This window comes from Thamnophis elegans, chromosome 1, assembly GCF_009769535.1.
Source record: "Thamnophis elegans isolate rThaEle1 chromosome 1, rThaEle1.pri, whole genome shotgun sequence".
In the NCBI taxonomy this organism is placed as follows: Eukaryota; Metazoa; Chordata; class Lepidosauria; order Squamata; family Colubridae; genus Thamnophis; species Thamnophis elegans.
Window position 1 is genome coordinate 32,764,795 of NC_045541.1, and position 144,179 is coordinate 32,908,973.

Genomic DNA, 144,179 nt, shown 5'->3' on the forward strand with positions numbered 1-144,179 from the left:
GGGAGGAAATGAAATAGGGAAAAGAGGATGAGAAAGCCTGTGGATGAACAAAAGTTTGTTTGATCATCTTGTAATTTGTCCAGAATATTTGCTTTATTATGAATTGCTCAGAAATCATTGTGCCTTGAGATATATGATGGACTGCAGATATAATCAGGGATGAATAAATGAATGATGAAAAACTAAATAACACTGATGGATGATGCTTTGAAGGGACTTTCACGGTGAAGCTATGTAAGCTATGAGTCTTGTCATGACACTGATCTTCGACTCATTCCTACTCTATAAAGTCAGATACTTCCAGCCTGTTAAAGCATGGAGAGCCATGTCATCCAACGGGCCCCAATCTCTGATTTATTCAGGCTTCAATGGGTGAGTCAAGAGCAATATTATAGGAAAGCAAGTTTAATGTGATATGAATAACTTAAAAAGAATTGGGATAAAAGAATTGTTTAGAGCAGGAGTAAAATTCAGCAGGTTTTGACAGGTTCTGGAGAACTGGTAGCGGAACTTTTGAGTAGTTCAGAGAACCAGCAAATGCTACCTCTGGGCTGGCCCCAGAGTGGGGTAGGAAGGGAGATTTTGCAATATCCGTCCCACAGGAATAGGGAGGGAATGGAGATTTTGCAGTATCCTTCCCCTGGAGTGGGATGGGAATGGAGATTTTGCAGTATCCTTCCCCTGCTACGCCCACCAAGCCACGTCCACAGAACTGATAGTAATTTTTTTTGAATTTCACAACTGTTTTAGAGATTGCTATAACACATGAAGTAGGAGTTGTAATAGCAGGTTGTCTTGGAAGGAAACAGAGGTCAAGAAGCTTTCAGAATAATGTGATCCTTTAGATGCAAGACAAATTACTGAATTCACTTCTGGAGAAGTTTAAAAATATGTACTGTAATGTAATCAAAGATAAGATGATTAAGGAAACAGAAGAAGGGCATCGAAATTACATGAGAGATTTTATAAGCAAAGAGTTGCTAAGAGGAGTCCATACAAAGTTGATTAAGGAGATGATTAGAAGACTGATGCCACAAATGGCAGAACATATGACATTGTTTTGTTACTGGAAAGATACAGGTTGATAGATGGAAGAGTATAATTTAAAACTAGCTAAACTTAGTGAAATTTAGTGATAGTAGATATAATTAAATAAATAATTGATAATGATAATAATGTATACAACGTGTAGTGTTATGATAAGTAATAACTAGATATTAATATTGAATGGTACCCATGAAAGGAATATTAGAAACCCTTTTGGATTATATATAAAGGTTAATAATAATAAAAAAGAATTAAGTTAGATTCAGTTAAGTCTTGATTACTAGGGGGAAAATGATATGATGCAAGATATAGTCAAATAAAGGAGGGATAATGATAATAACATGTGTGTGTGTGTGTGTGTGTGTGTGTGTATGTACAACATAAGGAAATGGGATGTAAATTGTAAACAGTGATTTGGAAAGAAGGATAGAAAACTTTGTTATTAAATATTATGGATGTTTAGCTAGAATAGGACATAAGGATTTAGTGTCATTGGAGGATTTTAGAAATATAAATGAAATGCCAGTATGTGGTTATGTATTAAATCTTGGTATATTTTATGATGAAGGATGTTTAAACAACTATACTCAAATGAAAATGGAGGTATGATAATGGTAACATGTATAAATATCTGAGTTAAAATACTTGAGTGAATATGAATTATGCTTGATGACTGTGGAAGAGAGCACAGAAGTCTTTTGTAACCAACTGATACACTTTCTACAGTATGTAAGAAAAGGAAGATTTTATTGTTTTGAAAATTAAAAATAAAAAAAACTTTAAAAAAATACGTACTGTTTATTAGAGGATCAGTCATGAGATGTATGAAGGGCGGTGACTCAAAAGTTTGTTTAGAAGTTGAAAATCAAGTTTAATCCTTTGTCTCTATGGATAAAGGCAGAGAAAAAAGTGTAACGTTCCCGTGGTTCGCCCATGAGGCCAATGTTGAGAAAAGACAGGAGACAACCTTTCTCGGGATGGAGCGACGACCCAGATTGGGGGTCTGGTAGCCCCTTTTATTGAGATAGGACAAAGGCAGGAGGAGCAATAGCATGTGCTTAAAAACAGCCTGTAAAAGTACAATTTCTAATCTACTGCTCAGTCTATATATGGTTAAATCCTGGACGTCAATGGTAGGGCACATATCAGAATGTTATGTTATGCGCTATCAGGATGTTATGGAGTTTTAGGAGTTTGTTTTCTCCTGTGTGGTTCAGCGTGACTCTGCAACTATATTACAACATCTCCTACTTTTTTATTTTCTTTTTGTCAAAAAGACTTTTCCTCTTCATCTACCAGGGCTGATCACAGCATTCTACACATAAACCAATAGAAAATCACATCATGGCAAAGGGTGGGCAAAGGGGGAACAGAAGGTTACAACACAGCATAGGGGGGAGAAAGGGCATGTGTGGGAGTAGCTGGCTCACATAGTTCATGTTACATGAGGCTGCATAGTGAGTCCTGGCCGTTTAGGCCAGAAAGATGTTTCTGGTGTGATGTTTTTGCATCCCTGTGTATGTGTGTTTCAGACAGCAGAAACTGCCCTGCACACACACACACGGAATGGATTCCAACACTGTTTTTGTTTTAAAAGGCAGCGTCTCCTTCTTCGTCGCTGGGCATGCGGAAGGGATCTTTCCCCATGAAAGGGTTGACTGTTCATGTAACTCCATGTGGTTGACAATGTGAATATTCTTCTGTGGAGCCGAGCTAGAGAGTATATTCTTACACATAGTTAATAAAGAGGGTACACATTGAATACAGCAGCACAACAGTATCAGCAAAGCAACAAGGGTTATAAAGGTCTTGGAAACTTTTCCCAACCAGTTAAAATTTGGTAACCAAGAGGTCATCCAATCTCACCAGGAGTCCGAGGCCTTATATGTTTGTCCAACTGCTTGAACGGTATCATGTAATTTGTCCACACTGGTTTCAATTTCTCTGGACTGGTTCAAATAATGACAACAGGTAGCATTCAACCAAACACATAGTAGGGGACCTGCGGCGAAAGACAGGGCAGCCGGTCGGGGGAGTGGAGGGTGGAGGGTGCTCTGCTCTGTTTTCCAGGTCAGAGACAGAGACAGCCTCAAGCTGTGGTTCCTGTTGGTTGGTCATGGTCAGGCTGCTTCTGTGTTTGTGTAGGTGGTTGTATAGGTAGTTTTGGCAAATATGGTCTTACGTGCCATCCTGGAATCCAAAGAACTTTGTCTTTTAGTTGGATTGCAGCATAGCCCTTTCCCCAGGTAATCAGGTCAGCAGGTCCTCGCCATGTCAAGTCAGGCAAGCAGCGATAGTAGACAGGTGGACGGGAGGTGTCTGCGGTAGGTGGAGCTGCAAAATGACAAGTCGCTGCCGAGGATGGTGGGCTGCCCGTAAGATTTCAAAAATCCAGGGCATAAAGACAAAGGTTAAGCGTGTGTTGCACTACTGGGAGGCCAGGGGGCATTTTCCCCTGTTGCCAATATATCTGTCCAGGGCATGTTTTAATGTCTGGTTGGCACGCTCAGCCAACGCCTGACCCTGGCTGTTATAAGGAATGCCAAATTTATGCACAATGCCCCATTGGTTACAAAAGGCAGCAAAGGCTGCACCTGTGTAAGCGGGGTCATTGTCTGTTTTTAATTCTTTTGGGCGTCCCAGCGATGCAAAGGTCCGAATACAATGATTAATAACATGTTTGGTGGCTTCACCCCTTTGTGGGGTAGCAAACAAGAAGCCAGAGAATGTATCTATGATTACATGTAGATACTTTCAAGGAGCAAAGGATGGATATTGAGTCACATCCATTTGCCAAATTTGGCAACATTCTGTCCCCCTGGGGTTTAACTCCCATCGGGAGAGGGTTTGCCTGCTGGCTACAGGTGGGGCATTGTTGAATGATTGCTGATGCCTCCGCCGACGTAAGGCCAAATTGTTTTATGAGCGCTTTTTTATTCTGGTGAAAGTAAGAGTGGCTATCCCAAGGTGTGATAGCAGAACAATAGCAATATAGCAATAGCAATAGCAGTAGACTTATATACCGCTTCATAGGCCTTTCAGGTCTCTCTAAGCGGTTTACAGAGAGTCAGCATATTGCCCCCAACAATCTGGGTCCTCATTTTACCCACCTCGGAAGGATGGAAGGTTGAGTCAACCCTGAGCCAGTGAGATTTGAACCGCTGACCTGCTGATCTAGCAGTAGCCTGCAGTGCTGCATTTAACCACTGCGCCACCTTGGCTCTTATCAAACAAACATTGACATGGGGTGCGGGGGCTGATGCCGCAGCGTCAGCAACATCATTGCCCTCCTGGAGAGGCCCAGGGAAAGGCTGATGACTTCAGATATGGGAGACATGGAAAAAATAACAGCGAGAGGAGACAAGCCTTGTAAAGTGAGAAACAGAGACAAAAGTTGTGAATCAATAGAAGGAGAGAGATAAGACTCATACAAAGAGGTTATAATCTGAGTCACATAAAGACTATCAAGAATGAAGTTAAATGGTCATTTGTCAAATAACTGAAAGGCCAAGAAGGAAGCGGCCAATTCATCTCTTTGAGCAGATTTTTGTGGCTCTGTGAGCTGGGTGTGCCATGTACCATCCTCCTGCCAGGCACATGCTCCCCGATGTTTGCTCCCATTGGCAAAGACAGTTATAGCGTCTTTGATAGGAAAAAGTTGTTGAAGGAGGCTTCCACTGGAGCGGAAGGGCTTTTGTCTGCAAAAAGGGAGGGTGTCTGAGAAATAGTGGACAAGTGTCATGAGATCACATTCTTGGGGAATCAAATTTGGATTAGGGAGGAAGCACTTCAGCGCTCCCATGGGTTGGAGAATTTTATTAACAGCCCGCAAATCATGCAAAAAACGCCATTTACCAAATTTCTTTTCTATAACAAACACAGGGGTGTTATAAGGGCTGTGGGATATCTCTTTCCTCTTCCTCTCTTCTCTCTCTGTCACTTTCTTCACCTTCTCTTTCCCTCTTTCCCTCTTTTGTCACTTTCTCTGTCACTTTCTTCATGTTCTCTTTCCCTCTCTTCACGTTCTCTGTCACTTTCTCCTTCTCCCTTCTCTCACTCTTTTTCTCTCTCCTCTTTGTCTCTTTCTGTCTTTCTGTCTCTTTTTCTTTCTTCCTCTCTCCCACTCTTTCATCACTTTCTCTTTACTCTCTACTGCCCAACCTGTCCCCATAATTTACCTACTTTCCTAAATAGGCGCAGTTCCCTTACTGGATCCCTCGCTCACTCAAACACACACACACACTCATGCACACACAAAACCATTTTTCTCCATTCCAATTCGGATCCTATAAATCAATTGCTCTGTGAAACATCTGTGAAAAGAATTCCAAGGGCTTCCCGGGGGGCCGTGGCCTGTAGAGGCCCCGTATCAAACCCATCCCCTCCCCTTAGCTGAGGGGCGGTAACATTGTTGGACAGACCCTTGGCAATCCCCTTGTTAATTTCTCTAAGGTATTCGGAGGTCCAAATGGCAAACTGAGAGGGGGTAAGAAGCATGCCGAGGAGAAGTTTCCAATCCTCCAGCACGTAGGGGTCCCCTGACAAAAGGGTTTGGAACAGTCCTTTGCAGTACGGGGATTGCACCCCATAGGTGGAAACTGCTTGCTTAAGATCCTTAAGAGCCCTATAGGGGATTGAGATATAAGTAGGCACAACCACCCCAGCCGCGTTGGTTTGAAAGGAAATGGGGAAACAATCCTGTGCCAATTCCATGTCCCCTTGATTGTAAGCATCGCGCAGGGCGTCTTGGAGAGTGCTACGCCACACCTGCGGGGCGGGGGAAGGGGTGGAAGGGAGAGGGGAAACCTTCTCTTCCGGAGGGGCCGGGGGAGGTGGAGGAGTCTCGGAGAGGGCCATCGCCTGGCTAGCAGGAGGGGCGATCTCCTCATAGCGCGGGGGAGATGTTGCCGAGGGCTTAAAAGCAGCCCCCTGCATATCTTCCTCATGAATTTGAAGGCATCTTACAAGAAGTCTCCAAGTAGTGAGAACTTCTGGCGGGGCTCGAGGTTCCTCATGGAAATAAATCCATAAGGAGACTTTAAGAGAGCCCTTCTCAGGGTAAATGGGACAATTCTTAGATGTAAGCCAATAGAGAGAGGAAATGTTTTTTCAGGGAAATGGAAGCAAGCGATCTGCCGCTTGAGAGATTGCAATGGGAAACAGGCGATCTGCCGCTTGAGAGATTGCAATGGAGAATTTGGGGAGATCCCGAAGCTCCTGCAGGTGTGCAGTCTGAGCCTTCGAGAAGCCCGAGCCCATACTCACGATTTGGGAGGGTGCTCCGTTCGCTGACGGCCAGCACTGGTTGCGAGACTTTGTCCAGTCGGGGATGAGTGAAAGGCTGGTGACACAGGAAAATCACATCACGTCGGGGTCACCAAATGTAACATTCCTGTGGTTCGCCCATGAGGCCAATGTTGAGAAAAGACAGGAGACAACCTTTCTCGGGATGGAGCGATGACCCAGATTGGGGGTCTGGTAGCCCCTTTTATTGAGATAGGACAAAGGCAGGAGGAGCAATAGCATGTGCTTAAAAACAGCCTGCAAAAGTACAATTTCTAATCTACTGCTCAGTCTATATATGGTTAAATCCTGGACGTCAATGGTAGGGCACATATCAGAATGTTATGTTATGCGCTATCAGGATGTTATGGAGTTTTAGGAGTTCGTTTTCTCCTGTGTGGTTCAGCGTGACTCTGCAACTATATTACAACAAAAAAGAATTGCTGAGACTTTGGAGACCCCGCCATTTAATAATACTAATTGGGTCAGATGGACTCTTTGTATGTATTAAGGCTGATCAGTACAGATGTTTATCTAGAAGTAAAGTTGTTTTTAAGAACTCTGTTTATAACATATTTTCGAGGATGTAGAATAGATCCACACTTTCTGTTTGATCGTTCACCAGTATGGGCCACTCTTGATAACTCTCACTACCTCTCCTACTGCATTGCAAATCCATCCTTCCTTTGTGGCTTCCAGCTCTCTTTCAAAACTGCTGTTTCCTAACTTTTCCACTCTGAGGGGCATTTCCAGTGCTTTATTTCGTTTAATAGTTGCCCCAGTTTGGATTAAGTTTGCCTCCAGAAGTGGTGTGTCCTCACTGGAGATTTTTAAGAAGAAATTGGACAGCCATTTGTCTGAAATGATACAGGGCAGGAGTCCTCAAACTTCTTAAATCCGGGGCCAATTAATGGTCCCTCAGATTGTTGGGGGGGCGGACTGGCTGGGGGGCCGGACTAGAAGACTTCCAAGGTCACTTCCAACTCCGTCATTCTGTTAATAGCCAGTTGCTGCGTAGCCCTTTCATCCTGGGTTTCCAGACTGCTATGGTCTCTGCAATGTTTTAAATCTTGCAATTGAATCAGCAATGGCTCACATCCTCAGTCCTTGAGATTTGTGCTCTAGTTAGCCCCAACATTCCCCAGGGGGAAACCTTTTCAGTTTCTATGGAGTCTTGGGTAAAACGTGCTTTTCTTGCTCTCCTGCTCCCTGCTCACTGTTCTGTGCATTTTCTTTCTCTTCCCTCTCTTTAAAAAAGACATTTCAGCTGCCACATAGGAAGATGCCACTTTGCTTCTGTGAAGGTGATGTGCCAGTTGTCCCACTACAAAGCTCCCAGGGGCTTAGACAGGAATGTAGGAATGAGCGAACAATCTGCTTCCTATGGCTTTGATTCCTGTCGCATTGGAGCGAAGCGATGCTGGGATTGGGGGTGGAGAAACAATAGAAAGGGTTTGCGTTAGGGAGTATCAAAGGAAATTGCCAAGACATTTCTGTAGGTAAAAACATGGGAAAACAAAGGAAAAGCATAGGGACAAGTAAAAATCCCTAAAAGAAAAGGGCAGGCTCTGGTGTGCTGTAGAAAGCTGCACAGGTGCCAGCCAACAAGGATTGGCTTTCCTGAATGGATTGGAAGGCAAGAAGCCGAGGGACAACACATCCAGTGCTCAGTGGCCATAGTCCCTACTGTATATCAGCCCAGTCCCATTGCCATCCCTCTGGAATCTGGCTGGACATATGCTTTACAGCAAGGAAGAGTGAATACAACATAATAAAATCATGAACTTGGGAAAGAAAAGTTTCCAGGAAGCTCTCAAAATGACCACTCATACCCCCTTCTCATCTTTTGGGCTCTACATGGGGCTACCTGTAAGTCCACCTGGATGCTACAGCTACAATCCAGCTGCAGCAGCACGCTCAATCATGGGCATGTTTTAATAGGCCCATAAGGCACCACTGTTCCACAGGGAGTGTTGCTAGTTGGCTTCTAGGTACAATTCAAGGTGCTTGTTACAATCATGTCATAGTGCCTAGTTATCCTCAGAATCTCCAATTGCCCATGCTGTATGATCCGTGACCCGTCAAAAGCGCGGACGGCAAAAGCGCGATCGACAAAATCGCGCCTTTGACGTCATCACAGCGCGACGAAAAAGATCGAAAAATTCAAATAAAAATTAATAAAAATTAAATTAAAGCAAGCCGATTCACATAAAGGTAAGGGTTAGGTTTAGGGTTAGGGTTAGGGTTAGGTTAAGGGTTAGGGTTAGCTTTAGAGCGTTAGCGTTAGGGTTAGGTTAAGGGTTAGCGTTAGGTTTTTCGTTACTTTAACGGTTAGGTTTAGGGTTAGGTTTAGGGTTAGGTTAAGAGTTAGGTTTAGGGTTAGGTTTAGGGTTAGGTTTGGGGGGCTTAGGGTAAGGTTTTCGCTTTATTTTTACATTTTTTGAACTTTTTCGTCGCGCTGTGATGACGTCACAGCGCGCTTTTGTCGAGCGCGATTTTGTCCTACGCGCTTTTGTGGTGGAACCGTATGATCAGGGAAAGAAGGAATGCTTCAGGACCCCTTGAATAAATAGTGTTGTTATTGGCACCCACAAAACATGGTTTCTCTACTGAGACGCCTGTCCTCTGGGATAGGATCAGAGGTGAATCCTACTTATTCGGTCCGGTTTGGCCGAATAGGTAGTAGTTCTGGCAGACACATTACCGTACCAGTTCTATCCTCAGCGGCGCCATCTTCATTTTCTGTTCTGCACAGGCGCAGAACAACCTTCATTGAAAAAATGTAATTTTTATTCCTTTTTAAATGTTGTGCGCATGTGCAGATTGTTTTAAGTGCAAATGCGCATGTGTGTGGAACACGTGCAGGCAAAAAATTTCGGACGCTGAACCAGTAGTAATGGTGGCCGTAACCCACGACTGGACAGGATCCACCCCAGAGATTCGTATGACCCAAATGATGTTTAAGAATGCTATAGAATCCTGGTTGTTCCACCAGGCTTTGAGCCACAATGGGTGCTAAGCTAAGTGTACAATTCCACTTGATTGGGGACGTGCATGGTTTGTGTTTTTTATTTTTCTAATTGTCCTGGTTTTTACAATGTTTGGTCCTCGCTTTGGTATTTTTCCACATTGTTGTTAATGGCTTTGACAATGAGATGGGGAGGAAGGCTATGCAATGCGCAAACAATACAAAACTGGGTAGGATTTTATCATGTATGTTTTAAAATGACCGTATTGCAGATGAGGATTCCTTTTCAAAATAAAATCCCTAGAATGGAGTTCAGTTAAGAAATTAGAGAGTTCGGCTAATATTATTAAGCTTTAAAAATCAGTAGGCCTGCGTAGGAAAACTAAGTGCCCTGTGCTCCAATATTTATGGGCAGCAACCTTTCGAAGCTCCGTAAAATGAATATCTGATCTTAACAAGAAAAAAATCAGGACTTCACCTGTGAGAATTGTTCCACCTTTCACTGCGTACCTCTCTTCCTTATAAGGCAAACCAGGAAGTAAAAGGACCGTGCTAAATTCTATAACCATGCTGTTTGCCTATCTATCAGACTACCTGCTTAAGTACCAGGGTTTTTTGTTGTTTCCTTTATGCCAATGTAGCCTTCTGTTACAATCTTCGAAAACCTCCGTAGTTTGAAAACCTTCAGCCGTACATTAACGGCTTCTGAACTTTCCTTTTTCTGAGCTTAATTAATGTTTGATATATTTTGTGCCTGCAGCCAGAACTGAAAGCGAATGGGGATTGAATTGCTCTGCTTTTTTTTCCTATTTCTACAAAGGAATAAGAATGTACAAGGTAAGGCTCGTTTTATATATGGAATACAAACTTAAGAGTGTGTATTTGTTCATATGAGTCTGTGTGATTTTGTGGTTCTGGATCTGATCTATGAGATTATGATAAATATTTTGAAGAAATATAGCCCAAAAAACATTCCCCCCCCCCCCCCAAGTACTTTGATCTGGCTTTATGAAGAGTGATTCAGTGTTAGGTAGACAGACCAGGTCAAGGATTAATATAAAAATAATATTAAACACTGCTTTATGCTAATTTTCCTCTTGTATAAAGCATGACACTGATTCCAGTTGAAATTACTCCCCAAGATTTATTTCTTATTTATTACAATTTTAACGATCGCTTCCATCTGTTCTGTAAATACCTAAGGGCTTTTCAAACAAACAAGTAAAACTGGATTCTCTGACAAACTAACTTTAAGGAAGTCAGAACGCTGCCCAGAATGTTATGTACCTGACATAATTAAAGTATGAGCTAATCTAATACATTTCCTTGATTTGCCATGTAGGAAATTGTGATTCAGGGAGTGCCATGAACTGTGAAGATTGTTTGCTCTCTGGACCAAGCTGCGGCTGGTGTTTCCAAGAGGTGAATTATTTCAAACACCCAAAAATAATGACTTGATGTAATTACAAATTATATGTTTGTTAAATAATATACTATTCATATTCTGAATTCTCTGTTTCAAGCCACATTCTTCAGGAGAAAAGTAATTCAAAGAGTGGGTCAAAATACCTACTTTAGAATCAGTTGAAATTAGCATATTGATTTCTTTCTTTTCTTTTTAAATCTCTAGGCCCTAACACTGAGTCTAAGCAATCTCAAAAGCTTTTTATACACCTTTCCATTTAACAAAAAATTTAATTTGCGACCTAGCAGCTGCTTAAGAAAAGAACCCCGAATTCCACATTGATGTGCTTTAAGGATTATTAACCAGGCTCATTAATCACATTCAAACTCACTTTTCAAAGGATTGTTCATATGTATAATTAACAAGTTTGGGGCAAAGAGGAATATTATGGAAGAAATAAGACAGTTTAAATAGATAGGATATAATTGGGGCAAAAACTAGTCTACAGAGAAATTACATAACAGCCAAAAAAGATGTTCTATCAAGGAACATCTTTCTTGGACAAATAATATTTTGAATCTGATCTTATATCCATTAAAACATGCAATAAGGAGTGAGAAGAAATAAGTCTAATATCTGGTCAAGGGAACACAATTGAAACAGTTGTCTTATTTAAATATTTATTAACTGTAGCCTAGAAATTGTCTAATATTTTCAAATCTGTCACTGCCAATAAAGAGTCTAGAAACTTCTGGTTCAGTTCAGCTGACCTAGTGATTCAAGCATGCGCTGTGTTCTCCTGAACCCAAATCATAGAGAACAGATATGCTTCATATAGCAAGACTGGGATACCTCCTTTGCTTTGTAAGTGAAAAGAGAACTCATGAGATTATATAAATATGGTGCCAGACACCAACTTCTGTGTGAAATTGTGCATGCTGAAAACTGCAGAAAATTAGTAGCTTTGGTTTGACTGTTTCTAAGTAACCGTATGACTTAATGTTTACGCAATCTTGATTGTGCTTACAGAAAACAGTCAAACTTTTTCCTATATTCAGAAATTTTCAAATGAAGAAATCATGCTTGGTCCTGTTTCCACATTCCATTATTTGACATTTGTTGTTTTGGTAAATCCCAAACCTGACCCTGTGAAAGAAACTCACAGTTAGTTATAGAAAACTTTACTTATGCAGTTTTGCCTTTGTCTGGAATGTCCTCCTGAGGAGGAAAAAAAACAAACCCAGGAACCTCAGTGAGGAGGAAATAAATTGGATGAATTATGATCACTATGATTGCTGAGATGCTGCCAAGGTCATAAGTGTGAAGACAAGTGATAAGTCACTTTTGTCACAACTGTCTTCACTTCAAATGGTTGTTAAATGAATGGTCATAAATCAAGAACTACCTCTATGATGGTGATGGTGAACCGTTTTGGCACCGAGTGCCGAAAAGGGAGTGTGCACGCTCGTAGGGCCCACAACCCAGAAGAGAAGCTGCCAACTGGGCATCCATGCACCGGGAAATGAACTTCCAGTTTCTGGTGCATGCATGCACACAGGCCAGGTAGTCTTCTGGTTACTGGTGTGCATGAACATGCAATGATCAGCTGGCTGCCACGCATGCGCACAGCGAAAACAGGAAGACCAGCTCCTCTGGTTTCTGGCACTTCCGCACACAGGAAGGCCAGCTGATCATCACGAGCACATGCACGCCAGGAACCCAGAAAAGGAACAGGCGACATGGCTCTGCATGCCACTTCGGACACACGGGCCATAGGTTCGCCATCACGGCTCTATGGCAAGACCACCTATGGAGATCTAGCGTGGCATTGCCAACAAAAGTAACAGCAAAAAAGCCTCTTCCTACACCGAGCCATTCAGAACCCTTTGGCTAATAGGATCTGCAACTTATTTTCCCTGCCTGACCAGGTGGGACAGGCTAATGTAATGAAATGAAGATAGTTCCATAGGTAACCTAGGCCCATGCCTTATTCCATCTCTTATCTACATACATTCTTGTTTGTTTGTTTGTTTTATATGTGGCCCATCTCCACTTTCAAAGCAACTTTTCCTTAAAGTCTCGCCATTCAGTTCTGATCAGCAAAAGTCCATTAAGGATTATCAGAATAACATCATATTTGGTTTAAACTTTATCAAAATAAATCAACCTTATATTCCTTCTTTTTATTTTTAATAATCTATTGATCTATTGTTCTTTTGAATAATGGCCTAGAGCTTGATTTCTTTTCTTCTTCTTCTTTTTCTTTGTTCCTTCTTACAAAATTCTTCCAAATTTTAACAAGCCTATTTTGTACAACCCATGTAGGAAAATTATCCAGGCCACTCTCTTTGTTGCTTGTTTATTCTTTTAATTATAAAGACATCAGCTGGTTTCTTTTGTATGTCCAGAGTAACATCTTTTTCCATGAAATCTGTAGAGATTCTCAGTCATTCAGGTCATGGTTGTCCCAAAGGTGCTTTTTCAGGAGGCAACTGGACTTGCTTGAAGACATTTCACTTCTCATCCAAGAAGCTTCTTCTGAGGACTTAGATAAACCCCAAGTGCTTCAACGACCCTCTAAAAGGATGCAAATTACCAGCTGTCTGCAAGGAATATAAATTCTTCCATTCCTCACTATCCAGTCAGAATTGAAGAAGCTTCTTGGATGAGAAGTGAAATGTCTTCAAAAGAAAAAAAAAACAAAGTCCAGTTGCCTCCTGAAAAAGCACCTCTGGGACGATCCTTTTCCATGTCATTCTTGTAACCTTTCAGTTTTAAATCCAGTTTCAAATCAGTTTCAGTCTTGAACAACAAAACCTGTTCCTCTTCCATATCATCTTTTAAACAGTCTGTCTATAGAAGCACACACTCTTAAAAATTAACTTCTGAGTTCAGTGTTCAAAACTATCCTTCAATATGTCCAACATTAAAAAATATTTTGCTCTATTCTGTATTAGTAAGCCAAATTTAAGCACTTCTCCTTTAATTGTAATCTTTAATTCCTTCTGGTTTCTTCTATGTCCAACCTTCAGTCTCATCCAATGGTGGGTTATGACCAGTACGCCCTGGTATGGGCATACCGGTGCCTGCTGGGTACTGTTCTGGTACGGTGCTCCGGAGGGCCCGCCCACCCGCCTGCGCTCCTTTGAGGTTTGCAGGGCTTACATGCATGGAACGTATGGCACCTGCGCGACCCTCCACCAAGCTGCTGTCGTGTTGCGGAGGCATCACGGAGTGTTGCAGGTAGTAAGTACACATGCACATGCTGCGCATGTGTGCACGCATTCATGTGGTGGACACCCGGAACCCACCACTGGTCTCATCCTATCATTTTTTAAAAAGAGAATTCAAAACAAAGACATTTTTCTATAGGAAGAGTTGTTACAATTAATTCCAAAGTCTTATTTCAAATTCATATGGACCCTTAGTCCATTTGTATATTTCCACAATTAAAGTTCTAATCACCCTGTTTATTCTAAAAAAGTCCTTAAATTTGAATTTAAAACTTTTTTGTTTGCTAAGGATTAAAAGAAACTGATAGACCTGTACAATTTGTCATTCCAAAGACTCCTAATAGTTGAAAAGAAGTGAACAAGTCATTTAGCGCTCTGGTGGCACAGTGATTAAAGTGCAGTACTGCAGGCAAACTCTGCCCATTGCCTGGAGTTCGATTCTGATTGGTTCAAGGTTGACTGAGCCCTCCATCCTTACAAGAGTGGTAAAATGAGGACCCAGGTTGTTGAGGGCAATATGCAAATAATGCTTCTTCATTTTAAATCACCCAGGGAGTGCTGTAAAGCATTATGGGGCAGTGCAGGTAGTCCTCGACTTACAACAGTTCATTTAGTGACAGTTTGAAGTTAGAACGGCACTGAAAAAGATGACTTATAACTGTTTTTCTCACTTACAACCATTGCAGCATCCCCAAGGTCATGTGATCAAAATTCGGATGCTTGGTAATTGGTTCGTATTTGTGACGGTTGCAGTGTCCTGGGGTCATGTCATCCCCTTTTGTGACCTTCTGACAAGCAAAGTCATTGGGGGAAGCCAGATTCATTTAACAACCGGGTTATTGACTTAACAATTGTAATGAGTCACTTAATAACTGTGGCAAAAAAAGTTTTAAAATGGGGCAAAAGTTGCTTAACAAATTCCTCACTTAGTAACATAGATTTTGGGCTCAATTATAGTCGCAAGTTGAGGGCTACCTGTATGTAAGCCTAACTGCTATTGCTATTTCCATAAGTGAAAAGGAAAACCAAATGTTCTTTTGAAGGTTCTGACCATGGTTTCAGCAAAAAACATGGCTATTCTCTCATCTCTCAGAACTCTAAGCCTGCCAGAGACTGCTATCTTGCAATGACTTTGCAAGGAGCAATTGTTCGGAGCAATTTTAGGTGATCTCAAGTCATCTCCTTGTCCAGAGAGGAATTATGAAGAGCTGCTGGACTTGCTGGCTCGTAATTCCACTGTTGTTTTTGGCTGGGCTTTTAGCAGAACTGTCCTCACTTCTCTAATTCTTCCCCTGGAAGTCCAACAACAGTAGGTAATTTGGTCTGATGCCTTTTTGAAAGTCTGGTTTCTAAAACTAAAAGCCAGCTTCCATTTTGAATAAATTCAGAAACAATTTTGCTTTTTGCATGAATAGGAGCAACGGCAATCTTGGCTTAAAAGAAATTGTGTTGTTGAGAAAGCAAGCTTGGTAAAGGTATATTTATATTCTATTCAAATAATTATACACTATGCCTTCTCAGTGGAGCAACTTTTCCCCCCCTGATCCACAGCCAAGGCAGAACTTAATGCTATAAATGTAACTAAGCAGGGGATAGTTCTTCTGTTCCCCTGTTCGAAAGAATAGTGTTTGTTTGTTTGTTTGTTTGTTTGTGTGTGTGTGTGTGTGTGTGTGTGTGTGTTTGAGTCAATGTTAACTCATGGACAAATCCTTGCAGTTTTCTTTGCAAGGTTTTCATAAATCATTTGCCCTTTCCCTTTCCTAGGACTAAGAGAAAGAGTGACTGGCCCAAGGTTACTCAGCTGACTTTGTGCCTAAAGCGGGACTGGAACCCCTGTGGGATTAACTGGATTTTTTTAGGGCTTTTTCCTCACACCTTGCTAACTGCAACTTAAATATGGCTCATTAATCCTTTTTAAAGGGCACAACATGCCCTCCTGGCATTGCCTTTGTCTCTTCCTCAGGCCACTGTGCAGATAATATACATTCCAATCAGTGGTGGGATTCAATTTTTTTTACTGCCAGTTCTGTGGGCCTGGCTTGGTGGGTGTGGCCTGGCTTGGTGGGCGTGGCAGGGGAAGGATACTGCAAAAGTCCCATTCCCTCCCAATCAGCTGGGACTTGGGAGGCAGAGAATAGATGGGGGCGGGGCCAGTCAGAGGTGATGTTTACCAGTTCTCTGAACTGCTCAAAATTTCCACTATCGGTTCTCCAGAACTGATCAGAACCTGCTGAATACCACCTCTGGGTCCAATGTAGCTATTCCCAGGTTGGAAGTAGCAATTTCCCTCTTCTTCAAACACAAGTTTGTGTGAATGATCTGGGATGGTTCCTTGACAGGAATGGAGATGACATTTAAAGGGACTGCAGGCATAGACTCTCTGCTCTGGTTGCCTCCCATTTTAAAAAGAGTAGCCAGAGACCTTGGCATCCACAGAGGCACTTGGGGATTAAGGAAGAAGCACATTCAGCCTGAGAGATTGTGGGGAGGCTGAGAAAGGAATGGAACAGAGAGGTGGCAAAACAAGAAACTGCATGATAGTCAGACGATAGCTTATCATTCGGAGAGACTCTGTCTTAATTACTTCAAAATAAATGAGGTTGGGAAATTCCTCTTCAAGTTTTCAAGATTCTGTATCTCCCTAGACTATCATTATCATTAAAACGTTGATTATATGCCATCAAGTTGGTATTAACTGTTAGCAACTCCATGGATAACCTTCCCAGGGTAGCATTAAAAATCCTTCACTGAAGTTTGCGTAGTGCTGGTATCCTTGGTTTTAGTTCATTCCTCGGTAGGCATGCAAAGGCTTGCACGGTTTGCATAGGAAAAACGTTTTGCCTGCCCATGTTGTGATTGTGTAGCCTGAGGCATGTTTCTACCTCTGAAACCTGTCCTCTGTGGATCTTAAAAGAGCTTACTTCCAAGAAAACTCATATTTGGATGTCAGTCCTAGTAGAAAAATATCAGCGAGGTGGGGGGGGGAACTAACCTTCATCCGTCCTCAAAAGGACACACAAATAAATCTGCAAGGATAGTGTTATCACAATGTGTGTAAGCTTTCAAAGGGAATCTGATTATCAGTTGATATGAGCTGATAGTTGGACTACTTTGGGATGTGGATTTAGAACGCTGCAATTTTTTTGCTCGTACAAGAAAACGTATACAAAACCAGACAGGGTCTAATAGTAATCATGCCCTTCATCAACATAGTGATGTTGACAAATTCTACTAAACAAAGAAAATAGGTGAATGTGGAATGCTTCCTGCCTAGTCCCAGCCCATTCAGATTAAGGGAGCAGTTGGCAGGTAAAAGAAATAGAAAATAAAGAACAAGAAGTGGCTTTCAATCTTCTTAACAGCAGTTATAAGTACATTTCTATTTTATTTTATTTTCTCCCTCCCTCCCTCTCCCTCTCTTCATAATTTTCTTTTCCCCCACAATCTTCCCTTTCTAAATATCCAATCCATAAATCCCATTTTTTCTCTTTTTTCAAACTAATTCTTCTTTATTGTAAGGTTCCCTTAACAGAATTTGGCAAGTCAAAAATTACATTTCTACCCCTTCACCTTTACAATCCAAAAACTAGGATGCTTGCCATGCACAGACCTCTTTTGCAGACTCTTATCCTACCATTGCCCTGCCTTCCCCATGATTAATACAGGCAATTTAGACCTACATGTGGTCCTTGACTTACAACGGTTCGTTTAGGGGAATCCAGATTCACTGAGCAACTGTGTTACTAACCAAACAATGGCAGTGATTCACTTAACAACTGTGGCAAGAAAGGTCATAGAATGTGGCAAAGCTCACTTAACAAATGTCTCGCTTAGCAACAATTGGGCTCAATTGTGGTTGTAAGCTGAGAACTACCTATATACCAATTTATAGATTAAGATAATTTCAACATGATCCATTTTAACATTGCTTCTCCCGTGCTCTCAAGTACATACACATCTAGCATGACGAATCTCGTGGAAAAACAGTATTGTATTCTCTTTATAATTAGTGTCATCCATTTAATTAAACTATTTTGTATTTTATTCAGTTTCTTTTTTGTTCTTCCACTCCTTTGTAGAATTTTACTGATCCATCTGAAATTCAGAAAAGGTGTGACACTCTTGAAAAGCTTATTTCAGAAGGATGCCATCTGAATTTAATTGAATTTCCCATTTCCAAAGTAGAGATCCATGAAAACAAGCACCTGAGTGACGGGCCACAAATAAATGGTTCAGAGGTTATTCAGATTTCTCCTCAAAAGATAACTATTTTCCTGCGGCCAGGTAAGTTACATCATCATATCTATAAAACTTTTAAAAATAGTCTGGTTATTTATTTATGGATTGCCTCAATCCTGACAAAAGCAAGAGTTTACAAAAAGCCATGGCAATAAATCAATGCACAATTTGCTCTACAAAAAATACGGTAAGGATTTGAAAGGAGATATCTGAATTCATTTACTAGAGAGTAAGCTTTGTTCAACTTAGGAAATCTATTTCTGAGTAAACACCTGGGGATTTTTTTAATCAAGTGATAAAAGAACACCTGAGGCTGTATGAGACACAGAACCATTTCTTTAAAGTTAATATTTTGTTCACAATAGCTTTAGCAATTTCCTTTTTTCCAACTGCAATATTAATATGGCACAGAACAATAGACTCCATCATAACTTACAATGAAATATCTATCATTTGAACCTATTATGCTACTTCAGTCCAGATAGGTGTATTTGTTTAGCTATGATTGCAGCACATTTGATGAATAGATTTGAGAAATATACAGATTTGTAGTAGGGAAAGTAGTAATTGGTGAAAGCAGAAACAATTTACTAATGTTTTTCTCCAAAAGAGACTCTCTGCCTTTTCAAATAATTTCTCAATAAGTGATGTTCTTGTACTTTGCCAACATTACTAAATCTCATTAAATTATTTTTTTTAAAAAAAGCACCTTGAATTGAACTCACAAGGAAACTGTCAACCAATACAGCTCATGAAGCAGAGGTAGAATATGTGCAGTCCTTGGAGGACACATAATTGCCCATGCTGCCTAATATCCAACATGTGGACTTGTGAACCATTGGGTGGGGGGTGGAGTGGCACAACCATTTATGAAGGCCAGGAAGGGGCACTTTACAGACTATAAAGCACTCGTTCTGTAACCTTCATAAATAGGAATGGTTGTTAAGCATCATAATATCCAGATATGAGGGAAATAGGCAGATGATAGAGAGACAGAGAAATAGAGAGAGGGAGGGAGGGAGGGAGGGAGGTTGGGGGAGGGAGAGAGAGAGAGAGAGGGAGAGAGAGAGAGAGAGAGCGCAAGATCACCCAGCTGGCTTTATGCCCGAGGGGGGACTAGAACTCATTGTCTCCCAGTTTCTAGCCAATGCATTCAAACATTACAGCAAACTGGCTCTCTTGAACAGGATATATGGAGTTATTATTTGAAAGTAAAGTTATTCATTGAACCCTTGTATTGGCACTCTAACTCCTAAGAAATCTTGCTAATCTGAGCTCAGGGATCCTTTTTCCTTGCATAAATAATTTCCAATCCTGATGGTAGTGAAGAAGTCTGACCATAAGATAAACTGAGTATGGGAGCCCCAGAGCACTGAGGGGCAGGGGGGTAAAAAGGGTCATAGGATAAGGTGTGAATTTCATAAAACAAAGATGGCCACTGAGTTCTCTACCAGCTCCATCCCAGCAACCTTTAGAAGCTATTACCAATTTTTTTAATGTGCTACATGGAGGAAATCATTAACTACATGACCAGAAAATAGTTTTCAATATGATTTATATTAGTATGTGAATTTAGGGAGTAGCAAGATAATATTTAACTAGTTTAACATTAAGTATATACATACTTATTGTATTTAACGTAATATTAATGAACAACATGTTGATGAAAGAAATATCCTTCTGGGTTCAGCTCCAAGTGGGGAAAAAGACACTGGAGACATGGAGGCTGCTTGGAAAGATGGTTTATTGTTGGACAGGGCCACATGGCTTGAGCCCTGAACAGAAAAGGTGATCACATGCTTCAGTGTTGGTGGAGAAGAAGAGAAGGGCTGAGGGAAGGGCTTGGTAGGCTTTTTATAACCTGTTCAGTCCCACCTCTCTGTTTCCTGTTCCTGCGTAAGAAATGTATTCTGATTGGTTGTCAGACTCCCATGGGGCCATGCAGGGACAACTCTCTAGGCTGTGTTTTGAATCCAGATTTGGTTGAGTTCTCAGATGCCATGTGGTCAGTTGGGTAAAGTTCCTTAATCCCTTCCCTCTGGAGCTGTAGTGGAGAAACCTTTATTATGTAAAAGTGGACTAGCTTGGCTTTCTTAATGGCCCATTAACAGTGGGGATGGGCAGGAAGCTACAGGCAACTATTCTGTCTTTTAAAACATGTTTCTTTCTTTTCATATCCAGAGAAATATTCTGCCTTTTCAATATTTTGTAGGATATTTCATTTTTCTGGGAGAGGGCTGGATGATAACTTCCCACAATGTGCATTCATATTTAAATGAAATGCACTAAATAGTTTGAAATTAAATATAAAATTAAAATGTTGTTCTGTCCTCACCCACTACTTTTTCAAATGTGGCCTGTTAGCAGGTTGGGTCATCACAGCCCATCACAGATGAATGAAGGTGGCTCAAAGTTCACATGGAGCCCTCAGGCCTGGAAGTATGTATGCACTTCTGTCACTCAGGTGTTCCCCTGGAGATGTGCATGACAGAGAAGAAATGCCACCAAGATTATTGTGTGACAGTAGTTAGTAACATTAGACTGTGCCAATAACATATAGTATTAGATCAAATACATTTCTGTGCCTATCAGAAGTGTAAATATTTTCTTTTCTTAATATACATTTTTATTTATTTTTTTAACTTGAACATACTGTATCATCTTCCATTAAACAGTGTGTTATCTGGGTACAAATGTCTCCATTGATAATAATGCTCTAATTTACAATAATAATAATAATAATCAGCATTATCACTATTCATTTCTCCCTCTACATATTTTCTAATGAGAATATAATATAATATTAGGTATAATAATCTTAATCATATTAATCATCATCATATTGTTTACATTTCTATCTTAACATATATTCTTTATTTCACTGATCTCCATTTATTTCTCACTTCTGTTTTTATTCTCCAACCATCCATAAAATAGCTCCCATGTCATATAATATTCAGTTTGTTCTTTCTCCTTTATAGTAAGCACTAATCTGTTTATTTCTGCACATTCTAATTCAATTCACATTCAAAGGTGTAGATATGTGTTTGCAGGTGATCCAAGACTTACTGAAAGGGATGCTCCCAATTTCCTTTTTTTTTTCCTTTTGATGTGCATTGACTGCACATCAAGGCTTAATGCCCTGCTTGACAACTGTTTTGACAAAACAGCAGTAGGCTGGGTGGAATTCTCTGCCATCTCATTTTCTGGAGGTATGGGAATCTCCAGAATGAATGAATGAATGAATGAATGAATGAATGAATGAATGAATGAATGAATGAATGAATACAGAAAGTGAATGGCATGTGAGTATGCAAAGCTTCGAAGTATTCTACACTGTTTATTTTAGGTTTGCTGAAAAGTGGTTCCATCCCTTCTCAGAACCTGGCTGAAATTCAGCAGGTTATGACACGTTCTGGAGATACGATAGCGGAAATTTTGAGTAGTTCGGAGAACCATCAAATGCTACCTCTGGCTGACCCCAGAGTGGAGTGGGAATGGAGATTTTGCAGTATCCTTCCCCTGGAAGGGGATGGGAATGGGGATTTTGAATTTCATCACTGCTCAGAACTAGAGGAAAAATATCGATCATGAAACAAACCTTCTGATGCTTCTACAGGAAGGAACTCTTCCTGGCCAATAGGATGGGGAAGGCAGTTTTTTTTTTTTTTACTGAGCTAGTCATTCCAACTTTTAATTTGTTGTTTCTTGTAGTAGTCTGTCCATAAAGCATATTTTGCTATTATACTTTGCAGATGTTTTTCACTATCCATATCAGACATTATTAATTATTAAAAGAGTTAATGCTACTGCTGAAATATTCTGTCACTGAATAATACCATGCAGCATGAAGAATAAAGAGGCCCAGTCAATACTTGTACTTCCTCTTCCCCTTTTTTAACCACAGTTGTTTGATTAGTTTTCTGTTTCACCTTTGGCTCCACAAGGAAATGAAGAAACGATACAGATCAATGTTCGTCAGACTGAAGATTATCCAGTTGATCTCTACTACCTGATGGACCTTTCAGCTTCTATGGATGATGATCTGAAAACCATAAAGGAACTGGGGTCTACCTTGTCCAAAGAAATGTCTAAGCTCACAAGTAATTTCCAGATGGGCTTCGGGTCTTTTGTTGAAAAACCAGTTTTACCATACATCAATACTCTGACGGAAGATCTGCGGAATCCTTGCCGGTTGGTAGAAAAGTTCAAACATTTCTTCTGACTCTTTAGAAATATAGTTTGAACTTAAAATGTGATAGTTCTCCTTAAATGCAGTTTGATGAATTCATTGTTTTAATACAGAAATTGGGGATTTCCCCCCACTCCCAGGAGACAGATCAGGGACTGCTGAAAGTGAGAAGTCACCTCCAATGGCCTTTCATCCATAAACATGCAATCAGAACCCATCCATCCCCTCAAATGTATGCACACAAACAATGTATACTAAATCAACTCTCTTCAAGGCAACATTCTGGCCCACCTTTCATTATCCTTTCCAAAACTTCAAGATTGCAGACAGCTTTGATGGATCAGATACATTGGCTTTATGGGCTCTCCAGTCTTGCTTTAATCATTCTGTTTAGTTTTAATTTTAGTTTTTACTTTATTGTCATTGTACGTACAGTATATACACAGTATACCCATACAACAAAATTCACATAATACCTGGAGACCAGGCTGAACACACGACAGTCCCCAAACCTCACCCACCCACCAAAAATTCCCCACCCCTAAACCACCCAAGCATTCACACAACTGACCAAGTAATGCTGTCCAACAGCTCACTAATGGTGGCCCTTTAGTTATTATTGAGTGTAGCTCTGGGATTATAGCTCTGGGATAAAAACTATTCAAAAGTTGCGTGGTCCAAGTTTTAATTGTTCTGTATCTTCTGCCAGAAGGCAACAGTCTAAAAAGATTGTAAGCAGGATGGCAAGAGTCTCATAATGTTGTGCAATGTCCTTAAACAGCGAAATGTGAAGATGTCATCCAGGGCTGGTAGCTGGAGCCGGATGATAATCAGGCTGGTTTTAATGATTCTCTGTAGAGCTTTTTTTGTCCGCTGGTACTTTCCACTTAGGATGGTCTCTAGCCTTGATTCCATAGAATCGGGTCTGGATATTAATTATTTATTTCAGTTTGTCCATAAGCTATTCATTTACGTGGGGGTAGGGAGGTGATTATCTAGATTTCTGGCAATCAAGCTAAGGATGCTGTGCTCAGATGCAGTACCAGCCTATTCCACCAGACACTGAGAAACTCCACCAGTGGAACATGTTGACGGGGCATTTCAGATTCTATGAACTAACAAGATTTATTGAATTCCTCAACATACTCAAAGCTACAATAGGAATACAAAGCTACAACCATAGAATTATTCTGGTTTCCACCAATCTCAATAAACAGGAAACTACCATCCACTTTCTGATCTGGCAAGGAATAATAGAATAACAGAGTTGGAAGGGACCTTGGAGGTCTTCAAGTCCCACCCTCTGCTTAGGCAGGAAACCCTACACCACTTCAGACAAATGGTTATCCAGCATCTTCTTAAATACTTCCAATGTTGGAGCATTCACAACTTCTGGAGGCAAGTTGTTCCACTGATTAATTGTTCTAACTGTCAGGAAATTTCTCCTTAATTCTAGGTTGCTTCTCTCCTTGATTAGTTTCATTGCTTTTTGTCCTGCCCTCAGGTGCTTTGCACTGGATAAAAGGATAAATGACATATTTGTAAACCACTTATAGAGGGCTGGAAAGCACCATGAAATATATAAATGCTATTGCTATTGTAGGAAATAGTGGCTTCTCTGCAAGTAATGTTACTCACCAAATGTCCTATAAATTGTGCTTTATTTTGGAGCATCGATATAAAACAGGTTGTCCTAGGAATAGTGGGTTCAAAATCCTATCCCTCAGCTATAATGTACTGAACTCAAATCTTCAGGGAGATGCCAATTATATAAACTAAAATCCATCTGAAGATCGTACTGCTGAATACTGAAGAGAATAAAGGGCCATCCCAAATGCGCCTCAAGACTAAAGCTTTTTAATGTGACCTCCATCGTCATGTATAAGCACCTAAACATTTTACTTTACAGAAATGTCCCATTTGATTGTTTGCCAACATTTGGATACAAGCATGTTCTTCCGCTGACAAACGATGCTGAAAGGTTCAATGAAATTGTGAGAAAACAGAAAATCAGTGCCAATTTAGATACTCCAGAAGGAGGATTTGATGCAATTATGCAGGCAGCTGTTTGTAAGGTAAAGAAACAATAACTGTGTTTTATGTTGATTTTGGGTAAATGAAGACTATGTTATTGCTAACTTTATTTTAGATCAGAACATCCCATATGAAAGTACCTCAATGTGCAAGAAAAGTTTAAAAACCTGGCCCCAACTCTTGGGTAAGGGTGGGTATTAAGTTGTAGGATTTCATCTGTTTAAAGAATTACCTTTTGCAGATTACATGAATTGTATTTTTACTGTTTTCACTAAAAGCTGTAAGCCATCCAGAGTTTTTACAGAGTTGTGCAGCCTTGTAGAGCCAATAAATAATATTCTGAATTGCTGATTATGTATATAATTTATTATACTCTACCTCAAGTACTCAGATAATATGGTTGACCTTAACTGCTCTGCAAGTTTCACTGAAGAGTGGTATTTACTACTTCACCTCAGGCAGCAAAATCTTATGGCTTTTCTCTGATCGTTCTTTCGAATACTAATTTTCATCCCTTTTTTAGAGTAGAGCTTGGCATGTTTTTAATCATCAGAACGAGATAAATCATATTTCATTGTTCTGCATGTGATACCAAAACACAGCATATATTGCTTTACCTCATATTCCCTGTCATCACTTATTAATGTTTTACTGCAGGAAAAAATTGGTTGGAGAAATGATTCATTACATCTGTTAGTGTTTGTGAGTGATGCCGATTCTCATTTTGGGATGGATAGTAAATTAGCAGGAATAGTTATTCCAAATGATGGGAAATGCCACCTGGATCAACAGAATGAATACTCTATGTCAACTGTTTTGGTAATTGCTTTTTATTTTATTCAATTCTTTCCCATTCTCCAGTCTTGTACATTTAATAGTGTTAGAAATTGCATTTGTAGAACTCCATGCATTATGCCTTTTAAAGTATTCTCAAATGAACATGTAAATATATTTTGTACAAGGCCATTTTCAGACGAATTAGAATAAAATTACCCTTTCACCACAGAACTGAATTTCATGCTGGGTTGGGGACATCTCCTATTTGAAAATTATCCTACACTACTTCGGGAGAACGGAGAGCAATCATGTCTTTTACCACCACAGGGACATTAATTTTCTAAATAAGAGGCATCCCAAATCTAGTTTAAAAAGCACCATCTTATTATACCAAATTGTGATGGCTTCCAACACCATACTTGTATCATGAATTCTTAAAGTTGGGGATGTCCTATAGCAGTGATGGCTAACCTTTTTGTTGCCGAGTGCCCAAAGCACGCATGCACGAACCACCAAAATGCAATGCAAATGCATGTGCCCCTCCCGTGCATGCATCCCCGTGCATGTGCCGTCTCCCCTTGCCCATTTTGGCTTCCACGTTGGTGAGGGAGGCTTTTGAGGCCCAAAATGGGGCGTGGGGGTCGCACACAGCCCCCCGCACCCCATTTTGGCTTCCAGGTTGGTGCAGGAGGCCTTCCAGGCCCAAAATGGGACGTGAGGAGTGTGCACATGCGCTCGAACCTCAAAAATCCAATGCAAGCACCCCCGCACATACGCCTTCCCTCATGCATGGGCACACACATTCCCTGCATGCCCCCTGCCCCCTGTGCATGTGTGGCCGAAGACCAGGTCGGTGGGAGGCATGCTGGAACTGGGCTGGGATGACAGCTGGTATGCCCGCAGAGAAGGCTCTGCATGCAACCTGTGACACATGTGCCATAGGTTCGCCATCACTGTCCTATACTGTACTTGCTCTATTTTTATCATCCTTCAGTACATATTTATTTGCATACAAGCTCCACTTCTCAGTGATTTTCTCAGGGTTTTGAAGAATGTTTTAAAAACACATTTTACTGCTTGTTGAAGACCCCCTCAGCATAAGTCATCCCTTGATCCAGTGTGGATGTTTGTCCAAGTTTGATGAAGGAACTTTTCTTCACGCAGTCTTTTTCAATCAGCAACCCAAATTTGTGAAAGTGTGAAAGTGCTTTTCCCCAAGTCTGCCCCCTGGGCTTCATAATTTTGTGTGGCTGACGCAGATGAATTCTAAACGGGCTTCCCTGCCTTTCTATTTACACAGCTGTATTTATTTATTTGTTAAGCTTCCATGTCCCTCCCGTCAAAGCCTTTTAATTCCACATTGTAGGAAGGTAAAATACACAATAGGTAACAAGGCAAAGACAACAACAAATAATCAGCAATTTGTTCAGCCTTATCCCACCAGAAGGTGCCATTCCCTCAAAAGCAATCATCAGGAGTCTATTCAATTCTTCGATTCCCACCAACCCACCCACAAAAACCCAATTCTTCATTGCTTTCCAGAACCCTGATAGGGATGAAGGTCATCCTGATCAGCAGATGCTGGCTGTAGAGCAGGGGTGTCCCGACTTGGGAACTTTAAGACTTGAGGATTTCACCTCCCAGAATTCCCCAGCCAGCCATACTAGTTGGACCCACCTGTTATAGAGGATTAGGCTACCACCAAGAGGAGGTTCCCAGGAGCCCAGGCATTAAGGTAAAAGATAAAGGTTTCCCTTGCACATATGTGCTAGTCATTCCTGACATTAGGGGGGAGCATGCTCATCTCCGTTTCAAAGCCAAAGAGCCAACGCTATCCGAAGACGTCTCCATGGTCATGTGGCTGGTATGACTAAATGCCAAAGGCACATGGAACGCTGTTACCTTCCCACCAAAGATGGTTCCTATTTTTTCTACTTGCATTTTTACATGCTTTCGAACTGCTAGGTTGGCAGAAGCAGGGACAAGTAATGGGAGCTCACTCCATTACGTGGCACTAGGGATTTGAACCACCAAACTGCTGACCTTTCTGATCAACAAGCTGAGCGTCCTAGTCCCTGAGCCATCAAGTCCCTAATAAGAACCTAATAAGAACCTGTAGGAAACTTTGAGATAATTGTCTTCCTTAATAGAAATCTCAGTGTTTTTCCAAAAGGATTAGATTCTGCTTTTCTTAAACATGAATTTACATTTTCCATAAAGGAAAAGTAGCCTTTGTTTAATTCCTAATATCTTTCTTCTAGGAAGGTGAAAGAAAGTATTAGGGAGGATCTATGCTTTGATTAACCTACTGTGCCCTATCTGCACCCAATATGTGAGCCTTTCATCTGGCACTGCCCAGGTGCTTAACATGCACAGTAGGTTATTTTTGAATTTAAAGTTGATGTAAAGATCAATTTTCCTTTTTGATTTTCTCAGGAATACCCAACTTTAGGACAATTGATAGAGAAGATTGTGCAAAACAACATTCTGTTAATTTTTGCAGTCACCAAGCAACAAGTTCATTTATATCAGGTAAGACCTCCAAGTCTTTTCACATTCTTCTTAGATTGGCCATTCAAGATGGTGTCTAAAAAACGCTCTGGGATGAGAGGGACTGAGATTATTTGAAGTTGGGCCATACTGTTTGTGGCCTGAAGTTCAAGAATTGCTGGGGCTGAACTGAACCCTTTGAAACTCCAAAAGATTTGGCAGCCCTGGCCGCAGCCCTGTCCCAGTTGAATTGCCACGAAGTCAATATCAAGATTGAGCAGGCAACGCGAAGGCTGGTACAGCTGAGCACAACATGATTTCCATTTTGGATAGTGACCCAGTCAGGTTGGACAATGTGGAGGTTTCTGCAATGGCCCTTGGTGGGGGGGGTGTTCTGACCTAGGCTTCCCAAAAGCATGAAGCTGATTCCTCAACCCGATAAAACCCCTTTTATTTAGTTTAAAGTGAATTCCTCTCCAGCAAAGTCCCGTCCAACAATCTTTCAAGTGATTTCACAACTACAGACCTTTATCAGGCTTGGAGAGCTGCCAGGCCAATATCTTTCAAATGCAACTCTGCAGCAGACAATACTTGGCAAGAAGTCAGGAACAGATTTTCACCCTAATGAATTGAACTAATTGTCTCCTGCAAACTCCACTCCCCTTTTGCTCTCCTTTATTCCTTATGGGAGGGGCCATTCACCATCCTCCTGTGTCTTTATTCCTGAGTTGACCCTTGTTCCTTAGCTGTTCCCTTCCCCTGGCAGCTCTGTGCATGCGCACACTGGGAACAGGCTCCAGCTGTTCTTCTGCTCCACTGAGTTCGACTCCAAAGGCAGCTGATAACTATCAGATGGCCCTGGCTCCATCTCTTCCTCTGACGCAGACTATTCATCAGAGCCTTCCCCAGACTCCAGGACTGGCCCATGCTCCCCCCCCCCCACCAACCTCCTCACTGTCTGTGTCTGCCACCGGCTTCACTGGCCGCTGGCAGGCCACAACAAGGTGCTTGGTTGTGACACCATATTTGGCTCCAGTAGTGCATCATTTAGTTAGTGCCTGCCTTCTGGTGTCCATCAAAAAATTTGGTGGACTGTTTTTTTTTACATTGGGAAGACTACATTGATGTAGTCCCTGCACACTCCTGAAGTCAGTAGTGTGCTGGTAAATGCTTTAAAAGCAGCTCTGCCAGTTCCATTGCTGCCACGGGGCTGTGCTGCTAGCTGCAGAACAGTTGATTGGCTCACGAGGCATTGTATCAAGGCTTTGTTCTCATCTGGCTTGAAAAGAAGAGTAGGTCAGAGCCAGAGGCAATGGGGAGCTGGAGAAGCAGAGGCAGCATTAGCACAAGAACTGTGCATTTCAGCCAAAGTTCTTCCTACTTTTTTAATGTTATACAACACAGAGAGGCTTAAAGAGTTGAGTGGCCTTCTAAGTCGAATAAATTAATATTAAGATGAAAGGGATGGATGGTAACCAAAAAAATACTATTCAACGTTCTAATCAGAAATGTTATTAGATTCAGAATCCTAATCTCTTTGAAGTAGTATAAATTTAGCACACATACAGGTACTAAATCTAATTCCACCCTCAATGGTAGAAAACAAAGTGATATAGCAGAAAGACAAAAACAGCAGGGGTTTTATTTTAAAAAGGGAAACAAACAAGCTATCCAAAGAAAACAATAAAAATGGGAGTTTCAAACATGACAAAACCTGATTTAATGTTCTTGGGGAACAAACCAAAACACATGGGAATTCTGACATGACAATAAAAATAATGTGATGTGAGATTGTTCGTATAATAGCAGAGATACAGAGAGAAAAGGGTGTAGAATTCCAAAGAAAATGTGATTTTGTGATTAGTGAGCGCTAACTATTTCAAGATTAAATGATATACAGAGAAAGCCAGAAAGTCCTTATCTAAGAACCTGTCCATCCATTCTCCACCCACCCACCCTCAGCCTTTCATTTCATCAATGGACTGAATTTCTCTTAGTGTTCAAACATGGCCTGAATGTCTTCCAGAGAAAACTGTCCAACCACATTTGCCTCATTAACTAGGCCACGTGTGGCTACAGCACCTTCTTATCCACATCTATATGGAAGGAATTCCAGTTGAGTTCAGTGAAACTTCAAGGAAAGTAGATTTAATCTTACAGCCTTAGTTAAATCTCTCCAATCTCAAAGCCCTAAATAAGACTCACTCAAATGTGGCTCCTAATGTAGATTTAATATAGCTAACAGGGGATGTATCATACAATGATCTAGTGCAGCGATGACAAACCTTTTTTGGCTCATGTGCCATAAGCGGGGGGAGCGCAGGTGGGGTATATAATGTATGACCCCCACAACGCTCATGCGTGCATGACAGGCACGACCCTCCCATTTTTTGCATGCTTTTTTCACCTCCCCAAGCTCCAGAGGCTTTATAGGAGCCTTGGGAGGGCAAAAACAGCCTCTCCCGTCCCCCCAGAGGCCCTCCGGAGGCTTCAGGAGCTTCCCTGAAGCCTCCAGAGCGCAAAAAACCAGCCCTATGGGCAAACCGGAAATTCAGGGAATGACTTCCAGTTTGCTCATAGGGCCGGTTTAAGTCCTTCGGAGCCTTCAGGGGCCTTCCGGAGGCTTTCCTGAAGGCTCCTGAGGACTAAAAACGGCCCTATGAGCAAATCAGAAGTGACTTTCGGTTTGTCCGTTGGGTCATTTTTCATCCTCAGGAGCCTTCAGGGAAGCCTCCAGAAGGCCCCTAAAGGCTCCGGAGGACTTAAACTGGCCCTATGAGCAAACTGGAAGTCAGTCCCTGAATTTCCGGTTTGCCCATAGGGCTGGTTTTTTGCGCTCTGGAGGCTTCAGGGAAGCTTCTGAAGATGAAAGATGATCGTTAAAGCCTTTTTTGGAAACTTTTGGGGGGAAGATTTCCTGATTACACATTTTAAATGAAAAAAATGATAAAAGGTTTCATGAATTTGCCACAATTTCAAATCATCCTAAAGAAGATAGCCAGATACAAGCAACAGTAGTTAAATTAGCTATGAAATCAGATGGACTGGAAATTAATTTGCTGTTAACAGACTTGAAAGAGAAGGAAGCTGATAGAGTTTGTGGAATAAAGCTACTACAGGCAACCAGAAGACAACTGCCAATTTGTAGGAAAACTAACTGAACAAGTGTTATGGAGATATTTTCAATGGAAACCTACGTTTGTGAGACATGAGAAACAGTTCTTCAGAAAGATCCCACTTATAATTTTAAAGAAAGTAAAAATGATAAACTGGAAGGATTTTTTTTTTACCATTAAGAATCAGCCTATGGTATTTGATCCTAGATGGACCAGAGACAATGATTGCAGTGGGTTTATGGGAGATTAGAAACTGCTAGTGGATTTTCTGTGAGTTAAATACAATAATAGATAATTAACAGAGGGCTTCAAGGTTTAACTTTGTTCTAGGGATTACTTGTTAATTACTTTTTTATATAGTATGGTAGGTCAAATCAGTTGATTGATAATAGATTTCTACAATTGTGATACTTTTTATTGTTATGTAGTAATTTTGCAAATATAGAGGTAGAAGGTTATAAATTGTGAACTGGCTTTGCAAACAGGGGAATAATTATTATTGATGAAACGTATTTATCAGTATTCAACCAGGGGAGATATTTTATGTGCATGTTTGACATTCTATTTTATACACTTTTTGTTGTTGTAATCTACTCTTTTTTCCTTTAATATTGTATTTTAACTTTGGAAATAAATATGTATCAGGTAAAAATATCAGAGTTGGTCCCCTCATTAACTGATAGATATTTATTTTTTATCATCTATCAGGTGACCTTATTTGATTTTTTTTCCCTGAGGAAAGGTTAATATTCTATTTTGCAGCAATATGCGGATCTTATTCCTGGAGCTACGGTCGGGACACTTCAGCATGATTCTGGAAATGTCCTCCAGTTGATTATAGATGCATACAAGGTATGTAAAATTAATAAGTGTTGCCTTAACGTGGGAAAATGGGTGGCATACAAATAAAATAAAATAATACTCTTAAGTAAAATTTCATACTTTTGTAATTCGATGTAAAGAAATTAATTTGGACATAGCATTCTTCTCTCTCTGAAATATTGGCTATGTCCAATGTTTCATTAGCAAATAAAAAACTCAGACAAAGTCATAGAAACGGTAAAATATAGATTACAAGCATAAATCACTATAGCTTGTTGCAGCGATCATGGTTTGAAAAAAAAGTCCTTTCTCAGCATAATATGTGATTTTAGCCAGAGGCTCCACTCATACAGTTTATTTACACAGCAATAAGTTTCTAATACTATTTCTATACTACACACTTCTCTAATGACTACATCAGCTTAGTCTTTAAAAAAATATGTTTTAGACCAGTCGGTTGAAAGCAGAAGAAAACAGATCCAGGCTGAATATTAGGAAGAATTTCCTGATGGTATGAACTGTGCAAAAATGTCAAATTTTAGAGGCTGGCTGAATTTTCTGCTTTTTTTTTTTTTTTTGGATATACTGATCTGAGGGTGGTCTGGCAGTTTGTTGAACTTTTTTGTTTTGTTTTTGGAGCTAGTAGTTTGGATGTGGTTCTGGCCCTGAAACACTATCAACTACTTTACATTTTAGAAGATTTACTTCCAAAAAATTGTTGGACCATCCCTAGAACAAACAGATCAGCATGATCTGGAAGCAAAATAGAATCTCATCTTTCTCAAAATGCTCGATCCAACATTTTACATCCCTACTATTAAGTAATAGAACAGACTATACCGAGCAAAAGTTGACTCTTAGTCTTACAGAGCTGAGCTGGGCCAAATTCAGTTAAATGAATTTATTTATTTAGTCTATTTATTTAGGCTAGTCTAATGAAGAGAAGGACCAGGGCAGACATGATAGCAATGTTCCAATATTTGAAGGGCTGGTACAGAGAAGAGGGGGTCAATCTATTTTCCAAAGCACCTGAAGGCCAGACAAGGAATAATGGATGGAAACTGAACAAGGACAGATTCAACCTGGAAATAAGAAGAATTTTTTTGACAGAACAATCAACCAATGGAACAGAAGTTGCCTTCAGAGGTTGTGGGAGCTTCATCACTGGAAGCTTTCAAGAAGAGCCTGGACTGCCATCTGTCAGAAATGATGTAGGGCCATGATGGCGAACCTATGGCACACGTGCTGGAAGTGGCACGCGGAGCCATCTCTCCGGCCACACGTGCTATCGTCTGTTGCTCTTCTGGGTTCTGGTGCACCAACCAACTGGTCTTCACATGCGCAGGAGCGCCAGAAAACAGGAGAGCAGCTGCCCAGTGCGCATTTGCGTGCCAGGAAGATGATCTTCCAGTTTCTGGTATGTGCATGCGCACATGAAGACCAGCTGGCCAGTGTGCATGCATGCACCAGTAACCAGAAGATCCAGCATGCACATGCACAGCGGGTAGCTGTTCTTCTGGTTTCTGGCATGCACATGTGCACTTACCAGGTAGTCTTTGTGCATGCATGTGTACCAGAAACCAGAATATCAGATGGCCAGTGTGCATGCATGTGCCAGAAACCAGAAAACCAACTTCTTGGCACGTGCATGCGCACTGGACAGCTGCCCTTCTGTGCACGTTTCGGCACTTGGTGCTAAAAAGGTTCATCAACACTGATGTAGAGTCTACTGTTGGGGCAGTGGATTAGACTAGATAACCCACAAGGTCCCTTCCAACTGTCTTAATCTGTTAATTTTCATAGGCCAATTCTATGGCTATTGATAGCAAAAATTATCATCGTTTATACAGAGTTCTCCATCATTATGTGAAAGGGAGGAGAAGGAATGATTCATGAAGCCATAACCCGAGTTGGCAAATCATTGTTAATACATCAGGCAGGCGTCCATTCTTAATGGACTAAGTAATTCCCATCCACTTCACCACATTTCATATTTTAAAGCTATTAAAAAAATTTGTGACACTCTGCTGCCAATGTAACAGTAATGTCATGTTGTGCCTCGTTTTCTAAAAATGCAATCACAATTGTCCTTTGCGCTCAGAAAAAGAATTCACTTAAAGTTCCTTAAGTGATTAGGGGTTTCCATTTTAAAATTGCTCCAATGATGGAAGCATTTTAAAATTGTGGCAGAAATTCAAGAGATTATTATTCACAGATGTGTTGACTTTTCAATATTCCACAGAAAATAAGCTCAAGGGGGAAGTCTGAATTGTCAAAATATTTGTTGTACAGTACTCTCATATTGCCTTCTAATCTGAGTCATAGATTTTACCATGCGTATAAGCACATGCCTTGAAAAATAAAAAAAATGTAAAAAAAACACTAATCAAATGTTTGATGTCTTTAAACTATTCAAAGTTTAGATCTAGGAAGGATGTTATCAGTTATACAATTATAAGGCATTACTTTTCCAATGACATGGTGTCAACAATTGTGTTTTTAAGTCACTCAGGTCTGAGATAGAGCTGGAGGTGCTGGGAGACACAGATGGATTAAAACTTGATTTCACTGCCATCTGCAGCCAGGGCTCTGCCTTTCCACACCAGAAGAAATGCTCTCATATTAAAGTTGGAGAACAGGTAAGTAGATTATAATTTTATCAATGTTATTTCCCATTGCAAAGCCAATTACAGTTGGGATCCCTAAATGCGATTTGGCATAAACCTGTGACCTGATGAGTATTGGTAAACTACAACTCCCAGGATTCCTCTCAATTGGCTATCTTGAACAGGATTGCTAAGTGCCAAAATTCAATAACTTCTGGAGAACTACAAATTGCCTTCCATCCAATTGGCATAAATTAGTGGTCAAGAAGCATGGCAAATACTGAGATATTGAAATGCATTGTCATTCAAGCAAACCTTTGGTTGGCAAGCTCGGTGCTTCTTCTATGTCTTGCATTTTTCCTCCTAGAGCTTAAGTCAATGTGTGATGCTCCTTTTCTGTGATGGGTTCTGGATCCCATTTCAACCAGTACGGTTGCAACGGGTCCCAGTGTCCTCCACATGAATGCACACTGCATGCGCACACACACACTCATGTGTCTTACCTTCAAACGACGCCTCCTCAACACTGCAACTGCTCAGCGGAGCTCGCACAGGTGCTGTACGCGCTGTGCGCGGAAGTGCCAAAGGCTTTAAAGGACAGGTAAGGAGCGAGGGCGGGCAGGTGGACCCTCCAGAGCACCATACCGGAATGGTACCTGATGCTCCGGGCTGGCTCCGGTACGCCCGTACCGGGGCATACCGTCTGCAACCCACCACTGCTCCTTTTTCCCCTAAGAACATCAACTCTATAAGAAAGGATGAGCTAGGACACAGGTGATAAACTGGCCGCCATCATGTGACATATTGTGACTTTTTTCCCCTTTGCAGAGCTGGGCTGGGCATGGCCTTCATTTGACGCATCCGGCCCATGGGCCACCAGTTTGATACTGCTGGGCTAGGAGATAGTGACTAGTCCATAGTCAACTAATGGGCTTCAGTGGCGAAGAACAGACGAGAGTTTAGGTCTCCCCAGTCCTAATCTAGTGCCTTAACCATTATACCACATGGATCCTCCTTTATAAAGATCACATGGTTTGTAAAGAAGAGGGAGCAGGATAGATTACCTGCTAGTCAGCTGCTCCTTGCAAATCAGCTGGAACATCATGGTGGAGAACAGCCATTTTTCTTTGGACGGAAGGTTTATTTTTGTTGATTTGATTAGATTTAGGCATCACTAGACTCCAAGATAAATCTGAGCATCTCACAATTTAAATGAAATAACAAAGAAAATATACATCAAATACACAGAGTATAAATAAACAGCATAACATGCCTGAATAATAGCCTATATACACTGAAACACATTTAACCAGCGCGGCAACATCCACCCTGCCTGGGACAACAGCCAGGTTTTCAAGGGCTTCTGAAATACTATCAGAGTGGGCTCCTTATGGATCTCTGTTGGATCTCATTTCGGAGGGCAGGCACCACAACAGAGAAGGCCTGGTTGCTAGGTCTTGACAGATAGCATTGTTTAATCAAGGAGACCAGAAGCTGCTCAATTCCACTAGCTCTCACCAGGCAGGCAGAAACCATGGGTTTAAAGCAGGGGTGGGCTTCAGACGGTTCAGACCAGTTCGGGCAAACTGGTAATTCTGACAATCAGGTGGGTCCACCCGCCTACCCTTGTGCTTTACTTACCAATATCCTCTCAGCTGTTTAGTGTGGCAGAGCGGATTTCCGTGCCCCCAAGCATTAACGTTGAAGGTAAGTTTTGGTATAACTGCACATATATGTGCAGCGTTAAAATACGCAATCACCAAACCAGTTGTTAAATCGGCAGGATCCCACCACTGGTTTAAAGGATCTCTTCCAAATTAATTTGATAAAAACCTATCAGCATGTTGCTTTCCCAACAGGGAACAGTTGAAAAGCATCCACTGTGAGATTTGGGGGTGGATTAAACAGGTGACCATGGCCTCAATGTTTTGCTTGACTTGGTGGTGCTCATGCGCCCAGAATCTTGAGGTGGGACTATTCTACCTTCATTCCTCTCTTCAAGAAATGTGGTTTCTTTGCATATGCAAAATCCACTTTTCTTGAGTAAAATGGAAATCCCCCGGTGCTGGGAAATGTAGGGGGGGGGGGAGATGGTTTGCTTGTAGCTTTATGGACTGCTTCAAATTGAAGTTTCATTGAAGCAAATCAGGAATTCAGTTTGCCTACATTCAATTCACCTGCATTCAGGACTCTGGTAGCACTATTTGTTTACAGCCAACAAATTTTATGAAAAGGCATAAATTTTCATGGACTGCACTTCATCATATGCACAAGTCTCCTGTGTCAGATGATTCTGGGGAAACCTGTGGTTTATGTCCCTATATTCAAAACACTTATACTTCATATTTTATTCAGAAATATACCAATGAAGGTACTGGTAAATCGGTCCCCAAATTGATCTCAACTCCTGGAGACACATCTATGTTATTTTGTTGGCAGCAATGTGTGAAGAGTTGCCTTCTTCCGGCTTTCAACTTCTCAGCTATGAGATTTTATGCTATAAAACAGTACGTCAAACATATCTATCCTATATTTCACAAATTGATGCAGTTAATATTTCCAAGTTAGCTTTCGTTCCAATCTTTACTTTGTGCTTTGTATGCTAAAATGATGAAGCGCGTCATTCCCATGGATGGTTTTTCCTCTCTGTTCTTTAGGTCACTTTCAATGTGACTTTCAGTTTAAGCCCTTCAGCTTGTGGTGAAGGGAGAAGGAAAGTCCTAATCAAGGCCACTGGTCTTAACGAAGCATTGGAGATCGAGATCCAGCCCAAATGCAGCTGTCATTGTCAGAAGGAAGCAGAGGTGAATAACTCCAAGTGCAACTACGGGAACGGTTCCTTCGAGTGTGGGGTGTGTGTGTGTAACCCCGGCTACATGGGTCCAGACTGTAAATGTAGCGAAAAAGATGCACTGAGTACAGGGTCCTGCAAAAGTCTCCCAGAACAGATCTTGTGCAGCGGAAGAGGCGACTGCTATTGTGGACAATGCATTTGCCACCTTTCAGCATATGGAAATATATATGGGCCATACTGTGAATGCGATGATTTCTCTTGTGGCAGATTTAGAGGGCTGGTCTGTGGAGGTAAGTCTGTGCTAAATTGTACTTTCCTTCTAACTACCTAATAAAGATACAGTTGTGAAGTTTCAAAAAGATGCCCTAAGTAAATTACGAGCCTTGAGATAAAGTTCAAAAGAAATCCAGTCATTTATTAGGAGCAACATTTTGGCATTTTCTTCTTCTGCGGAGCCAAATCTGATATTCGCTTAATGGCATCTGAACTTTACCTCTGTGTCTCCCCTCCCCTCTGTCTGTGTCATAAATCACATCCACCAACGAGGTGCTGCGGCAGGCTATGAACTTGTGCACCTCACACGCCAGTTGCAGAAATATGAGATCTGACTCTGGCCAAAGGTATGCATGGAATTCTCTTGCCTTTTCTATGTCAGCTTGAAAATAGTCATGGAAACGCTTTACAAGCTGACATCCAGCTCCCCTAACTTCCTGAAAGCGACCTGTGTGAAACAAAAACAATTGGAGTACAAGTATATAATTTAGGGATGTGTCCCTCCCCCAAGTATTGAAAGTATGTATATACCATATTTTTGGAGTATAAGACGCACCTTTCCCCCCAAAAAAACAGAGGGTGAAAATCTGGGTGCATCTTATACACTAAATACAGCATTTTTGGCCTCCCAAAACCCTGCCCTCTTCGCAAAAATGGATGTGGAGAGGGTTTGGGAAGCCTACAAAGTGCTCCTGGGGGCTGGGCAGGACAAAAACGAATGAAAACGGCTCATTTTGGCCCTCCCCAGCCCCCAGGAGCACTCTACAAGCCCCCTAAAGGCTATGCATGCACCTTTTGGGGGCAAACAATGGGCCTGTTTTTGCAAAAAAAATCAGGAGCACTTTTCAGGCCTCTCAAACTCTCTGAATGCCTCATTTTTTAAATAAAAAATGAGGCATGCAGAGGGTTTGGAAGGCCTGCAGAGTGCAAAACCTTTTTTAAAAAAATTACCTCTTCAAAATCTTGGTGCGTCTTATACTCCTGTGCGTCTTATACTCTGAAAAATATGGTATGTATATATAGATAGTCCTGAACTTGCCACCACAATTGAGCCCGAAATGTTTCTGCTAAATGTGAGTCAGTTACCAAGGGTCTGAATTTTGATCATATGACCATGGGGATGCTGAACGGTCATGGGAAAAACAGTCATAAGTCACTTTTTCCAGTGCTGTTGTAAGACAGTCACTAAATGAACTGTTGTAAGTTGAGGACTACCTGCATTATGCAGAACAGAAGCACACAATCTTATGAAATTGTGTGCATCATGTATAAATGCATGTGGACATGATTTAATGGATTCTTTCAGAGAATGGAGTTCAGGTTTCTGAAAAACCTGATGATCAGAAAATCATTCACTCCAATTTATATACATGGCTACACAGTTAACCTAATTTGATGTAAGTGTAACCCAATTTAACATAAATTTAAGTATCTCATCTGGACTCCTCCAGATGCAACAGATTTCCCCCCCCTCATTTGAGGATTTCCATGCACAGATGGAAACTTGGGTTCTTCCACCATGAAGTCCACTACATAAAGATTAATTAAATCATTGTGTTAATAGGTGTATGTATTTGTGGAAGGACCATTATGAAATTTCTCATTGAATTTATTTTGAATTATAATACAATTTTTAAAAACTCAAGAAATATACTTCTTTATTTTGCTTTTAAACATGTCTAGTGGACCAGGAGTTCTTGTTTTGTTGTGCATAAGGTGTAGTATTTGAAGATCTAAACCTTATAATATGCAATATATTTTTCCACTTTTTTAAAAAAATACTTTTTTATTGAACAGTTTTTTCCAATTTTTTAACACAATTATGATCTTTGCAACATTTCCACATCGGTCTACCTCCATTATACCATTTTTATTCATGCATATGCACTGGTGGGTTGCTAATTTTTTTTACTACCAGTTCAGGCATGCTCATACGATGCCCCTGCACTTCTGCGTGCCTCTGAGTGAACCTGCAGTAGTCTCTGCTGGCCCGGAACCTACCACAGTGCCTGCCTACCTTACCTGCCTGCCTGCCTATCATCTAATCCAGGGCTGTCAAACTCTTGGCCACACCCATACCCATTTAAGCAAAGAGGAAAAAAGTCCTGATACGTCATGTGACACTGCTGGGATGACAAGGGTTTGACAACTCTGATCTAATCTATATATCTATCATCTAAATACTGTGTCTTCTATCTATCTGTCTATCATCTCTTTCTATTTACCTACTACTATCTACCTGATGAGATGTCTGTCATGCTTTCTACCAATAGTGGGGTTTGAAACTCAACAGCTGGCTCCCTGCTATGTGATTTTGTGTAGTCTTAACAAAGAACTTTAATATGTTTAATAAATTTTCTTTCCAATTATATACTATAATGTCTTGACACAACATTCTAGAGAGGATTGCTGGCAATTTTCAAGAATTAGGAAGGAAAGGCAATGATGGAAGCATTTGAAGTGAGTTGCATTCCTTTTTTTTTTTTTTTTAGGCAATGGGAACTGTGCCTGTGGTCAATGCAATTGCCACCATGGCTGGACAGGTGAATACTGTAACTGTACCACGGATACCAAGAGTTGCATTTCTAACAATGGTGTCATCTGCAGTGGGAGAGGCAAATGTGTGTGTGGAAAATGCATATGCACAAATCCTGGGGTTTCAGGCAACGTCTGTGAAAAATACCCTACATATGATGATCTTTGCAACTCTAAATGGTAAGCTATTTCTTTGAGTATGGTTAGAAAAGTCTATTTTTCCACATATCTGAATGTACAATAAGCTTTCAGAGGAACTGAATACTCCTCAGTGTTTATATTGGTTATTGTATATTGTCTATTCCATTAAATCCTAATATATTTTGTATTCCTTTCATTATTCTATATGCTCTCTTATTTGTATATTTAGTATATTTGTGTTTATTTACATCTTTTTATGCTGAGGTTAATTTTAATTGTTTTCTACACCAGTCAGGGTGATTTGACCCTGAAAAGATATTGTAATCTATAATCTGAGAAATTCCAATAAAGTTGGTTAATAGTAGTGTAAATGTCCAACAATGCATGAATACTGTGTCAGGAAATGAGAAATGGTGTAAAGCAGGAGGGGGTACAATCTACCTCCCAGTGGTTAAATTCATTTTTTTTCTACTGGTTCTGTGGGCGTGGCCTGGTGGGCATGGCAGGAGAAGGATACTGCAAAATCTCCATTCTCTCTCCACTCCTGGGGAAGGATACTGCAAAATCCCCATTCCCACCCCACTCTGGGGCCAGCCAGAGGTGGTATTTTCTGGTTCTCCAAACTACTCAAAATATCTGCTACTGGTTCTCTAGAACCTGTCAGAACTTGCTGAATTTCACCCCTGCTACCTCCACAGGCCCATATATACCTATCAAAACCTTGGTTATACAGCAAGTAGAGACCTCTCAAATATTGCTACCAAACTGTAATTTTTAATCTTCCACTCTTTGAACTTCAGCTTTGACATGCTAATCATGTATAATTCTCAGCCTGAAAAATATGATTGGAGAACAGGGTGTTTTTACTTTTTTCTCATACTGGGATTGGCTTCCCCTCCCTTTGCAGACTTTCTAAAAAGAAACAATGCAACCCAAGAAGACCTGATGCTTGCGGTCAGATTTTCCCTACCTGCTTTTCCCCCAGCAATAGGCAGGTGCCCAACCACTTAATTCTGAGGACCCTTCAAAGTGTGTTGCAATGACAAATGGCTGCAGAAGAAGTCCAAAGCTTAGACCCAATTAGAAGCCACTACTCTGAGAGACAAGCGGCAGTAAAATAAATGGGGTATGGGCCAATCTGCTGTAGTCTGTGGCCCAAAGCACCCTTCAGAAAGGCTCATTCAGTGTTACTTTGTCCCATATTACCAGAGGTCTTTTATGATGAAGACCATGACATCGGCATAGGATATTTCAACCTTCCTCTTTAAGCAGCCCTACAGTATTTGCTTTCTTCAGTTACTCTTTAAAAACTTCATTTTATTATTGCTGTGAACTAGGAAAAGGGTTTGTATTTTCATTTTGTTTATGTTAGCAACTTGATTGCTAGTTACATCCATGATTCTAATTGTTATTACTGATTTGTTAGAATAGAATAACAGAGTTGGAAGGGACCTTGGAAATCTTCTAGTCCAACACCCTGCTTAGGCAGGAAACCCTACACCACTTCAGACAAATGGCTATCCAATCTCTTATTAAAAACTTCCAGTGTTGGAGCATTCACAACTTCTGGAGGCAAGTTGTTCTACTGATTAATTGTTCTAACTGTAGGAAATTTATCCTTAGTTCTAGGTTGCTTTTCTCCTTGATTAGTTTCCACCCATTGCTTCTTGTTCTGCCCTCAGGTGCTTTGGAGAATAGCTTGACTCCCTCTTCTTTATGGCAACCCCTTTTAGAACATTGCTATCATGTCTCCCCTAGTCCTTCTTTTCATTAAACTAGACATACCGTGTTCCTGCAACCGTTCTTCAGATGTTTCCCTTGATCTTTTTCCTCAAGGAAGTGCGAGGAACTGAACTAGGTCCTCCTTGAATCATTATTAGCTTTTTTTATTCTCTGTGTACATTTTCAGGAAAGTTTGCGCTGTATTGTAGTGTATTTCCACTTTGCCAAAATCAGAATAATAATAAATCAGACTGGATTTATTAAATCTATCTGAACTTTACGTTCCCCATCTACAACCAAGCTGTCCCCCCCACCCCCAAACATCCGGAAGTACTGGGAGCATTTCCTGATACAATTTCAGATATTTATTTCTGTTCAAGCTGAGAGGAAGTTGCCCGGCAGCTGTTTTATAAATAAATGCAGTTTGTTAAATCAAAGCCACAGACGAATTCCAATTTTTACATCTTAACCATATTGCTAAGCACCGGCCAATGCTACTACTATACAATGTCGTATCTTGATTTGCAAAACAATAGCAATGGCAGACATCAGGATGATTTCCAGGCAAGGCACAATCAGCCAGGACTGTGAAGCACATTTGCTAGTTCAGCTGCTGATAGTTTATTTATTTATATATTACATTTAGAAACCTCCCATCTCCCTCACAGAGTGACTCTGGGTGGTATACATGTGAAACATGGTGTGGAAGTGAGAGGATTAGGTTGCCCTCCTTGACCTCCAGCTGATATTACTGTTAGTCATAGCTGGGACTGGCTGTGGGAGAATAACTCTGGCCCACTTTCTGTTATTTTTGTTGTTTTTTTTTCAACCAGAAAGCTCAAGCTTGGCTCCAACCCCAGTTTGCTCATTAATTAAACTTTCTGACCAGCCTGTATGGGTGTTGGATCAATTCAGGGATTTTGATTACTGCTCAAATAATTCAGTTGATTTATATATCTAAAAATCATGTAGTATACCAAACCATTAAAAAAATACATCAATTTTAACTTCTAAGACAGTGATGGTTAACCTTTTTGGTACTGCATGTCCAAAGTGTGCGTGCGCACAAATGTATGTGTGCATGACCCATCCCCAAATGCAGTGTGAATGCCTCCCCTGCATGTGCCTCGCCTCCCATACATGCGTGCATGTTCCCTGCACATGCGCTCTCCGCACATGCGCCATACCCCCCCCCCAGTCCTCATTTTGGCTTCCAGGTTGGTGCAGGAGGTGTTGCGGGGGGGTCGTGATCTCCGCAGTTTTTCCCCAGTGCGCCCAGGTTTTCTCCTCCATTTCTGCCACAGAGAGGCACCTGTGGAGGATGGAACCTGTGGAGATTGGGGAAGGCACAGGCAGCAGGAATGCAGGAGAAAGCTAGGGCACACTGGGGTGGAACTGAGAAGATCGATGGAGACCCTCCCCTGCGCATGCATGACTGAGACCCAAAGACCATCTAGCTGATGGGAGGCGGCACGCACGTATGTGCAATGGTGCTGGCCAGGGGCAATGACTGGCGTGGTCTCAGAGAGGGCTCTGCGTGCCATAGGTTCACCATCACAGTTCTAAGATATCAAGCTTCCTTTTTACTCTGCACCAAAGCCAAATGTGCTATGGTTATTGGAGTGTTTTTGTGTCACATTCTCATGACATTGTCCTCTTCTCATCCCCAGATCATACTGGAGAAGGTTAAATCATTTTAAGCTGTTCCATTTTTAAAATAGTCTTTCCCCTCTTCTACTGAATCTAAAAACAGTCTGGCATGCTTCCTTGGCCAATAACTTACTGACACAGCCATGATTAAGTTTTGGTATATAATTTTCTATTAAAGATTTAGACTTCAGTATTAAAAGCTAATACAAACTAAATTAAAGAAAAAACCAATAGTAAGAGAGAAGGAAAAGTGGAAGAAAAATATGATAAAAAGAAAAGAAATATATAAAAAAGTGACTTAATTACAAGTATAGGCAAATTCAGTAACTTCATTCTCTGTAAGATTACTAATAGGTATTTCTTCATCCCATAGCCCATCGCTTATCTATAAAATAAATCCATAAAACATCAACTTTTGAATCATGGTATCAGCAAAATGTCTGTAAAAAATTGACAAAACTTTGCAAACAGAGAAAGCCTTATTTTATCCTTTTCAAATAAACCAACTTTATATTCTTTCCTTTTACTTTTAACCGACGTCATCATTCGTTCATTCAAATATTGTGGTAGGATTTTATTTCTTTTCAATTCTTCTTTATCCCATCACACAGACTTCTTCAAGGATTTAATAAGCCTCTTTCTAGATCCAATAAGAAAACATTTTCCAGGTCACCGTCCTTGTTTATCATTTGGATTCTTGCTTTCATTTTCAAAACTTCAGCCAATTTGTTTTGTATATCCAATAAAACATTATTTTCCAAATTGTTTTCTTGGCCTGTTATTTACAAGTCCACCTTCCATACTTTCCCCATCTTGTCAAACAAAATTAACTCTACGTCTGTCATTCTTTCATTACCATCTTTTGGATATAATTTATCCATACAATCAGGTATCATTATTGACACTTTTGACACTGTGGTTACTAAATTGTGGCTCCTTCTTCAACAATCTCCTTTGACATTTCCAATGTTATGACGGTTCATATCATTTGGTAAATCCAAGCTAATCAACGCAAAGGAGGACTTGCATTTTTCTTCTTCTCTTAGAATCTCTACTCCCCTCCAGTGTCCAGTTTCTACAACCATAAAACTAGCTTGTCATTGTAATGAGCAAAGATAACTAAAATAATTCTGGTTCCTGTTAAAAGCTATTTTTTAAAAAAATCTGGTGAACATCCAAAGAGAGATGCCACCAGAATTATTTTTTTCCTTTCCTTTTCTGTGTGGTATATTCTAAATGCTGAGAATTATTTATTCATTACTGCAGGTCTTTCATAAGGTGCTTAAAAATGGCGACTGTGTATGTATTCTCTTTTGATTCTTAATGCAAAAGGAGATTGATAAATCATTGCACCATCTTTCTCAGGAGCTGTGTAGAATGTTATTTAGCTTCTGCTGATCTACTGCATCAGGAAGACTGCGCTGAAAAATGTAAATTGGTTGACGCAATGATCAGTCATGATGAAGGTCTGTACTTTAATTTATTGCTTGGCTATTATTAGTGGTAGCAATCGGTTTACTAGTTCTTGCTGCTTGCATGAGATAGGTGAGTGTGTGTGTGTGTGTGTCTGTGGTGTGCACATAGGATATGTGTGTTTAAATGCATATTTTCAATTGTCCCTCGTGGAACATTTTTCAATAGCATTAAGCTAAAGCTACTCAGGCTCAGGGCTCCGATGTTGCATTTGCTTGTCTGTTGATGTTCTTCTGTGATTTATTTGCAATTTATCACAATGGAAGTGAAGATGTAATGGCTACAATGCTGCCTACTCTCTTCAGTCTACGTAGAAAAGATCACAAGACTGACAACTGAGGTTTTTTAAAAAAAATTAATTATGTTGATAAGCTAAGATAGTGTCCTTCACATCTGACACAAAAGAGTAGGCATAGATATCCAAGGATCGACTGCATATTAAGTACAGTTGAATAGTTGAAAAGATAAGAGTCAGTAACAGTGTTCAGTATACATTTGCATGAAGTAGTTGCCGTACTCTTCCTAAGAATCAGTCTTGTCCTGTTTTCTTCCCCTATCTCTGTGCTATGAGCATCCTTGACTGTGAAGCTGTATTATTACTAAAGGGAGAAGTACACAGAAAACTCACTTCAACATGAAAGATGGGAAAGGAGCTATTACACCTACTCTTACTTGCTCTTCCTCCCTTCTCAATCTGTCTTTACTGACAGATTTTATTTCCACTTTCAAACATTAAATATTTCCTCTCAATGTGCCAGATTGACCAGAAATTCAGCTGGGTATTAGTGAGAAAGAAAAAAGGAACACAGCAAATTTTCATTATTTGTTCTTTTGCTGAGATTTTAATGTATTTCCAAATATCCTAAACAGTTGAAACTCTCCCACAAAGGGAAAGTCAAAATCAGTACTGCAAATATGAGAAGAAAAAAATAAATAATACCAATTAAAAGAGGCACAGAATGAAATCAGAATACAGGACAACAGCAATTTGAAAGAATTTACACAGCAATGCTTGTTTGTTTAAAAGAATTTAGAGGAGTAAAGGAATCTGCATTTGATGCCCCCAAGACTCAATACCAAGCCAATGTCTCAAGGCTACCTATCCCATTGGCTCTAGAAAAAGTGCAGAGAAGATCAACCGGGATGATTAGGGGCAGTGGTGGGTTACTAACCAGTTTACTACCGGTTTGCCTGTGCTTGTGCCCATGAACACGCGCACTGCTTCTGCGCAGAAGCATCCGGGTGGGTGGGCAGAGCCTCCCGTCACTGCTACTACTGGTTCGGCTGAACCGGGCTGAACTGGAAGCAACTCACCTCTGATTAGGGGACTGGAGACTGAAAGATATGAAGAACGATTACAGGAACAGGGCATGGCTAGTCTAGTGAAGAGAAGGACCAGAGGAGACATGATAGCAATGTTCCAATATTTGAGGGGCTGCCACAAAGAGGAGGCAGTCAAACTATATTCCAAGGCACCCGAAGGCCAGAGAAGGAATAATGGATGGAAACTGAACAAGTAGAGATTCAATCTAGAAATAAGGAGGAACTTTCTGACAGTGAGAACAATCAACCAGTGGAACAGAAGTTGCCTTCAGATGTTGAGGGTGCTTCATTGCTGGAAGCTTTCAAGAAGATATTTAACTGCCATTTGTCAGAAATGATGTAGGGTCTCTTGCTTGGGCAAGGGGGAGTTAGACTATGTGACCTACAAGGTCCCTTCCAACTCTGTTAATCTGTTAAAGGGCACCTAAAGGTTGTCTCAGAAGTTATTGTTGGCATCAGTGTTACATTTCTAGCAAGAGATTCTCAGATAGGAACGCATAGGAGATAAACCAGGGAGGGAAATTGACTAGTGAGCTATTGTTACACAAGGGGAAATATGAGAAGAGGATATAGATTTTTAATTCATGGAAGATGTAAATATAGGAATTAGCCTTAATAATCTGAGCCTGCCAGTTGCTTTCACTTTCTGGTGTAATAAAAAAGATCCAATCCAATCATGTTGTGCTGAGTTTCTGGGAAGCCGTAGCTAAGTCAGCCTCCCCTCTGGGAAGATGGACTTTGAAGCCTTATATAGGAAGACGTAAGCCACCCTATTTATCTGACCACACAGATTGAAAGATCTTCTCGGTTCCAATCCACGACAGATCCTTTTTTATAAAAAATGTAGTCTAGTCTGGTGCCAGCAGCCATAGCAGCCATCCGTTCAGTAAATCTTAATCCAAACACACTGAACTGCTTTAATATCCGGAGGCTACTGTGTTTTATAGTGTACAAAAAGTTTCCAGTGATGTGTTCCACTATCGCTTAAGATTTAAGCTATCTACTGACAGCCTCCTTAAAAATAATGCTCCGTGATACCTGAAATAGTTGTATATAAAAAGATGTTTTACAATCTACATCTTTGTTATATTGTATACTAGCCGATAACCCTCTGTTGCCTGGATATTTATTTATGTATAGAGAGAAAATGTCCAGACCAAATGTAATTTCTAATGTTGGATTTTCCCTCTTACCAGAGGGAGCCCCCTTGTGGAGTACTGTGAAGCCGTTACAATGGCAACTCCAATGCGCTGTACAGCAGAATCCATTTTAAGGCACAACAGGCTGTATCTTAACAGAACACACACCGAGAGGGATGTTAGGGGTGTCTTACTCCCACAGTATTTGTTTCCAGAGAGTAAGTCATCTGTGTATTAAGTTTGATCAAAATTGCTCAAGGCGTTTGAGAGTTATGCTGGAGCATACACACACACACACATATAAATGCATCATATGCTGGCCACAGCCATGCCCAGTTTAGCGAAGGGGGGGGGGAAATCCCGATACATCATATGACCCTGCCATGACGACGTGAGTTTGACACCCTTGGTATATAATATAATACCTCCAAATTAGATGTTTGTTCACTCTCTTGAGATCAATTATTTCCTATCCACTTTTTCAGAAACATATCCTGCTGGTTTTAAACTTTGAGAAAATGTCTGTATGGTTGATAACTTTGGTGAAAACTGATTCTGAAAAAATATATAATGTAGGTAGGCAATGGGAACAATGTCATATATTACAAAAATACAGATAAGCTATGGTGCAACATGAAACTTACAAATCACTTTGTTTAGAATGGCTCCCCTTGGAATCCCTTTTCTAACATGGCTATAGATTTCACAGAAACTTTGTTATTATTATTTTGAGTTATATTGATGGGACATGAGAAGTTTCTGGTAGTATTGGCCTAAGGGTCTACATTTTCAGATTCCATTCTTATTTATGTTGTCTGCGCCCTCATGCATATTTCACCTTTTTTAAGTCGCTTGAATAAACATCAAAAGGACTGTGTCTGAGGAAATTTAGGTGAAATCATTGATTACCAAACTGGGAATATCTTACATTTCTTTTATCTGTGTTACTTGAAGTGCATTCCTTATTCCTATCATTATTTCTTTTTAGTTAATAGGCATGTGTACATGATGCTATTTTTTTTTAATAGCAGCATTCTGTCACCAATAAATGGCATTCCTCTTGAAAAGGTTTAATATTTTTGTAAGGGAATATCCTGTACTATTCTACTAGTAGCAAAAAGATAAAGAGGATATGTTTACTCTAATGAAGATTACATGTAGTCCTCGACTTATGACCACAATTGAGCCCAAACTTTCTGTCACTAAGCGAGACATGGGGAGGTTGCAGTGTGAAAAATGGTCATGCACTTTCTTTCAGTGGTGTTGTAGCGTCAAACGGTCACTAAATGAACTACTGTAAGTCAAGGAATACCTGTATTATAATATTCCCGTGATAGCTTTTGCAGCTCCCTTAGAAGCATTTCCAATTTTATAAATTTCCCTTACTTGACCAACTTGATGGTCAACACAGATTGGCAACACCTGGACCTTCTCATCTAATCACTGCAAAGAGTAACCAAAAAAAAAAAAGGAAGCTGTCCCCTCTAATACTAGAACAATTATTTGCAAATCCATTTTAGTATATTTCCAGCTTTGTTTCTTAGTGCCTGTTAAAAATATACTGATATTAGAACTTCGTAATAACTACCTGATATGTTTCTCTCTGAACGATAAAATGGGTTTTTCCTCATCCTCAGATATTACGGAAGATAAATGGGTTCGTTGTGTGTTACAAGGGAAAAATGAATCTGTTATCACATTTCTGATGACAACTAATGAACAGGGGAAAGTCATCATTCATAACATAAAGCAAAAAGGTAAGAGACATTTAGTCTTGGTAAGCTAAGGAATATCGGTCTACATGAACCCTCTCAACATACATCCCAAGAGTGTGAAACTCAAGGCCCGGGGGCCGGATGCAGCCCATGGGGTACTTAGATCTGGCCCACGGGACCACTCTGGAAACAAGGACCAGCCTGTAGTGCTCCTGCCAGTGAAAATGGAGCTCCGTTTTCACAGACAGAGGGTTATAGGAGGCCATGGTGGCTGAAAACACAGCTCGGGAACCAGTTTTCACTGGCAGAGCACTCGGGCTACCACAGGCACCCTGACATAAGTGGTGTCGAGCTGGCCACGCCCACCCTAGCTGCACACACACACACACCACACCCCTGAGGTCAAACACAACCCTCATGTGGCCCTCAATGAAATTGAGTTTGACACCCCTGATCTATCCATTTCTGGAAAGGGCTGTCTGGAAGGGATCTACGACAAAACACCGTGGCCAACACTCCACAGCCAACTCGATATGACAAATTCGCCGCGGCCAACTCACTGCAGCCAACTTGCTGCAGGACAACCTGCCATGGGAGTTATAAGAGTTATACTAATATTGAAGAATTGGGAATAGAGTCATTAAAGAAAGGATGCCAAAGGAGGGACAAAATGAAACGTGAATGACAAAAATTAAAATGAAATTGTACATAAGTAAATTGGTTGAATTGTGCTGCAGCATGTTCTCCTGTGGAGAGTGGGCCATGGTAAGTTGTCTATGGCTGCAGCGAGACAGTGGTTAAGTGAATTTTGGCCCTTTTATGATCTTTCTTGCCACGGTTGTTAAGTGAATCACAACAGTTGCTAACACAACTGACTTACGTGACCCCAGAAAACTGCAACGGTTATAAATATGAGCCAGTTTCCAAGCATCTGAATTTTGATCACATGACCATGGAGATGTTGTACCGTTGACAAGTGTGAAAAGCGGTCATAAATAAGTCACTTTTTTCAGTACTGTTGTAACTTCAAACAATCATTAAATGAAAGGTTGTAAGTCGAGGACTATCCGCATGCCTTTCCTGGAAGTTTTTCTACAGAATATTAAGTCTATGTCCCAAGGTTTCTTTTAATACTGTTAAAAGAATTTGGGTGCATAAAGTTCAAGAGTAATGAGCAAATTCCTTTTACAGTATCTTTCTGCTTATGGCTCCCAGATTCTAAGCCAAAATATTTTAGTAAAATGAAGTGTAACAGGCAGCTTCCCTCCTAAAGTAGGCCTTTTCGTGTGACTATTCATAAATATGGCAAGGAACACGCTAGCCAATGTTAAGGTATTTTTTGTTCAATCTTTCATTTGTTTTAGATCTCCCAAAGACTGACACACTTAGTTTTTATGCGTGAGTGGTTTACATATAGCTCATCTCTACCTACATGTATGAGGCAGCTATCATACATGCCAATGCTGTGGGTGTACAAAAGAACACATTGGGGTTGGAGCCATATTTAAACAAAACCTATACAAAACTGAAAAGTTCACAGCAACTTTCCAAATTTTGTCTTCCAACATTTCCAGGATTCTGATATTTATAGATGAAAGTAACATTGACCTACGGTGCAGGTTTCTTCCTTTTTTCCCATATTTAAAGCTATTTATTTATTTTCACTACTGTCGCTCTTTTTCCCTACAGATTATCCACAGCCGCCAAATATTACAATGATTATGTTGGGGATTTCTACGGCAGTAGTCGTCACTGGGATTGTTTTACTTTCCATGTGGAAATTATTTATTTCATTTGAAGACCGTAAAGAAGTCGCTAAATTCGAAGCAGAGAGATCGAAGGCCAAGTGGCAAACGGTACGTTAAAAAAAAACAGGATTCAAGACAACATTATTGTAAATAGTAGCAAGATAAAAATTGCTACTGTAACCATAGTAGAGCCACTTTGGTGTAGTGGTAAAAGCTAGCCTAGGAGACTGTGTGTCATAGCCCCATTTAGGCATAAAGCTGGCTAGATGACTCTCCCTCAGCCCAACTTATCTCACAGTAATCCTACCCTTAAGACCAACGCTAACCTGAACGCTAACCCTGACCCTAACTTTAATGTTGCTTTTTGGCTGTGACATCAGGGAAGTCAAAACCTAACCCTAACACTAACCCCAATTCTAACCCTAATGCCAACCCTATCCCGAAAGCCAATGCTAACGCTAACAGTAACCCTACCTATAGTAGTCTGTTCTGACACCCCTCTGTACGCCGAGGCACTCCGAGACAAGATTACTGCTAGACAATTTATTCACAGTAAATTAACACACTGACAAGACTTTGGCAGCAATCCAGACTTCCAAGATAAGAAATACACACGAGAGCTTCTCCAGCATGCGTATATTAGTTGAATCCTGCAAACAGCCTCCTCCCAAAGTCTCTCCTTATATACTCTCTTGGGAGGAGCCTCATTACAACCACCTGGGTCCAATTATCTTTTGTATTTGCATAGTTGTTGTTGTCGCTTATCTGCCCGCCTTTGCCTGGCGTCCAGGACCCTTAGCTCCTCCCCACTGCTCCAAGGCCTGACATCTTCACCACTGCTCCAGGGCCTGACGTCATGAGCACACTCCTTTTGGCTTTCACCACTACTCCATGCCTCAGGCACCTCCTGGTGACCAACCAGCCTCTCTGGTCCCTGCTCGGAGTCTGAACCCTGTCCAGTGTCCTCCACATCTTCCAGAGCCGACTCATAGGGCCCCTCGCTATCAGAGTCTGTTTGCAGCTCCAACAGCTCCTGCTGGGCCACAACAGTAATCCTAGCCCTAATACCATGTTTCCCAAAAAATAAGACAGGGTCTTATTTTTTTGACCCTGAAATTAGTGCTTAGCCTTATTTTTGGGGAAAATAATGGTCACCTCGTGGCTGCTGCTGTGTTGCAATATTTTTAGGAAGGGCTTATTTTCGAGGGAGGGCTTATTTTAGTGCATGCACTCAAAAGCCCAATTGGGCTTATTGTCCGGGGAGGTCTTATTTTAGGGGAAACAAGGTACCAACCTAACTTTTACCTAGTGCCAACCCAAAACCTGCCTCTAACCCAAATTCTAACCTTAATTCAAATCCTAACGTCAATGCCAACACTAAGTCTGATGCCTATGCTAACCCTAAACTTAACCCTCACTCTATTCCTAACACTAATGTCAATGCCAACCATAACCCTGACGTTAAGCTTAATGTTGGCCTTTTGCTGTCACATCAGGTTAGCCAAATTTAACATTGATTTTTGAGGCAGACTTCAAGAAACACTAACTGTAACCTTAATTCTAACCCTAATACCAATGCTAGGGGGGGGGGGAGAGAGAGAGACAGAGAGACAGAGATAGAGACAGAGAGACAGACATTTCCCCTAGAAATGGATTTGTCCTCCTGGGAAGTTTGGAGTAGAAGATAGAAGGGAAGGGAAGAGGGGACAATGATTCCTTTATTGCAATAGGACTGGAATCAGAGGAAGAATTATCTGCCCCACTTCTTTCTTACCCCTGAATTTGTGTGTGCAAAACATCTGTTGTGCTTTGTGGCTAACAATGGGTAACCAGGGGTTGCAAGCACAGTTCACTCTTCTTTAAGCCAGCAGAATTTTCTCCCAGTTCCATGCTGAATAGCAACTTTAGTGTTGCCACGTAGAAGAGCCCTTAGTATCAAACAGCCATTGATAAGACCTGTCCTCCGTGAATTTCTACAGTCTTTTAGAGTCAATCAGAATAGGGGCCATCACCATGTTTAGTACCAATCTAAAGTTTGCTTATGTACTATGCAAAGAAGAACTTCCTTTGTCTGTTCTAAATCTCCTCCCTATCTGCTGTAATCACTGGCTATTGTTATGGCAAAGGACGTAAAACATCCCTGTGACCATTTTATGCCATGCGTGGCTTTATAAACCTAGAACCTGATCTCCAACACTCCATCAATCTTTTTCCAAGTCCAAGAGTCCCAGGTGATATAGTGCCTCCAGCTGGACAGATGCAAGAATGCACTGCAAACATTCCCAAGAAATTGAATCCTCAATACTTTGCTGTTATGTCTACCTCACACTTTGCAGCCATGTAAGATGCAGTACTGTGATAAAACTGCCACATACACGGCAAAAGTCAGTCAGGTTAATGGAACCCAAACCTGACATAGATTGTTCCTATAAGATGAGCATTCATTTTGGATAAACAGTACCGGTAAAAAGTTATTTGTTTTGGTAAATGTTTAGTACAAATGTATGCAGGTTTTGTCAACAAAGACCCCAACCACATACGAGAATACATTTCCCGCATCTCCAGCTGCACAGCAGAAGGGGCTGTGATTAAAGAGCCCCCCAGGAGCCCAAGGCCATTTTCCCTCCTCTTTAAGTGCTGCTCCACTGGCAGCTGCCAAAAGTGCAGCCTATGTTTCCAGTTCTTTGGGGCAGGTTGGATTACAGGGTTTAGTGGCTGAGGTCTAGACAACAGATTTCCTGAAATTTTGCCAGCAACTTTGGCTGCCATATTCAGAGGCGAGGTGGTTTGCTACGCAGACCCCAGGCAACTGAGCAGGGATGGACTGGGCTTCTGTCTTTGTAGCCGGGTAACTTGACTTCTATTTCAGCTGAGCTGGTTCCTGAGGGAACTTCAGGAAATCTGTTACCTAGACCAGCGGCTCCCAACCTTTTGGGGACTAGAGACCGATTCCGTGGAGAGAGGTTTTTCCACGGATCAGAGGGAGTGTGATTATGTGTACTGCAAGCATTTTGCAGATGGGGCCTAGTTTCTGGCAAGCCGTGGGTTGGGAACCTCTGACCTAGACCACAAACACTAAACCCTGAAGTTCAACATTGTTAACAGATACTGGACAGGAAACTGCATCAGTTGCCTTTATTTGTTTTTATTGATAATGCTGAGTAGCTGATTCCCAGACAAGCTGGAAGCCGGGGACAGTGGGAAAGCTAGCTGGGCCATGACTCACAGGCTTACTTACCCAGGCAGGCAGATCAGGGCTGCTCAGTTGGGCCACAGGGACCGCGGGGAAAGCCACAGAGACTGTGTGGTCAATGCAAGCGAGGAGCCACACAGTGTGCTATGCCAGGGAGCCGAAATGAGGAGTGACTAAGCAGGGCGGGGTGAGTGGGTGGGCGGGTCATGAGGGAGCAGGCAGGCGAAGGGTCAACCAGATGTGGTATTTGCCAATTCTCCAAATTACTCAAAATTTCCACTACCGATTCGCCTGAACTGATCCGAACCAGCTGAATACTACCTCTGATCAGTACCCATTTTGCTCTTCATTGCAAACAGTTTTTAGTGTGAAGAGACTAAATTATGATTTTACTGTTTAATTATTGTGACGGAATCCCAGAAATAAGTAAAGTCTAGCTATGTCCATATTACCACCACCGTCCAGGCCTTCCGCGCAGCCCTCAAGACCTGGCTATCCCAACAGGCCTGGGGATAAGCCTCTAATTTGCCCCACCCGAGTGTTGAATGTTGAATGCAAGTTGTGTTTTTATTACTTTATTTTGCTCACATATTGTTTATTTTGAATTGCACCCCCTCCTTAATGATTGTAAGCCGCCCTGAGTCCCCTCAGGGAAAAGGGCGGCCTATAAATCCTAATAAAATACAAATACAAAATACAAATATTACTGTTTCGTTTTAATAATTTTTAAATTGATATTGAGTATTTTGAAGACTGTGAAAGGCTTTTTCTTAAAGCCACACATTCAGCAAATTATGAATCATACCCCCCCCCCGCAAATCGATTGATATATTAGGTTTGTTTAATTAACCCACAAAATCAGAGGTGAAATATTCTGTTACATATAGTGTTTTTCTTCTTTTCTAGGGAACAAACCCCCTCTACAGAGGCTCCACAACAACTTTTAAGAATGTAACATACAAGCAAAAGGAAAGGCAACGTGGCAGTCCTGCCAATGCATACTAATAATTCAAAATTATTGGAAAAAAACAGTTCTGGAAAACTTTTATTTTTTTTTAAAAAAAGGAAGTTTGCTCTGTTTTCTTCTAAATTTGTTTGGAGGGTTGTAGTAAAACCACTATGGTGGTATGGAAGTTTTAAGGTGAGAGCATATGTGGTTTCAAAAGTGGGACTGTTTTGGAACCAGGCAGGGAGCTGAGCAGCAGTAGAGGAGATTAAATGACAAAGAACCATCTGGGCATGTAGGAATGCACCAATTAAGCATGACATGAAAATAATATCTGGTGCAATTTTGCAGTAATGAGATTTGGGGAATTGGTCTGAATGACCTTTCAAGAAACCCATTTCAAATCTTCCTTCTGATCTCAAAGTAATTCAAGATGTTAGAACAAAGCATCTTCTCAAACTCTGCTAAGAAGTATACTTCAGCCAGTTTTGTCAGTTCCAGTCAGCATTTTACTGCACGTTTAAGATATACCTTTGGAGTATTTGCACCTTAAATATTACTGGATAAAGAAACAGATTTCAGTTTTTAAAAGAAAGAAAACTTGGGAGAGAAAAGCGTTCCTGATTTATTAATAAAGTACCCAGCACTTACAGCTGTATTTTTAACCATGGTACAATCTTAGGTATTCTGTTTGGAAATCCCATGAAGTTAAATGAGAGAGTTTCCTATGAAATGTTTACCCTCTAGACTAGAGGTTGATGGATTGAGGAGAGCCATGTTGTCTAAAGATGAATGAAGGTGATGATGAGGGATATGATGATGACCAGTAGTGGGACTCAACCGGTGTAAAAAACCAGTTCGCTGAGCATGCGCACAATGTGTTTGAAAACAGCTCTAAAACTTACCTTCCATTGCAGCCCCCGTGAGTAATTGGCGACAACTGCTCGCCGGAACTACTGGTTCACCTGAACCGGTCCGTACTGGCTGAATCTCACCCCTGATTACTACCTAAGAACATAATATGTATGGCCACTAGATTTTTTTCTATGGTAACTTTCAGATTCTTCACCCATTTGATTTTTTGTATTGTGTCCAATGGCATCTCTTGGGTGAACCACCATTTTGCCCTGTAGGGCAACCAGAATACATACCATGTGCTTTCCAAATTACAATATATCTAATGAACCCAAACGTTGAGGACCTATCATTTAAGGGAGTTGCTTTTTCCCCCAAATATGTAAATAAGATTTAATACAGCGGGTCTCAAAGATTTGCTATGCTGCAAATATGGTTTTTGATAATGCAAATTTTAAAAGATTGTTTTTTTAAAAAAACAGAGTGTTTGTTTTATCTTGAATATATGTTGGATAATGGTGATGGGAGTTTTTATTATGAATGTACTGTGCATTTAAGACACTGGAAACATCTGTTGTTTTTACTGAAATGGTTTTGACCCAAGGCTGGACCTAAAATAAGGCCAAAACATTATCAGTACTGTAATATTATTATTACTCTTTGGAGTCCTTTAGCATTATTTTCTAATATGCAAATGGAACACTTTTTTAAAAACAAAGGAATGTTGTGTTACATTTTTAATACATTGATATGTAAACTGATTTTTTAAATTGTTTTCACATAGATTCTGTGATATAAAATGGATAAGTAAAAGAAAGTCAAATATTTTTACTGATATTGATTTTTACAAACCCTGAAATCTATAGACTCTGTGCATGTTATCTGTGCATGTTATATGAACAAGCTGGTGTTATTAACTTACAGGTAGTCCTTGACTTATGACCATTCATTTAGTGACCATTTGAAGCTACAATGGCACTGAAAAAAGTGCCTTATGGCTTGTCCTTGCACTTATGTCCAGTGCAATGGCTTCACGGTATTTGAGTGGTATTCAGGCACTTGGCAACTGGCATATATTTATGAGTGTTATGGGATCATGTGATCACTATTTGTGACCTTCCTAGCTGGTTTCCAGCAAGCAGTCAATAGGGAAGCCAGCAAAGAATGTCACAAATCATGATCATGTGAAGTCTTGCTTAAAAAGTGCAGTGTGCTGCTTAACCACTGTGGTTAAAAAGATAAAATCAAGTGCAATTGTGTGATCCACCATATAATGACTATACCACTTAATGAAAATTTTCTGGTCACAATTGTAGTTATAAGTCAAGAACTACCTGTAAACTGTGGTTTAATTCACTAAGGTTAAACATCAAGTACAACCATTTGACCTCCTTGAAATTGATTTTTAAACCCTCCTCCTCTGGTCAACTTACTGTTTCTGCATAATAACACCATTGGTAGGGGACTGGAGACTAAAACATTTGAAGAATGGTTGCAGGGATTGGGTATATCTAATTTAATGAAAAGAAGGAGGGACATAATAGCAGTGTTCCAATATCTCAGGGGCTGCCATAACAAAGAAGGGATCAACCTATTCTTCAAAGCACCTGAATGCAGAACAAGAAGCAATGGATGGAAACTAATCAAAGAGAGAACCAAGATCTAAGGAGACATTTCCTGACAGTTAGAACAATTAACAGTGGAACAACTTGCCTCCAGAATCTGTGGGTGCTCCATCTGGAGCTTTTCAAGAAGAGATTGGGCAATCATTTGTCTGAAATGGTACAGGGTCTCCTAGTTGAGCAGTGGTTTGGACTAGAAGACTTCCAAGGTTTCTTCCAACTCTGTTGTTTTGTTCTTCTATTCTGGTAACCTGTGGTCTAAATTGTCTATTTATTCCTTCTGATTTAGTGGGCCACTGTATATTTCCCAGAGTTGGCTCCTTTCTTTCTTTTCTCAGCAGCCCAGAGCTATCTTTCAGATTACTGACCCAGAGACATTTTGTGAAATAAAGCTGAGGAGTCAGAAAGCTGAGGAGGAAGAAACCAGGATTGTACATCAAAGTTGTACAAAGAGATACATTACCCAAGCGGTTTTCTGTAACATGACTATTAAGTTTGTATATGATAAAAATAAATGCACATGTTTAAAAACATGTGACTAAATGAGCTAATTATTATCCACTTTTGTGAAACATGTAATATACAGCAGTTGTATATACTGTATTTTTCAGAGTATAAGACGCACCGTTCCCCCCCCCAAAAAGAGAGTGAAAATTTGGGTGTGTCTTATACACCAAATGTAGCCCCACCTACCCTCACCAGAGGCCAAAAACAAGAGGCATGGAGGCAGCGATGGTGTGCGGCAATCCCTACAGCCCGGAACAGCTGATTGGGGGTATTCCAGCAGTCCGATCCACCCACCAATTAGCTGTGCTGAATCAGGCTGCAATAAGTGCTGAAGCTGACCTGGCTGGTCAGTTTGCAGCAGCAATCACATTCAGAAAGCACACACTGATTCAGCAGGATTCAAAATAATAATAATATACAATACATTACCAAAAGCAGGTTTTCCAAGGTAGCAGTAAATACAAACAAAACACAAGCAGTTTCATTTTCAGTTCTCTGCTAAGCCAGGCTCCTTCCTGTCTCCTTGTTGCTCACACAGCAAATTTCAGAGTCCAAATAGCCGTCATTGGCTGACTTAGTTGCTATGCCTATTCATTGGCTGACCTTGTTACCATGTATCAGCTGAACACCACCCATGCTGGTAGGCAGGGGCAGAATTTTTCTTATTATTATTTTCCTCCCCAAAAACTAAGGTGCATCTTATACTCTGGAGCATCTTACACTCCGAAAAATACAGTACACATTTCTATATATGTGTATAGTAAAGAAACCCACACAATTTTACTGAAAAAATGATAGTAATTAAAAACTAATACAAGATAATCACAGACACAAGGGAGAGAGTAAAAAGTGCAAAGGAAAAGTAAAAAAAGGAAAGAGTGAAATAAGGAAAAAGAAAACAAATATATAAAGAAGTAACTTTCAATTTCCACCATGTATAATCAATTTTCATAGCTCTTTACCTCCAATAAGTTTTCCAAAGATATTCCGTCTTCCCTTGAGTCAACCTTGAGCTGGTGAGATTTGAACTGCCAAACTGTAGCTAGCAGTCAGCTGAAGTAGCCTGCAGCAGTACTGCATTCTAACCAATGTGTCACCTCGTCTGATTAATCCCTCTCCTGGCATTCAGACCTGTGGGAGACACCTATCCTGTGGTCTCCTCAGGAGGAACAGGATCCGGAGTATATGTTGGTGATCTCCTGTCCTTTCCTTGTCCAAAGAGTCTCCAAAGAACTGCTTTAATCACTGGTTTTTCAGTCTTTTCTGTAGTCTTCATCTCCGCTCTCTAGAAAACATGTTTAGTTCGCCATGCCTCCACTGGAACTCCATATAGTTCTATCATATCTCTGAACAGTTGCACGAGGAGAGTTGGCGCCACCAACATCCAAACATAGAACCAAAGAAACAGCAAGTGTGAAAAGTCATATCTCTCAAAAATGTATCCTCAGGTTAGAAGTTCACATCTCAGCATTCAAGTATCTATTTGTTTGGATGATTCAACAGGATGATTAGACAACTCACAGTGAATTATCTATGGATGCTATTCATAACTGTATATGCAATATCAAATTATAAAAACAGTATGTCAGTAGATCCAATAATACCATTGTGACATAAATGTTATATTACTTTTTTTTTTTTAAACAGAACTTTTTTATTTTTCTTTAAAAAAAAACACAAATATGTCATCATTTGTCAATCATTAAGACATTGAAGTACAATTTTTTTTTGTTGTGTGTACCCCTCCCTCCCTCCACCCCCCCACGCCCCCTCCTCCTTCCCCCCCCCGACTTCCCAGAACCCGTACACGGTATGGATTTTTAACTAACACAGTCTAAAATCTATTGAGAAAAAAGAAATAAAGAAATTAATGACATTCTAGATTGACCTTAGCTTCTTCTTACTGAACTGACTTTTAACAGTTTAAATCATTTCTGATCTTAAGCATAGGCTAACTGGAATTTCTTAGTCCCGTATTTATTTTGTATATAGTCAATCCATTTTTTCCAGTCTCGTTTATATATCTCATTTGAATGATCTTTGAGATATGCCGATATTTTAGCCATTTCGGCTAAGTTTGTTACTTTCAATGTCCATTCTTGGATTGTAGGCAAGTCTTCCTTCTTCCAATATTGCGCCACCAACAGTCTTGCTGCAGTTATCAGGTGCAGAATCAAATTGGTCTCTACCACTGTAAAGTCAGTACATATACCTAGTAAAAATAACTGAGGAATAAACTTTATCCTTCTTTTAAAAACATTTTGCATGACCCACCATATTTTTATCCAAAATGCCTTAACCTTTTGGCAGGTCCACCATATATGATAATATGTAGCGTCGAGAGAACCACACCTCCAACATTTAGGCTGTACATTTGGATACATAGAAGCCAACTTTTTAGGATCTAAATGCCATCTATAGAACATCTTGTAAAAATTTTCTCTCAGATTTTGAGCTTGTGTAAATTTCACATTTCTTACCCAGATTCTTTCCCATGTATCCAACATTATTGGTTCCTCAATATTTTGAGCCTATTTTATCATACAATCTTTAACTAATTCTGTTTCTGAATCCATCTGTATTAATACATTATATATCCTCTTTATATGCATTAAGCTTTGATCTCTTATTTGTTTAAACAGATTATCCTCAACTTGGATAAAACCAATTTTTTGGTCTATTTTCCACCTAGCCTGTAATTGCCCATACTGGAACCATGTTTGAACTACCTTCTCCTCTTTTAATACCTCTAAAGATTTTAATTGTAATACCCCCCTTTCCGAGGTAAGAAGCTGTCTGTAAGTAATTCTGTCCTGTTTTTGTGCTATATTCATATTTTCAATTGCGTGTCTAGGAATTGCCCACATGGGTATCTTGTCATTTAATTTATATTGGTATTTCTTCCAAACCCGCAATAAAGCATTTCTTAAAATATGACTTTTAAAATTCTTATCCAATTTTTTGTTGAATAACAGGTAAGCATGCCAACCAAATACCAGATCGTGTCCCTCAATATTCAATATTCTATCATTGGTTAAATGAGTCCAATCACTAATTACAGATAATGCCACTGCATCATAATATAGTTTTAAATTAGGTAGTTTCAATCCTCCTCTCTCACGTACATCTTGCATTATTTTCATCTTTACCCTCGGCTTCTTTCCTGCCCACACAAATTTGTTGATACCCTTCTGCCATTCTAAAAGGTTCGCATCTTTTTTAAGTATAGGTAACATTTGGAAAAGAAATAAAAATTTTGGTAAAATGTTCATTTTCACTGCCGCTATCCTACCCAGCAAAGATAAGTGCAATTTCTCCCATTTTTTCATCTCTGTCTGTATGCTATGCCAAAGTGGTTCATAATTATGCTTATATAATTTCCCATTTGAAGTTAAAATGTTAACTCCAAGATATTTGACTTTTTTAACTACCTCACATCCTAGCATCACTCCTAATTCTTCCTTTTGTTTAATATTCATATTTATAGCTAATATTTTGGTTTTTCCTAAGTTTATTTTAAAGCCCGACACTTGACCATATTGATTAATCGTATTCATTAAAACCATACTGGATTCCTGCGGTTGTTCCAATATTATGACCAAATCATCCGCAAAAGCGCGGACTCTATATTCTTGCTGCCTAATCTTGATCCCTTTTAAACCATCCAAGCCCCGTATTTTATTCAACAATACTTCCAAAGTTATAATAAACAATAATGGGGACAAAGGACAGCCCTGTCTTGTACCTTTTCCAATTTGAAAAGAGTCTGTTAAACTTCCATTGACTATGATTTGTGCTGTTTGCTGTTGGTATATTGCTTTAATTGACTGTAAAAAATTATCTCCTATCTGCATTTTTTGCAGTATCTTCAGCAGAAATTGCCAGTTAACTCGATCAAAGGCCTTCTCAGCATCCAAAAATATAAACGCAGCAGGGATCTGGTTGTTCTTTCCCAAATATTCTAATGCATTAATAATTAATCTAACATTACTTTTCATCTGTCTCCCTTGTATAAAACCTGTTTGGTCCGTATGTATCAATTGTTGAATGACCAACATTAACCTATTTGCTAATATTTTAGTAAAAATTTTATAATCTACATTCAGTAATGAAATAGGTCTATAATTTTTGGGTTGAGTAGTATCTTGATCTTCTTTGGGTATCAAAGATATAAACGCTGTCTTCCAAGATGGAGGGACTTTACCTTCCGTTTGAATCATATTAAATAATTCTCTAAGAGGTTCTACCATTTCTAACTGTAAGTTTTTATAGTAAACCGCTGTCAAGCCATCTGTACCTGGTGCTTTCCCTGACTTTAATTGCTTAATTACCTGCAGGATTTCCCCCGAGGTTATTGGTTGATTCAATTTTTGCCTGTGTTCTTCTCTAACTGAAGGTATTTTCTCTTTGTCTAAATATTTGTCTATGTCTAAACCATTAATTTTATCCCCTTTATACAGTTCTGTAAAAAATTCCCAGAAAGCCTTTTGAATCTCTTCCTGTTGAAACACCTCCTTCCCTCTATAAATCAGTTTAGATATATTTCGAGTTTTCCTTTTTTTCCTAATCTGATAAGCTAACCATCTGCCAGGTTTGTTTGCATTACAAAAAGTATTGTGTTTTGCATATAATAAATTAGTAGCTACCTGGTCAGAGATCAACATGTCAAATTGAGATTTTAATATGTTAATAGCTTCCTTAACCTTTGTATCGTCTGGGTTCATTGTTAACTCCAGCTCTTTTCTCTTAATTTCCTCTTCCAGTTCTGTTCGTTTTAACCCTTGCTTATTTCTATGTGTTTTATTTATATTCATCAAAACTCCTCTCATATACGCTTTGCTTGCGTCCCATACAAATTCCATAGATGTACCCTTATTCATATTCAAAACAAAATATTCAGATAGTAATTTTTTACAATCATTAATATACTTTTCATATCTAAATAAGTTTTCATTCAATCTCCAAGACCTTCTTGCCTGCACTACCCTTCCCAACTCCATCCAAACTGGGTTATGGTCCGAAAGGACCCTAGCTGCAATCTTTGTTTTCTTGACCCTAGAAAGCAAATCATTAGTGGTTAGAATAAAATCAATCCTTGAGAGGGATTGATGCCTGTCCGAGAAGAAAGTGAAGTCATATTCCTCTGCATTTCTTTCTCGCCAAATATCTCTCAATTCAAAATCATCCATAATGTCAAAGAAAGATTTGGGTAACTTTGCTCGCATCTTGGTATTTAGGCGGGAAATCTTCTTATCTCTCTTAGTGTCTATCACTCCATTCCAGTCACCCAATAGTATACAGGAACTATAGTCCCACTGTACTAATTTAGCATGAAGATTTCTATAGAATCTATCTTGCTGTTGATTTGGAGCATAAATTCCCAAAAGTAATGTCTTTTTCCCTTCTAAGATTAAGTCTAAAGCAATATATCTTCCGAAGGGATCTGCTTCTATTAATTCAGCTTTCATATCTTTTCTTAAGTATACAACTATACCATTCTTCTTTTCCATAGCAGAAGCTGCAAAATGTTGACCAAGTTTTGAGTTGATCAAATATTTTTGATCAGTTGACTTGATATGAGTTTCTTGCAAACAAATTACATCGTTCTTAAACTGTTTGAGATAATGAAATATTTTCTTCCTCTTCTGTGGAGAGTTCAGTCCGTTGACATTCCATGTTAAAATCTTAGTTGTCATCTTTGGTTGGTTGAAGCATTTTTAGAGCTTCCTGCACGGCCTGTTTAACCTTAGGTCTAGCTCCTCCCACTGCTTCCAGATTTGTTATTGTAGTTCCTTGATCGATGGCCGATGATTGTTGATGCTGTTGCTTTTTAGCTTGTTTCTCCATACGTCTAGTAGTCATGCGGCTAGGTCTTGGTTCCATAGCACCTTGCACTTCTAGAGAAGAGAGATGCTCCATCTTGTCTGGTGGTTGTGTGGTTTGCTGTCTATCCTGTCCTTCTTGTGGTCTTTCTCTAGGTCCAGATGGTGCAGGGTGTCCGGCCTTCAATATATTATAATAAAAATCTCGGGCTTTCCATACAGAGTTGAGGCGGTACCTTTGCTTATCAAATGTAAATATGATGCCAAATGGTGCATCCCATCTATACTGTATCTGACGATTTCTGAGTTCTTCGACCAAAAAAAGCGTAGTCTCTCCTGGCTCTTAACATTTGAGGTGGTATCTCTTTCAAAACAGCCAGGTCTTGACCGCCAATTTGAAGCTTAGTGTTATAAGACGCTTGCAGTACCATATTTCTAAGCTCTCTTGTAGTAAAATATATAACGATGTCTCGAGGAAGCTGCTTCTGCTTTGCCAGCCAGGAGTTAACGCGGTAAGCTTTGTCAATTTGCCAGTCTTGGTTGGTCCCTGGTCTTCCCATCAGGTGGTCAAAAGCTTCCGATAGGATCTGTTTCAGGTTCTCCTGTTTCTCCTCACGCAGCCCCCTTACTCTTAATGCGAACTCCATTTGTCGGTACTGTATCATAATAATTTCTTTTTCAGCATTTTCCACTTTTTGTTCCACCACCTCTGTTTTCAATGTCAAGTTAGCATTGGCATCATTAAGAACCTCTAGAGTATCTTCCACTCCAGAAATATGTTCTGTTAATAGTTACAAGACTCAGCATGTCATCTCTAATTTTATCAACCTTAGCCTCAAATTTCTCATACAGCTCCTGTTTAAGTCCTTTTATTTCACTTTTAATTTCTTCTTTCATTTCTTTTATTTCCTCTTTTCTCTCCTCTCTATTATCTCTAAATTTATCTTCCATTTTAATTGTCTGTGCATTAAGAGCCTCGCTTAGATTACTCAGGAAAAATTCTTTCGTTAACACATCCCCAGCAGGGGGCGTAGGAAGCGGAGGCTGCAGCTTTGTGCCAGGCACTGAGGATGTGCCCCTGGAAGTAGAGGGTGACGACTTCAAGTTAATATTTGGTTTTGAGGCCATTTCAAAATTTATCTGCCTGCAGTTAATAAAACTCTATTGCCTGAATATGCAGCTTTAAGTAAAGAGGCTTTTATTTTGAAGTTTAAGGCTTGGCAAAACTTTCAGTGAGTAAACATTGTAACAAGACCGTTCAGCAGATTCATCACCATTTAACTTCCAGATAAGCAAGGTTAATGAAGGAGTAAAATTCTTCTATTGTGAAACCAAAACATATGATAAGCAATCTCTTTTGTTTTGAATTCTTGTGAGGATTAGCAAAAAGTGTTCGTTATTACCGGAGAAACCAGCCTGCTCGGCGCCATTTTAAAAGCCTCTAAGTAAATAATTTTTCGGAGGAGAAAAAGAAAAGAAGCTAAAATGTTGATAAACAATTATTGTCCACGCAGTAAACGGATTCAGCTCGTGATAAGATTAAATCAAACAAAACTTTGAGCAGAGTGGGGGAGATCTACTTTGTCCTGCACAAGGCAGTTTGAAGTTCCCAGCACGGACAGCCGTTCTGCCTTGGGCTAGCCCCCCTTTCCTTGCAAGCACAAAGCTGCAAAAATCGAAGAGCATTTGCCAGCAAAACAGTTTCTTCTTTCCTTCTTGCCTGAAGGATAAGAAAACCTGATAAGACGTCAGATGGAAGATCCTCTAAACAGGTACGTAGCCAGGAATTCGGAGGCAGCTGATTTTTTGCTGCCACCACCAGCAGGCTCCTCCCAGGAAGCTCAATGTTATATTACTTTTTAAAGGCAAGTGATGTTCTACTCGGCCATTTTACAGGGTGAGCCAGCTAATGTGTAACAAAAAGCTATGTTATATTTATAGATCCAGCATAGATATTTTTATGCTTTATAAGTACGAAACCATTTTTTAAAGAAATAGCTCCTCTTTCAAATACCAAGTTGTATGCCAATGACCATATTCTAAACAGATAATAGAAGTTTCATTATAAACATTCATTGAAATACAATGAAATATTATCCCTTTATAATTTCTCTGTCTGTGGTATTAAAAATTACAATTTAACTGCAATTTTTTGAACAACACTTCGAACCATATGCAACACTGGCAAGTTGACTCCAGATTATGGACCTGTTGGAAAAGGGTCTTCAACACTTTTAAAAATCTAATGTTTGTTTTATGTAATTCTGGATGAAAGGGATTCTTATTTTTTATTACATTTATATGCCACCCAATTCCCAGTGGATTTTGAGAGCCACAGATCTTTAAATATTCTCACATCATAGCTGCTTTCTCTTCTGTGTGTGTAATCTGTATGATTACAAGGAAAGATTAGAGTTTGAGGAAAATAAAATTATAAGTTTCTTTACTATCAGATATTTGATTTGAAGTCCCTCTAGAAGCTGAAATATGGCCCCATGCCTCAAGGGCTTTCAAGATCAACCGCAGCACCTTGAATTGGATCTGGAAGCAGACTGGTCACTAATGCAGCTTGCGCAGAGGTGTAACATGCATTCTACCAGAAACATATGTAACTGCTCATACCATCGCATTTAGTACACGCTGAAGTTTCCAAATATTCTTCAAAAACTGCCTCACACAGAACATTCTATTTCCTTTCCTCAATGATCCGTAACAAGGGAGAGGCCACATAGGTGCTATTCAATCCAATGCTCCTTTATTTCAAGTGGAAAGTGGCAACCAAGGAAGAACCATGCAGCGAACCAACAATACCGTGTTTCCCCAAAAATACGACATGTCCTCATAATACAGCAATGCCACATTTTTCTGGTGGGCAAAAAAATACAACCCCCCCCCCGCATATAAGCCCCCTGGACAACTCTCCACCTCTGGCCAGGCAGAGCCCCGCTCACCAACCTAGCAGTATCCCAAAGGTGCCAAGCCGCGGGAACCTGGGGGGAAGGCAAAGGTGATCACGTTGTTTGGTGCCTTCGGGATACCGCTAGGTTGGTGAGCAGCGCTGTGCCCAGCTGAAGAGGGGGGGTTGCCGGGCGGCTGCTCTCTTGCGAGTGGGCTCCCAAAGAGCCGGGCACAGCCTCATGGGCAAATGGTTGTGTTGCACTGTCGCAGCAGCGCAACACAACAGCCCAAGAAGCGACCACGCTCACGAGCAGCCACCCAGCAAACCCCCTTTGCAGCCGGGCACAGCACCATTCACTGACCTAGGGGTATCGCCAAGCAGCATGAGCGCCTGTTTGCTACCGCCCATCTCCCGCGGCTTGGCACCTTCCAAATGCTAGTGGATGTCACTCTCCACAGCTGGAGAGGGGAGTTGCGTGATCAGCTGTTGCACTCTCACTCAGCCAACTCCCAGCCTCACGATGCATGGCCCAGCTCTCATTATGGAGCCAGGGCACCTCCTCCGCCGCCATTCCAGCCTGGCTGGGCCAGCTGCCTGCAGAGCGTACAACCATAGAGTTTGCACCCCGAGCCACCACTGCCTAAAGACTCAGGTTGGAAGCCGCGGAAAAAGCCAGGCTGGGATGGCGGCAACGGCGATGGTGGAGGTGCCCTGGCTCTGTAATGAGAGCTGGACCATGCATTGGGAGGTGGCTGAGCAAGAGCGGAACAGCTGCTTGTGCAACCCCCCTCTGCAGCCGTGCAGAGCGCCACTCACTGGCATTGGAAGGCCACAGGAGCCAGGCAGCGGCAAACAGGTGTTCACGCGGCTTGGCGATACCCCTAGGTCAGTGAATGGCACTGTTACCGGCTGCAAAGGGAGTTTGCTAGGTGGCTGCTCGTGAGCGTAGTCGCTTCATGGTTGTTGTGTTGCGCTGCTGCGACAGTGCAACACAGCCATTCGCCCATGAGGCTGTGTCCGGTTCTTTGGGAGCCATCTCGCAAGAGAGCAGCCGCCCGGCAACCCCAAAACAATAAACCCTCCCCCCATAATAAAGCCCAAGCCATATTTTGTAGGTAAAAAGAAAATAAGACCCTGACGTATTTTCGGGGAAACACGGTAATCACCTCCAGCTTCCTCTGAAACCTCTCTGGGTCCATCAGACACCAGTGGTGGATCAGTCTAAAGCAGGGGTGTCAAAGTCAAGGCCTGTGGGCAAGATCCGGTCTGTGATGTGGTTGGATCTGGCCTGTGGGACTGACCCCTTGCATTTTCCAGGATGACCCCACATCGAGCCAGCATGGCTTCAGCCCAGTCTAACCAGTGCGAAGAGGAAACATCAGGCCAGCGTGGCTTTGGCCTGGTCTACCCAGTACAAAGGGGAAACATGCCAGCAGTTTGGGAAGTGGCGTCAAGCTGGCCACACCCACCTAGTTGGTCATGCCCACCCAGTTGGTCATGCCTACCTGGCCCACTCAAAGTCAACCACAGCCCTGATACATCCCTCAATGAAATTGAGTTTGACACCCCTGGTCTAAAGGGTTCAGCTGCTCTGTAATGGTTTGCAGTATCAGAGAATCTCATAGTAATCAGAGTGTGATAATACGACCATGATAAGGGGGCTCTCCCAACTGCAAATCACATATCCACTGCTCTGACATGACCACTAGATGATCTAATGTGTGACACTGTCCTATTGTCGGGTTCTGGATGACCTGGAATAGACTCATGGCTGTCATGGTGGCCATGACCTGTCTTAGACCGCATTTCCAGGGAAGACAGATTGAAGTCCCCCAAGGTCATACATCTGGAGAACTCCACTGCCAAACCAGAGATAATCAAAGAGCCAGGAATCCACCACGTGCATGTGTGCTGCATATACATGGGCACCACTGCCCTTTGACGCGCCAGCTGCTCAGTGGAGTGTCGCACAGGCACCATACACTGCGTGCGCGTATGCAAATGCTGGTCAGCTCAAATAGAGGTAAGGAGAGGGTGGGCCCTCCGCAGCACTGTACAAAAACGGTCCTGCAGCTCCCCAGCAGGCACTGGTACGCCCATACTGGGGCATATCGGCCAGAACCCACCACTGAAAAGGGCTGAGACAAGGTGATTGCTATGCAGCAGGGAGACTAGTACAACAGTGACAATCCCACCTGATCCCTATAGCCAAACTTAATGAACAGGGTCTCATAGCCAGTGACTTGTGGGGCAACATCTCTGAAAGCTGTAAGAAAACCCACCCTGCCCCAGGTTCTCAACCAGGGTGACACTTGAAACCCAGCTGCGCATAACTCCAAAAGCCCTTTCAGGCTCAACAGGTCTTGGTAATACAGGTCACTTTACACTTTACACAATTTCATGTGACAGGGCCCAATGATACAGATCTAGAAAGCTCTGTGGAAATAAAAATGTATAAGTAAAGCTAGAAAGAAATGTTTCTTTCAAACTGCTTAAGAAACACCTTCATGGTCAAAGTTGGCTGATCTATTTATGTACCTGTTCAATTCAGGGGTGGGCTTCAAAAATTTTAGCAAGGGATTCTCTGCCCGGTTGCTGGCTGGGTGTGGCCATGGTGGCTGTGACCTAGTAGGCCTCCTTCACCAGAGGGGGTGGCGTTTTTTCCCTCCCCGGGTTCCGGAGGCTTTCCTCGAGCCTCTGGGAGGGCAAAAACTGCCTTCCTGGGCTCCGGAGGCCCTCTGGAGAAGGGAAACAGGTCCAGTTCCAGTAGGCCCGTTTTTTGCCCTCCCCAAGCCTCTGTGCATGCCCTGCACTTACCTGCATCCAAAATGGGCCATGTGGGGAGGGGCAGGGTGAGCGGGACCAGCCAGGAGTGGGATTTGGGGGTTCTCTGAACTGCACAGAATCTTAGCTAGAGGTTCTTCTGAACCCCTGCGAACCCCCAGCAGTCCACCCCTGGTTCAGTTCCTTTCTTTCCTACCTTGATTGTTCAGGTTTTTTACAGATGATTAAATAGCCACAGCTTCATAGACTGGTCATAAGTACCCCTTGTTCAATACCACAGTAATAACAATAATAATAATAATAATAATAATAACAACAACAACAACAACAACAACTCCGCCATTGCCGGTCCCAAGCCCGGATGAGAAAGGAGGAGGGTTAGGGTCAGGTTGCCATCTGGTCACGTAAAAACAAACCTGGGTGGGGCCCGACTAGTAACCAATGCCAAATCCGGCGAAACAACTGGCCGCTGTGATACAATTGTATAATCATAATAATAATGAATGGTTGCTCATAACTAGAGGATTATCCATATACTAATATATATTATACCAATGCTTCTAATGTAATACTTCTAGTAAAAGATTTAACCTGATTTTATTTTATAGGTCAATATAATTAAATACAAACTTTCTACAAATCATATTTACGAATATATTCTCTAGATTCTCTATTATATAGTTATACAACCATTTCCTGAAATGTTTTGATTTTGCGGGGAGGGCTGTCTCTCAAACGAGGTATTTTTGCTTTTCTCTCCCTTATCTACATTTCTCCATAAATCCTATTACGTTATATCTATGTAGAGCATCAGAGAGTAAGTAGTTGAATTTATTATTTAGACAGAAACATATTTCTTCATATTTTCAAGCTGATATCTAATCAATATCTAGTATTTTCTTTTCTTATTTGCCATGAAGCATTGAAGATAAGAACTGCCGTTTTATTTCATTGTAATAGTGAAGCTATAAGCAAGTGTTAGACAAATCTTCACCATAATTTCTCTTACTAATAACTATACAGTTTAATAGTATGGATCACATGTTCTTTTTCATGTTTATAAAATTTAAATCTTCATCTTAAGAGTATTTCTGTCATTTGGATTAAGTTTTAGCTTGTTCTCCCTCATTCCTTATAAACTATATATATAGAAACAAGTTCTGCAGTCTCTATTGAGTAGATAGAAATGAGAAATGGTGGAGCAGAATATTGTCTGAATATTGATGACCCTTCAAAACAAACAGCCTGGTAATTTTTCTCTATTATTTTACTAGGATCTAAAAACACAAACTTGTAACTATAATATAGAACCGAAATCTGGTCAGCACTATCTTCTCAAATAGTCCTCATTTTGAAGACTGTAAAAATGGGAGAACCTAGTCCATATACAATCCTAAACCTAGTCCATATATAATCCAGAAAAATATTCCTGGTGATACTAAAAGATGCTGAGAGCCAAAGGACAAAATTATTGTTCCTACCTCATCCATTTCCCAGTGAAAGTCATCTCTCAGAGTACCAAAGGCTGTTTCAGTCCTATAATAATCAGCTCTGTAGCCTACTGAATCTAACTAAATTATATCAAGAAATGCCTTCTACTGAAAGATTGTTAGATATTCTAGCAACTTGCCTCCAAATGGCAATTTCAAAGTTACCTAAAACCACAGCATCTCAACATTTTCTTCAACCGAGGTCGCACGCACTCCCCCCCCTCACAAAAAAACATCTTAGGAGCTTCATCATCTTTCCAGAAGTACAGATAGTCCTCCAATTATAACCATTTGTTTAGTGACTGATTGAATCGGGCAGGACTCAATTAACCTCCTTGCTTAACAACAGAAATTCTGGGCCCAATTATGGCTGAAAGTCAGGGGTGGGTTCTGGCCGGCTTTACTCCCAGTGCGCTCATGCCTGCACTTCGCGAGCATGCACAGTTCAATTAAAATTGTTCTGTGCATGCGCAGAACTCAAAAACAAGATGGCAATGGCGGCGACCGGGGAGCCAGTTTGGGGGCGTGGCAAGCCTAGATCGCTGCTGGTTCTAGCGACCCAGGCTGCCATACCACTACTGGTTCAGCTGAATCAGGCCAAACCGGTAGGAACCCACCTCTGCTATATCAGATAAATTAAAAATTATCTGTATTTATCATTATGTCCCTCCACAGCTGAGATATTTTCCATTTTAAAAGAATTTGTATGCATTTATTTCTCAAGCGCACTTTGATCCCTAAGGTCTCCTACTATAAATATTTAGTCTTGTTGAAATTGTGATTGGTATAAAAGCAAGGGAAAATACAGTACAGAGTAAAATACTTTATTATATGAGGAGTAGATATGAGTTATATTTTATATACCCAGATGAAGATGTGTATACCGTGTTTCCCCGAAATTACAACATGTCCTGATAATAAGACCATGCCATATTTTTCCTGTGGGCAAAAATATACGCTCTTCCCCAATAATAAGCCCCCTGGACAACCCCCCCTCCAGTCAGGCAGAATGCCACTCACCAGCCTAGCGATATCCCAAAGGAGTAAAGCCGCAGGAGCCAGGGGGAGGGGGGGACAAAGGATCTAACATTGCTTGACGCCTTTGGAATACCACTAAGTTGGTGGGTGCAGTCGGGCCGCCGCCGCCGCGGCCTGGCCCAGCCCTGCAGGGAGAGCTGGCCATAGTGAGTCTGGGAGGCAAGGAGCTGGAGACAGAACAAGTGCTTGCATAACCTCCCTTTCCAGCCGGGCAGAGCACCATGCGGCTTAGCGCCTTTGGGATGTTATTGGGTTGGTGAATGGCGCTCTGCCCGGCTAGAAAGGGGAGTTGCCAAGTGGTTGCTCATGAGCGTGGTCACCTCATGGTGGCGTTGTTGTGCTGCTGCAACAGCGCAACACAGCCATTTGCCTCTGAGGCTGTGCCCAGCTCTTTGGGTGCCCGCTCACAAGAGAGCAGCCACCCGGCAACCCCAAACCAATAAGCCCCCCCAATAATAAGGCCCAAGCAACATTTGGGGGGGGGCAAAAGAAAATAAGACCCTGTCTTATTTTAGGGGAAACACAGTATTAAGGAATGTAGACATTCAAATTTTTGTGAAACATTTTGGCAATATAATTCATAATTCAGATGAAGTCATAGTTATTCTGTAGCTATCTATCCATCTTTGCCAAATTAACAAAATATAGAAAGCAAATTTTCTGAAATACGAACTTTCTTCTGGAAAAGGAGCAAATGAAGATTTACAGACAGGTGGATTTTAGGCAAGATCTGCTAAAAATTACATACCATAGATACCTTCAACGGAACCAAATCAATTTCAGCTTGCATTCAAATCTCATTGTGAAATATAAACAGACATCATCATAGTATGTTTTAGAAGTATGATGGAGTGGGAAAATAGTCCCTGTCAAAGACAGAGAAGGAACAAGCTCTCCATCACAAGAAGACATTAGCAAGAAAGGAGATATGCTGTACACACATTTACAAAAGAAAAATGAAAACACAGGAAAATCATAATTTCAACATTTTATACTAGTATAGAAAAGATAATCATAGTAATTCTTCTCCAAGATATAATTGTTTAATAACCTAGAGAAGCAAGTTGAATAAAACCCTACATTTTAAATTATTTCATGAAGTAGAATTTTAAAAATGAAACATTGGAGTAGCTCAGCAGAAAAAGAGGCTGCCCATAATAATCTTTCTGCTTCATGGCCAGTTTAAATAATAAATTAGGCAATGACCCCAATCTCATAATTTTATCCTACTTTAAGGCGTTCATCATTTTCTCCTGGATTAGAAATTGGTCTTCCAGCACTTTGAAGGTTTAGGGAAATCACATCAGATCCAAGATTACTTTTCCCAAGGGCTATTTTATATATGTTAGGACTGTGATGGAGAACCTGTGGCTTGTGTGCCACAGGTGGCACGCAGACCCCTCTCTGCAAGAATGCCAGCCATCGCCCAAGGCCAGCTCCACTGCGCATGTGCACGTGCCTCCTGCTGGGCAGCTGGCCTTCACTGATTTCCACAGTTCCCTCCCCCTGTGCGCCCTAGCTTTCTCTCCACCCACCAGCGGAGACGTAGTTTTCTCCTGCATTACTGCAGCCCATGCCTTCCCCGATCTCCGCTGGTTCCACCCTACGCAGGTGCCTCTCTGTGCAGGAATGGAGGAGAAAGCTAGAGTGTGTTGGGGGGAGAAACTGCAAAGATCGGGGAGGGTATGGGAAGCAGGAATGCAGGAGGAAGTTAGGGCATGCGGGGGGGGGTGAAACTGTGGAGACTGCGAGGCTCTCCTGCACCCCGTTTTGGGCCTGAAAAGCCTGCACCAACCTGGAAGCCAAAATGGGGGCTGGGAGGGCAGGATGCATGCTCAGGATGGGGGGAATGCGCAGGGAACGTGCACACATGCACGGGGCACATGCACACGGGTAATCCTATTGCATTTGGGGGATTGGGGCACACGTGTGTGCATTTGCGCACATGCGCTTTGGCCACTCGGCATCAAACAGGTTAAGCATCACTAAGTTAGGATCAACTCTCATATTCAAAACCTTTTACTCCTCTCATCTCAATCTTTCATCACACTTAAATTTTACTCCACTAGTTGTTGCCAACTATAGGAGGCAGTGCTCATCTCCATTTCAAGGCCATTAAGCTAGTGCTGTCCAAAGCCATTTCCATGGTCATGTGGCCAGCATAATGTCAAGGAGCACTGTTATCTTTCCAATGAAATGGCAGCTATTTATTTACTCACATTTGTATGCTTTTGAATTGCTAGGTTAGCAGGAACTGTGCGAGGACAGGAGCTTAGCTTAGCCTGTAGCCCTTTACCCATCTCACCAGAGGGCACCTGGGATGAAGCAATGCTCAACCAAACTTGGACTCAAAACACAGCCTACAGAGTTGCCTCTGCATGGCTCCATGGAGTCTAACAACCAATCAGAATCCAAGCTCAAGTTCAAAGCTCAGAGAGAGCATAAAACCAGGGACTTTCAGTATCTCTGCCTCTTTTTTTCTTCTTCACCCAACATCTTGAAGCATGTGATCCAGTGGTGGGTTACCGGTGCCTGCTGGGAGCACCAGGTACCATTCGGGTACGGTGCTCTGGAGGGCCCACCCGTGCTCCTTACTTAATTTGAAGTTTCCGGGGCTTGCGTGCACTCCGCCAAGCAGCTGCAGCATCACGGGCGTTAAGTACGCATGTGTGCACTGTGCATGTTCACATGGTGGACACCATATTGGTTGCAACAGGATCCGGAACCCACCGCTGATGTGATCCCCCTTTTCTGTTCAGGAGTTCAAGCCATGTGACCCTGTCCTCCATTAAACCATCTTTCCAAGCAGCCTCCATGTTTCCAGTCTTTTCCCCCCACTTGGAACTGAACCCAGAAGGACATTTCTTCCAACAGTATAAACCAGATATTTAGGCTTCAATCACACTTTCGGCATTCCAACCTATTGGTAAAGATCTCTAATGCTGTAGACATGTACTGTATTTACAGGACCTTTTCAAACATGAATGTGGCCAGTGTTAACTTCTAGAACCGCAATATTAGGTGGGCTTGCAACAACATGAGAATACCCCTCCTAAAGTGAAATGAAAAACAACATGCCCTATGCAACCGCCTGAGATCTTTCCTAGAACTGCCGAGCTCTGTGATAATGACGAACAGGATGGCTGCAGGGCTCTAGACTAAAAGGCCCCATCTCTTTCGGCTCCTGCGCTCTACCGCCTCGATCCTGAAAACTAAGAGGGATCCATGATCCCCAAGAGGGGTCTTTTTTTTTTTTGTTTCCCCTCCGAAGTTTGTTCAGAGTTAACCTAGCTAGATTGGAGCGTCCGTGGGAAGCCTACTTGTAAGCTTGGGTACACAAGCTCGACTGCCCTCTTCCTCCCTCTTAGGAGAGCGAAGATGTCCTGCGTTTTCTCCCCAACCCTTCACCGGGACGGGGGAGGGGATTGGGAAACGCCTCTCTCCTTCCTTGGGCAGCGATGGGGGAAGGTCTGTCAGCCTATCTCCTTCCCAGCTCGGCCCCAGAGCAAAGAGGAACTTTCCCTCCGCCGCCCCCTTTGTTTTTCTCTCTCTCTGGGTCTCTCCTCCTCGCCCCAAGGTTGCCGCTGTTAATTCCCCCGCCAATTCGCCGCGAAGGCTGGCTGGCCGAGAGCCTTTTAAGTCCCGGTGGAAAATGCTCGGGGTGATGTTCCTCCTCGCTTGCTCCTGCTTGGCCGAAAGGGAACTTGCAGCATTGACGCAGGAGCAACTGCCCTACTTCTTGAGTAAGTTGGACGGGCGGCTGAGCCATTGGTCGGACGGCCGCCTTAAGGGAGATTTCGCTGCTGGCTCTCTCACTCTCTTTCTCTCACTCTCTTTCTTTATTTCTTTCTCTCTCTCACACTCTCTTTCACTCACTCTCACTCTCTTTATTTCTCTCTCTCTCTCTCATTCTCTCATTCATTCCCTTCCTGCTATTAACTTATTATGTGCAGCGCATTAGAATTTCCCTAGGGGGAGTAAAGCTTTATCTTGAGTCTCACTCCAGGAAAGGGGGAAAAAAGTTGGAGCCAAATCCTAAAGGTCATTTGTTAGGGAATAAAACCCATTTAAGTCCAGAGGAATTTATTTCCTACTGCTGCCAGTTGAAACGTAGGTCAGAGACCTTATCAGTCAGTTCTAGCTCTATGCTGGACTCCACCACCTAAAATCCATTTAACCATCAGAGTGCATGACCGAAGGGCTAAATTTGGCTAATTTGGCTTTAGTTTACAGGACAGTTAGTCCTTGACTTACAACAGTTTATTTAGTGAGCATTCAAAATTACAAGGGCACTGAAAAAGTGACTTATGGCCATTTTTCACACTTGTGACCATTGCAGCATTCCCATGGTCATGTGATTTGTATTTGGATGCTTGACAACTGATTCACATTTATGAGGGTTGCAGTGTCCTGGGGTCATGTGATTTTCCTTTTGCGACTTTCTGACAAGCCAAGTCAGTGGGGAAACCAGAGTCACATAACAACCTTACTAATTTAACAACTGCAGAGATTCACTAAAGAAATGCCGCAAGAAAATTCATCAAATGGGGAAAACTCATTTAACAAATTTCTCAGTTTAGCAACATAGATTTTGGGCTCAATTGGGGTTGTAACTTGAGGATTACCTGTACTTTTTTCAGCCCTTGATGTGTTGCACAGGAGCAGCTCTTCAAGTTTGTGCTTCAGTCCCACAAAGTGAGTTGCCAATTCCCAATGTTAACTCTGCTTTATGCATGCAGCCAGCATGTGCAGTTATCTGCTTATATGTGGCTGTGCATCCTAACATTTCCCAGGCAAATTCTCATGTGAGGGAATATTATTTTGTTTGCTTTAAGCTACAGTGTGTCTCAAACTCTCTTTTGTGTTTACTGTGCACTTAACTGTATTACTACTGATAACGTATCATTGTTCCAGAACACATCACTCGGAACACATCACTCGTATAAACACTTTTAAAATCTTTTGCAGCTGTCTCTGGATCTGTTCTAAGCATGAGACATGCTACTTCCAGTGTTGAGGTAGAAAGCCCCAAATGCCTTAATTTCTGAATTTCTGACTGCCTGCATGAGATTTGTTTCCCTCCTCCAGGGAATGACCCTTGCACCCGTTCATTTATGTCTGCTAAAATAGAAAAAGCAAACCATATAATGCTGCAGGCATGTATGGAATTGTTCAATTTCTATAGTATCAAAAGATGAAGTTGGGGAGTTTTTTCCTCCGAGAAAGTGTTTTTCTTTTTAGGTGAAACAATATCGGGGGATTATTAAACTAGATGAAGTCCAGCCAGCTGATTCCCAATTCTTTTCTAGGTAATACAAAATTCCAATATGGAGGGGAGGCAGGCATACTTTTTCTCCTTCTAGAGAAGGGAAGCTGCAGGCTGCCAATCTTCAGACAGGGAGAGTTGATTACCCTATGTTGGGTTTCTGATTAGGTGTAATTTACACATTTTGCTGAAATGATTTTGAGATTATTTTCAGTACTTCCCTGACAATGTGAGTGCTTTGGAAATAGAGGGGTGAAGGTGTGCAGCAGCTGCCAAAAAAGCCAACAGAGTTCTAGGCTGCATAAACAGAAGGATAGAATCAAGATCACGTGAAGTGTTAATACCACTTTATAAGGCCACACTTGGAATACTGCGTCCAGTTTTGGTTGCCACAATGTATAAAAGATGTGGAGACTCTAGAAAGAGTGCAGAGAGGAGCAACAATGATTAGGGGACTGGAGGCTAAAACATAATGAAGAACGGGTGCAGGAACTGGGTATGTCTAGTTTAATGAAAAGGACTAGGGGAGACATGATAGCACTGTTCCAATATCTCAGGGGTTGTCACAAAGAAGAGGGAGTCAAACTATTCTCCAAAGCACCTGAGGGTAGAACAAGAAGCAATGGGTGGAAACTAATCAAGGACAGAAGCAACTTAGAACTAAGGATAAATTTCCTGACGGTTAGAACAATTAATCAGTGGAACAACTTGCCTCCAGAAGTTGTGAATGCTCCAACACTGGAAGTTTTTAAGAAGATATTGGATAACCATTTGTCTGAAGTGGTGTAGGTTTCCTGCCTAAGCAGGGGGTTGGACTAGAAGACCTCCAAGGTCCCTTCCAACTTGTTATTCTATTCTAAGGTGGAGCATGTATGTCTTCCCTTCATACCTGAAATTTTTGATACCTGAAGAAACTTAATCTAAAGTAAGACTGAGTATAATTTTGTCCAGCTGAAAGCTAAGTATGGATGGCTGTGAAAATGCCATGCTGCACAAAACCCCTTTTGATTATGGTTTTGAATGAAATAATGATTTTAGAAAATACTGTATATGTGGTAAATGTTGCTTATTTAGGGGTAGACAGTATGCCTGTGGACATGTCCCTTGTCACCAACCTGATCTTAATTGTCTTTAAGATACTATTGTTATTTTAATTGGAAACTGCAATTAAACTGCAAAGCAAGGTATTAGCTTCTCTATTTACAAGAGTGCCTGTGAGATTTGCACAGACTTAAAAAATAAAATAGTGAGAGACTAAAAGCCAGTACAGGGAGTCCTCAAGTACAATTGAGCCAAGCCAGACAGTTGTTCAATGAATTTTGCCCCATTTTACAACCTTTCTTGCCACAGTTGTTAGGTGAATCACTGCAATTGTTAAGTTAGTAACTCAGTTGTTAAGTGAATCTGGCTTTCCCATTGACTTTGCTTGTCAGAAGGTAGCAAAAGGGTCAGGACACTGCAACTGTCACAAATATATGCCAGTAGCCAAGCATCTAAATTTTGATCATGTGATTGTAGAAATGCGTGAGTGTGAAGTCATTGTTTTTTCAGTGTCGTAACTTCAAATAAATGAATTGTTGTAAGTCAAAAACTACTTCTAGTTTGTTAAAATTTCCAGGAAAAGAATGGCTTAACTGGGTGGTAGCAGGTTCTAATTTGAGGGTTAGAAGAAGAAGAAATTTCTTCAGTTTTTCTACAAATAAATTAGTGCTTTCTGAATAGCTATAGCATTGTAATATTCTCAAAATTCCAAAGCTGTCCCAAGCCTATCAACTTGATTATCCTTGTTTCATGGATGTGAAAAACAGTAATACTTCAGTTCTTTTTCAGTGTGGTTCTAACTTTGAATGGTCAAAGAATGGCTGCAATTTGGGGACTATCTGTATATAAAATTTTATTAAAGAAAGAACTAATAGAAGTTAATTGTATGCTTGAGTTCCAAAGTTTTCAATAAAATTAGAAGTAAGGTCAGACTTAATATTTTTCCATTTATGCCTGGAGCAGCTGGTTCTCTGGAGAGCCCAGAGTGCATCCTGTCAAGATTCCAGCTTTGCTTTGCCATGTACCCCCAATCCCTTATCAGATGCCCTCTGAGCTTTCCTTCCTGTTGTGATTAGATCTGGGGTCTCAACCCCTGAACAGGCTCTGGCCTGTTCGGAACTGGGCTGTATGACTGGCTCAAATTGCTCAAGCAGCTGATAGGTACATACATGTTCAACTTGACTTGCGCAGGCCGGTTCCACCACCCCCCGCGCTGCGCTGCCAAGCTTCAAAGGTTGGGGACCACTGGGTTCGATAACTCAGTGGTCCCCAACCCCCGGTCCGCGGACCGGTGCCGGGCCGTGGAGTACCTGGCACCGGGCCGCGCAGCGGCCGGGGGCCATGATCGCTGCAGCGGCCGGGGGACATGATCGCTGCAGCGGCCGGGGGACATGATCGCTGCAGCGCAAAGGCTCCTGGGCCGTGCGCAAAAGCTCCTGGGCCGTGCGCAAAGGCTCCAGGGAAGAGAGCCCCGCGCTGGTATGCACGTGATATATAAACAATCAATGTGTCGTCGCGAACAATGCCCCCCCACCCCTGCACGCGCTCAGCGGGCCACGGTAAAATTATCAAAGGCTGACTGGTCCGCGGCGATAGAAAGGTTGGGGACCACTGCGATAACTCACCTTACTGGGACAGCAGGGGGGAAAAGTAACATTTTGGTCAGCTACAATGCTGGCAAAACTTTAAGAGCTATTCTTCGCAAAACGGTCCAAACCAGCTAGATAATACCTCTTCCCTACTGTATGCATGACATGACACAAACCTTTCTATCTTCTAGGAAAAGGAATATTTATTATTCAAAGTGAGAATTTCAATACATGTATTACAGCTGAAACCTCCGAGCTCGTTCTTGAAAACTGCAATCAAGTTTCTAAGTACATGTTGTGGAAATGGGGTTCTAAACAGCAGCTTTTCCACATAGGCACAAGTATGTGCCTTGGACTCAACTTCAGTAACCCAGAGCCATCACTAATAATGACACAATGTGACTCCCCCCAGTATTTCCTGCGGTGGCAATGTCATGGAAAGGCACTTACTGGGGCATCACAGTACAGATTAGCAGTTGAAAATAGGAAAATTATTGTAGTTAAAAAAAATTCAAACTATGGATGGAAACAGTTCATGTCACATGATGACGTTTGTGAACATGCATTTGAAGGTACAATTTTTTTTCCCTAATTGTGCTTCCCTTAATAATGCAGGTGGTTCTGAAATATGAGGGTTATAAGAATAGCATCTTGCAATATGATTAAGATAATTACTTCTGTTTGCTATCAGCTGGATGTATCAGCAATCTATACTGCATAGAATTTGAATGCGTAAAAATCTGAAATGTTATGCACTGTGCTGGCATATTTCTTCCCTTTTACACAGGGGTGAAATCCAACAGGTTCTGATGGATTCTGGAGAACCGGTAGCGGAAATTTTGAGTAGTTCGGAGAACTGGCAAATGCCACCTCTGACTGATCCCTGAGTGGGGTGGGAATGGACATTTTGCAGTATCCTCCTGGAGTGGGGTGGGAATGGACATTTTGCAGTATCATTCCCCTGCCACGCCCACCAAGCCACACCCACAGAACCGGTAGTAAAAAAATTGAATTTCACTGCTGCTTTTACATGATGATCGTTCATATTTCCAAGGCCTGGCAGATCAGTAGATATTTTGTGAAATTTCTTCCATGTGAATCAACATTCATGGAATAAAATAAAGCCTATTTAGTTGCTCAACAGGTCAGAAATAAGCCACGGGATAAAGCAGATGTGAATTCTGGCTTACTCTTCTTGGTTACTAAACTAAATAAAGAGAAACTTAAAGCGCGTCTAGAACTGGGCTAGCTGAATTGAAAATCTGGGTATGTCCCTTGCTTGGACTCTCCTGAGCAGCGCCCTTTTGGTTACATGAGAGGAGCAAAGCAGGAGGCAAGTTGTGAAGCTTGAGGAGGCTCAATTCACATAGGGATCTATAATGGGTTGTAGAGTTAATATGTGAATTGGTTAGATTTATAACTTCCATGATTAGTAATATGGAAGGGCCAATAATTAGCCCACAATAACATTACCTAGCTGCTTGGATTTTCTGCGATTATACAGTGTTGAGGTATATGGCAGAAGGAAAGAGTCCTGTCAGTGCAATGTGGGGCTTTTTAGGTCAATTCTACATATCTTTATGGATCAGCTTTATCTTTCATCTTAGTTAAGTTATCAAGAAACCTGGTGAATTACAAAATCCATAGCCATCCTAGGATTCAGCGTAATGATACAAGAAGACACATCTTGCATGTCCTTCTTAAGGCTTACATGTAAAAAAATTCCATAGTATGAAAACAATAACATGGGAATGACTTTTAAACTTTATGTCTGGCTTGAAAATATAGTAATGAACCATTCTTGCTCAGTTTGTTTTACTTGAGAAATATTCTAATTGAAGTGCTTGACTTGAGAACTCAGTAAAGGCAATTTGTACTGTACTTATAAATCCATGAATATCACACGTCCTGAACTTGCAAAAATACAAATAGCAAATATATTAATTACATAGCAATAGGCTTATATAGCAATGAAGTTGTTAGACTTTAAGATGTTGCTACTGCAGCAGGCTTGTATGGCTTCTCCTTTGGACAGTTTTATTAACTGACGGAGGGCAAATGCTATTATAAAAATTACCAAGTGCAAATCATGTTGTTGCTATCATAATGTAAGCCTTATTAAAAATTAATAGAGCAGAGTCCTTCCTTTCTGTGAAAGTACATTTATTGTGGCAAATCACAAAACTATTATGATATCAGGGGTTTTTTTTTTGGGGGGGGGGGAATATCCATTAAAGGTTTTTATACCTTTTCAATTTTCTTTCCAAATGATGTATCAGCAGTATTTTCTTCCATTCAGAAATGTATACCCTGTTGGGAAATTCTCTTGGTTTGCCTTGTGTTTTTCCATTTAAATACAATAATAAATGGCATTATGAATGTATCAGAGATTTCAGAGAAGATGGATATCCTTGGTGTGCCACAACAAGCCACTATGAACAAGATGAAAAATGGGGATTGTGTCCAAATTCTGGTAATGTAGTAATTCATACACTTCTTTATTTGTTTATAGCGATGATATATGCATTGGCCTGAGGACATTAGACTAATAACTGGAATGGTAGTTGCATGGTGGAGATGTATATTTCCTAATTACCAGTTCAAAATACTGTTTGCTGAATTGTTAAATTGTATTATTCACTGGTATTATTATTAAAAATTATTTGAGGTAGGAGGATAATTTTGAATTTCAGAGTACATCCTATTTCCCAACTTATTTTTGACATCAGACTATGGAAAATATGCTCAGATGTTAACTTCTGATGAAAAGATGGCCAACTGACTACATGCCCAGGGAAGGATGTACGCTAAGAGCAATTTTTAAAAAGATGTATTAGAATGTTTTAATTTTAGAAAAGCTTAGTGCCTTAAAATGGATAAAAAAATATTTTCTCTTTAAGGTTACAGGATCTTAAAGAAATAAAGTGAATTTTATTAATATAAATGGTGGTCATTTGTAAAAATTAAGTGGAAATAGAAATACATATTTTAACAGCAAGGAAGATAAAGTAATAATGGCTAAATTGATTGTTCTATTCATAAATAAGAATTTGTTTTTTATTTGGATATCACTTCTGAATTTTGTGCTTGTGATGAAAAAAAATGAAACTGACTTTTATTTTTCTGATCAGATAGATTTATTGTTATAGAAATGGCTACTTATATACCAATGTGTAAAAGAAAAAAATTGAGGTTGTAATGTTGTTTTCTTGTACTGTGTTAAAGAGTCAGGAGTCAATGCCATTTCTTTCTGCTCTTGTTCCTCATATTTTCTTTCTCCCTCTTTTCCTTTACTTACTTTCCTATTTATACTTTTCTTTGCATTTTATACAGTGATAAGACAAAAAAAGTTATATTAAAAAAAATAATATGGAAAGTATCTTCATAGTAATATCATTATAGCATTTCCACTTTTCCACTAGGTGTTAATTAATTTAGATCGTTACATTAGGAGTGTTATATTTCTTAATGACTTTGTAATATCATGCTGTCTTTTCTACCCAGGGTCTGGCTGTGATATTTTTTGGAAGATAAATGCAGATACTCATATTTGTTACCAGATCAATCTTCTTTCTGTTCTCTCCTGGAATGAGGCACGTGTCTCTTGTCAGGGACAAGGAGCAGATCTGTTAAGTATCACAGATATGAGAGAACAGAAGTATATTGGTGGTCTAATTGGTAAGTTTAAAAGTCTAAGTGAAGTCTGGAATATAAGCATTTTCAAGGAAGCCCAATTATTCTGATTCCTGTTTTAGGTAATCTCATTGGTTGAGTTCATGAATAACACTAAATTAGTGTTTACCAAACAGTCAGCTTGGAAAGTAATTGGGAACTTCGAAATGCGTCCTCTCAAGAGAGTTTTTTAACCTCTGGCATCAGGTTAAAAAAACCCCAAAATTTAACACTGCATGAATGAGCAACGGAGACTTTTAGATTTGCAAATTCTTTTTTCCTGCAATCCGTTGGTGTGGTTATGGAAATTTTTTGGTTGAAGGGGACACATGTACCGTATTTGTCTAACAAGCTTCTGTGATCCACTGGGGCTGTAGTCTTAATTGCTAGTTGATCCAAAAGGACATATTGCATTTTCTTAATTTTCTCAACCGATTTCCCATCCTTTTTTTTCCATTTTCCAGACAGTTTCCTCAACAGCAGCTTATTTGGAGCTGAAAACAGTAGATTTTTAATGGGAAGTTACCCATTTCGCTTTACTTGGTCACCTCTAAATCTTTTGGCCTTCTATGAGTCTTTTTTTCTGGATTACATTCTGGATTATGGACATGTGGATTACATTCTGGGAAAAAATTAGAAGAGTGTTTTTCATACTTGTATACCTGAACATATATGGACTTCAGTTCACCAAATTCCCCAAACAGCATGGTGTCTGGAGTAGTCTGAGAATTTAATTTTGGAATTGTGTGAAATTGAAGTCCACACATCTTAAAGTAGCCAAGTTTGAAAAAGTGAAGAACACTGATTTAGAAGAAAAATATTGAGTACAGCTGCCTGGGATACATTAGTTCTGCATGCTAAAATGGAGAAAAGGGCTTGTCCTTTTTTGGCTGGAGCAGCTCTGCTTAAATGACTGCTTTTCAACTCTTGAAGTCCATGAAATAAACAATTCTTTTGAAATCATCTGCAGTTCCCTGCTCTGGCTCATTTCTATTTCTTTATTGCACAGTTGACATGGTAAAGAGAGTAGGAGAAAGGAAGAAGCAATCCACATGTTTTCTGAAAACAGTAATTATAGATTGCTGACTTCTACATCTGCTGCAGAAATCTCACTTGGCAAGGGAGATCCTTGCATTCCATTGGTTTAAACATTCACAACTTGCATTATTGAGAGTAAACTGTGATGGTAGCTGAATGACAATCTGTTTATGAGTGTTTAATATATTTTACAGATCAACTGAACACAAAAGAAACTATGGTATGGACAGGCTTAAATCAACTGGATGAAACTGCTGGCTGGCATTGGTCAGATGGTGCACCTCTGGCTTTAATGAACTGGCAAATGGGTACCACTTAGATTTATTACAGTACTGTTATGTATATCTATTGCAACTTAGTAATCAGCTGGCAATGTACTATTCAGAGAGGGATTAGCAAAACTATAAGATCAGGGGACCCCAACATTGTAGGTGCCAGGGACCACTTCTGTGTAGGACAGTTTTTCTGTGGACTGGAGGGGAATATGGCTTTGCAAGTGCCTGGATCCTGTGTGTGCACAGATGGGGCTTCACTTACTTGTGCTGCTTTCTTCCTGGCAGGCCATAGACTGGTGCCAGTCTAAGCCCTGTGGGTTGTATATCCCTGTTATAGACTGAGAGAATCAGCCAATTAGTTCTGTCTATTATAGGGGGAAATGGCTGCTTTCTGAAGAGAGGCAAATGTCTCACAAATTCCACCTAATGGGTTGATATTGTTACTTTAGACAAGGTGTCTAATAATTTTTTTTTCTTTCTCTTTTCAAAGACCTATCTCATAATATCTTGCCACTTGCCTCCCTGCCACAGTTTTGAGTACAAAATGCCAATGAAAGGAATGCTACAGACATAACTAGAGCACTGCATAGTCTTAAATATGAATACTTCTTTCTTAGAACATATAAAATAGCAGGGTTAGAAAGTAGAATATTTGCATATCTTAACATGCTAAAGAGGAACGTTTTTACTGTTCTTGAAAAATTGGATGTGCTATATGTGTTCAACAAAATGGTGTATTATGAATTATTCAGTATTATTGAATAATTAAGGCCACATACAGTCTTTGAATTATAGTCCACAAAATAAACATGAGCTATGAGAGGGCAGGATGGAAGATTTTATTGAATTCATACTATGACTTCTAATTTGAAACTTTTGTCACTTTCTCTATGCGTGGCAAACAGATTATTCCCTGAATGTGATTTTAAAAGGCAGGCTAATATGCAAGAGAGATATGCAGTTTGTTATCTGAGGAGACTCGGTTCTAGTCCCTCCTCAGGCTCAAAACTTTGGGCCAGTCACACACTCTCAGCCCTAGGAAGGAGACAATGGCAAACCACTTCTGAAAAGTTTTACCTAGAAAAATGGAAAGACTAGTCTAGGCAGTCTCAAATAATCAGACATGACTGAATGGAAGAAAAAAAATGCAAAAGTTAGGTTCATAGATTTTCTAGAGCAACATGTCCATACCATAGGCCCATGATAGCGAACCTATGGCACGCATGCCAGAGGTGGCACATAGAGTCCTCTCTGTGGGCACGTGTGCCGTCACCAGCTGGTCTTTGTGGGCACCGGAAAATGGCCTGAAAATGGCGCGACAAATGACCAAAACACAGGCCATTTTTGGCGCTTTTCAGGCCCCTTTCTGGGCCCTTTTCAGACTGTCTTTCGGGCGTTTTTCAGCCTGAAAAATGGCCTGAGAAATGCCTGAAAAATCCCCCAAAAAACTGGCCTGAAACTGGCCCAAAAAACAGTAAAAAAACAGACATGCATTCACTGGCATGTGCTGGAAATCCAAAGACCAGCTGGCTGGCATGCCAGCTAGCTGGTCTTCAGATTTCTGGCGCTCTAAGCAAGTTCCAGTTTGGGCACTCAATGCCAAAAAGGTTCGCCATCACTGCCATAGGCATTGTGCATTTGACCTTTAAAATTAAAGTCTACAAAAACTTGCTGTGGCCAACTCACTGCAGGCAACCTGCTGTGGCCAACTCGCCACACCAACTCACTGAGGGACAAGAGTTGTGGTTATATCGAAGGACAGGCAAAATTAAATGTAAATGACAAAAATTAAAATATTTTTTAAAATTATTTTAAATAATTGAATTGAATTGTTCTGTGACAAGTTGGTTATGGTGAGTTGACCCACAGTGAGTTGGCCTTGATGAGTGGTCCCATTCCGTTCAACCTTCATAGAATAAGCTAAGAATTGACTACTTTAGTAGTTGTCAATAATTCTGTTTTGATATCAATCTATTATCAAAAGTTGAACCCATAGTTGATTTGGAAGTTGCTACAGCTACAGGCGTATATATATATATATATATATATATTGTTCTAGACAACATGGTTTGGCAATGACTAGTAATACCAGAACTCTTGAATCACTCTTCCATGTGTCATCACCCAAGAAATCTGAATGTATATTGTAAGAACACCTGAGGGATGGTGTGATGACTGTGTGTTCTATGCACAGAAAAACATGTTACTACTTGAGAGTCCCCTGTCAATGGGGGCTAAAAGTAATAGACTTTTTCCTGTCACTATGGTATTTTCTCTGAGTATTTTGTAAAGATATAAATTATTATAAAACTCTGTTTGCAGATCCCATTGACAGATCTCTAGGAGCACCTCGCTGTAAAGCTTTTAACTTAAAAATACAAAATGATTGGCCAAGTTACGCATGTGAATCTGGACTACCATACATATGCAAAAAATACTTAAATGCTACTGACCATGAAGCAATTGGTAGGTTACCACTATCAATCTATTGTGATTTTATTCTCTAATTCTATTTGTAATAAAATGAAATTCTATTATGCATTATTACATGATGGGATTTAGACAGTTTGATATCTGATATTTATGCCTGGGGTGCAAAGAAATAATAGAAGTACAGAGTATCGCCCCCTTATTTTTAAATTAATGAAATAAACATTGATGCTGGTGGAACATCTAAGGATTCTCTTGTGCCATTTTGGAGGCATAAACATACTTTTTACAATCAGAAATGAATGTTGCCAAAAGATTTTCTTTCCATCTAGTCTGGTAGATTTCAGAAATAAATAACTCATTTTTATATTACTTAAACTCCAGTGAAATATACAGAGTTACTTATGGATTCCACATAAAGGAAATATACCAGCAGTCTGAGCTTCTTAATGGAAATCCATAAAGAGTAGTCAGCTTTGCTAAGCATTTTTGTATGTTTGGCTCAACAAAGAGGTACTCATTCTGCAGAGTGAATGTTGCAGTTGATTTATATGTGTATATGTTTGTATATTGAGAAATGAAATAATACTCTCATGGAAATATATTGAAATTTCCAAGTAAATGAATTCCCTCATTTTTAAAATTAGTTGATTGTAATTTAGGAATTGCTTAATATTAAGTATAGCCCATGGAGGAAAAAAGACATAATGTTGGCCTGTCCATCTTTTATTTTAAAAAAAAATTGGGGTTCCAATGTACAATTTCCTAAATTAGTATCCAGAGGGGGGAGCCAAATAAGAAATTATATTTAATTTTGTCTCTAGTTTGAAATTGCTTCTGGATTTTGTGTTTGCGGTGAGAAAAAAAAGAAACTTTGATTCTGTTTTTGTAAATTAGACAGGTTTATTGTTATAGAAATGGCTTGTACATATTGTTGTGTAAAAGCAAAAAGTTGTTGTAATGTTGTTACCTTTCACTGTGCTAAAGAGAGTCGGAAGTTGTTGCCTTTTTTTCCCTTCCATTACACTATACCAACTCTTTTTTACATCCTCTCTTCTTACTTTTCCATGTTTTTTTCTTTGTATTTTATACTTCAATAAACTAATAAAAAAGTTGAAGGTAAAAAATTTTTTGGGGGGTACCAAGGTACAATTTCCTAAACCAGTATCTAGAGCGGGGGGGACTGAAAACTCTGATAAGATTTCATGTAAAACTATCAAACCTTGTGAAGTTTAATCTCAGCAATTTTATTATCTTATTTTCGGGGAACTAAATGATATTGCATAACCAAACAGCTGCAAAAATAATAACTAGATAAGTATTATTTTTTAATATTTTTTTAATTTTCAAACAAACACACAAAACATGTAACATAAAAACCTCTTCAACTGCATACAGAATGTCGATTGGTTATAAGGTCTTTCTGCATCCTTTCCATAGTCATCATTTGAGCTTTATCAAAAATCACTTAATGTCAATCAAATATCTTTGTATACATTATTATTATACTTCATTTTTTTGATTATCACTATTATTTCTCCATTTTAAACAAGGCATTCTAAATATGTATCCATTTATATTATAATGATTCATTATATCATCTTCAATATATCCAACCAAATAATTTTTATATCCTATTCTATGCTATTATTTTAGCATTGATAACATTCTCTAATAATTTTCAAGTCCATGGTTTTTCCATTATTAGTATCATCAATCTAATATACATGTATACAAATTGTTATAATTGTTAAATTATAACAATTTGTATACATGTATATTAACAATTAAGTATAACTATTATTACATCCTTTTTATATGAAACATATTAAATTTGAAGTAAATTTATATTATGGCTTTTCATTACATCATCCTGAAATCATCCAATGATATTACATCTTTATATTCTATTCTATATAGAATTATTTATCTTTTATAAAAAGGTTTTTCAACATCATCTCCATCATCCTCACTTACAGTTTGTATAAAATTTCATATTATTAATCTAGTATATGTAAATGTTTTATTATTATTATTGATCATTTATTTGACTATAGCTATTATTACTTTGTCTTATACATAGTACTCAAAATTTAACTACATTTAACTAAATTTTATTGTCACATTTCATTTCATCATCCTGTATCCTTCCAGAAATAGTGCAATCCAATATCTCTTGCCATTTGTAGAATCTGTATTCTAAGTGTTTTCTTGATAAGTATTATGTGGACTTCTCTTGACAATTTGTTATTCATTGCATATCTTATAAAGATTTGAAACCCTCTATCTGTTCCTTTCATCAGCTTGACTTTTGTTATCGCTGGTGCTTCTGCCAAAATTACTCTCATTGTTTCTGCCAAATTTTCTCCCCTTTCTTCATCTATATTTTGATATCTGATAGAGTTCCAGTTCATCGATCTCTCCTTTCCGTATTTCGCACTTATCATTTCCCTCTACTCTCGATTTGCTGTCAGTGTCAACAATTTTCTTATCACTTTCATATGTCTCTCTGGTTTTTTGAACTCTGTCCTCAAATTTCATCGTTGTTTTATAAGTATTCTCAACTCTTCCCTCCGTACTTTCTGTATTTTGATCTATAATTTCAAGTCTCTTTTCAGTTCTCTCTGTGATTATTAAGACTTTTTGAATTTCTAGCATAATTCTTTGCAATGTTAGTCCCTTTTCTTCTTCATATTGAGCCGTTTTTCCAGGTTATAAACACTGCCACGAAAACATCCAAGGCTTTTGCTAGGTTTCAAACAAATTCAGTAAAGTTTTTCAGGTCAAATCTTTCTCTTTCCTTCAAAGAAACACCTGTATAAACAAGATGTTTTCCACTGACCCTTCCAGTAAACAAAGCCAATAGTTTTGTATTATCAGATGTTGCCAAGCCTCCAGCCTCTAGATGGCAGTGTTACATCCTTTCCCTCTGTTTTTGCCTCTCTTTTTAAGCTCCGAACTCCGGAAGAGAAGAAAAAAAAGTTTAAAGATTATGATCCTGCCGAGGCTTGCGAGGGAAGAAACTTTTAATCCACAAATACAAAAAATGGAAAAAGTATAGAGGAAGAAGGGAAAAAAAAGACCAGTCCAGTTTAAAAGTAAAAGGCATTTGTAAAAAGTCCATCCATAGAAAACAAACAAAGTTAAAGTGAAAAAAATAACACGATTGTTTTAAACCAGCATTAATTCGCAGCTTGCTTCCTTCTGTCTTCAATTTTATTTTAACTCTAAGTCTTTTGGGTTTTCTCTTCTCTAATAATAAGGATTTTTCTCACCATTTCGACGCACTGTCTCTCCTATTCTGCTTCCGTTTCAAGGGTCTGTCCCAACCTTCTGCAGCCATTTTGGCTGCTTCTGTTGTAGCCAGCAAAAAGAGCTTTTTCCTGGATCAATCAGAGGCTTTGTGATGCCCCTGAGATCAGCAGGACCATTCCTTCAGAACGGTTTAGATCCAAAAGGATCGTCCAGCAACAGAGAGATCGACAGCAATCCTATAGCCTCAAGATTGCATGTCGTGTCATAGTGACGTCAGGCCCCGCCTCTCAACTAGATAAATATTGTTGTTGTTTTTATTTACCTCAAAAAAATCCTTTTTGACTGGCTATTCTGTATTCCTGGCTCTATAGATGTTAATGGCAACCATTCAAAAAATAAAATTTAAACCAAGAAATATCACTTCGTGATCATACACAATTTTATTGTTTTCTCAGGGAGAATCTTGGTTTTTACATACATACATAAATATGTAGATAATTTCCCTAATATAAATTTAGAACAATATTTGGTCTTGTTTTGAAGCATATGATATATTTACTCATAATCCACCCTCATTTCATATGAAGTGAATTTAAAATGTTCATTTAAATATATGATTACTATAAAGACCACTTAAGTTTAACAAAAGTATTATCCAAACTTGCAATTTGGACTTACTTTTCAGTTCACAGAATCCAGTATGACTTATAGGTAAGCCTATGGTTTTTTAAAAAATATATATGTTAAAGGCTAGATGAATTTACTGTTATATAAATGTTTGTGAATTACATACTATATTATCAGGCAGGTTAATAGTATTGTTCAAATATTACAACCTTATTTCTTGTTCTGGCTTTTAATTTGCATTTAAAAGTGTATTTTTTCATTGTTATTCATAATGCACATATCTAAACAAATTTTCACTAAATATGTTTTGTAAATGTACTTGTGATTGAATGATAATGACAAAAGATTTGGAAGGTCTGCCAGTCAGTCGTAATCAAGTTTCAATTGGTTCATTACCTACAGAGCGTAGATCAAGTCAGTGTGATGAAACTTCATAAAGATCAAATTGCTGAATGATTATTTTGCAGTTTTTATTTGTGTAATTGCACATTCTTTTTCTGATTTTATAACACTTTTGCTCTTGTATTTTATATATTAATACATTTTATTATTGTAAAGAAAAATAGAAAATAATGTGAAAAAGCTAATGTTCTCACATACTATATGTGAAATAAAATTATATAAAAGTAAGAGATTATTCAGTTTGTTAATATAGCTGTTTTTTTATATGTTTTAATTAAAAGATTCCTGGAAATTTTATCCTACTGACTGTGACAGTAATTGGTATCCATATAATAATTACTGCTATAAACTTCATAAAGAAGAAAGGAACTGGAATGAAGCATTTTTCTCCTGCCAGGATGATAATAGCACACTCATTAGCATAACCTCTTTGGCTGATATAGAGATGCTTATTAACCTACTTGAATACGGTAAATTTTTATAATTAGTTGATACTGAACATTGTCTTACAATATAGGCAGTTTGCATTTTTAAAGCAGCTCTTAAGAGGGTTGTTTTTTTTTTTTAACTTGAACTACAATACTAGAATCTTGCTGAAGTTATTTTGGAACTTTTCTTCAAGGTTCAAAAGTTAGTATCATTAGACAGCTTTGTAAAGTTCAGGAATAGCAGCCTTGTAAGTTGATGGGATCACAATGGAAAATTCCCAACTGCTCTACACCATCCCTGGCTCTCCAATTCTCAAAAGTAACAATAGGAAAAGACTTGATGTTGAGGAAGATGGCTTGAATTGTGGATGATAACCCCTTGAGAACATGATGCTAGATCATGATCAGTTAAACTTCGAGTAATGGGTTGTGTAAAGTATTATCCATTATAAGATTAGTACCAAAATATAGAGCTGTCATTGAAAAGCCCCAGGACAACTGATGCACAATCATAACATTCCATTTATTTCTAGTGGACATATTAATATAACCAGCACCTTGGATATTTGTTTTTAATGTATCACATTTACATCTCAGCTTGAATCACTTGCAAAGGTAAGGAAATTGTGGACCTCCAGATGTTGCAGAAACACAGCTTTCATAAGGACCAGTTAACATAACCAATAATGAGGGATACTGGGAACTGCAGATCAACATCTGGTGAAACACAGTTTATCAATCCTTAAGTTTTTTTGCAATGTCATTTTTGGAAACAAGAGTAAGAAAAAATAATTTGATAGAAATGACCTCTAGTGAGTATAATAATGTCTCAATGGTTTTGATAGACTCAAAGCAAGGTGGGCTAGGTAGTTCATAAAATAATTACAAGCCATGGTGTCTTTATGTTATTCAGAACAGTGGTATAGGGTTTCCTGCCTGAGCAGGACTTTGGACTAGAAGACCTCCAAGGTCCTTTCCAACTGTTATTCTGGTTTTTTTTTTTATTAATAGCTGCTATTAAAAAAAAAACAGTGAGAATATACTACAAAGCCCTTGTTTGCAATGGGCATTTTGGGAGTATATGTTTGGAATGCTATTGAACTTTGACAAGATACAGGAGAACCCGTATAATGATGAGTAGTCAAGAAAAATATTTACAATATCATGAATCTATAGGACAGAAGGGATGAACAACATATGGTCTCAGGGTCATTTTCAAATTCTCTTTTTGCAGTCTCATTTTTTTCCAGATTCAGCCATAGTGCTATCACCAACTATTGCTAAGCTTAGTTAAAGTGTGTACAGCTTTTTAAAAATATGCTATTAGTCAAATATTATCTACTTTTTCAAAAAGCAGATTTGTATTAAGATGCACTTGTTTATCTTCTGTAGAAAATGTGACAGACACTTGGATCGGACTAAGCTGTAATAAGACTCCTGTTGAGTTTGAGTGGTCTGATGGATCTGCTGTAATCTTCACCTACTGGAATAAACAAGAACCAAATATTCTTCAGAAGAAAGGACAAATTTGCGTTTCGGCTCAGCAACATGTATGGTTTTTTTTCTTTTTAAAATAATTCAGTGAACGAGTTTGGATGTCATGCATCTTGTGTTACATGTGTGTCTGTGTGCTACCTATATTACAGAATATTGTGAGCCTTCTGTATTTGATGATATTCAATATAGCAATAGCAATAGCACTTAGACTTATATACTACTTCACAGTGCTTTACATCCCTCTCTAAGTGGTTTACAGAGTCATCATATTGCCCCCAACAATGTGGGTCTTCATTTTACTCACCTTAGAAGAATGGAAGGCTGAGTCAATCCTGAACTGGTGAGAATCAAACTCCTGGCAGTGAGTTGAATTAGCCTGCAATACTGCATTCTAACCACTGCTCCACTGCGCCAGCACAACTCTCATAAAACAATTATTTTTGTGCATACAACAATTAGTAACAAAACAGTATCTCTGCACAGCTATCTCACATATCTGATCCATAACTATTAATATAGTCATCTTTTTCCATGCAGGGCAATCAATTTCTCATTTCACTGGTTTCTCCCTATTACAGTATATTATCTAAGGCCTTTGCATGTTCCATTTAACTGTACTTTTTCAGACTCATTATTTCAGGCACTTTTCTTTCACAGCCCTTCATTTGCTCGCATATTTGAATTTTTCCAAAGTAATTTGAAAAAATGCCAATGCTCATGGTTTTTTTTCTGATTTGGGAGATATCTTGATAAATATTCTATGATATTACCCAATAGTTCTATGAATTATTGAGAACAATATATGGCAGAAATGCAAAGCAGTCAACAAATTTTAAATTAGATAAGCTACTGAAATATAATACATTTATATTTTAGTTTTTGGAGTTATTATTACACAAACTTTTACTTTAATAAAATTATAATACACTTAAAAGCTCTGTGAAACATAGCCCACATGCACTAAATATTAGAAGACTGTAGAAGATATAAAGATATTAGTAATACCCTCATTCTTATGAGTATGAGTAAAGCACCTGAAATTTTTTTGTTTTAAATTTATTGGCCACACAAATAAGTAAGCCTTTCTGAAAAAAATAAGATACTTGAGCTATTTCAGTTGTTTTTCTGTTGTAATTCTATGCTCATTGTTTTTAACTAGGATGGACGCTGGGAAGTGAAAAATTGTAAAAGCAGATATTTCTATATTTGTAAAAGAAGAGGGAATATATACAATCACGTTTCTGAAGTGGAATCAGGCTGTCCAGAGGTAATATTTAAATATGTGTTCTACTATAGTTTGAAAAGAGTTGAAGCACCTTTTGAAATATCACACATCTTTTGGGTTTATAATATGCGTATATTACATACAAAAGTAAATTGTACTGGGATCAGTAGAATGTATTCCCAAGATAAAAATTGTTTCTTTGTTGACATTAATCAATCTGCTTAATATAATCAGCAATCTTTGTGCAAGGCATCTTTCTTGGAAGTTTTGTATTATAGAATAAAAACATATTACTGGGGGTGCAGGCTAACTTTTAGGAAGGGCTAAAACTTAACCAGTATCTAATGGCATGACATCCACTGAGAAAAGAATTAACTGATTTTATATTATTCTTTGACTCAATTTCAAGGAATATATTATGGAGGAAATTTGAAAATTCCACAATAGATTGCTGGCTTCTTATGCTGACTATGAATCTATATGAAGGATCGTATGAAGGATCCCTATATTCTCAGGGCCATCTAAAATGTGTGTTTTTTCCAAATCCAGGATGAAGCAGAGTTATATATTAAGCAGGAGTGGGCTTCAAAAATTGCGGCAACAAATTTGCTGCCCCATTGCTGGGTGGGCATGACCATGGTGGGCATGACCTTGTTAGCCTCATGCACCACAGCAGGTGGGAGTATTTTATGCCCTCCCCAGCTCCAGAGGCTTTCATCGAACCTCTGGGAGGGCGAAAACTGCTTTCCCCCAGACTATGGAGGCCTTCTGGAGGCCAGAAACAGGCCCATTTCCGGAATTTCTGGTAGGTCCGTTTTTCACTCCACAGGCTCCGGAGGCTTTCCTCGAGCCTCAGGGAGGGCGAATACTGCTTCCCCAGAGGCTGGAAACAGGTCCGTTTCCGAACTTCCGGTAGGCCTGTTTTTTCCCCTCACCGAGCCTCTGTGCAGACCCTGTACTTACCTGGCATGATGAATGGGCCACGTGGAGACTCCTGGGAGGGGTGGGAAGGGCCAGCCGGGAATGGGATTTGGGGGTTTGCTGAACAACTCAGAATCTTCGCTAGAGCTTCGCCCAAACCCTTGCGAACCCCCAGCAGCCCACCCCTGATATTAAGGCTCTCTCTCTCTTTAATTTCTATATTAATTTGTTGATTGAAACAATTTCTGACCCTAGTTTGTGTCCTCCAGTTACGCCCCATGGAAAGGTTACCTCTTTTGTTGTATGCTGATATTTACTGTAGAGCTGAAAAGTCCTTCAGGCATTTGCCTCTTACTACTTTGAAGAATAATGTATCAAAATATTTATTCTAAGTTCAAAAGCCAGGGTTTTTTTTTCTAAATGTTTAACAAAACATAGCTGGCAGATTGATAGATGTTAAGACAGATGCAAGTTAAATATACAGCTGTGTTGGTGTTGCTTTCTGGTAGCCTTGATTAAGTATATTAGAGACTCGGTTCAGAAATGTATGGCTGCAATTTTCAGGTGGGTTTTTTTTACCAATGGGGATTTACATATTACCTCTACAATTTGAGCCTTCCAGGGCAAGGCAGTCATAAAGCTGCTTTATGAAAGACAGACTTCTTGGGTAAAGCTTGTTTCATGCTGGAAGCAAAGTTATATTTGTGGTCTTTTATTGTGTACCTAGCGCTGTCTGACACGTGGAGGCAGAATCTATTGCAATGGAAGCACAAATGGGGATCAACAAAATCAGTTTCTGGCTTCAAATATCTTCCCCCAGGGCCTGACATCCTTGATTCTAATGGATGTCTTTTACTCAAGTTGGAAAAAAACTTTTAAGACAAAACTACACAGCATTTGTCTGTCTGCCTTAGTCTTGCAAGCCTTGGATTTCTCCCAAAATAAAGAGGCCATAAGAGAGAAACTGGTGAATATTGATGTATAAGCAATCTCTCTTTGCTTTGAGAAAGAAAATTTAACCAAAACTTTTTTTCCAAACTAAGTATCTTTCTTTTCACCTTAGCTCATTTCAATGCTCTATCTTTAGCTTCATTGGAAATAAGATTCTGCCAAATTTCCGTTGAGGAAAGGTTTTGCCCTTGTAATTTTTGGTAACAATTGAAACTATGGTTCATATCCAATTATTGTGTCATGTTAAAATAATATTCATCACTTTTAAATAGCCTTGATTTTAAGTATGTTTCCTTGTATATTAAGGGTACAGTATTTATATCTCAATTCTCATTAATTATAATAATGATGTTCTTTTTATAATTGAGAAATTCTTCCTTAGAACTTGTGCTACTAGAAAGCAAATGATATAACTGGCAGGTATTTTTATTTTATTCTGCTATTAGCTGATAACCTGGGTATTTATTTATCCCAATCCTGTATTAGACGTGAAAAGGAATGAATTATAACTGGCAGCGTAAGTGCGAAATGGGCTGTCGTCCTTCATTCCATTACTGTCGTCACAATTCCTGAAGAGGCGATGGCAAGAGCAACTTCTCCCTGTGCCCTGATTTTGGCAACAATTAAATTAGTTAAAAATGTTTTTCCTGTGCTCCCAGAAGCTTCAAGAAAAATGATACCACCGTGTTGAAAATGTCTAGACCAAATGTAATTTCTAATGTTGGATTTCCCCCCTTACAAGCGGGCGCCCCCTTGTGGAGTACTGGGAAACCATTACCATGGCAACTCCACTGCACTGTACAGTAGAATCCATTTTACGGCAGTACAGTAGAATCCATTTTAAGGCACAACAGGCTGTATCTTAATAGAACACATACCCCAAGGGGTGTTAGGGGTGTCTTACCCCACAGAATTTGTTTCCAGAGAGTAAATCATGTGTGTACCAAATTTGGTTGAAATTGCTTGAGGCATTCCAGAGTTATGCTGGATTGTACACACACACTTACACATACGCACAGTCTAGTTCTAGAGAATGTCAGTATACAAAGTGTTTATTTCTTTGATATGGTGAATTAACTTTTTCACTGTTGCATTTACATTCCATTCATGATTGAGGATGCTGCTGGTTTTTTTTTTTTTTTTGAAAGAAAAATTATATGATTGCTATTATCTAAACCACTGAGCTTGACATATAAAGCTAAGTAGTAGTAATACACAGTCTGCTAAAATTATGTCCTTCAGTGTGCCTGGTACAATATTGAACAGCCCAAATAATCACTATAGAATAAATTTAAATAATATCTGTGACAATAATTGACCATAATTATATCACCACATATATTTCTCAACATATTTTCAGTCAGTATCACTTGGCCAACATTGAGCAGTGTGGTGCCCTAGAGGTTGATCTCTCACCTCACAATCGGGAGACTATGAGTTTGATCCTAGGTAGCGGCAGTTACAGTATTTATCTCTAGGGATACAATGAGTACTTACCACATTTTTCGGAGTATAAGACACACCGGAGTATAAGACGCACCAAGGTATTGAAGAGGCATTTTTTTTAAAAAAGTAGGTAGGTAGATAGAGGGATAAACAGGGAGAGAATGAGAGAAATACAGTAGGTTGGTAGGGAGAGAGGGGGTAGGTAGGAGATAAAGGGAGAGAGAGAGAGAGAAATAGAGAGAGATAGAGAGTGTAGGTAGGTAGATAGGTAGAGGGATAGAGAGAAATAGAAAGAGAGAGAGAAATACAGTAGATAGATAGGGAGAGAGAGTAGGTAAGTTGGTAGATAGAGGAAAGAGAGAGAAATAGAGAGAGAAATACAGTAGATATGTATGGAGAGAGAGTAGTTAGGTACATAAAGGAATAGAGAAAGAGAGATAGAGTAGATAGGGAGGGAGAGAGTAGGTAGGTAGATAAAGGGATAGAGCGAGAGAGAAATAGAGAGCGATAGAGAAATACAGTAGGGAGGTAGGAGAGAGAGAAATAAAGATAGAGAGAAATACAGATAGGTAGGTGTTTCTGCAGGCACAGCACTTGATCAATGTAATTCTCATCAGTCAGTTAAAGAACTTTCCAAAAGGAAAAAAAAGTTTTTCCACTCTGCAAACCTCCCCAAAACAGCTCATTTTTTGTCAAAAAAATTGCATGCATAGCCTTATGGAGGCTTATAGAAAGCTGCTGGGGGAAGGGGGGATGGCGTCTTTTTTGCTCCTTTCTGCCCTTCCCAGCCCCCAGCTCTCTGAAAGTCTCCATAAGAGTATGCACTTGATGAAGGGGTGGGGTTTTGGGAGGCAAAAAAATGCTGTATTCGGAGTAAAAGACGCACCCAGATTTTCAGCCTCTTTTTTGAGGAAAAAAGGTGTGTCTTATACTCTGAAAAATATGGTATCTGCTGCAAACTCCTCATAGGCATCAGAAAGAGTATGCAGCCAGTAAAGGCTCAAGCTCCATTCAGTCGCCCTGACTCCACCCCGATCCAAGAGATTATAGGGTCATTTTTTAAAAAACCAACCATTTGTCCAACATTGATTTATTAGTTCAAGCCTCTTATTAAATGTTGAATTACTGCTACAAAAAAGTCTCTAACCAATGTAAAAAAGTGGGCTCAATTCAGAGGTGATATTCACCAGGTTCTGACCAGTTCTGGAAAACCGGTAGCAGAAATTTTGAGTAGTTCATAGAACCGGGAAATACCACCTCCCACTGGCCCCACCCTATCTATTCTCCGCCTCCCGAGTCCCAGCTGATCAGGAGGAAATGGGGATTTTGCAGTAACCTTCCTCTGGAGTGGGATGGAACTGGAGATTTTACAGAATCCTTCCCCTGCCAAGCCGCCAAGCCATGCCATGCCCACCAAGCCATGCCCACAGAACCCGTAGTAAAAAAAAAATGAATTCCACCACTGGCTCAATTGAACACTCCAAAACCCAGAGTTCCTTGGGAAGTGAGGTGGGAAGCATATAAATTTAATAAACAAACAAGTGAAACCAATTCTATTTTATTCCCAGCTGAACATTTTGTGCTGTTTTGTGGCACAACCATGTGTTTTGAGCTCCATACCCATGAATGGTGGAATTCTTTTCAAACTAATTGCTCCTCATTATGTCTAAGGAGATTCTCAGTCATCCAGCTCATGGTTGTCCCAAAGGTATTTTTTCAAGAGGCAACTGGGCTTTCTGGTTTTTCTTTTTCTTTGAAGACATTTTGCTTATCATCCAAGAAGCTTCTTCAGCTCTGACTAGATAGTAGGGAATAGAAATATTTATACTCCTTACAGACAGCTGGTCATTTCTATTCTTTTAGTAAGTCATTAAGATCACCTGGAGGTTTATCTGTGTCATCAGGATCACCTGAGTGGTGTAAATGGCTGTGAAGCCTTTTTGGAACAGTTGAAAGGACAATTGTAGATTGGAGATAAATGATGTTGTATCCCTCCCCCTCTGTTGAGAGAGGTCTGTTCAATTTTGACATACATGGTCTCTTTGACCTCTCTTTCAAACCAACGGGACTCTTTGTCCAAAAGGTGGACTTTGCTGTCTTCAAAAGAGTGCCCTTTGTCTTTTAAATGCAAATGGACTGCTGAATCTAGTCCTGATGGGTTTGTTCTCCTATGTTGTGCCATGCATTTATGAAATGACTGTTTTATTTCCCCAGATCTGCACATGCCTTATTCTTTTTAGTTTTTTCTCAGAGTCATTTTGGGACAGGTCTGAATTGTAGAAAAAGGGTGAACTGCATTTCACTAATAAAAGAGGCAGAATGCGTCTTCCCAAGGAGTCTGTGGGCTCGTGGCACGACATAACCGCGAACGTCAAAAGCGCGCCGACAACACTGCGGCGCTAAAACCGCGATGTCAAAAGCGTGCCGACAACAGCGCGCCGACAACAGCGTGCTGACAGAAGCGCGATTTAACTTAAGGTAAGGTTTAGGGTTAGGTTTAGGTTTAGGGTAGGTTTAGCGTTAGGTTTAGGGTTAGGTTTAGGGTTATTTTTAGGGTTATGTTACAGTGCGCTTCTGTCGGCGCGCTGTTGTCGGCGCGCTGTTGTCGCGCGGTTTTGACGGTGCGGTTTTGTCACCGCGCTTTAGTCACACACGCTTTAGTCTACCACGGTTTTGTGGTGGAACCCTGTGGGCTATGCCATTTCTATTTCATAAAATGAGATGGATATTGTTGTATATCAAATTTCAAGAGTTCCTTCTACTTTAATGTTAACAGCCAATTGGCTGACAGTTTAATTTTGATTTCAAACACCAATCATTGGGTTTAGATACCCTTACATTAATTGCCGATGATGAAAGTCAATCCTTCCTTGATAATATGTGGTTGTTTTCATTTGCTCTTGACTTCAAAGAATTGCCAGGCTTTATTTGTCTTTACAACACTTCTGATGAATTGATGATCCCGTATCTTTCTTAGATATTGCAAGCAAAGGGCTTATTGCTCAGCTGGCCATATGCCATGTGATTTTATTACTAATTCAACAACTCCTCTTTTTTATCCTTCTAATCTATAAACTGCTAACAGAGAGCAATTTTTTTGTTACTGAGGTCAAATTCCTTAAGCTAGCTGTCTAAACACTACAACAGTGACGATCAACCCATTCCCCCAAGCCTTATTTTGGAATTATATCATGAAGCTGTCATTTTCCTGACAAAGAAGAAAAGAAGAAATGTTGCTTACAAACCTAACAAAATTGGGTTAAATGGAAGGTCACCATATTTATATAGCATCATTTGAAATGCCAGTATTTCAAGTAGCGCAGCCTCCAAGCAGCTAAGTCCATCAACATCCACAGATCTTAGTTAATTAAACAGAGCCAATAATGAAATAACTTGGTTATGATTTACATGCTTTGCTGTTCTGAATCTGAAGGATATACATGCTGTTGCTCTGAATCTGAAACACAAAGCAACTTAAACTGGAAGAAAAATCTCTACACAAGCATTATGACCAAATGCTAGATTACATCTATAACAATGAGGAAATGTTTATATGAATTCTTCATCGTTTTTACCCTGATTTACTTTTGTTCTATGAAATAGAACTGTAGCTTTTAACTCAACCTCTAAATATCATCCTTCAGCATGGCATGCTCCATTTAAATCATTCCAAATCTTATTTCAATGTGTTGCTGACCGCCAAAATTGCATAATTGTTGCATCTGAAATTAAATGTTCATTTAAACTTTGTTAGTCCAGTTATCCAGTTAGCCTTCTGTCTTAAGGGTGTTTTTCTGTTTTTTATTGATGCTGTTTTATGTCTCCACTATAGCTTTTCTTCTGATGACCATATTTGGGCAAGTGAAGGTTCATTCTTAATCATCAATATCAGGCTATAGAAATAGCCTAATAAAAACAGCACTTAAAACATAGAAAAGCCAATAGCGAACACATGTAAAGACACAAAACCAACACTACAGATTCTAGTATAGTGTAACCCAGAAATACTGTATCCTCAAAGCTACAAAATTTAAAAAAATGTATTCCTTCTTTGTTTTATTTTTTTCTTTTTATTATTATAAATCTTGATACATAGTATTATTTCAATACAGAAATGTCTATATGATATGATTAAAGATAACATCCTAATTATTTAGATAGCTTAAAGTATTGAAAATGGAGAAAAGAAAGAAAAATTCTATCAATATTAATTACAATTTAGGATATCGGTATTACCGACATAAAATTATTTTGCTTTTTCTTCCATAGTTAAATATAACATTAATAATGTTCTAATCAAAATACAAAATGAAATGGGATATTGGATCAATATAAAATTCAGGTTCAGATTAATAGATACTATATGGGTAATAAATGGATAATAGAAAACCATATTCAATTTCCAGACAAGGGTATGATTCTTCTTCATCTTTAATTTTTTTTAAAAAGTAAAACTTTTAAGTAAGTAAATATTTTCTGGAGACACCTTTCTATTTAATTGATTATTTTTGCACAGATATGTTTATTCAAAACACTAAAACATCAGTTGAATAAAAGTATCCAAGAAAGGCATGATAACCTATATAGTTCATCTTCTACCTATAGTATAAGGAACATAAATGTTAACTCATGATGAATGAGCATATGTAAATTCAGGTTTCCATATTTATAAAATCCTTCTGGACAACTTTACAACAGAATGTTGCATCATGTTTAACATTTATGTTTAGAATTAACTTTTATGCAACTGTCAGCACAAACAAAGATACACATGTTTTCTCATCTCAAAGTGAGTGAGAATGTTTCTTCTAGCTCAATTGAATGATTCTTTCCAATTCTTAAGCTACAAGTAAGTGTCCCCAATTCTCATTCTCCAGATACCTAGAAACTTTTATGCCATATATAGTATTCTAGGTGGGATTCAAAAATTTTACTACCGGTTCTGTGGACATGGCTTGGTTTGGTGGGCATGGTGTGGCTTGGTAGGCATGGGTTGGTGGGCATGGCATGTAAAATCTTCATTCCCACTCCACTCTATGGAAAGGATGCTGCAAAATCCCCATTCCCTCCTGATCAGCTGGGACTTGGGAAGCAGAGAATAGATGGGGACAGGGCCCGTGAGAGGTGGTATTTACTGATTCTCAGGACTACTTAAAATTTCTGCTACCGGTTTTCCAGAACTGGTCAGAACCTGCTGAATACCACCTGTGTTATGGTAGTACATATCATAGTACATATTACATAGTGGCATTAAAGACACTGAAAGAATTTGTACAGATAGGCTAAGGCAGGGCTGTCATACTCCTGGCCTGCAGGCTGGATGCATCATGTGCTAGCCACACCCAGTTTAGTGATGGGGAAAATCCTGATATGTCACGTAACACTGCCTTAACGATGCAAGTTTGAATCCCTGGACTAAGGCATCAATCTACCAGTATGGGTAGATTCACTTCAGAAGCAGGTCACTATTGGCTGATTTAAAACATCCAGATATTATTATAATTTTTAACATAACAAAAATATGCTCATTTTTTCTTGTCCAAATACGTGTTGAAAATACAAAGCCCTTGGGTACTAATTATATATTGCCTAATGAAGAATTCTGGAGACCTTAATAATTTTCATTCTTTGTTAGCCACAAATATGCAACTATGCATCCCCCCCCCCCAAAAGATCAATGTGGTTATAATTGCTTTTTAGTAACACATTCTCATTTGTGATATATATTTATGTAATAATATTTTGACTGGCATATGTAAAGCTTGATAGCCTTCCCAGAGTGTTAAACTATTATATATCTCCATAATTAATTAAATAAAATGTAAAAAATATTGTGGTGGGTTGATATAGAAAAATTACAATTAAGTTTTATGTTCATTCAAACATTTAAAATAGTTGAGAAATACTTTACCACTTACCAAAGCATAAAATAAGATACCAAATTTTCTTGTTACTGAATTAGCATGATTTATTTCACTTGATCCTCCCAACCATGATCATATCACCTGCTTCTATATTTATAGCAGATATGAATCAATAAATTAACAGCATTAATCAATTTATTATTATTTTGTAATTTTTTTCTGCATTAATCTGTGGAGGGAAGGATGACTGTTTCCTTTTAAAATTAAAATTTATCATTGATTCTCTGAAAGGTTTTGGTACCATACAAATTAAATCAGTAAGATTGTCAATGGAATAAAATATTCATGGTTCAGTGGTCTCAACACTCTGATCCTATGTATTGATTTATCACTTTCTTGACTGAACAGAGCATCCAAAACGTGCCTCAGTGATGAATGTGCATGGAAGCCATCTCTTTAAAATTGCCTATTTTATCTTCTGAACATATAGAGGTAGAAATTATAGAGACCTCGCATTCCTACCTACTAAGCTTTCCATAAAATAGGCCAAAACATTTTGACTCTATTTTTCCCACTGCAGTCACTGTATCACTATACATGGCCTACTGTGTTTTTTTCAGAAAATCCAGAGATTCTTCTCTTCAATCTTAATCAATGCTTAATCAATGGGCAGAATGGAAACAAAAATTGCATATATCAGACCCTCTGTTGCCCAATTGTTCTGCTGTTGCCTATTTCACCAGCGACTGAACTGATATTGAAATGACCATGGAGAAGATATGCAGGGACCATTTGTAAAACATGAGCTCAGGCCAGGAAAACAAGAAAGTGTAAGAAATAAGCTTAACATTGTCTGCCTTGAGTCCCTAGTACAGGAGTGTCAAATTCACGTCGTCACGGTGGTGTCAGGTGACGTATTGGGACTTTTTTCTCCCTTCGCTAAACTGGGTATGGGCATGGCCCATGGCCAGGAGTTTGGCAGCCCTGCTCTAGTGTAAGAGGACTGAAGGGTAAATGATGTCAAGCTTTCAAGACATGAATATATCCATGATGGCGAACCTATGGCACATGTGTCAAAGGTGGCATGCAGAGCCCTCTCTGGCCACGCATGCCATCGCCAGCTGCTCTTCTGGTTTCCGGCACAGCCAGTTGGTCTTTGCAGGTGCCGGAGCACCTGAAAATGGCCCCAAAACAACCAAACCAGGCTGTTTTCAGGTTTGAAAAATGGCCAAAAAACAGATATGCGCACCGGCCAGCTGTTCTTGGGGTTTCTGGTGCATTCCAGTTTGGACATTCAGTGCCCAAAAGGTTCGCCATCACTTCCTATATCAATAGTATAGTTCTAGTATTTCTTATGGTGTCTGTTTCCTTATCAGGCTTACCTCAAAGGTTTAAAAACTAGGCATACAAAGCATAGGAACTAGAACTGAGCTATGTTCCTTCCCTGAACATTTTCTCTGATAGACGCTTCCTGATTTAATCTCTGCATGACATTTAAATTTTATTTACAGATAGAGAAATGGAGAAATAATACACTAAAGTATACATAACAGTAATTAATATTTACTTTACATTTATGTTTGAAGGGATGGGAAAGACATGGTGGATATTGCTACAAGATTGATACAATCCCTCGAAGCTTTGAACATGCATCCAGTGGCTATTACTGTCCTTCACTTGCAAAAATAACAAGCAGGTAGCTCAATTTACTCAACAATGGAGACTTTCCTGTGGCATTGAAACAGAGGTGGAATAATTATTTTACAGGCTAAGAGTAACTGAAAGCAAATACTCAATTTGCCATTATTTGATTCAAGATGGAATTGGATGGAATTGGATAGAAATCACTTCATCTGGATTGTTCAATGACAAGCAATTATTCATCCATGAAAGAATTCTGTTGTCTTATTTCTTAGAATTCTGATTTTCAAAATCTTCATTATGTGAAATAGCTCAATGTTTGCTAACAATCCTAACAAATATAGCCTTATTCTCTCCTATTGCAGCTATTTTATGCAAGTTGTTTACATTGTTAAATTGTGTATGAACAACTAGCTTTAAGCAATAAGAAAGAATATTCATTTTTTTTAACAGGAGAATATTTCTTACCTTAGATGTAATTCAGTTATATGACTTCTCTTGAGGCAGGGGAAACAAAATTGTTTATTCACTTATATATCAAAGAAATAATCCATTTGATTAGTCATCTATACTAAAAAGGGGGTCTTCTGAACTGAATTAATTTTGTATTATATTGAAAATTGAGTTGCTTGCTTTTATATGTGGTTAGCAATTTTGGGATTATATAGAGGTATGTAAAGCACATCTACCAGTAGATGTTTAAGTTGGGTTGTTTTTTTTTTGTAACTTCAGTCATTCATTTTTTGCTGTTGTGATTGTCAGGCATAAAAGACTCAATCTGGATCAGAATTGTAGGGCTGGACAAGTGTGAAACACCCCTGTGCCCCCAGGGCTACACTCCAGTCATACCCTTTGCAATTATCTAGAGCAGAACTAGGTACAAAAAAAAATGATTAGCTATATTTTTTAAAGTGGAAGAATAACACACTAACCATGCTATTTAGAACTTTGGGGGATTACTACTATATATATATATGAGTAATAAGTAAGTCATTTAGGCTTTATGATTCAAAGCCTCATATTACAATTAAAGTGTCAAAATAAGCAAGTGAAGCCATACTGTAGTAGGCTAATTGGCATTTGAGATTATTTTCCAAAATACATTTAGAAAGCCTGTGCCATGTAGAAGTTAGCTGACTTTTCTTACAGCAGCAGACTGAATAGGTCTTTTCCAATCTAGTAGCCATCCCTGGAGTAACTAGAAACATGTTTTATTTCAGCAGCATGGCTCTTGAGTACTTAATGCTGTTTAAAGTCATATTTTTGCATCTGGAATATCTTGTGCCTATGGAATTTAGTTTCTTTCAGTACATTGCTGTTAGGAAAGATTGTTCCATTAAGCGCTATTCTTTTCTATTGCTGAAAAATATGACAAAAGCTACTTCGTAAATTATAATTCAGGGTATTTAATTACTTTCAATAATATTAAATCCTATAAGGTTTGAACAAGGTTTCCTGAACAGTATGATTCATCACCAAGGGAACACTGACGGTCCTTATTTTTGGATAGCACTTCAAGATCTAAACAATACAGGGGAATATACTTGGCTTACTGAAGATGGAAACCATCATCTTGAGATCTACACAAACTGGAGAAAGTATCAACCCAGTGAGTTGAACCTTTTGTCCATTGGTAATTAATTACTGTTAGTAATTTTTTGTAGGGATATACTTACCAATTTTCTGCACTTTCTAATTTTCCAATCTTTAATTGGTTTGTCTTGCTTTAAATAAGAGTTGAAGTTTTTTTTAAAGTAACAATCAAATGTGCATTTAAATATTCAAAAAATACTTTGTTTCAACAGTTAAAATAAAATGGCATTCTTTTTATACAACAGATTTAAATATTTGACAACCTTGAGTTACTTCAAAGGTGAGAAATAAAGTACCTGTCACTCCTGATTATTATTACCCTTATTTGTGAAGGGAGTTTTACTCTAGCAATAACTGGAAACATCTTGAGATGTTTCCAACCCAGCTGTGACTTAAGAAAAACATTAGCTAAGAGAGGAGCAACTATTTTCTAAGCAAGTTAATAAGAAGCGTGGTAGTTAAGGTAAAAGGTAAAGATTCCCTTCGCACATATGTGCTAGTCATTCCCGACTCTAGGGGGTGGTGCTCATCTCCGTTTCAAAGCTGAAGAGCCAGGGCTATCCAAAGACGTCTCCTTAGTCATGTGGTCGGCATGACTAACCGCCGAAGGTGCACGGAATGCTGTTACCTTCCCACCAAAGGTGGTCCCTATTTTTTCTACCTGAATTTTTACATGCTTTCGAACTGCTAGGTTGGCAGAAGCTGAGACAAGTAATGGGAGCTCACTCCGTTACGCGGCACTAGGGATTCAAACCACCAAACTGCCAACCTTTCTGATCGACAAGTCTTAGCCACTGAGCCACTGCGTCCCTTCAGGGTAGGAGTTACCTCTACTTAATTGTATATATGAAGAATTCTTTTAAAAAAATGGATGAACCTGAGCACAGTTTCTGTTTATTGAAAAAATAGTGTAAAATCAGGAAGCAGCAGTTAGAGAAGAATATATAACAACTAACTTGCTCAAAATTGGAAAAAAGAGTGTTGGAATGTTATATTCTCTCCCTTCTTTTATTAGACTAACTTACATGCAGAATCTGTCTTGAGAAATGTGAACTAGAAGAAATTGAAATTAAACTCAAGAACTTCAGTAATTTACTGACATCATTTGGATAGCTGGAGGCAAGGAACACTTAGGTAAATTGTTGCTAAAGGTAGAAGAAAAAGGTCTGTTGTTTAGTGTTAAAATAACTCCTAAGGTTATATCACTACACAGTGTCAACAAATCGAAATAGATAGAAAAGAAATTGAAAATAGTAGCAAACTGTCTTCCTACTAGGCTCAAAAATACAGAGGCATGATGACTGTAGTCATTAGAGAAAAAGATGTTTGCTGCCTGGAAGAAAGGCCAACATAGCTAGACAAAATATTAACGTGCAGAAACATCACTCTGACAAAAATATATCTATTATGAAGGCCAATTTTCCAGTTGTAACATATGACTGAAAACTAGACCATCAAAAATACTGAAGAAAAAAATATCTCTGAATTATGATTCTGGAGAAAATGCTGGGATTAACAAATTATTAAATTGATGAAGCAAACTAGACTGCTTTGTGGAACTATTCACAATAAAGTCTAAAATATTAAAAACTCATAATGTGAAAGTAGGAGACATTGGAGAGGACCATGATGCTTGACAAAAATGAAGTCAGTTGAAAAGGAGGTTGAGACAAGATGATCAACTTATGTCAGTGATGACATAAGATACAATCAATGGTTCTACAAGTATAAACATTTAAGAACTCAGAGATACACAATCCTAGTATCAAGATGTCCATTGGATTCCAAAGCACTGGAATCAACTGAACAATTGAATAACAACATGAGCTAATTTTGAGTAGAAAAATGTTTGTTTGTAAGTAATCAATGCAGTAACACAGCACTGTATTTTTATACAGTTCAGTTGTCTGAATGTTTACTCAGAGCATTCAATGATGTGTTATTCGATGATTAGAGCTTATCTGTATAACATGAAACTTCATTTTATTTTTACTAAAGGAAGTGTCATGCACATGTTTGAGGGTTTAACACTTCTCTGTATGCTCCAGCTTTCACAATTGCCTTTCCCCATATTCTTGGTTTTAAAAAAAAACTCTCTATCGGTATTAGTGACAGTGAAGGTTACCATGTTTTCCCCAAAATAAGACAGGGTCTTATTTTCTTTTTACCTCCAAAATAAGCACTTGGCCTTATTTTTGGGGAGGTCTTATTATTTTTGAGGTGCAGTAGGCGACAAGCATGGTCACCTCATGGCTGCTGCTGTGTTGCAATATTTTTGGGGAGGGCTTATTTTAGCACATGCACTCAAAAGCCCAATTGGACTTATTATCCGGGGAGGTCTTATTTTCAGGGAAATGGTTTTTTTTAAAAAAACCAATTCAGTTGGATCATTCAGTTGGATCTTGAAATAAGACAAATAGGGGAAAGATAAGAATAGCAATGAAGATTAGCTGCATATTGCATGGTTAACATAACAGAATGCAACCTAACATAATAAACTTTGACCTGAATGCTAACATCTTAGAGTAATATAGATAGATAGATAGATAGATAGATAGATGATAGATAGATAGATAGATAGATAGATAGATAGATAGATAGATAGATAGATAGATAGATAGATAGATAGATATAGATGATATAGATATAGATATATAGATATATAGATATATAGATATATAGATATATAGATATATAGATATATAGATATATAGATATATAGATATATAGATATTTCTAGATTTCTAGATTTTATTAAGAATTTATATGCCGCCCTTTTCCCTGGAGGGACTCAGGGCGGCTTACAATAATGAGGGGAAGGGGGTGCAAGACAAGACTTAAAGGAAAAAAAAAAAAAAAAAAAATCGTGAATAAAAGAAAATTATCCATAAAAACACAACATTCATTCAACATTCGGGCGGGGTGAGAGTAATCCTATCCCCAGGCCTGTCGGGATAGCCAGGTCTTCAGGGCTGTGCGGAAGGCCTGGACTGTGGTGAGGGTACGGATCTCCACGGGGAGGGTGTTCCATAATGTCGGAGCTGCAACTGAGAAGGCTCTCCTCCGCGTAGTCGCCAGTCGGCACTGACTGGCGGATGGAATTCGGAGGAGGCCTACTCTGTGCGATCTGATGGGACGCAGGGAGCTAATTGGCAGGAGGCGGTCTCTCAAATAGTCAGATCCACTACCATGGAGCGCTTTATAGGTGGTAAGTAGGACCTTGAAGTGCACCCGACGATCAACAGGTAGCCAGCGCAGCTCACGGAGGATTGGTGTTATATGGGCGAACCGTGGTGCGCCCATAATCACTCGCGCGGCCGCGTTCTGAACTAGCTGAAGTCGTCGGATGCTCTTCAAGGGCAGCCCCATGTAGAGCACATTGCAGTATTCCAGCCTAGAGGTCACAAGGGCTCGAGTGACTGTTGTGAGAGCCTCCCGGTTCAGGTAGGGCCGCAACTGGCGTACCAGGCGAACCTGGGCAAATGCCCCCCTGGCCACAGCCGACAAGTGATGCTCAAAACTCAGCTGTGAATCCAGGAGGACTCCCAAGTTGCGGACCCTGTCTGAGGGGTGTAAATTTTGCCCCCCCAGCCTGATTGTTGGAACATTAGCCAAATTTTTGGGAGGAAAACACAACAGCCACTCGGTCTTTTCCGGGTTGAGTACCAGTTTGTTAGCTCTCATCCAGTCTTTAACAGCCTCAAGGCCCCGGTTCATCACGTCCACCGCTTCATTGAGTTGGCACGGGGCGGACAGATACAACTGCGTATCGTCCGCATATTGATGGTACTTAATCCCGTGCCTCCGAATAATCTCGCCCAGCGGTTTCATGTATATGTTAAATAGTAGGGGGGACAGAACCGAGCCCTGCGGCACCCCATAGGTTAGGGGCCTCGGGGACGATCTCTCCCTCCCCACCAACACCGACTGCGACCTGTCCGAGAGGTAGGAGGAGAACCACTGTAGAACAGTGCCGCCCACCCCCACCTCCCGCAGTCGTCGCAGAAGGATACCATGGTCGATGGTATCGAAAGCCGCTGAGAGGTCGAGGAGAACCAGGATGGACGCGTGGCCTCCATCTCTGGCTCTCCAGAGATCATCGGTCAATGCGACCAAAGCGGTTTCAGTGCTGTAACCGGGCCTGAAGCCAGACTGGAAGGGGTCAAGATAGTTAGCTTCCTCCAAGGTACGCTGAAGCTGTAAGGCCACCACCTTCTCAACAACCTTCCCCAGATATATATACATGCACACACACATGTACATACATATGTACATACATACGTACATACATACATACATAATTTTAAAGTTACATTGGTAACATAAGACTCTTATTAATTCCATGTATATTTGAAACAGTATTTTTAGTTTTTGAAGAGAATTATTCTTATTTTTCAAGAGTGACCTCTACTGGTTAAATAAAGTGAAAATATAAATTGCTTTCAGAGCATTGTTATTAGGCAATGTGGCATTACAATTTTATCCTAGATAATTAAGGATTTAGAGGGAGCTAGCCAACCTTGATTGATATCAAAACCTATCAGAATAAAACCTGATTAGTACTATGATTAAGAGACTAGCAGAAAATAATCTAAAACTGGGGAGTTAAAAAAGTAAAAAACAAAACAAAGCGAGTAGCAAATCATTTACATATTGTTGCTAAGAAAGCAATCTATATGTCACCAGGTAGTTTCTTAGAGTTAAGATCAACTCAGAGAAGACTTCATTTTTTTTAATCTGTATTTTTTAAATAATGTTTCAGTAAATTTTATGACAAAATTTCTATATGAAAATTCCATGTTTATAGTATACTTTTATAGTATAGATTCTGACACTCAACTAAGGTAATAAGAGCTATGATGAAGTTGTAGCAAAGGAAATGACAGCGAAAATGGCAACATAGCTTCAAGTACATGTCAGCTTGATAATGGCCAAGTAATGTATACTTAGACTTAGTGTCAGCCCTGGAGACCATCTTTCTCTTTGGATCTTCAGGGTTGCCACGTTTTGTGCATAGGCCTGATGTGGGAAACTGGGAGTGGGTAGAGATAGATAGCCAAAATAACATTCTTTTCTCTGGGAGTCAAGGACGTTCAGCCTGCACCTGGAGAGGCGTGACTGGGAAACATGACCAGTTGGGACCGTGAATTGATTGCACCATGTGATTGACTTGTGGGTGCAGGGGAAAGCTTTGACTTTCCTTTGGGTAGGGAAAATCCGGGGTGCTTTCAGATTAGGGTTTACTCAGATGTGCCAATTTGACATCTCTAATAAAATGGAACTTTGAGGAACTGCTGGCCCTGGAGTCTTATTTGGTTAGGGGTGTTTCTTGGAACCCTGACACTTAGACTTAGACTAACTTCATTGTCACTTTGAATGTACACTAATTGGCATACATTAAAATGAAATTTTGTTGCATACAGCTCTCAAAGGGTCTCCACTTACAATATATACTACATAAACATGACAAAATAAATAAATGAATAACACAAAATTATGCATATACCCACATATCTTATATGACATAGAAACAATACAGTCTAGTTCGGATTTATACATGTACAGGACAAGAGAAACGAATCTTACGAGTTTACCAGACGGATGGCATAGGGAACAAAACTGTTACAGAACCTGGTAGTCCTGCTAGAAATACTTCGAAATCTCCTCCCAGAAGGAAGTGACAGAAACAGACTGTGAAGTGGGTGTGTGAGGTCTCTAACAATTCTTTGCACATAGCGCTTATAAGCAGTATCTTGAATGACAGGAAGCAATCTTCTTGGTTGTCCTCACCACTCTCTGAATGGACTTTCTCTCTGAGGCACTGCAGCCACCAAACCAAACAGTAATGCAATTAGTTAGTATAGTTAGTATAGTTTCCAAGTCTTCATATATTTGTAGCACAGTAAATATTTAAAAGGATCATTTCTGGTCATGATTAGAACGGTTCCTAGATAATTTTCAGTGTAGGTACATTTTGGGGGGTCTAAGACAACTTGCCATGGCCAACTCACCATGGCCAATATTTGGATAATATCCAAATTATCCTGTCAAGAATTTTAATTTATATTGCAAAAATAGAACTGAACCAGCTAATGTCTGTATTCCATCATGAATTATTTACAGCTTAAACAATGAACTGCAAAAAGAAATGAGGCAACTTTACTTGCTGAGCATTTGACAGAATGGATTATACTTGAGAGCACACAATACTATAATAAATTAGCTTCATCCACCTAGCCTTGAAATTCTTTGTCTAAAATTATTTTCTAAGCCAAATAAGGGGAAAAAATCCCCAATGCAAAAAAAGAGCTACATTTCATCGGTAACATATCATGATGTTTAAAATAGCTGAAAGAGCTAAAATCTTTTTCCTTTCCAGGACAAATTTTAGTAACTAGACAACAAGACATAATTGTAGTCTATAATATTACAATTATTCCTAACACTAAAGATTTGGGACATTTTATGTACATTTTGTATTGGGAAAAGTAATAATTGTACTTATTGATAAATATCTTTGCTCCTTCTACTCTGTTTTAGGATATCCTGGCGGATGCGTTGTTATGCGACAGGAAGAACCCATTGGCATGTGGGAGGTGAAAAATTGTACAACCTTCATGGCTAAATCACTGTGTAAACAAGATGCTAATTTCCATGAAAAGAGTGATACCAGGAAGCAACCAAATTATGATGAAGGTTTTAATTCTTGCATGCATGGATGGGAATCAGACCATTATCTGCTGAACTGCTATAAGGTGAAAAATATTGAACAATTTCATGGAAAACCAAATGAAATGAATCTAGACATCCATTGCCATTTTAATAAAACATGGGATAATAATAAAAATATGTGCCACTGATTTTATTAATTAAAAATCAATAGTCTAATTTTATTATTAATACCCCTAATTTGTTTCTAATTTAGAGAATAGGCTAGTAAAATATTATCATGTTTTGTGGTTCTTTAGTATTAAGCTGCCATCCTAGAAGACACCTTCATTGATGATGGATGCTCCTTGCAAATTGATTATGTGCTGACAAGATAGTATCAATTCTTGACAATCACATACAACAGACAGATTTTCTTCATGGTGCTTTTTCCCTAACTTGGTCCTTCAGGTCTTCCAAAGATGACTTCTCTAGAGAGCTTGGTCTTCATATATCCAAAATAGGATAATCTGGGCCTAATTATTTGTGCCTCAAGTGAGAACCCTGTATTTATTTGAGAGATTTCTTTGTTCTCTCAGCTGTCCATGATGTTCACTTTTTTCCAACACCAAAATTCAAAAATGTCAATACTCTTTTCTAAACTATTTCTTCATAGTCCAGCTTTGTGAATATTCATATTAATATATATGTGAATAAATAAGATACCATGTAGCATAGGGGTCCCCAACCTGTGGCCTGTGAGAGGTTTGCAACCTGGCCACAGAAATAACTGGCAAGCACACATGTGCATCTTCACTTGTGTGAGCTGTGAGTGAGTGTGTGTGCTTGCTCCATTTGTGTGAGCGGCAGGCACACATGCATTCTGCTTGCACAAATGGAGCTGCACGTGCATATGAACAGCTTGTGTGAAACCATCCCCATTCCCCCTTGCCAATCCGCAAACCCTGAAACATTGGGAATCTGATGTAGAGCATCATCTGCCATTTTATCTACTTTAGATGAATAATAATAATAATAATATGAAAAAACCTTTAAATTATAATATATCTTTTTTAATATTTTTTTTATTTTTAATTTAAAACAAACACAACATCCTTCTTTACATGCTGTAGAAAGTGTATCAATTGGTTACAAAAAGACTTTTGTACATCTCTTCCACAGTCAACAAACATAATTCATATTAACTCAAGCATTTTAACTCAAATATTTATACATATCACCATCATCATATCTCCATTTTCATTTGACTATAATTGCTTAAGCTTCTTTCATCATAAAATATACCAAAATTTAATACATAACCACATACTGGCCTTTCAATTACTATTTCTAAAATCCTCCACTAACACTAAATCCTTATGTCCTATTCTAGCTAAACATCCATAATATTTAATAATAAAGTTTCTAATCCTCCTTTTCAAATCACTGTTCAAAATTTACATCCAGTTTCCTTATGTTATACATATATATATACATACAGGGCGGGGCATAACCTTTTCCTAAGGGGTCACAGCAAGATCGACAGCAGTTTACAACTTCCGCGACACCTCATTTTAAAGCCCATAAAAAACTGAATTGAATGAGCTATTAAATGTTAAATTTGCTTTAAGAATGGCTGGAAAATTCGATTCGGAAGAACAAAGGATCATTGACAGAATAAAATGCATTGCCTTTCGAGAGGCTCGCGATGCTGGAGCGACGTTTATCAATCGAAAATGGATTGCAAACAAATTGAAATGTCATCCGGATTGGGTTACTGATAATTGGAACAAAACAGCCCAAGAATGTTTCACAAAATTTGGAGAAGGGCGTCCTCTGCAACTGTCCCAAAAAAGCAAAGCCATCATTGCAACTGGCAGTCGCAAACAACGAAAAGGAAACCGAAAAGTGGCCCAAGAAATCCTTCAAATTCGTGGAAAACGAGTTGATCAAAGGACAATCGGCCGATATCGAGAACGAGAAGGTTTGAAGCCATTCCACGTCATTTGCAAACCATTGAAAACTCAAACACACGTTCAAGATCGGCTTTGGTTGTGCGATTGGTTGTCTGAATGGACCGAGGAAGATTTTCTTCATTTGGCGCCATCTGACGAATTCTTCGTTTATGCCATTCGAAAACCGAATTTCCAGAACGATCGAATTTGGGCTAAAGACGTCGACGACATCGCCAAACATGAACGATATCGACAAATCGTTCGCAATCCGACTTGCATCGGGATTTTCGTCATTTTCACAGCCAAGAAACTGCATTGGGTTTTGAAGGATAAAGGGGAATCCTGGGATGGCAGTTATTTCCGTGAGAAAATTTTATTGGAGAATGTCATTCCATTTCTCAGTGATCCAGACAATGTCTTGGTGGTTGGTGAGGCTGTCTTTCTTCATGACAAAGCTCCTTGCATGCGTGCAAATGCGACTCAGCAATTGTTAAAGGAAAACAATGTCGAATTTTGGGGCAATGACGTCTGGCCGGGAAATTCGCCAGATCTCAATCCGGCAGAGAACATTGGGGCCATAATTAAGGATGAAGTGGAAGCTCTGATGATTCAGGAGCAAGGTCAAAATCGATATTCGGTTGAAACTTTGAGAATGAATTTGGAAACTGTGTTGAAAAATCTGGAAAATCGAACGGAACTGTTTGAAGATTTGTTGTGTTCTTATCCACCTCGTTTGAATGCTGTTCGAAGGGCTAATGGTGGTCATACTGACTATTAAATCGTGTCAATAAACTCAGTTTTTGATGGGCTTTCGAATGGTGTATGAATTATTTGTGTTGTTATTACAAGTGTTGCTGTGACCCCCTAGGAAAAGGTTATGCCCCGCCCTGTACATACATGCATACATACACACACACACACACATTGTTATTCTTATCCCTCCTTTATTTGACTATATCCTGTATCATAACATTTTCCCCATAATAATCAAAACTATAACTGTATCTAACTTGGTTCTTTTTTTTATTAACCTTTATATATAATCCAAAGGGATTTCTAATCTTCCTTACATGGGTACCATTCAATGTTCATATCCAATTATACTCATCATAACACTACACGTTGTATACATTAGTAACATTATCAATTATTTATTTAAACTATATCTATTGTCAATAAATTTCACTAAGTTTAACTAGTTTTAAATTATATTCTTCCATCTATCAACCTGTATCTTTCCAATAGTAAAACAGTCTCATATCTTCTGCCATTTGTGGTGCCAGTCCTCTAATCATCTCCTTGATCAACTTTGTGTGGACTCCTCTGAGCAACTCCTTGCTTATAAGATCTCTCATGTAATCTTGATACTCTTCTTCTGTTTCCTTAGTCAGCTTATCTTTGATTGTCAGTAGTGTTATCAGTGCTATTGCTAATAAAATTTCTCTCTTTAAGTCCATAGATTCTTTGTTTTTTTCTTCTTCTGTATCTGCCCTCTGAAATAAATTTCCCCTCCATTTAATTCCTCTTTCAGTATTCCAGTCTTTCCATTTTCAAAGACAAACCAATCATCATAAATATCAGCAAATTTAATCTCTCTATATTCATTTTCCACTTTGATTTTTTGGGTTTTAACCACCATGTTTTCCATTTGATAGACATCCTCAACTACTTCATCATATTTTGCTGTTATATGCTCTAAGTCTTCCAGTTTCTTCTCTATCCTCTCATATGTATTTGATAATTTCCGTATTTCTGAAAATATCTTTTGCAAGCTTAAGATTTCTGTTTGCTTTTGAAATTGTGCCATTCTCTCCAGCTAACAAACACAGCTGCTCTATCTTGGAAGGTTAATAAAATTAAGCATACATTCACAAAAACATTTTGCTTTCACTTTTCTCTGGTTAAAGATATACTTCAAAGGGACATCTGTATGCTTCCCTTCTTATCACTCTCTATAACCAAGCAGTGAGACCTTGTACTGCCAAGCCAAAACAATCAGTGAAGAAAAAAAGTGTTCCATTTCCAATACACAAACCTTCCAGCCTCCAAGTAGCAGTGTTATTGTTGCAAATTTCTTTATTTCTTTTAGTATCTTTTTTGTATTTCAAGTTAGAAAAAAAGAGTCCAATTTTTAAATGGGTTAGAAAAACATCCACAGTAATGAAAGAGGAAAATTTTAGACCATAGGTTACAGAGAATAATAAAAGAAAAAATAGAAGAAGAAAATTTAATCCATTTGTTTTAAAAGGCTTGCATACATTCCATCCATGAAGATAGCATTTAAAAAGTAAGATAACCACTGTCCAAAACCATTCCAAATTTAATTTCGCTGCTTGATTCTTCTGTTCTCCAATTTAAATTAATTTTAAGTTTTTTATAGGCAGTCTCTTTTTAAAACAGTAAAAGTTCCTCACCAGCTGGAAACACTTTCTCTTTCTGTATCCTTCCGTTTTGGAGCTGCCCCGACTTCGTCAGCCTTGGCTGGATTTTTTGTCGCCAGCTTGAAGAACTTCTTTTGCATCGATCAGGGACTTTGTGATGTCCCTGAGGTCAGCAAGACGTAGTCTTCCTGTTCACTGTCTCTTCAGGACGGTTTAGGTCCGATTGGACCACCCAGCGGCAAAGGTATCGGCTGTGTTCTCAGAGTATCGAGACCGCACGTCCGTATTGTCGTGACGTTGGCTCCTCCTCCCAATTATAATATATCTTTAAATAATAAAATTTAGGCCTTTGAATAAAACTGATGCAAAGAAAACATAATTGTATGATTATAAGCAGACGAGTGATTTGGGTAACATAACTGACTGCCAAAGGATGTATCTTTGCTATACTGTTTTATATTTTCAATATTAAATCTTAGATTGCAATAGATACAGAAAACAACAATAGAAAATAACATTTCAAAACAACAGTATATATATATATATATATATATATATATATATATATATATATATATATATATATGTTTTTCAGTTCTAGCCTTGACTGCATTAGTTTGAATAGCTCGCTCTTGAGGAGCCAAAACGAAGCCTTCAGTTTCTTGTTAAAATTCTGGTTTTAAGCCATTGCTGGGTTTTATCTCTATCCTCTTTAGTTTTGGTTTATTTGTATTATATTTCCTTTCTAGCCTTTGTAGAAATTGACCATCTAATGCTTGTCCTTGCCAGCAATCTATTATTTTTATGACATTATTTTGATATTCATGTTTTGTTTCCTGCATGTTCAGTAAGTCCCATTTTTCATATTTTACATCAATTACATCAGTACTTGTTCTTAAATTATGCTGATTACGTTAAAATGAAAAAGTATGCTTTTCTTCAATAATTTGTTTGACTTGAAGTAAATCTCTGCCTCATTTTTGCAGAGCAGGTATCTATCCATAACACTTTGGGAATGGGATGCATAGAGAATATTGTTAGCTTTCTTGTTTTTCTGTCCAACTGTTCAGCTTTATCCAGTTAATAATTTCAGCAGTATATCATATCATAGGTACAACCCAACATATCATTATTGATGGCTTTGATGGTGTTTTCACCATTTAATTTTGTCTTCAGCACTTTTCTCATTTTTTTGATGCACTCTTACTAATCACATTTTTAAATTGTCCAGGCTTGATGTTATCTATCTATAAAAAGCCAAGATACTAATGAGCTACATCCTGGTGGCTTCTGATGGTTTGGCTATTGGGCGTTTCAATTCCGTTCCTATTTGTGATTTTATCCTGCTTTATTGCTATTGTACGACATTTCTCTAGATCAAATTCCATTGCTGTATCTGTGTTACAAATTGTTACAAGGTTTGTCAATGACTGGATTTCAATTTCTGATTCTCCATAAAACTTCAGATCATCCATATGTAAAAAAGATGAGATTTTATTAGCATTTTCCCTGTTGGATAGCCAAGATTTGTTTTCTTCAAAATCACTGGAAGTTGCACCATAGCAGTGACAAATAATAAGGGTGATAATAAGTCTCCCTGGAAGATGCCTTTACTGATGTTGACAAGCCCATGTTTTCATTTCCTATTGTTGTTGTTATCATCATCATCAACAACAACATCGCTATTTTGCCTTGACAGTGTGTTTTCAGGCAGTTCTCAATTTATTTTACAGGTATTCCATAGTGAAAAAGTATTAATGAAAAGAACTTGGGAGGAAGCAGAAACTCTGTGTCAAGATTTTGGAGCACATCTTGCCAGTTTTAAACAAGTCCTTGAAGAGAATTTTTTAAACAAACTTTTAAACACAATGTTTCATACGTAAGTCTTTGAGTTTAAATTACTGGATCTGGGTTTTTTTTTCTCCAACTGAAAAAAAAGGATTATGTGATCTAGTTGTTTTATATACTTTAACATTTAATACAACACAAAAAGGATAGTTTCACTGTAATGATAATAGGTAATTAGGGAGGGCAGCAGCATTTGCTTCAAATTCTCAGTGCTTTCTATATGTCTTAACTTTATACCCTGTTTTTAGGATTTTTTTTCTTGACTGTGGAGTCTTTGGTGCTCTACTCTGGCATGGCTATTGCGTACATATCTTTCATTATCTGACTAAATAACTTAACTCATTGCTAGTGAGTGTAGGATTTGCTTCCTGTTTATATACAATTGCTTGCTTTGCCAGTGATGTGCTGTTTGGTGGTTCCTTAATTAGGATATTGTTTTCTGCCTGATTGTTTCTCTGGTGTTTATCCATGCATATCAAGATGCTGTTTGGAGAGGATCTACTCTGGATTTCTTTGTTTTAATTTTAGGAATGTAGTACAACAGAGTACAAACACACTTTAGCAATCCAGAACACTAGAAGAAGGAAAAAGATTGCCCGTACCGTGACCCGACAAATGCGCGAACGACAAAAGCGTGCCGACGAAACCGCGGCGCTAAAGCCGCGATGTCAAAAGCGTGCCGACAAAAGCGTGCCGACAAAAGCGCGCCGACAGAAGCGCGATTTAATTTAAGGTAAGGTTTAGGGTTAGGTTTAGGGTTAGGTTTAGGGTTAGGTTTAGATTTAGGGTTACAGCGTGCTTCTGTCGGCGCGCTGTTGTCGGCGTGCTTCAGTGCTCATTCGTCGGCGCGCTTTGGTCGGCACGCTTTTGTCACCGCGGTTTAGTCAGGCGCGCTTTTGTCGTTCTCGCATTTGTGGTGGAACCTGCCCGTACAACATCTCCAACAATAAGGATGCCCATACAATTTTATCTAAAAGTGCCTGACTTCTCAAACCACTACAGCACAATCAACACAAGGCATGAAAAAGTATCCTTTCCACATTACCATACATCCAAAATATCTCAGTAACAATCAACGGGCTATTATAGTCACACAGCATCACTATAGCATACAAACCAACTAAACCCCTCTAAAATGTGTTAATTAAACCAAAAGACCCAGTAGAGACAATAAAAAAGCTAAGGGTGAAACAAAAAGACCAGAACCCATCATCTACAGCAAACAACACCCAGATAAGGCAGTGATTGACACCAGACAAATAAAAAAACAATACACTAATCAAGGAACTATTAAGAAGAAAATCACACACCCATCATCACTGGGTACACAGGGCAAGCTACTGAATAAATGAAAAAAATACCTATATTCTCTAGCACTGATGTTACCTAATCCAGTAATGAAATGTCTGCAAGCAAACAACGAAGCTCAAGGACTCCACTATTTAACCTTGAGCTATAATTTTTTTCTTCTCTTTTTCCTTTATTTATGTGGGAAAATTGACATAATGATCCCACAATTTATCCCTTAGACCTTTGTGATCCTTAGTACTTTTGCTGTGCTAGTAATCTTTTGGAATTCATTTTATTCACATCTGAAACTTTAAGACAGAAGCTGTGTACTTTCTTTTTTTCTAAAGACAAGTCTGGAAAAGCAGCTTGAATATGTAAGAGATATTTGGAGTGTAAAAATATCTGAAGGGTAAAAATATTTAGAATGTTTGTGTTAACTGCAGTCTTCTGAAGCTGCTTTTCCTAACACTAGAGTGGTTTTCTTCCATGCATTTATGCATATCCTGGTTTGCTGCTTACAGCGGGAGTCCCCAACTGCTGGGCCCCATCCCAGTACCAGGCCGTGGTCTATTTGGAATCGGGCTGAGCAAGTGGTGGGCGAGTGTGTGCTTGCGGCCAGCTCCACTTCCACAAGCAACAGATGAGCACATACAAGCATGAAGCTCCATTTGTGCACCTACCACTTGTGTAAATGGAGCTGTGCACACATACATGCTCGCCATCATTAGTGCAGAACCATCCCCTCTCCCGCCACCGCCACTGCCGGTCCGCAAAGCCAGAAAGGTTGGGGCCCACTGGCTTACAGTATTTGCCATATTTTTTTCAAAAACTTCAGAAAGAAGTGACTCAAAGATTTTATTACAGCACCTAGCATTCAACCTGTTCTGGTTTAAGAAAATATTAAAATGTATGCATAAGTACTGGAAAAATTGAAGATAAATCAAGATAAAATATACATAGTTTGCATCATGGGGTTAATTTCTTTTTAACCACAGAGATGATGAAAGACAATTCTGGATTGGATTTCACAAAAGGAATCCATTATCTGGAGGAGCCTGGGAATGGTCTGATGCAACTCCTGTAAATATTATTTTATTTACTCATTGTCTTACAAAGTTAGACAAGAAACGGGGTTGTGTCCAAGTTGCTTTAGCAGCTTCCTGTCTAGTGTTAACAATAGCTCTTTGTGTGTTTTACTTTAGTTAACCTATTAATTTAAGAAGTACAGAAGAATGTAGTGTTTTTGAAGTACAGGTAGTCCTTGACTTACGTCCTCAATTGAGCCCAACATTTCTGTTGCTAAGTGAGACATTTGTTAAGTGACTTTTGCCCCATTTTATGACCTTTTTGGCCATTGTTGTTAAGTGAATCACTGCAGTTGTTAAGTTAGTAACATTTGTTAAGTGAATCCAGCTTCCCCATTGACTTTGCTTGTCAGAAGGTCACAACAGGTGATCGTATGACCCCAGGACACTGCTACCATCATAAGAATGAGTCGGTGTCAAGCATTTGAAATTTGATCACATGAATGGGAATACTGCAACAGTTGTAAATGTGAAAAATGGTCATGTCACTCTTTTCAATGACATTGTAACTTTGAACGGTTGCTAAATGAACTATTTTAAGTCAAGGACTACCCGTATATTTCCAAATGACCTTATAGACGTAATGTGTTCTTGAGAATCTTAAATGCACAGCATTTTATCTTGTAATACTTCTCTGAGGCAAAATGTGACTGTCCCTTTGAAAAAAACATACAGAATCTATTACAATTTTAACAAGAAATAATAGTACAAAAGCTATCAAAGTTTTAGCATGAAACATCATTCACACAATCAGATCTCTAATGCATTAACACATTTTTGCTTCAAGGCTTATGAAGTGATAGCTTAATGGGTTTACCTGTATGGCAAACAAATAAAAAGGAACTGAATTTTAGATAGCTTAAATGACTTCAATATGGCTCCCCCATTTTATTCCTTACTTAATCTAATATTTGTTTAACAGCTCTTTTTCAGGTTTGACAGATATTTATTAGCAAATAATCTCTCCCAACTTGTAAAATATAATGGTGTCAAACATATTATTTTACCTATGTAAATTCACCTCAGGATGATACGTTCCTGAAGCAAATTTACATAGGGAGACAGTCCCAGTATCTGGAACTCTCTTAACAGTTTTTCAGTCACTTTCCAAAAGTCTTTCTTGCGAAGAATCAAAGAAAAAAAAAATTGGGACTGTAACAATTCTCATTTATAATCATCTTTGTCTGAGTTCCAATAAGGATATATAAATTAGGTTAGTAAGTAAGTAAGCAAGTAAGTAAGATTATAAATAAACAAACAAACTAATTAATAAGACAATACAATAGTGTCAGAATTGGGTTAAGGAATATAAGTTGCTATTAAATTAACTCATGTCCTGCTCAGAGTCACCTCTAAGCGAGATGGGCAGCAAGCAAACAAATAAATAATGATCTTGTCATTCATTGGCCACTCACACTTCTCAAAGTTCTAGAATCTTCTGCAAGAAGATGTGATGTCATATAGAAAGTTGTGATGGAAAGAAATTATTCAAATTAGGAGCATTTGCTGGAAATTTTTATGATAGAAAAAAGCCACTATTAGAGTCTTCTCATGGTCATACATACATCTTTTTACTAATAAAAATCTTCAATTCCTTGTTCATTCCATGACCAGGTGTGTACATTTCAATAAGCCCTGTTTTGTTTAACCATATAGAGTTATTAAATAAGACATAATTGATTATGTTCTCACAATATGTTATTCTTTTTTAATATATTAAAGTTAGTCTCTGTATCATGCTTCAGATTTAATGCATACTTCTGTGGCAGGTTTCATCTGCCTTTTTAGAGAAAGCTTCTATTGAAGATAATGTGAAAAACTGTGCAGCATATAAAGCTAATGGGACTATTTTGCCACTGCGCTGCAATTCAGAACGTGAATGGATATGTAAAATGCCAAAAGGTAAGGAAGCATTTGAATAAAGTCTTGCAATATGTGCTTTCTAAAATGATACATAGTCACTGTTTCATTAAGGTGAGAAGCAGTACTCAATAGCAGATATCAGTCCTTTCATAAAGAAAACCTCAGATTCAGTTATCAATTCAAATAGTCCCAATTTACCAATCACACTTGGGACCAAAGATGCCATCACTAAACAATGCAGTCGTTAAGCACAATTTCATATGATTGTACCAACTTATAGTATCTGTTCCATCTGTAGTTGTTAAGTGAATCACATGGTTGATAAAGCATGACATCACATGACCCTAACTTGTGACTTCCTACTAGCTTCCCCAGCTGTGAAGGTCACAAATAGTAAACATGTGACTACTAGATACTGCAATAGTTGTAAACACCGCACCAGTTGTGAAGTGTCCAAATCACAGTAATGTGACTATGGGGACCAGAGGTGGGTTGCTCCCAGTTCCGCCCAGTTCAACTGAACCGGTAGTGGCGGTGGCGGGAGGCTCACCCATCCGCCAGACTCTTCTGCGTATGCACAGAAGTGTTGCGTGAGCGCGAAAATGAGCAAACCAATAGTAAACTGGTTAGCAACGCATCACTGATAGGGACAATGTGATTGCCACAGCTTCCAGGACTTGTTAAAAGTTTCTCTCTTTAGTGCCTTCAAAACTAGTAGCTGAACAACTAGTGAATAAACAAGGACTACCTGTATCTCAAGTTTTAAATAAAGGGTTTAGAAATTCTAGAAATAGAAGCTGCTCTTGAATTCCTTTGAATGTTGTGGCCAGAATAAACCAGTCTTACAGCGCTTTGGGTTGGGCAAAATGTGTATTTTAGTTCAACATATTTAAAAGGAGCCTGCTATGCGCTGGTAATCTATGTCTTAATCCAGCATAGGACAGCACCATCCAGTCTGCAGGAAAGTATCAACTGGAGGTTTCTTTTTTCTTAATAATAATAGGCAATTAGTTTTTATGAAATTGGGGCTTTTATATATTTAAGTATTACTTTAAAATAAGTGCTAATGAAAATTTAGTAATGAATATCTAAGAAAAAAATGACACTAAACCAGAATATAGTTAAATTATATTTTAATAGTGGCAAAAAAGAGAAAAGAAGCAGAAAAAAAATCTGCATTTTATTCTTCAAACCAAAACATTATTTCTGTTTCAGGTGTGAAATCGAAGACTCCACAATGGTATATTAATGGTATGGGTAAAAAACATGTTTTTCAAAAACATGTGTTATGTGTGTTTGTGTGCGTGTGTGCATGTGTGTATAATAAGCATCTTCTGGGGCTTTTTTCAGCAAACAGGCAAATTTCCTATAGATTTCATTTCAAAACAACAGCAAGCAATACTTATAGAAATAATTTAGTAATTGCAAAAAGCAGAACAGCATTTTACTAGAAGTGCATCCTTATATGCACATGGTAGTTAATTCAATTCAAAATACCAGTTGGTGGCACTTATAGACAGATACGGGCAAGCATTAATGCTATGAAAGATGCATTGAGCAGAGAAAAAATATTAAGGGCTCCTTTTAACAACTGTTCTTTCTTTTGTAGAATCATGTATTGATTTGTTTTTGTTCTTAGCTTTTCTACTTGTAACTTGCTATCAAATGATGGAATTGATTCAGATTTCCAATGAGATTAGTTTTACTTATAGGAGAACAGAAGAAGTGACTTTTGCCTCCAAACAGTTGTTCAAGAAGATTGGTAGATCTAGTAAAAGTTTGTTGAAAAAATACTGCCTGAATATGTATCATGTTTGCAGTAAATTACAACTTTTTCGATCAAATGATATAAAAATGAAAAGGAAGGGAGGAAGGGTTATGTAAGTTTATGTATGTTAAACTATAAAATATGATTTCAAAATTTTAATAGCCATTTCATCCTAAGCAATGGGCAGCTATAGCATGACTGGAAGCTTCCTAATAAATCAATTATGCGGGAGCAAGATCCGAGTGCTATTGCATAGTGGGGTGAGTTCCCATCACTTGCCCCAGCTTCTTGACAAGCAAATGAAAGGAGCCTTCATGGACAATGGTGATATCACCAGGAAATTCTTTCAACCTGGAAGTGCCTTAAAGGATGCTTCATTTAAGATGGCACTTACTTTTCTGTTGTTTTAGGTGGTTTTGCTTAATTCTAAGAATCAGAATTCTTACATGCCAGAACTTTCCTACACTTATGAAAATCCAAATTAACTTCACACAACAACACCCAAAAATGACATTGTTAAATATCGGGCATTTTGCTGATATATTTCTACAATGTGATTTTATTGTGGTTGAGTCACAGGTTTTGCTTCTCTGCATCAAGCCCAAAAGTGCACTGTTGGCCCCTCTGCTGTTTGATTGGCAGTGTCAAGGGAGGAATAATAAATGATTGAACATTATAAGCCTTGATGTATTTCAGCAGCACAGTGGGCATATGCAACTTGTTTATGTTCTTGGTACTTTAAAGGGCAACATCTACAAGTGAAATTTGCAGTCAGTCATTGAAGAAGGAAATGGGGGCAAAGATTTGGAGGCAGGCCATCACAAGATTAATACAATAAATTGTAGCTCAAAATATTTCTTTATTAAAAGCAAGAAGAATCACAATGACAATGACAATGTTAGATGTGCTTGTATTCCATTGATATTAATGCACTAGTTGTTCAAATGCTTAATTTTTTTCTCGGTGAAATATTTCCCTAAGATAAAGATAATATTTAATTGCACATATTTTTAGAATGCATTCATCTACAAGTTACTAGCTAAATAGTCTGTTACTGTCTGGACAAATACCAGAGAATTTGCTATTGTTTCTACACGTTAGGCTCCATTCAAAGAAATAATTGCTCTGCTTTCAATGTAAAATATAGTTAGGGCTATGCTAACCATATTTAAATCCATTGATTTCACTGGGAGAAAATTAAGTATATGCATTTTAATGGAATGATAATGATCTATTGAACATGCCTAGTTCATTAAAATTTAAATCTTTAAATCTCAAGGGTAAGTCAAATGTAGTTAGCAACCACTCATCTTCTACAGTAGTGGTGGGTTCCAGATCCCGTTGCAACCGGTACGGTGCAACAGGGCCTGGCGTCCACCACATAAATGCGTGCAGCGCACACATGCGTTCTTACCTCCTGCGATGCTCCATGACGCCTCCATGACACTCCAGCTGCTCGGGCGGAGCATCACACAGGTGTCATATGCTCTGTGCGTGGAAGCGCCAAGGAGCTCAAATACAGGTAAGGAGGGCGGGTGGGCCCTCCGGAACACCGTACCAGAATGGTACCCGATGCTCCCGGCAGGCACCGGTACACCAGTACCGGGGCGTACTGCCTGCAACCCACCACTGTTCTACAGTATTAGGTTTGATAGTGTTGGTTCTTGTAGAGCACTAGGTGTTTGATGTTTGCTTCATTAACAATAAAAATACATAACTCAAAGACATTTTCTCACATTCAAATAGATTGTATTTAACTTAATTTTTAGAGTTACCATGGTTTTATTATCAAGGAGCAGAATACCTTTTCTATGACAGCCCCTCAAACTGGGACAGTTTTCAGTTTGTGTGTGGTTGGCTCCGTGGGGATATAGCAACCATACAGTCGTCTCAGGAACAAGAATTTATCCAAAACAGAATTAAAAAGGTAATGTATATATAATTATTTCCTAGATTTTCATAGCACATCAGTTTTTTCCAGATAGATGGATGGAAGGATGGATGGATGGATGGATGGATGGATGGGTAATTATATAAGAAATTAAAAGACACAATTTGAAATATATTTTCTATTTAATACAGCAGCAACTAGTGAAATACAGTTTTGTGGCTTCTTCAGACTGAGCTAAGTTAAAGGCCTAAGTACAATCTAGATCAGGCATGTCCAGCCTGCAGGCCACAAGTAATACAGCCCTACAAGATAACAAACTGTTAACATTATTATGTAATTTAGGTAAATTAACTGTATTATGATATGCAGCCCAAGACAATTCCTTTTCACTCAGTGAGGCCCAGGCAAGCCAAAAGTTTGGACACCCTTGATCTAGATCTGTGATGGCGAACCTATAGCATGTGTACCACAAGTGGCAAGCAGAGCTCTCACTGCAGGCACATGAGCCATCACCCCAGCTCAGCTCCACTGCACATGCGTAGATGCCTCCTACTGGCAAGCTGATTTTCGGGTCTCTGCCATGCATGCATATGCATGGGGGGAGGGGTGCATGCGGGAGATGTTCGTGTATGTACAGGGGTCATGGACCCATGTGGGTCCATGCATGCATGCGCGGAAGGGTGGGGGGAGCCCTAGGCGGGTCACACATATGCTCAGGGGGAGCGCAGGGGGGGGTCATGCACACATTGCATTATGGGCGTGCGTGTGCGTGCTTTCGGCACACAACAAGGTTAACCGCAAGGTTATCCATCACTGATCTAGATAAAACAAAAAAGCACAGCTGATGAGCATGGAGATATTAAGTTAGTTTTTGCATGTATAAAATGCCAATACAGTCTTCTTTTTCTACAAATACATATGACATCTCTGATATATCTGAGTTGCAATCTTTTTTCTTTTACATTGCTCCCATGGCTAAAAATACTTTAATCCTGGCCATGAATGTTGTAACATTTTCACTTTTGTCTAGATATTGCTATTTTTAGCTTTTGAACCATCAACTTAGGCAACTTTGGTAGTTCTTTCTGGCTTTATTGTTTTCAGTAACCTTTTAAAACATTGATTTCTATCCTTATCAGAGATGAGATAGTGATCACTAAGAATCAACCTTTTATGCTCTTGCAATGTTGTGACCATAGAAATGTCCCTGATTTTAGCTGGGGTAGCCGATGTAAAAGAAGGCAGAACTGCCTACATCCTGAATGAATTTGCAGAAAAGGGAATTCCAGCTGTGGTAGCTTTTTTGTTTGTGGTTAATTAAATATACCTGCTTTAATTTTCTCTTCTGCAAAAAGTGTTAAATGTGCAGGTGACCTCATCCCTTCTATATTCATATTTCATGTTCATTTATTTTTACAGTCTAACCTCCTTGAAAGTTAGTGGAATTCTTTTGTTTCAGCAGAGCTTTAGAAAAGGGGATGATCCACTAATTGTTAAGTCGGGTTGTTATGAAATTTCATTTAAATGTATGCCGATTAATTTACATTCAAAGTGACAATAAAGTTATTTCTAAATTACTCGATATGATTTTATTATTGTATTATTATACAATTGTATCATAGCAGCCAGTTGTTTCGCCGGATTTGGCATTGGTTACTAGTTGGGCCCCACCCAGGGGCCTAGGACGTCATAACGTATTTTCGTAATATGCGTGCAGATCCAAGCAGTGCGGCTTTTTGCATTTGACTGATGGTGATTTTGTCAATTTTTAACTGCTATAAATGTATTCCAGTGCTTTTGGAATAGCACCCAGTGTGCCAATTACTACTGGAATTACCACTGCTGGTTTGTGCCATAATCGTTGAATTTCTATTTTTCAGTCCTGGTATTTCGTGATTTTTTTCATATTCCTTCTCGTCAACCCTGCTATCACCTGGTATTGCGATGTCTATGATTGTAACCTTATTTTTATCAACCAGTGTGATGTCTGGTATATTATGAGCCAGTATTTTGTCCGTTTGTATATGGAAATCCCACAAGATCTTGACCATCTGATTTTCGGTGACTTTTTCAGGCTGATGTTCCCACCAGTTTGTTGCTGTTTTAATATTATAATTTTTGCACAAATTCCAATGGATCATTTGTGCTACTGAATTGTGCCGCAATTTATAATCAGTCTGCGTGATTGTTTTACAGCAGCTGAGTATGTGATCAACAGTTTCATCAGCTTCTTTGCAAAGACTGCATTTGGCATCATCGGAGGATTTTTCGATTTTGGCCTTAATGGCATTTGTGCAGATAGCTTGTTCTTGTGCAGCCAGGATTAGTGACTCTGTTTCTTTCTTTAATGTACATGTTGTTAACCATAACCAAGTTTTTTCACTGTCCACTTTATCTTTTATTTTTTTCAGAAATTGGCCATGCAATGCTTTGTTCTGTCAACTCTCTTGATTTTATCACATCTTTTCTGTATTCTTGTTTCGTCTGTTGGACCTTCAATAGATTTTTGTTCTTTACTTCGATTAATAGATGTTCTTGATTTTCTTTTAAATAATCAGCCAGTGCATGTTTTTCTTCTTCAACTGTTTGCTTCACTTGTAATAATCCTCTGCCACCTGATTTTCGGGGCAGGTATAGTCTATCAGTATCACCATGTGAATGTAAACTGTAATGCATTGTCATTAGTTTCCTGGTTTTTCGGTCCAAAATGTCCAAATCAGCTTGTGTCCAGTTAACTATACCAGCTGTGTATCTTATAACTGGTATTGTCCAGGTATTTATGGTCTTGATTGTTGTTGTTGTTGTTGTTATAGGTTTTTGTATGGCAATAATGCCTTTCAAATATATTTGGCGGGATAGACATTTCAAAATGAGTAAAGTATTAGATATTGTTTCTTGCAATAAACCATGTTTATCAGAAGATAACTGCCCCATTGTTTTTAGGTAATTTAACTTAGTTTCAATTCCCTGTGTTTTTGCTGAACATGTAGTAATTTTTGCAATTCTTGGTATTATTGTGTACTTATAAATTACTTCCAAATAATCATTATAGAGTAAGAACTATTAATTATGTTATTTCTTCTATTTAGTTACTTAATGCTATTTATAATCTGCCCCATTCCTCAAGGACTTTCAGCAGCTAGCAAACACTGAACTCAGTGGAATAGATATCTGAATGGATATGCATATTTTGATGTCAGTAATTTATAATTTTTTGTTGTCTTTCAATTATTTTTATCATTCTTGTCTAAACATTAATCAGCATACATAGCACACGAACCAGTCAAAGGATACATGCCACATAATAAATCTACATAATATTGCTTCAATGTAAATATTTTACAGATTTCAAAAAAAAGTAGCAATTGGTGGATTGCATTGCGTTCAGAATTACCCAGTGAAGAATTTCGGTAAGATTGCCATATACATTTTATTTTCTCTGTACTATCTTAGAAATTACTTCTCATTTTAATATAAAAGCAGCAAACCTGGACCCAATTGCAACTATATCCTATACAGTTGTATTGATAATATAGAAGCTGGCATATTTTTCGTATCCTTTCTTTCTGGCAAAAGTAAGAATTCTAAATCCGATTTCCTTTTGGTGAATTTGGTGGATTTTTCCATGTTCTTCCATCTTAAAATGTATAGAAATAGATACAGTGAGATTCAGGTTCAGAAAGGTTAACAATGCTATAGATAGACTATACTGCAATGGAATTTGTAATTAGTAATTATAATTGCTCTGATTCCCCTGATTCATTCACTTACTTATCCTTTTCGAGTGCACATAGATTTAAATTCCATAACACATAGTGGGTGGTTACGTTTCAAGAACTGCGTACATTATTGCAATCCTGATAAAATAGGCAGTCATTAATGCTAAATATACTATAAATGAAAAACCCCAAATAAAGAGTTTTTAATTCTGTTTCAGGTGTTTTTAGGAATGAGAAATACAGATTAGATAAATTCTTCCCCAAATGGGAAGGATCTATGATCTTGGAGGATTTCAACCTACTTTCCTTTGGGAGCGATGTCTGATGTAGCTTAGGAGTCAATAACATAGAATAGAATAGAATAGAATAGAAACAGGAGCAGAACAACAGAGTTGGAAGGGGCCTTGGAGGTCTTCTAGTCCAACCCCCTGCTTAGGCAGTTCATCACCTGCATGACAGCCATGTGCTAGGTCATCCAGAGCCGAACACAGGACAGTGGTCACATATCTGATCTGGTTTTCCTGTCAGAAAAGCAGCAAAGTGATCTGAACTTTAGCTCTAACAGAGTGCTTGCATCATGTGATCTTAACTTCAAAAGCCATTTCTTATAATTAAATACAATCTAAATTTTGTTTGCAGATGGACAGATGGATCACCATTATTGTATCAGAACTGGGCAGGAGATAAAGTGAGACCGAAGCCAGTTCAAGGGCAAAAATGTGCTTTTATTTCTTCCCAGACAGGTACATGTTGTACTTGGTTCTTATTATTTCAAATTATTTAAGGAAACATTTGATGAGGTTGCATAATTATGTTATTTTATTCCGAATCGTCTTTGCCTATTGCCATAGATAAGAATTTTTCTAACTACTGCAATGTTTGAAAGACACTGAAAACCTGGTTTTTGTACCAGACATTGTTTGGTGTTGTATTGTCACTCCAGGTTTGGGACACTATTTTTAAATTTTTAGATGGCTCTTATTTTTAATTGATAATTGCAGAATTTCATGTTAAGAGGCTGGCCCTATACATTTAAATAAATATTTAATTAAAGTTATCATGAAAAGTATTCCAAGATTGCGCCATTTTTAAAATTGAGAATATTGATTTGTACGGCTTCCCCCTCCCCCCTAATATACAGTACAAAGATACCTTTATAATGTATACATTTCAATCCTTGGCCTGTTTTTCTTCAATGGAGAAGTGGCTTCTTTCTTTGTTTTTAACACAAGAGTGTCATTTATCATCCAGATCTCTGTCAAAAAAAGTTATTATTTATCATGTGTGTATGTGTGTTTATACCACAATGAATACTTACGTAGTGGCTGCTGGGAGTCTTTAATACTATGCAGAATTTGTGCTCCTTCATTCCAACAAGAATATCTTATTACCTTTTATAGTACTGAGTATGGCATGGGAAATGATTTCCTTGGAATAATATTGCCTACACTCGGAATGGTACACATCCCTTTTCCTTCTTGTGTTTTTCTTGGGCATCATTCAAACCTGCCTTGGAGGATCTCTGCAAAGTAAATTTAAGGCCGTTCCAATCGAATTAGCCTGGGGTTTGGGTTGCTCATCATTCAGTTCCCACAAATCATAATGGAAATGATTTGAGTAAAATAATTGATTGCTTTTATTTTGTACAGCAGGAGGAACCCAGGAAGTAATACAAGTAGTACTCTCTATATGAAACGGACTGTTGATTTTTGCTGGAAGCATATTTCAACTTTAAAAAAAATACTGTGGGTGTATTACTCAATGCAGGTCAAAGCCAACTAGTCCTTCAGATCTGCTTCTCTCTCTCTCCCTCCCTCCTCCTCTCCAGCCCTCTCTCTCACTCTCCCCCTCTCCCGCCCTCTCTCTCTCCCCCCTCTCTCTCTCCCTCCCTCCCCCTCCCCTTCCCTCTCTCCCTCCCTCCCCCTCTCCCTCCCTCTCTCTCACTCTCCCCCCTCTCCCGCCCTCTCTCTCTCCCCCTCTCCCTCTCTCTCCCTCCCTCCCTCTCTCTCTCTCTCTCTCTCCCTGCCTCTCCCCCCCACCTCTCTCTCTCTCTCTCTGTCTCACACACACACACACACACACACAGCCACATACACATCCCCATGGAAGCTTTGGGTGGCCCAAAAATGTTACTTAAAAATAGATGTGATGCTGAGGGTCTCTGCTTTGTTTTGCAGTGTATTACTGGCTTCCTTCAGTTCTTTTTGTTTATTTGGGGATTTGCTATAATCTTTTGTAAAAGTTAGGACTTCCTATATTGCTCTAGCAAGTCCTATCCCAGCCTCCCTCCACTCACAGTGACCCACGGCCTCCTTTTCCCAGCTTCCCTGCGCTCACACTGCACTGCAGCAGCACCTCCTCTCCCAACTCGTGTGCAAATGGTGCCAAGGCTCCCGCTGCCTCGCCCATCTTATTGGTGACCCACCCCCTCCACTTCTGCTTAATGGCCTGTTAGTCATTAATGATGTAATGACATCATCTTGGGGATATGACAGTACCAAGACCGGATTTCTGTTGCTAAGTGATATGAATCACATGATATCCTGCTTTATAGTTTCATTTCTTAGTGAAAACAATCTCGGTCCCAATTGCTCTTATAACCCAGGGAACATCTATATATTAATCTAAATAAATAATGGAAGAGTTGTCTTACATTTTCACTGCTATGGCAGTATGGATATTTACACTTGAGGCAGTCCTGATAGGAATATACTTCTCAAAAAGTGTTGCCCATAAATTATAACGTATTTAATTATATTGGAAATATATTTAATTGGTCAATATCTGTTAGCCCTCCCAGGTAAAACAGACAGGGTCTTATTTTATTTTGACCCCCAAAATAATCACTTGACCTTATTTTTGGGGAGGTCTTATTATTTTTGAGGTGCAGGAGGCAGCGAGCACAGCTGCTGCTGTGTTGCAATATTTTGGGGAGGGCTTATTTTAACACATGCACTCAAAAGCCCAATTGGGCTTATTATCTGGGGAGGTCTTATTTTTGGGAAAGCAGGGTAGATGAGCTACATCTACTTTATTGTAGGACTATATAAACAGAATCTTGCTGATTCTGTTAATACAGAAGTATAAAACCTCCCACTGCCTCTTTTAATTTCTTGCTCCAATAGGGCGGTTCCTTCCTTAGTTTCCTTCTCTGATCTTTAAGCCACTTGGGGCTCCTGCTTCTCTTAGTCTGAGTGTTTCCTAGGCAGCATCTCTTTCCCTCTTTCCCCAAGGTTGGTCATCCACACATTCCATTACAGTGCCATGCCATGTTGACAGGTTCATTTTAATTTTATTATGTTATTGCATCCTTTAGGACAATGGGACTTTGCAAATTGTACCCTTTCTCTTCCTTGTGTCTGCAAGCGTAAAAATGTACAAATTACTGAGAGAGAAATTTTGAAAGAAGAATATCAAGGAACATGTCCTAAAGGATGGCTGTACTTTGGATTCAAGGTACTTGCTGGTTTAAAAAAAAAAAACTACTAGAGTTTCAAACCTTAACCCTAAGTGTAGTATGTTGGCCAAAAATGGATTGCTATTTTTTTAAATAAATAAAAAAACCACTTAAAAGCACATGTCTTTATGTGTTTGAATTATTAAATACATGTAATAATTTAATAAATTATTTGCTTCATTCTAAAACATGGGTGTCAGTTGGGGTGGCCATGGCCTGCGTGTGATGCCTCCGGCATGACACCCCTGTTCTAAAGTGATAGTTGAATATTACAGGTAGTCCTCAACCTACAACCACAATTGAGCCCCAAACTTTGGTTGCTAAGTGAAACACTTGTTTTGCCCAATTTTCTTGCCATAGTTATTAAATGAAATACTGCAGTTGTTAAATTAGTAACACATTTGTTAAATGAATCTGGCTTCCCCATTGACCTTGACCACAAAAGGAGGTCACATGACCCAGGACACTGCAACGGTCATAAATGTGAGTCAGTTGCCAAGCATCTGAATTTTGATCGCGTGACCGCGGAAATGCTGAAGTGGTTGTAAGTGTGTAAAATGGTCATAAGTCACTTTTTTTCAGGGCTGTTGTAACTTTGAATGGTCACTAAATGAACCATTGTAAGTCAAGGACTACCTGTATGTACTAAAGTCTCCCAGGAGCCCAACTTGATTCCCTGGTCCCCATCAATCAGTATCCATCTGATGTTTAATTAAAAACTGCCTGTTTTTTTAAAAAAAATCTGATTCTCTTCCTGAGTGTTCTCAATTGCCATTCTATTTTTATATTGTCACTTCTGTTTCCTTTTCTCTTTTTCAATTAATGAGCTAAACAAGGGATGTGGTCTACCATTTCGTTTAACTCAGCTTCTTCATTCTTTCCAAACCTACTCCTATCCAGTCTTGCAGATAAAATTTTGTTTCAGTGACTCATGGCTATCCTAAATACCCAATTCAATCTTTCTTTCTGTAAACAGTGTTTCCTGCTGCAGATTCCAAAGGATCCAGCCCATTTAAAAAGTTGGTATTCTGCTCAAAAAACCTGCAGCTACTATGATGCATCACTGGTAATAGTTGAAAATGAAGTTGAACAAGGTACCCTACGGTGTGTTACACCTTAATCAAAATGTTATAAATATATGATTCTTACAGATATTGCATATTTTATTAGTAGGACCTCCTCTGTTATCTAAGTATATTTAAGGCTCTGGGTCTTAAACATAATAAGGTTTTGTAAGACTTAATAGCTGTTTTGGATATTATATGAGGATTATATGAGTAACAGGATCCAAAATGAGGCTACTTAAATACTTGACTAAGTTTTCTATTGTGAATTTATGTCTTGCAACTGAATATTTATTATCCTTGATAGAAGACCAGATATAATTTTCTATCATAAAAAAATCACTTTACTACTTGCAATTGGTTGTAAAATACCATTGTTCAATAGTTAGTTTTTAACTATGGCAGAAGTAAGTAATGCTAAAAAACACATGTATATTTGCATTTTATACAGTTATTTAACTTTGGATAAATTCCTATCTCTTGTATTTAAACTCATTTCCTGGGATTTAAGATCTCCCCTTGATAACCATCACAGCTAAAACCATTTCCTGGGACCTGAAGCTTGATACCTATTTTCTTCTCTAGTTTGGAAAGCATAGTGGCATTTACATAGAATCCTTTGAAAACTTTGCACTCAGTGACAAAATAAAACACTAAGAGAGAAGGAGTGTGGAAGTGATATGGAAATAGTACCTGAAATGGTTTGGTCAAGTGAAGAGAATGAATTAGGGTCAAATTACATCAGCTGTATAGTGTATTCTGCTTTGTACAATCCTGCTTACCTTGAAAGAATATACATACATACATACATACATACATACATACATACACACACACACACACACACACACACACACACACACGCATGAATGTTTAAGGTTGTTCCTTAGCAGTTAGTAACGGCAGTTCTAACTGAAGAAGGCTTTGATAACTGACTTTTCAGATTGATAAAAAGTCATTATACTTTCAAATTCCCCAAAAGTTGTATCAGCCTGCATTTCTTACTTTTCATCGCCATGTAATTTCAATCACTATTAATTTGAAAATAATAATTTAGCAGAGCTTAAATGTCTAAATTCTAGTTTTCTTTTCTAGCTTTCATTGCAATGAACCTATTTGGACATAAATCTAATGTCTGGATTGGTCTGCAGAGTGATAATTATGAAAAATGGCTTAATAGACAAGAAGTGGAATTTGCCAACTGGTCTCCAGCTCAAGTAAGGCAATGTAGTCTTACTTTTGTGTACCCTATATGGTATTTATAATGAATGTATTTCCTACTTAGATAGAGGAACGGGAAGGCTAGAGAAAACATGAAAACATAAAGCTCTTTCCTGAAGAAGATATTAATCAGGAATAACCAAGTGTGCATTAAAATGGTACAGCTAAAAAATGTTCTTGAATCAAGATCATTTGCTGTAAATGTTATGGAAATAGTCTGCCACCTTCTGGGATTTTTTTTCCTAATTCCCAGTCTAACCAATGGTCTAAAAGGTGTTTGATTTATCCAGTATGAATCATATCCAGTATCCACCTCTGGTGCTTTGCAAAATAATTATTTGCACTGTATTTGTGCAAATAAAGCATCTCCCAAAGTATTAAAGCAATTACATTATTTTGCAAAGTTTACAGGGCTATTTCAAAAGATGTCTCTAATTGTCTGTGCATGCAAATCAGATGATATTACTGGGCTTGCAAGGAAGGATGGGAGCCCCTTTCAAAGCAGATGTATGAGTCTCAGGGATGATGTAGTTCCTTTAAAGCTTCTATGAGACATACTTTGTTCAGTGTAAGGAGTTTTGTGAAGTACATATTTTAAATGCTTTGCACTGCCATAAAATGCTTAACTATCAATAAGATATGAAAATACAGGTGAAACTCAAAAAATTAGAATATCGTGCAAAAGTTCATTTATTTCAGTAATGCAACAAAAGGTGAAACTAATATATGAGATAGACTCATTATATGCAAAGCAAGATAGTTCAAGCCGTGATATGTCATAATTGTGATGATTATGGCTTACAGCTCATGAAAACCCCAAATCCACAATCTCAGATATTGTGAAAAGGTGCAATATTCTAGGCTCAAAGTGTCCCATTCTAATCAGCTAATTAAGCCACAACACCTGCAAAGGGTTCCTGAGCCTTTAAATAGTTTCTCAGTCTGGTTCAGTAGGAATCACAATCATGGGAAAGACTGCTGACCTGACAGTTGTGCAGAAAACCATCATTGAGACCCTCCATAAGGAGGGAAAGCCTCAAAAAGTAATTGCAAAAGAAGTTGGATGTTCCCAAAGTGCTGTATCAAAGCACATTAATTGAAAGTTATGTGGAAGGGGAAAGTGTGAAAGAAAAAGGTGCACAAGCAGCAAGGATGACCGCAGCCTGGAGAGGATTGTCAGGAAAAGACCATTCAAAAGTGTTGGGGACTTTCACAAGGAGCGGACTGAGGCTGGAGTCAGTGCATCAAGAGCCACCACACACAGACGGATCCTGGACATGGGTTTCAAATGTCGTATTCCTCTTGTCAAGCCGCTCCTGAACAACAAACAACCTCAGAAGCGTCTTACCTGGGCTAAAGAAAAACAGACCTGGTCTGTTGCTCAGTGGTCCAAAGTCCTCTTTTCTGATGAGAGCAACTTTTGCATCTCATTTGGAAACCAAGGACCCAAAGTATGGAGGAAGAATGGAGAGGCACACCCTGCAAGATGCTTGAAGTCCAGTGTGAAGTTTCCACAGTCTGTGTTGATTTCGGGAGCCATGTCATCTGCTGGTGTTGGTCCACTGTGCTTCATTAAGTCCAGGGTCAACGCAGCCGTCTACCAGGAGATTTTGGAGCACTTCATGCTTCCTTCCACAGACGAGCTTTATGGGGATGCTGACTTCATTTTCCAGCAGAACTTGGCACCTGCCCACACTGCCAAAACCTGGTTCAATGACCGTAGGATTACTGTGCTTGATTGGCCAGCAAACTCGCCTGACCTGAACCTCATAGAAAATCTATGGGGCATTACCAAGAGAAAGATGAGAGACATGAGACCGAACAATGCAGAAGAGCTGAAGGCCACTATTGAAGCATCCTGATCTTCCATAACACCTCAGCAGTGCCACAGGCTGATAGCTTCAGTGCCACGCCACATTGAGGCAGTAATTGCTGCAAAAGGGGCCTAAACCAAGTACTGAGTACATATGGATGCTTATACTTTTCAGAGTTCCGATATTGTTCTATGTACAATCCTTGTTTTATTGATTGCATGTAATATTCTAATTTTCTAAGATTGTAGATTTGGGGTTTTCATGAGCTGTAAGCCATAATCATCACAATTATGATACATCACGGCTTGAACTATCTTGCTTTGCATGTAATGAGTCTATCTCATATATTAGTTTCACCTTTTAAGTTGCATTACTGAAATAAATGAATTTTTGCACGATATTCTAATTTTTCGAGTTTCACCTTAAGCCTCCTCCATTTGAATTTGGGTAGCACTAGAAAGGGACAAAAATCTTCATCGTATCAGTGAATTTGGTAGTCTAGTTCTAATATAAGCAAATGTTGGGGAAAGAAGAAAATCAAAACTAGAATTGTGGAATGTTGTTGATGGATTTTGCTTTCCAAAGATTATTTAATGAATTCAGTAATAAAGTGATGTCCTTTGACAGCTCTCTTATTCATTGTTCAAACATAAATTGTTTCCGTGAAAGGAAATTACAGGTTCAACTAAGATCATCTTCAGCTCAACAGAAAATCCCAAGAAAATTATTGTTGCAAACTGTATCTTTCTTTCTCTCTCAAAAAAAAAAACCACCCCTATTTGATTGGAAATTTTTATAGGTGAACTTCTGGTGGTTACATAATTAAATATTTTGTATCTTATAACAAATCTAACAGTTCTAATAACAAAGAATACATTAATTGTTTACACAAAATCAACAATAAGAATATGTCATGAGATTTATTATCTGTGTTATTTAGTCTATTTCTGTATCACTTTTCTGTGTGTTTTACTGAGATTTTTTAAAAAATTCCTAAAAATAGTGCAGAACAAAGAAAATTCTGAGAAAGGGCAGTGCAGCTAATAACACTGCAGGTTAATTGTTTTAAAGGCAGTGAATTGTGGGGATCAAAAAGCTAGGAGGTAGGTGGGTGAATGAAAAAAAAATGTAGTATGTTTTGTGGCATTTTCCACTTTTATTTTATGTATACTCTGATTATCAGTTTTATTTTTTTTAAGAAAAAGTCTGTCTATGGCTTTTCCCACTGATTTCTATCATGATATATTAATTTCAGAATCATTACATTGCTGATACTGAAAAAAAAGTTGTCCTATGTAGTTCAATACTAAATAATCCAAGTTTCAGTTTAATGGGAAAGTGGTACCTTGAAAACTGTGAGAACAAAAATGGGTTTGTCTGCCAGAAAGCTCAAGGTAAATTGTTATAACATTTATATAACATTGTACATGTTACATTAACATAATGTATTATACGTTAATCTTTATAATCTAATCTCTTTCGCACATTGTATGAAGTCTACTACCTAAATGATCCATCCAGCAATTATACTTGAGCTAAAAAAGTTGCCAAGGTTTCTCAACCTTGGCAACTTTATGATGAGTGGACTTCAACTACTAGAATAACCCAACCATCCAGGTTGATGAGGAATTCTGGGAGTTGAAGTCCACCCATCTTAAAGTTTCCAAGGTTAAGAGACACTGATCTAAAGCTGCACAGAGTTGCAAATCACAAAAGAACTACTTTAAGAAAGTGAATGCTTCTATTTCAGTTTTGGATGCTTTGTATAGGTGAATGTGCAGAGAGATTCCCCTTATAGATAGGATGAAAAATTGGAAAAATTATCCTGTACAAAATGAATGACTGTGGTGGTAGGGAAGAAATGATTCTGCCTAATGACAAAATATGAAAATGAGACCAGAGGGTATAGAAAAACTAAAAGAGTCAAGACATCTTTCTGCAAATTAGAATGTTTACCAAAATTGTGTATAGGCAGTTGTGTAAAGATTAAAGATAAGGGAACAGTGAATATAGCAACTGCATAAATTTGAGTGCCCTTCTATGTGATTTGGTGGTATTCCTGCTATATAGGCAGGATAACTTTCAATGTTCAGGTAATCATCAGGTTATAATAGCAATAAGACTAGAATTTCCATTGCTAAATGATGTGTTCATATAGCATGATGCCCCATTGCATCACACAGTGATACAATCTCAGCTGTCTCAGTTGGCATTGTAACACAGAAACTTTACAGGTCATTAAGAGAGGATCTCATGTGACCAAACTCCTAGGCAAGCAGGCCAACAGGTGAGAACTGCAGGTGAGTGGGTGACTGCCACACACAGGCACCACTAAGCCAGGCAGGCTGACAGGAGTCACAGCCAGGTGCAATTGAGCATGGGCAGGCTTGCAGGGGCCAGAAGGCAGGCAGTACAGAGCACAGGTAACAAAAGGGCACTCTTCCACAAGCTTCTTTTGTTGCAAGGATTATTCAGCACGTCTGGAGAATACTACTCTGGGGAAGATTGATGAGCAATAATATTCATCTACCTCTTGGCTTAATTTTTTATATACTCTCTTGTCACGGGGTTCTTTTTTCAATAACCAGTTCAGTGGGCTCCACAAACTCTAGATGTCCCACTCCTTGCTATTATTTTAGCAATAACAATAACACTTAGACTTACAGCCCTCTTTAAGCATTTACAGAGCGTATTACCTCCAACCATCTGGGTTTTCATTTTACCAACCTCGGAAGGATGGAAGGCTAAGTCAACCTGGAGCTGATGAGACTCAAGCTGCCAAACTGCTGGCAGTCGGCAGAATTAGCTTGCAATACTGCATTCTAACCACTGTGCCACCACTGCTCTTAGCCATCCAGGTATCAGAAACTGGCAGATATTTGTGTAGTAGTCCCAGTTTGATTCCATACCCTTCCTAGGTCTACTGGGAAGATCTACTACTAATCCAAGAATCTGTTTTACTATCAGGAGTGAGCTTCTCCAATTCTCATTTTCTCTTAGGTTGCTTCCAGTTTCCTGTTTGGATTAGAGAATCCAGAACCCTTCTCACTCGTGGAGTCCTTCTGCACCCACTGCCTCTCCAAAACTAGCACACCAATGACCATAACCAACACACACACAGAGCTGCTTTGCTGCAGGCCTTCTATAGCTGTTCTTTGCTAAGCAGCTTGTCTGTCCTGGGAGAGGTCTTAAAGGGGAGGCACCATCAGACCAGCTGCTAGCTAATCTCAGGCCACCTGTTCTCTCCCAACTCTTAATAGCGTGCAATGTTTGTCACTTATATTTCTTTCAGAGATGGCTATAGCTTGTTTGAAAATGTCCAACGTCTTAATGTTGAGCTTTTAAATTTTTTTTCAAATGACTCTTGATCTTCTCTATCACAGATACTTCTAGACATAACATTGATCCTTCAGTGATGTACTCAATCCCGGATACTTTAGAATATGCAAATAGGACCTATACATTGATCAATGGCAGTATGACTTGGTACATGGCTTCACAAATGTGCAAAAAAATTGGGGCTGAATTGGTCAGCATTACAGACTACTACCACCAAGCTTTCCTTACCGTAATGATAAATCGAGTGGGTTACGCTCACTGGATTGGATTATTCACTTCAGATGTAGGTATTTCAAATGTTTGTCCAATTGATGTAGTTTATTAAGTGCATTCAAATTTTATTTATCAGGAAAGTAACTAAAGGTCTATGTCCAATGAGTGTATGTAAAAATACTTTGGAGTTTAACTCTTGGGAAATTTAAAACTCAATGAAGATAATATTTAAGGCAAAGGTTAGTGTAAAGTAAAGATACTACCTAACAATGTTCCTAACAACAACAGTGATACAGTTAAAAGGAATAGTAAATTGTAATCCTAGAGTTTTCATGTTTTATTCCAGGATAGAATTCTGCTATAAAATTAGTAATGATGAAGTCAGGATGGATGTTTTATCTGCCTTCCCTTGTGGAGGACAAGGGTAGGTTAAGGTTAGGGGTTCTTTTCCCCTATTCCAATTACATTGATTACCAGGAAGTACCACTTGACTGGTTGGAATTTTATCAGACATGGATAGTGGTGTACATCATGGATCCCCAACCTCTGGTCCGTGGACCAGTACCGGACGTTCCTGAAACCAGACTGCAGAAGCAAGCAAAGCTGCATCCATGGGATGCGCATGTATGCGTGGAGAGCATGGGAACCTGGGGGGGTTACGTGTGCATGCGTGGGGGCAGGGCGGGCAGGGAGGTCATGTATGCATTGCATTATGGGTGCATGCACACTTCAGGTACGTAGCAACGGTATATACCATTTTGAGAGCTCTTTCATGTACGATGTCTCCAACACTCAGGATGTCATCATTTTAGGATGACAAAAAGTTCCGCATGCAGAAGAAAGAATTTGCTTTCCATTCAGCCAGTGGAAATATTGTACTGGGTTAAAAGAGTTGTAGAGAGATGACTTTTGCCCCAGAGGGAGCTGATTTCTTGATTCATTAATATGCTTTAACATCATGAAAACCGAACCTTAACAAAAACTTGATCACAGTTTCGTGTTCATCAATGTCTTTGTTTGACACTATAAATTTCGTTTTTAAACTGGGAAAGGCCTCATTTCACTGGTAATGCTGTATTTTGTAGGCAAGAAATAGAATACTGTTTGAAATCTCAGTATTGGCAAGAGAAAGGTTCAGTGATCTGACATAGGATAAAGCAGTTTCCTTTTTTAAAAAAAGAATGATCAATGTTTTTTTATGAATATTAAATAGGGAAAATAACTTTTCTAATCATTTACATCCCTTTCTTGGAAACAAGAGTGAATAAAGTATATTAATCCCAAGTAAATAGTAAAAAAAGTAGGGACACTGTGGCTCAATGGCTAAGACGCTGAGCTTGTTGATCGAAAGGTGAGCTCCTGTTACATGTCCCAGCTTCTGCCAACCTAGCAGTTCAAAAGCATGTAAAAAATGCAAGTAGAAAAATAGGAACCACCTTTGGTGGGAAGATAACAGCATTCTGTGCATCCTCAGCTTTTAGTCATGCTGGCCACATGGTCACGGAGACGTCTTCAGACAGCGCTGGCTCTTCGGCTTTGAAACAGAAATGAACATTGCCCCCTAGTGTTGTGAACGACTAG

At 39.2% G+C, this 144,179-nt stretch overlaps 2 protein-coding genes across 3 annotated transcripts in view; both read left to right on the forward strand.

The window, feature by feature from the left end:
* Window positions 1–10,052: 10,052 nt before the first annotated feature.
* ITGB6 (integrin subunit beta 6) lies at window positions 10,053–56,349 on the forward strand. Of its 2 annotated transcripts, XM_032220522.1 has the most exons (15): window positions 10,053–10,135; window positions 10,641–10,720; window positions 18,016–18,220; window positions 22,123–22,369; window positions 24,277–24,442; window positions 25,059–25,220; window positions 27,615–27,710; window positions 31,547–31,636; window positions 34,111–34,245; window positions 36,870–37,296; window positions 39,772–39,994; window positions 44,693–44,793; window positions 48,900–49,019; window positions 50,667–50,833; window positions 54,825–56,349. In XM_032220522.1, the coding sequence occupies exons 1-15, from the start codon at window positions 10,075–10,077 to the stop codon at window positions 54,921–54,923; spliced, it is 2,379 nt and encodes a 792-aa protein (XP_032076413.1). In that variant the 5' UTR covers window positions 10,053–10,074; the 3' UTR covers window positions 54,924–56,349. The 2 variants fall into 2 exon arrangements, with proteins under 2 accessions (XP_032076413.1, XP_032076421.1); XM_032220530.1 differs by lacking the exons at window positions 39,772–39,994; window positions 44,693–44,793.
* A 23,652-nt stretch (window positions 56,350–80,001) lies between these two features.
* Window positions 80,002–144,179, forward strand: part of PLA2R1 (phospholipase A2 receptor 1) — a 74,121-nt gene continuing 9,943 nt past the window's right edge. Inside the window, exons 1-23 of the mRNA XM_032224623.1 lie at window positions 80,002–80,349; window positions 82,077–82,250; window positions 83,282–83,455; window positions 84,682–84,795; window positions 87,085–87,228; window positions 91,758–91,946; window positions 93,297–93,454; window positions 94,561–94,668; window positions 105,395–105,504; window positions 106,889–107,058; window positions 113,583–113,797; window positions 119,760–119,905; window positions 122,160–122,244; window positions 124,019–124,151; window positions 125,328–125,363; window positions 127,650–127,807; window positions 131,117–131,181; window positions 132,130–132,233; window positions 134,807–134,946; window positions 135,924–136,041; window positions 137,107–137,228; window positions 140,302–140,440; window positions 142,430–142,668. Coding sequence (XP_032080514.1) covers window positions 80,070–80,349; window positions 82,077–82,250; window positions 83,282–83,455; window positions 84,682–84,795; window positions 87,085–87,228; window positions 91,758–91,946; window positions 93,297–93,454; window positions 94,561–94,668; window positions 105,395–105,504; window positions 106,889–107,058; window positions 113,583–113,797; window positions 119,760–119,905; window positions 122,160–122,244; window positions 124,019–124,151; window positions 125,328–125,363; window positions 127,650–127,807; window positions 131,117–131,181; window positions 132,130–132,233; window positions 134,807–134,946; window positions 135,924–136,041; window positions 137,107–137,228; window positions 140,302–140,440; window positions 142,430–142,668 — 3,321 coding nt within the window. The 5' untranslated portion in view covers window positions 80,002–80,069. The remainder of the gene's footprint in view (window positions 80,350–82,076; window positions 82,251–83,281; window positions 83,456–84,681; window positions 84,796–87,084; window positions 87,229–91,757; window positions 91,947–93,296; window positions 93,455–94,560; window positions 94,669–105,394; window positions 105,505–106,888; window positions 107,059–113,582; window positions 113,798–119,759; window positions 119,906–122,159; window positions 122,245–124,018; window positions 124,152–125,327; window positions 125,364–127,649; window positions 127,808–131,116; window positions 131,182–132,129; window positions 132,234–134,806; window positions 134,947–135,923; window positions 136,042–137,106; window positions 137,229–140,301; window positions 140,441–142,429; window positions 142,669–144,179) is intronic.

What these genes read in the sequence shown, in the direction of transcription:
- ITGB6 (XM_032220522.1), top strand. Translation starts at nt 10,075, where the DNA reads ATGGGGATTGAATTGCTCTGCTTTTTTTTCCTATTTCTACAAAGGAAT. An exon ending in AAGGAATAAGAATGTACAAG is followed by an intron (nt 10,136 to 10,640) that starts GTAAGGCTCGTT and finishes TTTGCCATGTAG; the next exon opens with GAAATTGTGATTCAGGGAGT. An exon ending in ATATTAAAGTTGGAGAACAG is followed by an intron (nt 34,246 to 36,869) that starts GTAAGTAGATTA and finishes TCTGTTCTTTAG; the next exon opens with GTCACTTTCAATGTGACTTT.